This window comes from Salmo salar, chromosome ssa15 (assembly GCF_905237065.1).
Source record: "Salmo salar chromosome ssa15, Ssal_v3.1, whole genome shotgun sequence".
In the NCBI taxonomy this organism is placed as follows: Eukaryota; Metazoa; Chordata; class Actinopteri; order Salmoniformes; family Salmonidae; genus Salmo; species Salmo salar.
In genome coordinates this window covers 35,385,765-35,504,056 of record NC_059456.1, presented here as the reverse complement: position 1 = coordinate 35,504,056, position 118,292 = coordinate 35,385,765, and the positions used below count along the sequence as shown (strand labels likewise).

The 118,292-nt window shown below is 44.9% G+C and overlaps 2 protein-coding genes across 5 annotated transcripts; one reads left to right on the top strand and one right to left on the bottom strand.

Moving 5' to 3' along the window:
* Window positions 1–1,822: 1,822 nt before the first annotated feature.
* LOC106571316 (sodium-dependent glucose transporter 1) lies at window positions 1,823–8,573 on the top strand. Of its 3 annotated transcripts, none has more exons than XM_014144244.2 (5): window positions 1,823–2,351; window positions 3,699–3,867; window positions 5,077–5,193; window positions 5,307–6,418; window positions 6,552–8,573. In XM_014144244.2, exons 1-5 carry the CDS (start codon window positions 2,064–2,066, stop codon window positions 6,627–6,629), a joined length of 1,764 nt encoding a protein of 587 aa, XP_013999719.1. In that variant the 5' UTR covers window positions 1,823–2,063; the 3' UTR covers window positions 6,630–8,573. The 3 variants fall into 3 exon arrangements, with proteins under 3 accessions (XP_013999719.1, XP_013999718.1, XP_013999717.1); XM_014144243.2 differs by having other exon boundaries at window positions 6,531–8,573; XM_014144242.2 differs by having other exon boundaries at window positions 5,307–8,573.
* LOC106571315 (DNA polymerase zeta catalytic subunit) lies at window positions 8,227–107,287 on the bottom strand. 2 transcript variants are annotated; one of them, XM_014144240.2, is made up of 32 exons: window positions 106,402–107,287; window positions 74,501–74,690; window positions 74,093–74,167; window positions 58,360–58,523; window positions 50,132–50,267; window positions 49,524–49,618; window positions 47,929–48,033; window positions 45,729–45,813; window positions 43,633–43,778; window positions 43,046–43,174; window positions 42,524–42,758; window positions 42,057–42,199; window positions 38,139–41,940; window positions 37,052–37,938; window positions 36,593–36,681; window positions 33,641–33,766; window positions 33,267–33,459; window positions 31,294–31,405; window positions 21,813–21,928; window positions 21,047–21,165; window positions 20,810–20,928; window positions 17,494–17,635; window positions 13,661–13,905; window positions 13,427–13,535; window positions 13,081–13,287; window positions 11,878–11,987; window positions 11,683–11,797; window positions 11,340–11,477; window positions 10,959–11,149; window positions 10,188–10,434; window positions 9,488–9,688; window positions 8,227–9,239 (listed from the first exon to the last, which is right to left on the bottom strand). In XM_014144240.2, the coding sequence occupies exons 1-32, from the start codon at window positions 106,538–106,540 to the stop codon at window positions 9,099–9,101; spliced, it is 9,051 nt and encodes a 3,016-aa protein (XP_013999715.2). In that variant the 5' UTR covers window positions 106,541–107,287; the 3' UTR covers window positions 8,227–9,098. The 2 variants fall into 2 exon arrangements, with proteins under 2 accessions (XP_013999715.2, XP_013999716.2); XM_014144241.2 differs by lacking the exons at window positions 47,929–48,033; window positions 49,524–49,618; window positions 50,132–50,267; ... (2 more) ...; window positions 74,501–74,690; window positions 106,402–107,287 and adding an exon at window positions 47,741–47,888.
* Between the last annotated feature and the right edge of the window lie 11,005 nt (window positions 107,288–118,292).

Below are 118,292 nucleotides of genomic sequence, written 5' to 3'. Positions count from 1 at the left end.
GATGCTGGCCCACGTTGACTACAATACTTCCCACAGCTGTGTCAAGTTGGCTGGATGTCCTTTGGGTGGTAGACCTTTTCTTGATACACACGGGAAACCCAGCAGTGTTGCAGTTCTTGACACAAGCCGGTGCGCCTGGCATCCACTACCATACCCTGTTCAAAGGCACCACCACCATACCCTGTTCAAAGGCACCACCACCATACCCTGTTCAAAGGCACCACCACCATACCCTGTTCAAAGGCACCACCACCACCATACCCTGTTCAAAGGCACCACCACCACCATACCCTGTACAAAGGCACCACCACCATACCCTGTTCAAAGGCACCACCACCACCATACCCTGTTCAAAGGCACCACCACCATACCCTGTTCAAAGGCACCACCACCATACCCTGTTCAAAGGCACCACTACCATACCCTGTTCAAAGGCACCACCATCATACCCTGTACAAAGGCACCACCACCATACCCTGTTCAAAGGCACCACCACCATACCCTGTTCAAAGGCACCACCACCATACCCTGTTCAAAGGCACCACCACCATACCCTGTTCAAAGGCACCACCACCATACCCTGTTCAAAGGCACCGCCACCATACCCTGTTCAAAGGCACCACCACCATCAACCCTGTTCAAAGGCACCACCACCACCATACCCTGTTCAAAGGCACCACCACCATACCCTGTTCAAAGGCACCACCACCATACCCTGTTCAAAGGCACCGCCACCATACCCTGTTCAAAGGCACCGCCACCATACCCTGTTCAAAGGCACCACCACCATCATACCCTGTTCAAAGGCACCACCACCATACCCTGTTTAACGGCACCACCACCATCATACCCTGTTCAAAGGCACCACCACCACCATACCCTGTTCAAAGGCACCACTACCATACCCTGTTCAAAGGCACCACCACCATACCCTGTTCAAAGGCACCGCCACCACCATACCCTGTTCAAAGGCACCGCCACCATACCCTGTTCAAAGGCACCACCACCATACCCTGTTCAAAGGCACCACCATCATACCCTGTTCAAAGGCACCACCACCATCATACCCTGTTCAAAGGCACCACCACCATACCCTGTTCAAAGGCACCACACCATCATACCCTGTTCAAAGGCACCACTACCATACCCTGTTCAAAGGCACCACCACCATACCCTGTTCAAAAGGCACTTGGGGTATTTTATTGTGTTACTTTTTTATTATGATTTACTTTAGTTTATTTGGTAAATATTTTCTTAAATCTTTCTTGAGCTGCACTGTTGGTTAAGGGCTTGTAAGTAAGCATTTCATCGTAAGGTTGGATGTCCTTTTGTATTCTGACAAATGAAGTTTGATTTCATTCAATATTTTGTCTTGCCCATTCATCCTCTAAATGGCACATGTATTCAATCCATGTCTCAAGGCTTAAAAATCCTCCTTTAACCTGTCTCCTCCCCTTCATCTACACTGATTTGAAGTGGATTTAACAGGTAACACATCAGTAAGGGATCATATAATTTACCTGGTCAGTCAATGTCATGGAAAGAGCAGGTGTTCCTAATGTTTTGTACACTCAGTGTATAAAGCAAAGGGTGATTGTATTGTGTGCTGTAATCCAATGTCAATATTGGACCACCCTTTAATTTATAGCATTTTTTTCAAATGTAGACATTTTTACAAGTATAATTATTTTTTTTTGTAGTCGTGCATGTAAAGCACAGAAGCACAAATATTTATAATGATAAAGAAAACATCTAACATTTCTAGTATGACGGCTAGATGTCGCTGTATTCGTGAATTTATTTAAATCATATGACTAGTACTTCCAGTACGCTGATCTCCATATTAATGTCATACACTTGACATAAGGAACCACGGCTTTTACCATCCAGCCAACGTTCTCCATGTCCGATTCTTCATGCAATGAATGAATGAATGACTCGAAAATATATCAGCAAGTGTCGTTGAAGGAACGGTCAGTGCGCACAGTTTGTTTACCAAACGCACTGGCGCAAGCTTTCCAACCAGCAGAATACAGCGCAGCCATCATTTGACTGCTCGACCAATGCCGGTCTCGGCCGCCAGAGATCCTGTTGGGAAAACGAAGCATGTTCGTTTCGCAAGGATGGAGGAGGATGATAATAACGATGACCAAGAGGAACATACTCTGTTTGACAAGAGGAAAGACACAAGGCGAGGGGTGATGAGTGTAATGAAAGGGAGGCAGGAGAGTTCGAATTCGGGGTTTGATGGTGAGGTTGAAATCATCGGTGAAGTTAGTAGCGCCAGCGGTTCTGGAGGCTGCAGCGGCTGGATCATCACCTTGGCGCTCTGTGCATCATTCCTCGGACTGGTAAGAGTGCTTGTTGTTAGGCTAGTAGGCAAGTAGAAGGGACTGAATTTGACAATTTTCAACATCAAGGCCCTGAAATTAGCTACTATATTTCTACCAGGGGTGTATTCATTACGGTAACCGTTTACCGTTTAAGAACCAAACAGAGCAAAACGAGAGTTTCTGTTGGACAAATGCAGGTACCGGTAGGTCCCTCTCGGTTTTGTTCCGTTTGCTTCCGTTTAAGAAACGTTTTGCAACAGAATGAATACACCCCTGGTTTATTGCATATTTTGGTTAAAATGGAAATTGTTGTTAGGATTATGTTTCCCTATCCCCATATCTTCGCTAACACTAAATCGCAGGTTGTCTTTAAATGTTTAAAGCTTCATCTTATTGTACTTGAGTTTTACAAAGTCAATGTATTTATTCCCATTCAATAAGATTTAGACTTTCCAAATTGCATTCATTGAGTTCATTATTTCTGTGATTGTGGTTGTTTCAGTGGAGGTAAAATGAGCGTTGTTAGGCCTAGATCCTGAATGAGCAGAATTTGCATTTCATGGCTGTAAAACCAGCCAGGTCACCCGTGATACAAGTCAGTATTCGAAGTTCATCCATGTCTGAGGACCATAAAACCCGCCACCATGGGCAACAGTGAGTGCTGTTATGTTCAAGTAGGTTTCAGATTTGCTAGGGCATTGAACGTTGATGGGCGTAAGCATATGATTATAGTGCCAAAGGTTGCATGTTCGACCACAGCGACAGATGTCTCAAGGCTTTTAAGCCTATGCCAAACCTTAACCCTTGCCTTAACAATTCGGAGTTAGTGCCTAAACTCTGGGGCCAAAGATTGCATGTTCGAATACAGCGATAAAGTTGTTTTAGAGAGTTTTAGTTTAAAGCCTATCCCCAACCTTAACCATTCTGAGTTAATGCCTAACCTTAGGATTTCGTTGTTAATACCTATACTTAACCCTAACCTTAAAAATGCAGAGTTAATGCTTACACTTGACCTTGAACACTTCGAAATTTGACGTTTGATAAACATGGATAAACATTTCATTCTGACATAAGGCATAGCTAGTTGGTCAAACTGGCTCTTCAACTTCAGAACTTTTACTTCCTGGCACCTGTCCAAATGTACAATTCTGAATAACTGTCTTCTTAGAAAGGGACATGAAAACAACATTTTTACATTCTTTACCATTTGGTTGCCACACAAAGTTCAAAATACATGTATCCTAGAAAATGATGGGGCCCTAGATGCTACCAATGTTTGCCTGAGAACTGCACAAGGGGCAGGGCTGTATCTTACTTATACTTGATAATACTAGTAAGTGTTTTTTTATTATTTCTGTCTTCTAGGGGATGAGTATCTCTGTTTTAGGCCCCACGTTTCAAGACCTGGCCATCAACGTCAACCAGGACATCAGCAATATCTCCTACATCTTCGTAGGCCGCTCGATGGGCTATATAGGCGGCTCTGTGTTGTCCGGGATTCTCTTTGACTGCATGAACAGCCTTCTTCTGCTGGGTATGTCTAACAAATTAAAATATACATCAACTCAAACCACAAATAAATGATGTCCGTTGGCAAAAAAACCTCCTATTATATTTCAGCTCTAAGGTTTGTGGTCTTGTATGGCTCAGTTGGTAGGGCATGGTGCTTACAATGCCGCGATTGTTGCTTCACCAGGGCCACCCATATGAAAAATGTATGCATGCATTATTGTAAGTCACTTTGGATAAAAGCATCTGCTTAGTGGCATTTATTATTATTATTATTATAATACTGAACAAAAATATAAACGCAACATATATATTGTTGGTTCCATGTTTCATGAGCTGAAATAAAAGATCCCAGAAATTTTCCATATACACTTATTTCTCTTAAATTCTGTGCACAAATTTGTTTACATCCCTGTTAGTGAGCATTTCTTATTTGCCAAGACAATCCATCCACCTGACAGGTGTGGCATATCAAGAAGCTATACTGAACAAAAATATAAATGCAACATTCAACAATTTCAAAGATGTTACTGAGTTACAGTTCATAAACGGAAATCAGTCAATTGAAATAAATTCATTAGGCCCTAATCTATGGATTTCACATGATTGGGCAGTGGTGCAGCCATGGGTCGGCCAATCAGAATGTTTGTTTTCCCCACAAAAGGGCTTTATTACAGACAGAAATACTCAGGGCTGACATGGTTACACATGCAGACCACGCCAGATTGGTGCACATTGTCCTGGGTACAATACAATGCCACTCTAAAATGTGCAGTTGTCACACAACACAATGCCACAGATGTCTCAAGTTTTGAGTGAGTGTGGAGTTGGCAGCCTGACTGCAGGAATGACCAATAGAGCTGTTTCCAGAGAATTGAATGTTCATTTTGCTACCATAAGCCGCTTCCAATGTCATTAGAAAGAACTTGGCAGTACGTCCAACCGGCCTCAACCGCAGACCACGTGCCCAGTCATGAGAAATCCATAAATTAGGACCTTTTACATTTATTTCAATTGACTGATTTCCTTCTATTAACTGTAACTCAGCAAAATCATTGAAATTCTTGTGTTTATTTTTGTTCCAAATATATTAGCCTACACAGTATGCACGAAGCCTTACTGCCTTACTGCATCACCTATGTTTATCAAATAATGCTGTAGGTTGTTTTTTTGTGGGTCATTACCTTTTTCCACAGTGCATGGTGCACTGTATAACACTGTATTTTCATCACAGGCCTTTCCATGTTGGTCACAGCGTTTGGGATGTTTGCAATCCCTTTCTGTAAGACGGCCCTTCTCCTCACTGCTCTGATGTCCAGTATTGGAGTTTCTATGGGCTTTCTAGATACAGGTAGGAACAGACAATCTATCTTTAATATAGTAAATAGGTACCTACTTACTGCACAGTACAAGACATGGTCCTTAGTGAATGCCTCTGATGCCGTTTGCTGTCCTCTCTGGCAGGTGGTAATGTCCTGATCTTGCAGACATGGGGAGATCAGGCTGGCTCGCACTTGCAGGCCTTGCACTTCAGCTTCGCCGCGGGGGCCTTCGTCTCGCCCATCATCGCCAAGCTGCTCTTTGGAACAGACTTAGACCGGGATGTGGCTACGAATGGCAGCATGGCAGCCCCGCCGGCAACATCAACCTCTCCGGCAGTCACAGACAATATGCCCCAAACACCGCCCTCTTTTATACCCGGAAGCTATGTCCTCAGTAGCAGCACCCTCAACTCCATGTGGGCCTACATTGTGATCAGTGGTTTCATCCTGTTAATCTCCCTCCTCTTCTTCATCCTCTACGCCCGCCACAGGCCCTCTCAGGGCAGGGCCCAGACCCCCTCAGGGAAGCACTTGGTGTCCAAGCATCACAACGCACTCATCGCCATGCTCTTTGTCTTCTTCTTCTGGTACGTGGGGGCCGAGGTGGCGTACGGCTCCTTTATCTTCACATATGCTAAGGATTATATCCATATGGACGAGGCCCAGGCAGCAGGGCTCAACTCCCTGTTCTGGGGGACGTTCGCTGCCGGCCGGGGCCTGGCCATCTTCTTTGCGACCTGCATGCACCCAGGCACCATGATCCTACTGAGCCTGGTGGGCTGCACCCTGTCCTCCCTGTTCCTTACCCTCTTCAGCAGTAACAGGGTGGCCCTGTGGATCTGCACTGGTGTCTATGGTGCCTCCATGTCGACCACTTTCCCCAGTGGGATCTCCTGGGTGGAGCAGTACACCACAGTGACGGGGCGCTCGGCGGCGGTTTTCGTGGTGGGGGCGGCCCTGGGGGAGATGGTCCTGCCCGCTCTGATGGGCTTCCTGCTGGGGAGGATCCATGGTCACCCCCTGTTGATGTACCTGACCCTGACCACCGCCACAATCACCTCCATCCTCTTCCCCTTCATGTTCTGGCTGGCCTCGTCCCCCAGCGGCCCCAGCAGGACACCCCGCATCAGGGGCCGCAAGGAGCCCGACGACAGTGAGTACCGCCAAGGCCTGTTGGACTCAGGAGCCAATGACGAGGAAGAGGAGCAGCAGGAGGATGACGAGGCAGACCAGTGGAATGACGCCGACTTTGAGGTAATCGAGATGGATGACACCAGCCTTATAAACTCTCCGAATAAAGCATTATCTCATAGTAAAGCGCTCTCTTTATCTCCTAATAAAGCGCTCTCTTTATCTCCTAATAAAGCGTTGTCATCTCCTAACAAAGGGCTCCCACCACCTGATGTTACGGGGACATCAGGCGACATCAGTGCCACATCTGTCCCCTCTACTGCCCAGTCCCTAGAGCCCACAGTTGGGACCTCTTTTTCAGACTCTCCCCCTCTGCTGGAGGACTCACCCGGACAGAAAATGCTGCTTTCCCTGGACCGGGAAAAGAGGGACTAGGGGCTTTATTCAAACCATATCGCGGAAATTCAGCGTGATTGAAATTTAAAGGCAATGTTCCCGCATTAGCAGAGAATATTCACTGTAAACGCTGCATAAATCAGCTCAATCCAAAATGACTTTTACATTTCTATTGCGCAATCTGTAAAGCTTCAGCGATCCAGATTAAATAGAGCCCTTACATGCTTATTTGATTTAACTTGGCAAGTCAGTTAAGAACAAATTCTTATTTACAATGACGGCCTACCGGGGAACAGTGCCTTGTTCCGGGGCAGAACCACAGATTTGTACCTTGTCAGCTCGGGGATTCGATCTTGCAACCTTTCAGTTACTAGTCCAACGCTCTAACCACTAGGCTACGCTGCCGCCTCATGTGCTCTTCAATTTGTATTGCTGAAGCGTTACGGATTGCGCACTAGAAATGTAAATCTAACGCTTCAGCGATACAAATTGAAGAGCCTTAAACCTGGGATTCAATCCGATCAGCGGCAAGGCCAGGACTCAATCCAATTGCGCTTTGTCCACAATGGTCCTTTTAAAGGCATTGTTCCCTCGTTCGCGGAGACCGCATTCACAGTAAATGCTGCATATGTCAGCTAAATCGGAAATTACCTTTTTTAATGGCAGTCACGAAGTGCAATCGGAATGAATCACGCCTAGGGGCTCTAGTCTGGGTGTGAAATGCACCATGAGTGCTGTAAAGACGTTACAATAAGTATTTTATATATTAGTATTATAGAAGAGCCCCGTCTTCCTCTCGAGAGAAACTTGTTTGTTAATGTCTGGTTGTTTGTCATGTGCTTCTTTAGCTTGTTAACACTCACATGTAAGGGCTCTATTTAATCTGGATCGCTGAAGCTTTACAGATTGCGCAATAGAAATGTAAAGGTCATTTCCGATTGTGCCGACATATGCAGCGTTTACCGTGAATGCAGCCTTTGCTAACGCGGGAACATTGCCTTTAAATTTCAATCATGACTTAACGCTGAACTTCCTGCGATACGGATTGAATAGAGCCCAAAATGTTTGACACTACGGATTTACAGTGCAATGTGACTTACCCCACAGCTTATGTCTACTACGTTATTTGAGGCTGTGTTTAGGGGGAAACGTTTAGGCCTCTTACAACGGTTGCTGGTAATGAATGATAAAAGTAGGAATACGGAAGAATCACCAATGTAACACTGAAAATAGGTTCCTTTAGATGTAATTTCTTTGTCATTCATATTTAGTAATATGTGAATTATCAGCAGTTAAAGATAGGGATGTTAGCCACCAATGTGGCCTGATTATGAATTATGTTTTTGTCAGACCTTTGAATCAAGTTCGTTTTCTGCACTTTTTTGTAAAAAAAAAAAATATCTTTTAGAAAACCATTTAGAAGTGTTGTGCAGTGATCAGTTGTAGTTTTTCATTCAGATGTGTGATAATAACTTGATCAATCTCTGAATTATTCTATTAAAACAATGAAAATCAAAACCATGACAAAATACAAATACTAATACATGGAGTTTTATTAAACCAATCTTCAACCTGCACCCACAGCAATGTCCATTAAAAACGGGAAAAAACAACAACATTTCCTTCATTTTTCTTTTTACATTTATACAAATCCACAGATCCTGTGTATAGTTGTTTTGGGAAACAATAGAATCCATCTTGACATGGTTAGATGAAATATGCTGTTAACATGGAGAAAGCATTAAAAAAAAAGATGCTTAAGGAAATAATATTCTCTTGCCATAAATTATCAAAATACAGTATTGCAACAGTCCCAGAAGTAAAAACTGAAATGAATAATCCCCATCAGTGTCTCGGAGTATAAGGATAATGCTTTGCCAAAATGGACAAATACAATCGAGGCAAAAAAAAAAAAAAACGTATTACCATGGCACACAAACAGAATGGATAAAAACTAGCTAGTTGATTTGTCCACTGTGATTAGAGCTTTCCTTTTTTAATGCTGATGCACAGAGATAATTCAGATGGGCACGGTACAATAACTATTTATAAAATGGTATTTGATATAAAAAGGGAAATGAAGTTGAACAGTGGTTTCTTTAGTCAATCTTCGTATCGTCGGGAGCTCCTTAGGAATACCGTTCAGACTTACAAGTCTTGCATTTACAAATTGCTACAGCGAGTACAGGATAAAAGTGTAAGGTCCTCTTCGATCAGAGTCAATGCCATCGTTATGATACAGACGAGACCATCTGAAGAAAAATCAGCTTCACGCACAACCAACCAATAGCAGCTAATGAAGACTGAGCGAGTGAGAACAAATCAAAGCACCATTTAAAGGAAACACTGAACTGGATGAGACAGCGTTGGTTTAGCACCAGAACAGCAGTCCAGAACGTGTTCAGAATCAGAACTGCTCCAGGAGCTGTCGGAGGTAGGGCACCTTGGAGAGCTGTCTGTTGACCCGGGAAAGCTTGTAGAGCACAGGACAGTCCAGAGACACACACGGAACCTGCCGCTCCGCACTGCCGCTACAGTTCCTACAGATCTGGACCAATGGAAAACAGGAGGCTGGTTAATGGAGTTTAAACACTAATGAATCGTTAAAGCTTGTTCTATCTACAGATCTTCACCAACCAGTGACCTATCCCTGTAATATTACATCAGTGTTAAAAATACAATTCTAAGCTTAGCTCTCTCGCTCTACTCTATCTTTTTAGAAAAACTAGAATGAGCTTTAACATATCTGCAGCCTGTGGTAGCTTCCCAATGATGTCCTGCGCCCCAACCGCTAACCTGTAGCAGCTGGTCCTGCTGGCTCTCCCACAGCCGCATGTCCTGGTAGAGAGTGATGGCCACGCGTTGGGGCTCGCCCCGGCAGCTGATACACACACCTAGCTGGGTAAGCTCATCACACACAGGACAGTGCAGCGTGGTGAAGTACTGGGAGATGGTCCCCTTCCTCTCAGCCACCGTGGAGCACGATGCCTTCTGGACCTGAACAGAGAGGACATGTTTCGAACCATGGGCTGGACTATAATAGGAAAAGTGGTCATCAATCACATAAATGTAGTTATTATCATCAAGACTGTCATTCACTATTTGACAGGGCAGACACTGTTTTATCCTCTAAGAGTTATGTCCCTTGGTGCTTTAGTCTGAAGCAGGCTACCAAGACAACAGTATGAAATGAGCATGTCCTATACACAATTCGCCACTAGATGGCACCGTTGGCATCTCAAAAAGGCAGTGCCTCTAAATGACTTGGGCACAATGTCATTCAGGATGAGTCTGATTCGATTTGTGACATGTAGCCCTTTTTTTCTTTTGTTGTCCGTCTGCACTACAGTCTGGACAAAGCTTTCAAAATCATTATGTCTGCTTCAGTAGTCTGTGTGTGTCAACAAACATCAATAGATCAATCGTTTAATCAGTTTAATGAATCCCAGTAACTAACTTTTGGAGCAGATGGCCCACCACTCTTTCATAGCCTCACCCTGGGGATCTCCTGGTACCAGCTGAGCACGTCCACGCCGATGAGCTGGAAGATGCGCTGCAGCGGGGGCAGGATCTGCTTGGTGATGTAGTAGGTGGCGTTGAGGCGCAGACTTGGGTCCTGCAGCACCTCTAAGGGCCGCCGCACCAGCTGGATGAGGGGCAGGCCGGGCGTCCCGTACACGATCACGTAGGGCACCCTCTCGCCCGCCCGTGGCTCCAGGCGCCGGTCATAGGCCATCATACGCCTGGGGGCACCCCAGATATGTACAGTTAAATCCATATTGTGGTGTAGGACCACACATGCAGTATTCAGATTTTAAAATGATCACATTTGTATAATTTTCTTCAAAAGGGAAAATATATGAATTATGCATTTGATTCCTTGTTTTGTACTGCAGCAAGATAAATGACTGTAATAAATTGTCTTAGCTAATCTTCATGAATCACACTGAATATTCCCCTCTTAAACCATCTGAAATCACATTTTAACACCCAGCTGGGTTGCTAAGCAACTGTCTCAGGTACAGTACACTGAGCTAGGCCGGTTGTAGTGCAGGCAGACAATGGGCATTCTGGGAAATCAGTAAGTGGCTTCACAAAGAGCAAGCAGGCAGATGAGAGGGAGGTCTCGCTCACTCACACACACACACACACACGTCGGCCCACATGCCCACACAATATTTCTCAATGATGCTATTGTTCCAGTAATTCAGACAGTATCATGTCATAAACAGTAGGACTCCCCTCGGGCGGCGTGTTGTTGGTGTACCTGGTGAGCTCCAGAGCAGGGACGCAGGTCCCCGGCCGGTAGGAGCTCCTGCCCCTGTACTCCTTAGCGAAGGTCAGGTCCTGCATGCTGGCCTTGGCCTCCAGCACCTTCCCACACTGATGCTGCACAAACTGCTTCACCTGGCTGATGTCCCGCGTCTCAAACAGCAGCTTGATGGAACGCTCCAAAATCTAGGGAGACAGGGAGGTCCCACACCAGTCTATATTGTATACATCAACCAGGTTTTAAAAATAAATCCTTTCTCCCATTCCTATCTGTGTATTAGTCTGAGCACGGGCTGCTAATATACAACTGGCGTGACTGTGAAGGGTGTAGACAGAGTGAGAGAGCAGGCAGAAATAGTCTAATGTTGCCGGTTACCTTGGAAACAGCAGGGCATCCGTCTCGGCGCGCTGTTTTAATCCCCTTGGCGTGGAACACGGGGTCCTTCTGGTCCAGCCTCTCGTACATGTAGCCCACGTACCGCTTCTTTGTCTGGAGCACGCACGGCAGATACACCTGGGATCACACACACACAAAGGATTAAACTAATGGTTATGTAATTAATGCACAGACTCAAACAAATACCACACACACACAATGTCAACACATCCTAATTCACACTGATAGTAGCAAACGTGAGTTGTTGATTGAACAAGACAGACTGTAAATAGACTGACACAGCCAGCCAGTCTAGACACTTCATACTGAGCAGAGACTGTACCTTCTCAAACTTCAGCTTGACAGGTTTAGGGTTGGTAGCAGTCACTGCCTCTGCGATCTCGTTGCCGATCTTGAAGGCCTGCTCTTTAGTTGCTCCCTTTAGCAGGACAAACATGCTGAAAGAGACAAGCAGAGAGTTCAGAAAAACCAGACGATACAATATCTGACGATTCATTCTCTAAATCTCATCCCTTACCTGTCTGTGTCACTGTACACAACGTGGGCTCCCCATTTCTTGGTGTCGTTGACCAGCTTGATGGCTCTCTCCAGGGTCTCCCTGGCCTTGTGGACAATACTGTCACCAACCTAACGACACCATACAGGGAGAAAGATAGCTTAACGCTTTTTTTCTCATGGTTAAGGTTAATACAAACCCAGCTAACATGTGATGGGAGGGAAAAGAAAATGAGACAAACTGTATCACGTTGACTTTAGTAACAGTGATTTAGATTGTATACACTGAGGCCAGTTTATTAGGTACACCACCCCGTACACGAAAATGGTTCGCCCCTATAGACAGTGAGTCACGTGGCCGTGGCTTGTTATATAAAGCAGGCATCGAGGCATTCAGTTACTGTTCCATTGAACGTTAGAATGGGCAAAACAAGTTACTTTGAGCGTGGTATGATCGTCAGTGCCAGGCGTTTCTCAGAAACGTCTGGCCTCCTGGGCTTTTCACGCACGTCACTGTCTAGGGGTTTACAGAGAACGGTGCAATAAACATCCAGTCAGCGGCAGTCCTGTGGGTGAAAACAGCTCGTTGATGAGAGGTTGAAGGAAAACGGCAAGAATGGTGCAAGATAACAGGCAAAAAACGGCGCAGTACAACAGTGGTGTGCAGAACGGCTTCTCAGAACACACAACTCGTCGATCCTTGTCAAGGATGGGCTATTGCAGCAGACGACCACATCGGGTTCCACGCCTATCAGCTAAAAACATAAAGCGGCTCCAGTGGACAATTGAGGAGTGGAAAAACATTGCCTGCTCTGACGAATCCCAGTTCCAGTTGCATCATGCTGATGGCAGAATCAGGATTTGGCGTTAGCAGCATGAGTCCATGGACCCATCCTGCCTGGTGTCAACGGTACAGGCTGGTGGAGGTGGTGTAATGGTGTGGGGAATGTTTTCCTGGCACACATTAGAACCCATGATACCAATTGAGCAACGTCTCTATGTCCAAAGAATTCAGGCTGTTCTCGAGGCAAAGGGGCGTCCGACTCTAGATAGGTACTAGATGGGTGTACCTAATAAAAACGGACCACTCAGCGTATATTATCCTTTTAAGAGGAAATTATTTTCACAGATCAAAACGTTACAAACACAAATCACAACAGGAGACAAACAGTTAAGTCAGATTTTGGTGAGTGTGACAGTGTGTGTGTGAACCCCAGGCCCTCACCTCTACGCTGGGCATGCGTCCAGAGCAGTTGGCGGCGGTATAGCCGAAGGTGACGTTGGTGATGAGCTTGAGTCCCAGCTGCCTGGCGTCCAGCAGCCTCATCAAGGCCTTGTCCTGCTTGTAGGTCTTCATGGAGCGCTTCACCATGAACCGCGTGTTCAGGATCTCCTCCAACATGCTGGGCAGGACCCCCTTCCTCACCGTGGGCTGGACGGAGAGGACACACACACGCACAGCTCGTCTTAGAAGATCCATGATAGTTTGTCGTTTGTTTGATCAAAATCCGCCGATTCCAGGAGAAAAAGTGCACGTTAATCACATGACAGTATCAGAGGACTAGTTGTACCTTGACAAAGGCGATGCCGTTGGGAGAGACGGTGATGTCATTGCGGAGTTGGTAGAGGAGCTCAGGGGGAACCCGCAGGGAGGTGCAGCCAAACTTAAACTCATCGGCCCTGAAACAATTCACAGTGGTTGGTCTCTGTACCTTGACTCACATCTCAACCTATCAGAATGATGAGAACGCGTGGAGTGTAAGCATGCTTGGTGTGCGTCTCTCTATCTAGGCGTTGTCCCTTACGTTCCCATGCTGTCCACGTGGCCCAGGCAGGTAGAGTAGCAGTAGTTGTAGGCGATGACGATGGAGGGGTAGAGCGACTGGAAGTCCAGCACCACCACAGAATTGCTGTAGAAGCGCGACTCAGGCTCCATGACCAGCGGGATGCACTGCGGCGCCCTCTGCTGGGCTCTCTGCTGTATGCTGGGCGTCACCGGGATGTAGTTCATGGGCTTGGCCACACGCAGCATCATGGACTCCACACGGTACTGCAGGGATGAGAGAGCAGAGTGAGACACATGGTACAGCAGAGAGGGAGAGAGCAGAGTGAGACACATGGTACAGCAGAGAGGGAGAGAGCAGAGTGAGACACATGGTACAGTAGGGAGGAGAGAGAGGAGAGTGAGACACACGGTACAGTAGGGAGAAGAGAGGAGAGAGAGAGCAGAGTGAGACACACGGTACAGCAGGGAGGAGAGAGGAGAGAGAGGACAGGGAGAGACGGTACTGCAGGGCGGAGAGAGGAGAGAGAGGACAGGGAGACGGTACTGCAGGGCGGAGAGAGGAGAGAGAGGACAGGGAGAGACGGTACTGCAGGGCGGATAGAGAGGACAGGGAGAGACGGTACTGCAGGGCGGAGAGAGGAGAGAGAGGACAGGGAGAGACGGTACTGCAGGGCGGAGAGAGGAGAGAGAGGACAGGGAGAGACGGTACTGCAGGGCGGAGAGAGGAGAGAGAGGACAGGGAGAGACGGTACAGCAGGGTGGAGAGAGGAGAGAGAGGACAGGGAGAGACGGTACTGCAGGGCGGAGAGAGGAGAGAGAGGACAGGGAGAGACGGTACTGCAGGGAGGAGAGAGGAGAGAGAGGACAGGGAGAGACGGTACTGCAGGGCGGAGAGAGGAGAGAGAGGACAGGGAGAGACGGTACTGCAGGGCGGAGAGAGGAGAGAGAGGACAGGGAGAGACGGTACTGCAGGGCGGAGAGAGGAGAGAGAGGACAGGGAGAGACGGTACTGCAGGGCGGAGAGAGGAGAGAGAGGACAGGGAGAGACGGTACTGCAGGGCGGAGAGAGGAGAGAGAGGACAGGGAGAGACGGTACTGCAGGGCGGAGAGAGGAGAGAGAGGACAGGGAGAGACGGTACTGCAGGGCGGAGAGAGGAGAGAGAGGACAGGGAGAGACGGTACTGCAGGGCGGAGAGAGGAGAGAGAGGACAGGGAGAGAGGGCAGAGTACAGTGAGACATCTCATCTGACTTTCTCAGTAGACTGATCACTGACAACTCCTCTCTATCTGGTTTAGCTCAGTCTTTATATAAAGTTCCCTTGTTCCCCTTGATCATCTTTCCTTTAATTTGTGGTATGAAGTACTTTTTCTGACCATCCACTGGACAATCACCAATTCCTAGATCCCAGAAACAGACACACCTTCTAGTCTACTACAGAGGGGGAGGTGAGCCAGACAGACACCTTCTAGTCTACTACAGAGGGGGAGGTAGAGGTGAGCCAGACAGACACCTTCTAGTCTACTACAGAGGGGGAGGTGAGCCAGACAGACACCTTCTAGTCTACTACAGAGGGGGAGGTAGAGGTGAGCCAGACAGACACCTTCTAGTCTACTACAGAGGGGGAGGTAGAGGTGAGCCAGACAGACACCTTCTAGTCTACTACAGAGGGGGAGGTAGAGGTGAGCCAGACAGACACCTTCTAGTCTACTACAGAGGGGGAGGTAGAGGTGAGCCAGACAGACACCTTCTAGTCTACTACAGAGGGGGAGGTAGAGGTGAGCCAGACAGACACCTTCTAGTCTACTACAGAGGGGGAGGTAGAGGTGAGCCAGACAGACAACTTCTAGTCTACTACAGAGGGGGAGGTAGAGGTGAGCCAGACAGACAACTTCTAGTCTACTACAGAGGGGGAGGTAGAGGTGAGCCAGACAGACACCTTCTAGTCTACTACAGAGGGGGCGGTAGAGGTGAGCCAGACAGACAACTTTTAGTCTACTACAGAGGGGGAGGTAGAGGTGAGACAGACAGACACCTTCTAGTCTACTACAGAGGGGGAGGTAGAGGTGAGCCAGACAGACAACTTCTAGTCTACTACAGAGGGGGAGGTAGAGGTGAGCCAGACAGACACCTTCTAGTCTACTACAGAGGGGGAGGTAGAGGTGAGCCAGACAGACACCTTCTAGTCTACTACAGAGGGGGAGGTAGAGGTGAGCCAGACAGACACCTTCTAGTCTACTACAGAGGGGGAGGTAGAGGTGAGACAGACAGACACCTTCTAGTCTACTACAGAGGGGGAGGTGAGCCAGACAGACACCTTCTAGTCTACTACAGAGGGGGAGGTAGAGGTGAGCCAGACAGACACCTTCTAGTCTACTACAGAGGGGGAGGTAGAGGTGAGCCAGACAGACACCTTCTAGTCTACTACAGAGGGGGAGGTAGAGGTGAGCCAGACAGACACCTTCTAGTCTACTACAGAGGGGGAGGTAGAGGTGAGCCAGACAGACACCTTCTAGTCTACTACAGAGGGGGAGGTGAGCCAGACAGACACCTCATAGTCTACTACAGAGGGGGAGGTAGAGGTGAGCCAGACAGACACCTTATAGTCTACTACAGAGGGGGAGGTAGAGGTGAGCCAGACAGACACCTTCTAGTCTACTACAGAGGGGGAGGTAGAGGTGAGCCAGACAGACACCTTCTAGTCTACTACAGAGGGGGAGGTAGAGGTGAGCCTGAACTTCAACTGCACTAGATGAGAGGCATATCAGCTACATTGGACAGTGAGTGAAGCAAGGTTATTATTGTAAACGAAAACTAAAATCATGAATAAAACGATTTAGTAAACTGAAATAAACAAATCTGTTTAAAAAAAATAATGCTACACTGAAACTATCTTTGATTCCAAAACGAAGTAAAAATAAAACAGTCATGAAATCAGTTCAGTTTTAGTATTATATATATATATTTTTTTATCTAATGGGGTTTTCAAGCTTTTGGGGGGATTTCAAGCTAACAATCTGGTGGGTAAATGCAGCCAGGAGGTGGTGATTTTTCCAAATAGGACGGGTTTGTGTATCACCATCACTAGCTAACTAATGGGGGGTAGCCAACTTGATTCTTCCAACGAGTACAGAGATATACTATCTACATTTGATCACTCTTGTCTCATAGAATTTTCCAGGACAGCACTTTTAGTGTATTTGAGTAATAAAAAAGACAATTAAATTTTTTTTAAAAACTTGTAATTTTCACTTAAAAATGTCAGACTTAATTTGCCCTAACAAAAACATTTATCAACCCCTACAAACATGTCCAAGAATTATAATCCACATTTCTTGTTGCTGCAGGATTACTTTCCTGCTGTGAAACTGATCAAATTTAGATAGATCTGTACTATTAAAGTTAAAAAGCATTGGATTGGTGTCACCATATTTCTCTGTGCTATTCCTTTTAAATCCAAGTCACATTGAGGTTGGCTTTACAATTTAAACCTAACCTAAACTATGACCAGACCCGTCACCTTATGTATTACTGACCCAAGTTGCAGGAAGTGACATCCCAAAAAACAAACTATACAACACAAACGGCTCCTAGTCTCCCACGCATGCTTTCTGTCCCAAACACTAAAAATAAATATTAACATTTTGATACAACTAAAACTAAATCAAAATCTGCAAATCAGGTCAGAAAACAAACTGAATTTTAATATATATATAAAGAAAATAGGAAAAATCACCAAACTATAATAACCCTTGGTGCGAAACCCCATGTTGTACCTGTAGCTAAACATTACATCAACACAGTGCTAATTCACATCTCAGCCAATAACGTTCCAACGTGTGCTGGGTCCTGACCTGGGATCCCCTGGTGAGCACGTGGTAGAACTGGATCCCAAACACCCTGGCCAGCTCGCTGGTCCTGCCGATGATGTCATGCTGCTGGAGAAGCTGCACGGTACCGGCCACCCGGCTAACATAGTGGTCCACCACCTTCCACCTGGCAGGCACACAACACGGTCTGGGTCAACGTCATACAGGAAATCAAAGGTACTGCAGATGTAAAGACAAGTTTTATTGTCTCAGTTTCTACTGAATTGGTATGAAGAACCAATAAAGAGTTGATCACAATTTTTTTTTGACTACAGTCAGGGGCGCAACTTTGGTTTTAGAAGTGGGGGGGACATAATTATTATATATATTTTTTTATTTATCTAGTTGGATAAACACTCCAAACAGCCTACTGGACCGGTTAGAGACGTCCGCATGGTCCTAAACCACACAGTTGCCTCGTTTTGTATCACATTCCAATGATAAACTGGGGGGCGCAAAAATGCAATTTCAGTAAAAGATGCGCCACTGCCGATAGTAATAATGGGAGCACATCATCAATCAAATTGTATTGGTCACATACACATATTTAGCAGATGTTATTGCAGGTGTAGGGAAATGCTTGTGTTTCTAGCTCCAACGGTGCAGTAGTATCTAACAACTCACAACAATAGACACAAATCTGAAGTAAAATAATGTAATTAAGAAATATATAAATATTAGGACGAGAAATGTCGGAGTGGCATTGACTAAAATAAAGTAGAATAGAGTATATACAGTCGTGGCCAAAAGTTTTGAGAATGAAACAAATATTAATTTCCACAAAGTCTGCTGCCTCAGTGTCTTTAGATATTTTTGTCAGATGTTACTATGGAATACTGAAGTATAATTACAAGCATTTCATAAGTGTCAAAGGCTTTTATTGACAATTACATGAAGTTGATGCAGAGTCAATATTTGCAGTGTTGACCCTTCTTTTTCAAGACCTCTGCAATCCGCCCTGGCATGCTGTCAATTAACTTCTGGGCCACATCCTGACTGATGGCAGCCCATTCTTGCATAGTCAATGCTTGGAGTTTGTCAGAATTTGTGGGTTTTTCTTTGTCCACCCGCCTCTTGAGGATTGACCACAAGTTCTCAATGGGATTAAGGTCTGGGGAGTTTCCTGGCCATGAACTTTAGGAGGCGGTCCTGGCGCTTGCTGGACTTTCTTGGGCACCCTGAAGCTTTCTTTACAACAATTGAACCGCTCTGCTTGAAGTTCTTGATGATCCGATAAATGGTTGATTTAGGTGCAATCTTACTGGCAGCAATATCCTTGCCTGTGAAGCCCTTTTTGTGCAAAGCAATGATGACGGCACATGTTTTCTTGCAGGTAACTATGATTTGCAGAGGAAGAACAATGATTCCAAGCACCACCCTCCTTTTTAAGCTTCCAGTCTGTTATTCAAACTCAATCAGCATGACAGAGTGATCTCCAGCCTTGTCCTCGTCAACACTCACACCTGTGTTAACAAGAGAATCACTGACATGATGTCAGCTGGTCCTTGTATGGCGGGGCTGAAATGCAGTGGAAATGTTTTGGGGGGATTCAGTTCATTTGCATGGCAAAGAGGGACTTTGCAATTCATCTGATCACTCTTCATAACATTCTGGAGTATATGCAAATTGCCATCATACAAACTGAGGTAGCAGACTTTGTAAAAATTAATATTTGTGTCATTCTCAAAACTATTGGCCACGACTGTACATATGAGATGAGTAAAGCAGTATGTAAACATTATTAAAGTGACTAGTGTTCCATTCTTAAAGTGACCAGTGATTCCATGTCTATGTATATAGCACAGCAGCCTCTAAGGTGCAGGGTTGCGTAACCGGGTGGTAGCCGGCTAGTGATGGCTATTTAACAGTCTGATGGCCTTGAGATAGAAGTTTTTCAGTCTCTCGGTCCCAGCTTTGATGCACCTGTACTGACCTCGCCTTCTGGATGATAGCGGGGTGAACAGGCCATGGCTCGGGTGGTTGATGTCCTTGATGATCTTTTTGGCCTTCCTGGGACATCGGGTGCTGTAGGTGTCCTTGAGGGCAGGCAGTGAGCCCACGGTGATGCGTTGCGCTGACCGCATCACCCTCTGGATAGCCCTGCGGTTGCGGGCGGTGCAGTTTCCGTACCAGGCGGTGATACAGCCCAACAGGATGCTCTCAATTGTGCATCTGTAAAAGTTTGTGAGGGTCTTAGGGGCCAAGCCGAATTTCCTTAGGTTGAAGAGGCGCTGTTGTCTGTGTAGGTGGACCATTTCAGATTGTCAGTGATGTGTACGCCGAGGAACTTTAAGCTTTTCACCTTCTCCACTGCGGTCCCGTTGATGTGGATAGGGGCGTGCTCCGTCTGCTGTTTCCTGAAGTCCACAATCAGCTCCTCTGTTGTGTCGTCTGCAAACTTGATGATTGAGTTGGAGGCTTGCGTTGCCACACAGTCATGGGTGAACAGGGAGTACAGGAGGGGGCTGAGCACGTACCCTTGTGGGGCCCCTGTGTTGAGGATCAGTGAAGTGGAGGTGTTGTTTCCTACCTTCACTACCTGGGGGCGGCCTGTCAGGATGCCCAGGGCCCCAAGATTAATGACGAGCTTGGAGGGTACTATGGTGTTATAGTCAATGAACAGCATTCTTACATAGGTATTCCTCTTGTCCAGATGGGATAGGGCAGTGTGCAGTGTGATGGCGATTGCATCGTCTGTGTATCTATTGGGGCGGTATGCAAATTGAAGTGGATCTAGGGTGTCAGGTAAGGTGGAGGTGATATGATCCTTAACTAGCCTCTCAAAACACTTCATCGGAGAGAGTCATGATTCCGTGAAACAGAGTATGTTATAGTCCCTGATGTCTCTCTGGTAGGAGCTCCTCGCCCTGAGCTCGTCTACTTTATTGTCCAGAGACTTAACATTAGCGGGTTATATACTCAGAAGCGGTGGCTGGTGTGCACGCCTCCTGAGTCAGACTAGAAGTCCACTCCGAATACCTCTCCTCCACCGGCTGCTTCTTGGAGCAGCCTCTGGAATAAGTTAATTTGCCCTGTGGGGTACGAACAAACGATCCAATTCGGGAAAGTCGTAATCCTGGTGAGTTACCACTGCTCAGATATCCAAAAGTTATTTCTGTCTGTATACAATAACAGAAAAAACATTCTGGGCTAATAATGTAATAAATAACACACAAAAAAACAAAATACTGCAAAGTTGCTTAGGAGCTAGAAGCAGAGCTGCCATGTCTGTCGGCTCTTGAAAAGAGAGAGCAGCCAGGTAAGTGGGTGAGTGTATCCAGAAGGATGGTGTAATGCCCACCTGTACAGGTCAGTGTTGTGGTCGAACCAGTCTGACAGGGAGCGGGGGCTGTACAGGGGGAAGCGCTGGTGCAGGATGTGGAAGGCCACATTCTCAAAACTGTAGTTGTTCAATGTCACCTGGGGAAAAAAAACAATGAAATACACACTTACAAATGACCTAAGAAACCAAAGTATCTGGTGGTTACGTTCCGAAAATAAAAGGGAAGTGATTAATAATGTCTGCAGCAGCAGCTACCTCAGTCTTCATAATTCTCCACAGGTTGATGACGATACGTCCGATGATGTGTATCTCTGTCATGGTGTCTGCTCCATACTCGTCTCTCTCTGCTGCGAAATGGTTCTCTTTGGCGTCACCTGAAGACAACAGACAGACAGACGTTATTACACCCATGGAGGAGCAGCCAGACGACATTCTCCTTTGACCTGGATAGAATGGCTGGGTATAGAACAGTAGAACATCAAAGACAAACCTGCTTGAGGTTTCTGTACGAGTGCCAATATATTTCAATACACTGACAGTTCACTCAGTTCACACTGAGTGGAGCATAAATTCACTCCCACAAATGCACAGTATTTTAATCGAATCAGATTCCAAATAGAACACCCCCATGCTACGAAACACGATGCTTTACCTAAATCACAGAGAAATATCTACACTCAATAAATAAGCTCTCAAGCTGTGGATTAGCTATATGCCACGACTTCCTTTAGGAGAGGAAGTGCTTATTTTATTCTCTCTTCAGACCTGTTTTATAGGAGCTAAAAGGTGTGAGTGAGCAGTGTTGTGGCAGCAAACAGGGCCAGGGTCAGTGCCACCCTACCAAATATGTAACTACTATGTAATATGTAACAAACAAAACGCATATCAAGCTGTGTATTTAACAATTGTCACTGTTTCCTTTAGGAGAGGAAGTTCATACTCTTCCTTCAATCAGACAATTTGTATTGGTAATAAAGCAGTGTTGTTGCAGCAGAGGGGGCCAGGATCAGTGCCACCCTACCTGGCACCCGGGAAAGCTGCCGGCACAGGTCCACACTGAGTGCTGATGCCCGCTGGAGGAGGTAGCCCCAGGAACGCATCTGGACCTCGTAGCCCACCAGAATGTCTGGGTCAAACCTGCCATGACAGAACAGCGACTTACATGACAGGAGAAAGAGCAGTACAAATGTTTAACACTGGCCAAAACAATATAGAAAAGAGTATTAGATTACTTAGAAATGTGAACAAATACAAATATATACAGTACCAGTCACAATTTGGACACACCCACTCATTCAAGGGTTTTTCTTCATTTTAGAATAATAGCGAAGACATCAAAACTATAAAATAACACGTAGTAAATCATGTAGTAACCAAAAAAGTGTTAAAGAAATCAAAATATATTTTACAATTGAGATTCTTCAAAGTAGCCACCCTTTTGCCTTAATGACAGCTTTGCACACTCTTGGCATTCTCTCAAACAGCTTTATGAGGTAGTCACCTGGAATGCACTTCGATTAACAGGTGTGCCGTGTTACAAGTTAATTTGTGGAATTTCTTTCCTTCTTAATGTGCTTGAGCCAATCAGTTGTGTTGTGACAAGGTAGGAGTGGTATACAGAAGATAGCCCTATTTGGTAAAAGACCAAGTCTATATTATGGCAAGAACAGCTCAAATAACCAAAGAGAAACGACAGTCCGTTATTACTTGAAGACGTGAAGGTCATTAAGAACTTTGAAAGTTTCTTCAAGTGCATTCGCGAAAACCATCAAGCACTATGATGAAACTGGCTCTCGTGAGGAATGCCACAGGAAAGGAAGACCCAGAGTTACCTCTGCTGCAGAGGATAAGTTCACTAGAGTTACCAGCCTCTGAAATTGCAGCCCAAATCAATGCTTCACAGAGTTCAAGTAACAGACACATCTTAACATCAACTGTTCATGGTCGAATTGCTGCAAAGAAACCACTACTAAAGGACACCAAAAAGAAGAAGAGACTTGCTTTCGCCAGAAACACGAACATCTGCATTGCTTTCTGTTTGGGTTTTTAGGCTGGGTTTCTGTATAGCACTTTGTGACATCGGCTGAAGTAAAAAGGGCTTTATAAATACATTTGATTGATTGATTTGATTGAGTGGACATTAGGCCGGTGGAAATCTGTCCTTCCAACCGCCGTGTCTTTGTGAGATGCAGAGCAGGTGAAAGGATGATCTCCGCATGTGTAGTTCCCACCGTGAAGCATGGAGGAGAAGGTGTGATGGTGTGGGGGGCTTTGCTGGTGACACGGTCAGTGGTTTATTTATAATTCAAGGCACACTTAACAAGCATGGCTACTAGGGTTGCAAAGGGTCAGAAACTTTCCGGTAAATTTACGGAAATTTTCCATGGGGAGTTAAGCCCTGGAATTTGGGGAATTTTGCTTAAATTCATCAAAAAAGTTAGCTTATAAGAGTTACACTTTTTTTGTGGGATACACATAAGGCAATTCTCAGTCTTCTGGCATATTTTGGTTAAAATATCCCCAATTCAATGGAATTGCAACCCTCTGCATTCACAGTGCACTCTTCCATCACATGTACAGCTGATTCTCAAGATCTTGCACACTAACGACATGCTAAATGACAAAAAATGTAAATGTAATGCTATTGAGCCCACACGACTACACTGTCTGATCCAAAGACTACATTCTGGTAAGTTTTGATTACAATACTGAGTGGGGCGAAAATATTTTTCATGACATACATTATTTTTTGTTAACTAGTAAACAGTAGCCTCCACAAAGTGTGTTTAAATAATTTCTAACTTGTTAATTTCTGCTAGTTAGTTTTTGCTACCATGTGGGTTTTAGCTTGCTTGAGCCTGCTAACTGAGTGTTAATTCACCTGTTTCCATACATGTTCCATTTTAAAACATTTATCTTACAAAGGAGTTGTTTAATCTAACTGCTTAACTATTTATCTGTACATGGAATTGTATTTGTTGTTTTCTTACTCATTTGTTTCTCATCTTTACAGGAAAATGCCACTCAACTGATGTGTGGAGACATTTTACTGCAGCTAATGTAGAAGGAAAAGCTGTGTACATTTACAAATACTGTGCCAAAACATATGTGAAGAATGCAACAAAGATGCAGAATCATCTGGCCAAGTGCATAAAGTTCCCTCAGCGCTCATAACAAGCAACCTCTGACAAAAGTCCCTCTGCTTCTATTCGAGGTGAAAATGATGAATCAGACACCTTATCAATAGCAACAGCTCATGGTCCTCCTGGAATCAGAAGTTTTTTTGACTCAATGGAGAAACATCAGAGAAATGCTGATGAATGTCTTGCTCGAGCTGTGTATGCAACTGGTTCACCTCTGATGCTCACAGACAATGTGTATTGGAAGAAATTTCAGAATGTTCTTCGCCCAGCATACACCCCTCCAACTAGACATGCTTTATCTACTCATTTACTGGATGCAGAGTTCAACAGAGTTCAAGTGAAGTTCAAGCAAATCACACAGAAAGCAGACTGTATTGCAATCATTTCTGATGGGTGGTCGAATGTTTGTGGGCAAGTAATAATTAACTACATCATCTCCACCCCTCAACCAGTATTCTACAAGAGCACAGACACAAGGGCCAACAGACACACCGGTCTCTACATTGCAGATGAGCTGAAGGCAGTCATCAATGACCTTGGACCACAGAAGGTATTTGCACTGGTGACAGACAATGCTGCGCACATGAAGGCTGCTTGGTCTAAAGTGGAGGAGTCCTACCCTCACATCACACCCATTGGCTGTGCTGCTCATGCATTGAATCTGCTCCTCAAGGACATCTTGGCACTGAAAACAATGGATACACTCTACAAGAGAGCCAAGGAAATGGTTAGGTATGTGAAGGGTCATCAAGTCATAGCAGCAATCTACCTCACTGAGCACAGTGAGAAGAATAAGAGCACCACATTGAAGCTGCCAGCAACACCCGTTGGGGTGGTGTTGTCATCATGTTTGACAGTCTCCTGGAGGGGAAGGAGTCTCTCCAAGAAATGGCCATATCACAGTCTGCCGATATGGACAGCCCCATCAAGAGGATCCTCCTGGATGATGTATTTTGGGAGAGTGGTAAGCAGCCTGAAACCTATAGCAGTAGCCATTGCACGGATTGAGGGAGATAATGCTATCCTGTCTGATGTTCAGACTGTGCTTGCAGATGTAAGAGAATAAATCTGTACTACCCTGCCCACTTCACTGTTGCTCCAAGCAGAGGAAACTGCAGTTCTGAAATACATCAAAACGCATGAAGACTTCTGCCCATACACACCGCAGCGTACATGTTGGACTCCACGTATGCTGGCAAGAGCATCCTGTCTGGTGCAGAGATCAACAAGGCCTATGGTGTCATCACTACCGTGTCTCGCCACCTTGGCCTGGATGAGGGCAAGGTTCTTGGCAGTCTGGCGAAGTACACTTCCAAGCAAGGGCTTTGGGTTGGAGATGCAATATGGCAGTCGTGCCAACATATCTCATCAGCCATCTGGTGGAAGGGACTTTGTGGATCTGAGGCTCTTTCCCCTGTTGCCTCCATCATCCTCCAAATCCCACCAACATCAGCCGCCTCAGAGCGCAACTGGTCCTTGTTTGGGAACACACACCAAAGTAGGCAACAGGCTGACCAATACAAGGGTTGAAAAATTGGTGGTCATCCGGGCAAATTTGAGGCTTTTTGAGCCTGACAACAAGCCATCCTCAACAGGTTTGGAAAGTGACAGTGAAGATGAGGCCTCAGAGTCTGATGTTCAAGAGGTGGACATTGAGGAGGTCCAGGGAGAAGACATGGAAGCCTGAGAGGAAGACAATCAAAGCTTTAGTTTGTAGACTATCATTTTACAGAAAACATTTTTGGGAGATGCGATGGTATCATTGGGGATCATTCAATATTCCCTTTCTTTTGTTGTTCAGTGAAATCATCCCATGTGAAAAGTGAACTAATTTAATTAAAGTTCAATTCATAACTAAATATATAATTTATTTCTATTTGGAAGGATTTAATCATTTGCAATTATGTCAACTTATGTTATGGTAAAAGGTTTATGTTTCTGTCTCCATATATGGTAAATATATCCAATGCAAAAAAACATCTACATTTAAATGGTATTAATATTAATTTGCATATATTTCCGTTAATTCCCATATATTCCTGTTAATTCCCACGGAAAGTTTCCAACTCTGAATATTCCCCAAAATGTGCAACCCTAATGGCTACCACAACATTCTGCAGCAATACGCCATCCCATCTGGTTCGCGCTTAGTGGGACTATCATTTGTTTTTCAACAGGACAATGACCCAACACAACTCCAGGCTGTGTAAGGACTATTTGACCAAGAAGGAGAGTGATGGAGTGCTGCGTCTGATGACCTGGCCTCCACAATCACCCAACCTCAACCCAATTGAGATGGTTTGGGATGAGTTGGACCGCAGAATGAAGGAAAAGCAGCCAACAAGTGCTCAGCATATGTGGGAACTTCTTCAAGACTTTTGGAAAAGCATTCTTCATAAAGCTGGATGAGAGAATGCCAAGAGCGTGCAAAGCTGTCATCCAGGCAAAGGGTGGCTATTTTGAAGAATCTAAAATAGAAAAAATATTTTGATTTGTTTAACACATTTTAGGTTACTACATGATTCCATAGTTTTGATGTCTTCACTATTATTTTAAAATGTAGAAAATAGTACACACACACACACACAGTATATTATAACATATAATCGTCATATCGATCAGTGGCGACCCACCTCTTTTGAGCACCACCTTTTAGCAACAACAAAAATATTTTAAAAAATGTGCCTGTTTTGAATGTTATTTTGGCATTAATGTGTGTCACATATCAGTTTGAAATCAATATTGAGTTAATAAAGCCAAATACAAACATGGTCTCTTTCTTGAGTAAGGCAGCTTCAAAATGCAAGTGTTGCAGCCTAGCTCAGTGCTTTCCTGTGGTGGAGGGGTAGCCAGCAAAAATACAGAGCGTAGGGGTTGGTAATCTTCTCTAGTTGCGCCGTGATTGACTCAGTGTTCTGTCACTCATGGGGAACCTACGTCACCGCTGAATCTACAAGGAGAGCCAGGCAGTTCAAGCCCCCTTGGGTGCTGCCATAGATTTACATTAGAAGTGCCCGTCCAAGAAGGCTCAAGGTCATTTATAAAATGACGTCAAATCACGTTATAACTACTGTAGCTTTGATTGGACTGATCATGTCAACATCATACTTTCAAAATCTTAGCGAGCAAGCTAGACAAGCAGTCATCATCATGAATCACGTCGACAATCTATTAGCAAATCCTTTCCAACCCTTGTCATATGAAGAGAAATTATAGATAAGACGTATCTGTGCTCATTGGCCATTGGACAAACATTACACAACAATTCGGAAATCGAAAATTAAACAATGAGTGGTTTGGAAGGAATCAATGGCTAACTGCAAGCGTCACAAAGTAATCACTATTTTGCTTCCCCTGCCTGTTATTCGGTGGAGAAGGTGTGTGGTCCAAGTCTGCGTTTAGGGACATCTGTCTGAAAGGTTCTCTTTTCCAAGCTTAAAAAGGATAAACATTGATACGCAACACCATGGGCCAGAAAAAGTTGAATATATTGCCAATGCTGTCAATCCATGACTTCTGCCACTTTCAAAACAACTGGAAACTCGGAACTGGGAAATCTCAGACTTCAGTGCGTTCAAGACAACTGGGAACTCGGACTGGGAAAATACGTTTTGAACGGTCATCCAACTCGGAATTCCAAGTCGGGAACTCGGGCCTCTTTGTAGAGCTCAGACCTGAAGATCACGGAGTCATAATTCAACCTTGTCCCCCCCAAGAGTTCCCAGTTGTCTTGAAAGCACCATAAATCCAGAGAATGACAGATTCTGCTGACAAAGTTTGATTACAAAGGACATTCGTGCCACGTTCAAGTGAGCACAGCACAACAACGGTGATCCAAAAATATGTCTTGTATGCTGCTGCATAAATTATGTAAAATTGCCAGGGAGATATGAATACTGTAGCTAAGAAAGTAATACTAAGTGTATGTTGTGTAGTAAGCTGTTAAGTAGCCCATGTGCCTCAACCTAATAATTTGGTCTCTTTCCTCCTCAACATTTAGCCTACTGTTCTGACTTGGTGGTGCACATATAGCCTATTTTAGAGAAATGTCATCATTGAATATTGTAAGAGCTTTCTCATTGTCTGCTTATATGCCCCCTTTATTTATCCTACGGTTCTGACTTGATGTACAGGGAGAATACTGTAAGAACGGCCCATGTTCTGAATTCTGTAGCTGTACATTTCAAAAGAGCTGAAAAAATAATTATATCGACTACTCATTCATTAACGTCTTAAATAGAAATTACAGCTTGCCTCTTATCAGCTCATCGTTCCCTTATGCCATAGTTTATACATCTCAATTGTTATATTGCTTCTACCGGGCTCTCTCATTAGTATCTTATTCCTCATTTTAGGCAATGTTGGAATGATTTACTTGTTTTGCTTACATTGTGTATCATAATTAGTTTGTGCTTTTCTTCACGGGGAGGAGATACTATATAATGTTGTTGGGTCTGTAACCATGATTGTTTTATTTTAATGGGAAGAGAATGGCAATTTAAACAAAAAGTTCAGTATTCGACCCATGTATTTCCAGTTGATATTGTGTGGGTGCGCAATGCGCTGTCTGTGCGTCGGTATATTGTCTATAAAAGTGGATAATGCATTCGGAAAGTATTCAGACCCCTTGTGCCACATTTTGTTACGTTACAGCCTAATTCTAAAATGGATTAAATAAATATTTTTCCTCATCAATCTACACACAATACCCCATAATGACAAGGTGAAAACAGGTTTTTAGAAATGTTTCCAAATGCTATGAAACTCAAAATTGAGCTCAGGTACATTCCTGTTTCTATTGATCATCCTTGAGACGTTTCTACAACTTGGAGTCCACCAGTGTTAAATTCAGTTGATTGGACATGATTAGGAAAGGCACCCACCTGTCTATATAAGGTCCCACAGTTGAATGTGCATGTCAGAGCAAAAACCAAGTCATGAGGTTGAAGGAATTGTCCGTAGAGCTCAGAGACAGGATTGTCGAGGCACAGATCTGGGGAAGGGTACCAAAAAATGTATGCAGCATTGAAGGTCACTAAGAACACAGTGGTCTCCACTCTTAAATGGAAAAGGTTTGGAACCACCAAGACTCTTCCTAGAGTTGGCCGCCCGGCCAAACTGAGCTATCAGGGGAGAAGGGCCTTGATCAGAGAGGTGATCAAGAACCCGATGGTCACTAAAGGAGCTCCAGAGTTCATCTGTGGAGATGGGAGAACCTTCCAGAAGGGTAACCTTCTCTGCAGCACTCCACCAAATCAGGCCTTTATGGTAGAGTGGCCAGACAGAAGCCACTCCTCAGTAAGAGGCACATGACAGCCCACTTGGAGTTTGTCAAAAGGCACCTAAAGACTCTCAGACCATGAGAAACAAGATTCTCTGGTTTGATAAAACCAGATTGAACTCTTTGGCTTGAATGCCAAGTGTCACATCTGGAGGAACCCTGGCACCATCCCTACGGTGAAGCATGGAGGTGGCAGCATCATGCTGTAGGAATGTTTTTCAGCAGCAGGGACTGGGAAACTAGTCAGGATCGAGGGAAAGATGAATGGGGCAAAGTACAGAGCAACCCTTGATGAAAACCTGCTCCAGAGCGCTCAGGACCTCAGACTGGGGCGAAGGTTCACCTTCCAACAGGACAACAACCCTTAGCACACAGCCAAGACAACGCAGGAGTGGCTTCAGGACAAGTCTCTGAATGTCCTTGAGTGGCCCAGCCAGAGCCTGGACTTGAACCCGATCGAACATCTCTTGAGAGACCTGAAAATAGATGTGCAGCGACGCTCCCCATCCAACCTGACAGAGCTTGAGAGGATCTGCAGAGAAGAATGGGAGAAACTCCCCAAATACAGGTGTGCCAAGCTTGTAGCGTCATACCCAAGAAGACTCAAGGCTGTAATCGCTGCCAAAGGTGCTTCAACAAAGTACTGAGTAAAGGGTCTGAATAGTTATGTAAATGTTATATTTCAGCTTTTTATTTTTAATGAATTTGCTAAAATTTCTGAAAACATGTTTTGCTTTTTAATTATGGGGTATTGTGTGTAGATTGATGAGGAAAAATAACAATTTCATCCATTTTAGAATAAGGCTGTAATGTAACAAAATGTGGAAAAAGTCAAGGGGTCTGAATACTTTCTGAATGCACTGTAGTCCGAATAAAATAATAAGCTGTTCTGTAGTGGATTTGCTGGTTTGCATCTAAAAAGAGTTTTCCCCACCAAGATTTACATGCTAAAGTTGCCACTGAATTGAAATCCAAAATATGTTTGGGGTGCTTTATGCACCGTCAGTGTTGGGAACATGAGCACCCAGGTAAATGTTGTGTGCTGCTGTGTGCTGTGTGCTTCAGATCTCTTTTTTCACAAAGTAAGGATCAAGGTCAAATCAACAGGAGCCAATATAGAGAGCAATAGAAATTCCATCTTTTTGTAGGAACTAACGGCGGCTGGCTCGTTGGCCAAAGCCTATGGGGAAATGAATAAGGTTTTGGTTTTTGGGATCAACGCCAAAAATAAGGTGTGACGATTGTCCTCTGTCACATCAGCTAAAGTCTTGCCTGATTAGGTATTTCTAAACATTGATCCATTATCAGACACACATTTATTGACTTAATGATGTGGGGATATTTATCATGTGGAATATATTACCTGAATGTGTTTGTATACTGTATCTTTTTCATAACTTTATTGAAGTTGATTGTAAATTCGGTAATTGGTAGGGTTTGTGATGCATTCTGGGTAATGGGTATTGCTACAAGAAGCATGTCATTTCTTTATTTGAAAGACAGATGGGTAACAGGTCAGCATGCGGCCTGGTTTACAGGCATGGTTGAAGCCCGGGTTATCTTTGGTTAGAGCCTATCTTTTGTTCATCGTCCTGTTTTTTTATTTTTATTTTTTATGTTTGTACAGTTTGCCGGCTATACCCACATGCAAATAAATAGCCTCCCTCTGGCAAGAAAAACAGATCTTCATCGCATGCCTCCACACTGTTAAAATCCTACTGCATGGTCAACCTTCACATAAGGTCTGTGGTATAAACACAAGCTTAGGAGATCTTATACATTTTGTTCTATGAGATAATCTTCATCAGCTAATGACACTTTTTGTGAATTTCAAAGCATTTATGTAATCAGAACAAGCACATAAAGGGTTCCTAACTCATAAAGGTCATGTTAACTGACTGCTATTATCTCATAAAATAACATGTTTAAGAGCTAAGACTGTGTTAACCTTATAACTTATTTTCGCCGTTCATCCCAAAACCCCATTCTTTCACCATTCATTTCCCCCATAGGAATGGCCAACGAACCAACTCATTTCAGCTTTTTAGGACCAGAAGCTGTCGAGTGCTTTACTGTACCTCCTCATGATAGTGACAACTTCCTGGAACAGCTGCTTCTCATTCACAGCGTAGGTGACCTGCAGTCCTGAGACACCTGATCTTACCAGCAGGGGCGCTGTTCCTCTGACACCTGGGAGGGCACACACAGATAGAGGTACAGTTGAAGTCAGAAGTTTACATACACCTTAGCCAAATACATTTAAACTCAGTTTTTCACAATTCCTGATATTTAATCCAAGTAAAAATTGCCTGTCTTAGGTCAGTTAAGATCACCACTTCATTTCAAGAATGTAAAATGTCAGAATAAAAGCAGAGAGAATGATTTATTTCAGCTTTAATTTCTTTCATCACATTCCCAGTGGGTCAGAAGTTTACATACACTCAATTAGCATTTGGTAGCATTGCCTTTAAATTGTTTAACTTGGGTCAAACATTTTGGGTAGCCTTCCACAAGCTTCCCACAATAAGTTGGGTGAATTTTGGCCCATTCCTCCTGACAAGAGCTGGTGCAACTGAGCCCGGATTGTAGGCCTCCTTGCCCGTACATGCTTTTTCAGTTCTGCCCACAAATTTTCTATAGGATTGAGGTCAGGGCTTTGTGATGGCCACTCCAATACCTTGACGTCCTTAAGCCATTTTGCCACAACTTTGGAAGTATGCTTGGGGTCATTGTCCATTTGGAAGACCCACCAAGCTTTAACTTCCTGACTGATGTCTTGAGCTGTTGCTTCAATATATCCACATATTTTCCTCCCTCATGATGCTATCTGCATTGTGAAGTGCACCAATCCCTCCTGCAGCAAAGCACCCCCACAACATGATGCTGCCACCCCCGTGCTTCACGGTTGGGATGGTGTTCTTAGGCTTGCAAGCCTCCCCCTTTTTCCTCCAAACATAACGATGGTCATTATGGCCAAACAGTTCTATTTTTGTTTCATCAGACCAGAAGACATTTCTCCAAAAAGTACAATCTTTGTCCCCATGTACAGTTACAAACCGTAGTCTGGCTTTTTTTTATGGCAGTTTTGGAGCAGTGGCTTCTTCCTTGCTGAGCGGCCTTTCAGGTTTTGTCGATATAAGACTCGTTTTACTGTCGATATAGATACTTTTGTACCGGTTTTCTCCAGCATCTTCACAAGGTCCTTTACTGTTGTTCTGGGATTGATTTGCACTATTCGCACCAAAGTGCGTTCATCTCTAGGAGGCAGAACGTGTCTCCTTCCTGAGGAGTATGATGAACGTGGTACCTTCAGGCGTTTGGAAATTGCTCCCAAGGATGAACCAGACTCGTGGAGGTCTACAATTATTTTTCTGAGGTTTTGACTGATTTCTTTTGATTTCCCATGATGTCAAGTAAAGAGGCACGGAGTTTGAAGGTAAGCCTTGAAATACATCCACAGGTATACCTCCAATTGACTCAAATTATGTCAATTAGCCTATCAGAAGCTTCTAAAGGCATGACACCATTTTCTGGAATTTTCCAAGCTGTTTAAAGGCACAGTCAACTTAGTGTATGTAAACTTCTGACCCACTGGAATTGTGATACAGTGAATTATAAGTGAAATAATCTTTCTGTAAACAATTGTTGGAAAAATTATTTGTGTCATGCACAAAGTAGATGTCCTAACAGACTTGCCAAAACTATAGTTTGTTAACAAGAAATGTGTGGAGTGGTTGAAAAACGAGTTTTAATGAGTGTATGTAAACTTCCGACTTCAACTGTATATCACAAACATATAGGCTGCATTGATACAGGCAGTCCAATTCTGATCTTTTTTTGCCACTAATTGGTATTTTGTCCAATCAGATCAGATTTGTTGCCCATAATTTGGTAAAAGATCAGATTTGGGCTGCCTGTGTAAACACAGCCATACACTGTCCTTTCAAATCTAAGCACAATGACCATGAACACAATACAACAATACTTGAAGGTCAGATAAGTGTGGTCCATCCACAGCTTGGCAGGAGGGACAGAGTGTGTGACCCATCACCTTGGCCACTCTCCTGGCAGTCCTTATCTACCACGATGGCCCCAGTCAGCTGGGTCTTGTCTGAGTCAGGTAAAGATGTGTCAGAGCTGAAGCAGTAGAATAAGGCACATATGGGGTCAAATTCGGGGTCGGGTTCCAGGTCCCGTCGGGTCCGCGCGTGAAGCTCCATGCTCATCAACGTCAGGTGCTGCACCTACAGATGAAAGACAAGCAAGATGTCACATTCCTTCCTTCCAACTACATTGTATGTGTGTTTGTGTCAGTGAGAAAACAGCTGAGTCAGTGGGGAGTGTGTGTGTGTGTGTGTGTGTGTGTGTGTGTGTGTGTGTGTGTGTGTGTGTGTGTGTGTGTGTGTGTGTGTGTGTGCGCCTCACCTCGTGCATGGCTTTAGCGTCCTGGAGGTCTTGCATGTTGACTTTGAATCCGTATGAATTGCTGATGCTGGGGCCCTCGATCTGAGAGTTGTCTTTCTTTGGAGCGTTCAAAGCAGCAAACTGGTTCTGGGGACGGAGAATAGGGGGAAAGCTTATTCACATCACATTAAAGAGAGAACAGTGTATCAGGGCGGATCAAGTAAATGCTAAAAGCCATTTACGGATATTTTTTTAATTACGTGAAATCTGACATTTGTTTTGGGCCATTTACTTGATTGATGCTGTTCATCAATATTCTAAAACTGTACATTGCTCATCCGGGTATATTGAGGCCAACACAGGTAACTGACAAAATAACGCAAACACTTGAGTAAATTAGGGATACAACGATCTCACTCCAATACATTTTTATAGAAAGTTAGCAAAAATAGATAAGATCTTGCTACCATGGAAAGGTAAATACCTGTCTATTTGTGGAAAATCACCCTGATGAACTCTTTAGTCATATCACAGTTTACCTATTTGCTCATGGTTTTGCCTACACCTAGTGACCTGCTTTTGAAATTATATGAACAAAAAATATTCTATTTTATTTGGAACGGCAAGTCAGACAAAATTAAAAGGGCCTATTTATATAAGGAATATGAATTCAGAGGGCAGAAATGATTAAATATTAAAGCATTAGACCTCTCACTAAAGGCATCATTCATACAAAAGTTATACTTAAATCCAAACTGGTTCTCTAGTAAATTGGTACGAATGTCTCATCCTATGTTCAAGAAGGGCCTTTTTCCCTTTATTCAGACTACACCTGCCCACTTTCGGTTGTTTGAAAGGGAAATAATCTCCAAAATATCGTAATTTTTTAAACAAGCCTTAGAAAGTTGGTTGCAATTTCAGTTTAATCCACCTGAAACGACAGAACAAATAATACAACAAATATTGTGGTTAAACTCAAATATGCTAATTGATAAAAAAAACGTATTTTTCGAAGAAATGTTTAAAAAAGGTATAATTTTAGTGAATGATATTATAAATAGGACTGGTGAAGTGATGTCACACATGCAGCTAACACAGACATATGGAAATGTCTGCTCTACCCAAAATTACAACCAATTAATTGCAGCATTACCACAAAAATGGAAGAGGCAAGGAGAAGGGGAAAAAGTAAGGAACTTGTATGTCGGCCCTGTATTAAAGAACATAAATTGTTAAAGAAAAGTGTGATAAATAAAAACATATACCAATTTCATTTAAGGACCAAAAAACGGACAGCTGTGCCATATAAATTGCAAAATAGTTGGGAAGAGATTTTCGATGTACCCATTCCACGGCACATGGTTTATGAATTGATACGCAAAACAACGCCAGATTCTAAACTTCAAATTTTTCAATTTAAATTACTATACAAAATTCTTGCAACCAATAGAATGTTAAATATATATGGGGGACACAATCTTCCCAGCTCTGCAGATTCTGCTGTGAGGAGGCAGAGTCATTAGATCATTTATTTTGGTATTGTCCATATATAGCTCGTTTTTGGTCACAGGTCCAGGAATGGCTGAAGAATTGCAACATTTGCCTAGAACTAACGCTGCAGATAGCAGTACCAGGTGATTTGAAAAGCCATAGTCAATCAATCAATAATATAATAATTATTTTAGCAAAAATGTTTATTTTTAATTTACAATCTGTAGAAGCTATGAGAATAGAAAGGTTCAATAATTTTGTGAAGCATCACTGCACAGTTGAAAAATATATGGCAAATAGAAATCCAAAATGGATGATGTTGAGAGATAGATGGGAGGGGTTGAATGGAGCCGAAGGGTGGGACTAATAACAAGATAACCAATGTAAAACATACGGGGTCTGTAAAATATATAGGTTCAGAACTTTTGTGAAATAGCACAGTTACAAATAGAAATCAAACTGGATGGACATCAGAAATAGAGGAAGGACTAAAAACAAACAAAATATAACTATTGTAAAATAGATTGTGTCTGTAAAATGTGAATAAGATATATAAACTGAAGGTAGAAGCCTAAGTGTTTATTGGTTTACTCCAATTGGTGGAAGGGTGGTAGGGTTTGCGGGGAATAATAAAGGTATATTCTAAAAAAAGTATGTATATCTATATAGGTATGTGTATGTATATATGTGTATATGTATGCATGCATGCGTGTATGTATATGGATATATATATTTACCCCAAAAATATATGGGGGATTGGAAATGATGCAGACAATTACATTGATGGAAGCAATATTCTTTCCGCCATATTAAGCTGATCCACCCCTTAAATAAAAAAATTAAATAAATAAAAAGTATACTGAAAGCAGGATCTTCCACATAGATGTGGTTCCTGAGTTAATTAAGAAATTAACGTCCCATTATGCTTTTATTTGTATTTATTTTATTTAACCTTTATTTAACTAGGCAAGTCAGTTAAGAACAAATTCTTATTTATAATGACGGGCTACCACGGCCAAACCCGGACGATACTGGGCCAATTGTGCGCCGCCCTATGGGACTCCCAATCACGGCCGGATGTGATTCAGCCTGGATTCGAACCAGGGACTGTAGTGACGCCTCTTGCACTGAGATGCAGTGCCTTAGACCGCTGCGCCACTCGGGAGCCCCGATGCTTAGGGTCATGCATACAAATACTGGGCAGGCCATTATTACTACCATGGCTATGCCCCCATAGGATGACGATTCCCACATCCACAGGGCATGAGTGGTCACTGAATGGTTTGATGAGCATGAAAGCGATGTAAACCATATGCCATGGCCGTCTTAGTCACCAGATCTCAACCCAATGGAACACTTATGGGAGATTCTGGAATGGCGCCTGAGAGAGCTTTATCCACCACCATCAACAAAACACCAAATGATCATTGGAGGGAATGACCTAAATAAACAGGAGCTTAAATTCTGTGCGTTTGTCCTGACCTTCATCTGTGTGGTCAGTAGCACTCTCCTCAGGGTTTCTGTGTGTTCCCCTCTCCTGTGCTGCAGTCTCTGAGACGTGGACTCTGCGTCTGGAACAGAAACCCCAAACAGAAACCCCAAAATGAATTAAGGATCGTGGTGGGGTGGTGCGACGCATAATGACATTCCAGAGGACAAAACAACCGCATGCAGACGGCTTCCTCCTATTAAAACTAATTCAATAAATGACTGTGACAGGTTTACAATTCTGGTACGCTTGATTAGTCAATTATGTAGTTGTTTATGGCAGCCATAACAATTTCCCACTGAGGTAAGAAAGAAAGTTGGAGTAAAATAAAAGATTATAGCGGATGCAATCGCTAATGTAATTTTCCATGGTCTGAGTTAACGTTGGTGGCTGAGGCAGGATGAAGAGTGACAGCTGCTAATAGCCTGCGGCCGGGGAATAAAGGGGCTTACCTTGAGTCACAGGGGTGCTGCACACAGTCTCCGACTCACACCTGCCTTTGTGTCGCCTAAGGACTGGGGTGCTGTGGAGCTGGGGGCTGGTACACTCCCCGTCCCCCCGGGTCTTCTTGGAAGAGAAGGGAGAAGGACTGAGGAAGTGCTTCTCCTCTCTCCTCTCTGGGGATGTGCAGAGCCTGGGGGACAGGGGTAACCCTCGATCTGACCCTCTCCTCTCTCCCTCTACTGCGTCTGGTCCTGAGGGACTGGGCTGCGTGGGCTCCTGCCATGGCAGCAGGTCTGGTGAGTCTGGAGAGATGGATTTACCATAGTACTCCTCCTCAGAGTCTCTGATGTTAATGTCCGGTACAGGCTTCACTCCTCTGGGGCTGTCCTGAGTTTCCACCCCTCCAACAGGTGATATCTGTAGGGACAGATTGTCCCTCCTCTCCCTCCGAGTCCTGATACCTGAGGGCTTCTCAAACTCCTCCTCGTCCTCCAATGCTGAACAATGGAACGCAGTGGGCTGTTCAGTCCTGTCTGTTTGCTGCTCGTCTGTTACCTGTTCCAACCTTCCCCTCTCCAGTTCTCCCATGTCTCTCCTGCCCCTCTGCAGATGCTCGTACTGTTTTCTGGCCTCCAGCCATAGCTGGACGCGTTCCCGCCTGGGAGCACTCCTGCAAGGCAGCAGGATGACCTTCTGGTCCCCGGCTGAAGAGGGGCTGAGCTGGGCCTGGTCTCTGGTGTCCTCTGCTCCCAGTGTGTGAGAGGAGCCGGCCCGGGTCATGGTAGAGAAGGCTGTCTTCCAGAACTGTAGCCCCTCCAGGCACAGGTCCCCGTTGAACTCAGCCAGCTCCTTGGTCAACATTGTCTCCACCATCAGCTTACGCCCACCAACCTCCCTGGAGATTTGAAAATGGACATTAATGATGGAATGATTGGCAATATTCCGCCTTATCACAGCCTCATCAATCATAGATATCTATTGAGTATCATTCAACCCTTAAATCAAATCAATCACATTGTATTTATAAAGCCATTTTCACATCAGTAGTTGTCATAAAGTGCTTTTAAAGTAATCCCATGAGTTTAGTGATTTTACCTGGGTTTCCCTGGGGCGTCTGAAGGGTTGCTGCAGAATGGCTCCTGGAAGGTGGCCTCAGACATCTCCAGGTCCAGGAGGGTGGTGAGGATCTCTTCCCGGCTGGGAGGGGACATGAGGGGCTTGAGGATGTGGGCTCCCCCCCCTGTCCCTCTGAGGAGCTGGCTGATGGCCTTCACCTGGGATAGAGAGCTGAAGGAGCGCCGCGAACTACTGGGCGTGGTTGATGTAAAAGCATAATTCCCCTCCAGTAGGTCCCCAGTCGGTAACCCTTCGTTGTCTGCGAAAGACACAGAGCTCAAAGGCAGTGGTAAGATGGGGTCAAAGGCAGAGAACAGCAGCTCTTTCCTCTCACAGTGAAAGCCCTGGAAGTGGCTGAGGCCGTGGAGTTTGCCCAGAGATGTTCCCCACTCTCTGCTCCTTGGTAACCTCTCAGAGTCCAGAGGTGATCGATGATTGAACACAAGCTCGCCATTTTTTGGCTTGTCAAAGAGTTCAGGAGTCAGAGGTCCGGACAAGCTTTCATGGAGCTCCTCCCCTGAGCCAAACAACACCTCAGGCCTCTTCTCTAAGCTCAGCGCCAAGGCAGGTACCGCATCCTGGGTGATGTCACTCAGGAACTTCTGAGGCAGGTTCTTGTCGGTCAGAACAAACTGGCTGCCCATGTACAGGCTGGAGAACTCTGCCTGGCTACCGATACCGATGGCGTTGATGTCAAAGTTGTAGTTGTGTGGGAGCTCTGGGGACAGGCTGTCCTCTATGGAGTAGCAGCTGTCCAGGCCTGGGTCTGACAGGAACACTGGGCTGTCATCTGACATGGGGAGCTTTTGCTTCACAGGTACCTCCGGCTGAGAGTTCGCCTTCTCCTTCCTGTTCCTGGGTTTCCCCTCCTTGGCAGTTGTAGTTCTTGGGGCCCGGGGTTTCCGTGGGGTGGCTGAGGGAGCTCTCCTGGCTCTTGATGGCTTGGCTGCAGCAGGTTCTGGTGTGGAGCCAGGGGGCTGTGTTGTAGTGGAAAGGCACTGCCCACCTCTCTGCTGGAGCTTCTTCAGAACAGCCAGGCCAGAGATGTCCTCAGGTAAGGTCTTCCCATTCTGAAGGCCTGAGTGGGGGGACCCTGCTTTGGGGGCGCCCTTTCTGTCCCCCACCTGGGTTGGGGATTTAACCTGATGGAACGTGCATTCATCAGCAGTAGTGTCTGCCTTCACAGCACAACCCTTCGGTTGGTCAGGCTGCGTTTGGGCGAGTTCAAGAGCAAAGCTTTGGTTCACCTTCATAATGGAGCTTTCACAGTCCTCAGACGTTGGTTCAATAGACTGCGAGAACTGGGTTAGGGATTTAGAGCTGGAGCCGTCAATGATTTGGCTGGTTTTGCTGGCTGGCTTCTGAAAGGGTGGTATGTCCTCTGAGGAGGATTCAGTAGGAGGCAGCTCACCCTCTGGGAAGAGGTGCTGGGAACTGTCACAGTCTCTGCTTCTGACAGGGGGCAATTCAGGCTCTTCTGCCTGCTTCTTCCTCCGAGGCCTCCTCGTTCTTGTGGCGATGGCAGTAGTACAGACACCACCCACACTAGTTCCATCAACTGTTTCTAGATCTTTCTTTCTCCTCCTTGGAGTCCCAATTGTACTTTTCCTTCTCGCTGTGCTCTCCTTTTTGACTTCCTCTGAAAGCTTAATCCGTCTTCTTGGGCTGGTAGAGGTTACATTTCTAGGTTTAGCAGTCCGGCTGCGGTTCCGCACGCCTCGGCCTAAGGACTCTGGGGGGGGTTTGTGACAAACAGAAGTGAGACAGGGATCATTTAATCGGTTCATCAACCGATCAGAACTTATGGCTTCCATAAGGGGGTCACTGGGGGACCAACACCGGGGTGGGGTTGAATCAACAGGGCTAAGAGATCTCTCAGATAGATAACCCAACTCCACCATCACATCAGTGTACTCAGTGATGTGGTCATCGGCCAGTTCACAGTAACATGGCCACGGGCATGGCAGAGAGGGCAGAGTCAAGGTTTTTCTAAGGCCTCTAGTCCTTCTAGGCTTCTCACCCCCCTGCCTAACTCGGACTCTGGGTGGACTGCTGACCGTTTTCTTAGTGGTGGTGTTGACCTTGGCCTTTCGTTTGGGCTGTTTCTTATTAGCCTTGGGCTCACTGAGAGGGAACTTGACCGCACAAGACTCTGGAACCTTAGGCCAGAAGGTCTTGATGGGGGCCATTTTGGTGTACGTCTCCACTCTGTCAGGTGTCAGCACCACCCGCTGCTCCTCAGCACTCACCTTGGCCATCTTCACCAACATGTTCTTTTGACCTTTGAACCGGTTGATGATTATGTATTTGATGATGATGGGCGGCTCCCTTGGCTCCTTTCTGTACATCTTCCGTCGTTTCTGGTACTTTAGTTCCTGCGTGCTGAGGACGTAGTTTTCTTTGAAGCGGTCTCGGAGGGCCAGAGGGTGTTTCATGCGAGAGGATACCGACTGTTCCCCGTCCTCGCTGCTGTCGTAGCTCATCTTTCGTTTGGCCCTCAGGGTGTACTTGCTGCCAGGCAGACCTGAGGCTTTGGTGCAGGTTACTTTAACAGGGAGCTCAAGCAGTGGGGCCAACCTGCCCTCCACAGACACCTCATTCAGAATGGCAGGGACTGGGGCCGGTGCAGGGGAAGCGATAGGGGCTGGCAGAGGGGTAGGGGCCAGGGCAGGGGATTCTGGCAGTGGTTCTGTGGGCCCAGTCTCCACTACAACTGACTTTGCCACTGTGACTGGCTTCTCCTCGGTGTCCGTGCTCTTTGGACAAGTAGGCGTGATGGACATAAAGGCTGTGCTGACTTGGGTGTCAGAGGCTGGGCTTTCCCCAGCGTATGCATTAGCCTTCTGGGCTGCAGCAGCCAAAGACCTCTTGCCAAGCTTAAGCCTGGACCTGCGTGTCTCTGCCTGCTCTAGCTTAGCACAGCCATCGGTCAGCTTGTTGCCCACTACCTTCTTAGCTGGCCTGGTTAGACAGTTGGAGAGAATAACACTGGGGAAGAACTTATAGTGCGCCTCCTTCTGGGCTACTATGATCCTCTCAGTCTTGTTCTCCTGATAGTCCTCGTACCTGATCTTCAGCTCACCCATGTCGCCGTCCTCGCTGTCCTGGCCCATCTCGCCCTCCAGCGGGGCCAGGAGCTCGTCCTCTTCTATGGGGCAGGGAGTTGGGGTTATACTGTTTCTCAGTATTGGGCTTTTACAGCCTTTCTGACCCAGCTCCAGATCTGTCGTGCTGGGGCAGTTCCTCAGCTCAGAGTAACACAGGGAAAAGCTCCTGTGGTTCTGCAGGATGGACAGACGATTCTTCTCGACGTTCTTCATACTGCTGTACTTCTTCCTGCTCTGGGTGATCTTCCCGTTGCTGAACGGAAAGACGTCCAGGTCTGACTCATCCAGAGCCATCGTCTTCTTCTCGTAGGTGTACAGAGGCCGAACAACGTCCATTTTGTCCACACAGATCTGAGAAACCTCAGCCTGGTTGGCGATATTGCAGGGGATGGGGTGTTTGACCGGCTGGATGTAAGGTCTCTCTTTATTCACCTTGAACCCCGTGGAGCACTCGTGACTGTCCTGGCCGAGGAAGTGCTTATTGGCTGGTTCCTCTGCGTCCTGTGAGTGGGCCTGCCTATGTTCAGGGTGTTTGAACTCCAGGAGGACCTTGGTGGAGGGCAGGGGCTCCAGGCGGACAGTCTCCCCAGGAAAGGGGTTCCTCTTCCCCAGGATCTTGTCTGTGACGGTGAGGGACGAGTGGGTCCTGGAGCCTTTGTCCGTTAACGATGAATCTATGGAGAGCAGATATAACATATAAATACTGTGACAGGAATCAAAGGAAAGCATCAATGACGCAATCTTAGATGTGATATATGTAGTTTATTATCATTACGTTCTTATAACTCACCACTGTTCTCGTCCGCAGCACCGTCCAGCTGAGGAATGGACAGGTTGGCAGAGAGAGAGTTGTCCCCCCTCCTTTCCATCTCCTCATCGGAGGATTCCTGGGGCTCGTCACTGAAGCTCTCCTCTGCATCCTTCACACCAGGTCTAGAGGGAGGTAACAGAGACATTGATTAAACAATGAGGCGTCGCTTAAACTATTCACAGTCACGGCTCACCGCAGATGACCTTCATCCGACTGCCAAACGTCTGCGTTTACTGTTTACCATCATGTGAATTAAGTGACAAGAGGAATCCAGCTCCTCAAGAAATAAGCATGAAAACTGGGGCACAAGATTGATGACATGCATTTTTTCAAAGAAAGCTGTAATTAGATTTGTTTTCTTTATTTAATGAGTTATTATTAAACTCATAATTCGTTCATATTGAGCAAAAAGAACAAGGCAAAGAATGAAAAGAAAAATCAGTCACCTCTGTCTAGGAGACTGTTCTGGAAGGTCGCTGTCCCATCTCTGTGACATCATCAGACTGAGTTCTGCCTCCTCCCTCTCTAGCTCTGGCCCCTCCTCCTCCTCGTCACTGTTGTAGTGAGTGCTCCCTCCCCCGGGCAGAGAATGCTGGGAGTTCTGCCTCATAGGGGCTTCTCTGTACCCATCATCCTCCAGGCCTGCCAGCAGGTCAACCATGGCATGGTCCCGGCTGCTATCTGCAACACGCACACAGCAAACACAACATGGTAAGGGGAAATTACCTCTGAGGTCAATCAGCTCCATACTTAGATGCTTTGCTTATGGGCTGGAGTTATAACTAGGGCCCGGAGCTTTTCCTGGTCAGGTCATATGGTCAGATCAATCTCCTGGCACTAGTTATGCCATAGAAACAATATGTTGATTAAAAACAGATTTTTGAAATGAAAATGACATAGGATCAGTTGGATATGCTGTTCTCTATAGACCAAATGAACACAGTAATCAGTGAGGTTTGTTTGCCTACCTAGTAAGGGGGAGTGGTTGGATCTCTGGGAGAGGGGGAGGAAGGTCTGGCTGCTTTCCAACAGACTCAGAATGGCCTCCTCATCCACAATGGCCTCCCCCTGGTCTTTACCACAGTTCCTTTTAGTGTCTGAGTGGAGGGAAGAGAGGGGTGGGGGTGGGGGGAGCGAGATAGAGCGAGACATGGGGAAAATGATCATTACTGACAAACAGAGTGCGTGTGTGTCCCAAATGGCAGCCTATTCCCTACATAGTGCCCTGGTCAAAAGTAGTGCACTATATAGGGAATAGGGTGCCATTTGGGACACATGACACAGGGAGTGGTTCAGCATGAGGCCCAGCCATACTCCATCCTGGCTCTCTGTGTGTGCCAGACGCCTAGCCTCCCTGGCATGTCCACTGTTCCTACATGAGACTTGGCAGACTGAGCCAGCAGATTAGGCTAATGTAGATCAACACTGTGTGTCACACTTGAAATTCAGTCACAGTAGGAAAGTTAGGGGAGAATTAGGACAAATGTCAATCCACCTTCTCTGGCAGAAAGAGACATTGTAGTGGAGGGTCGATAGGGAGATTTGTTGCTCTCACCAGTCTGAGAGTCTCTGTGAACCTCCACCTGGTTAGCTGGTGTACAATGCAGCAGCTCTGGGGTCAGGACATCGGGGTATACAGACAGTTCAGCTGGGAAGGGATCCTGCTCCTCTGCCGCGCCCTCCACAGACCCAGACTGAGTCCTATTTAAAAAGAGGCATTAGTTCAAAGGGAGATAAGGGAGACTGTTGTGGGCATCTAACTGCTAAGGTTATCACCAGTCACAGACGGGGCTCCTGGGACAGCGCTGCAGCAGTCAGGTTTTATTAGCATCCCTTGTCTTAATCAGGAGACATGGCTGCAGTGTGTGTGTGAGAGAGGGAGAGTGAGAGAAACAAGTGTATGTGTACAGTGTGTGTAGGAGGAGGTATGAATGGAAAGCTGGCAAGTGGCCAGTGGTTCTTTGGGATTTACCCCAAATGCCTCTTGGCTACAGGCTTTCTGACCATCAGGCTCCGCCATCCGCTCTGTTCCGTGCTGTAACCTTGCATTGCTTAGCAACTCACTACTTAGCAACTCAACTAAATATTGAAAAACATGCAAGGTGGAACTCAAAAAGGTGGAACAAGCAATGCCGGAATTAGCCCCCAAAAATATTTTAACCACTACTTCACTTTCTCTACAAAAAAAATAAATCATAATTTGTCATTGTAGGGCGGATGAAGGAGTGCAGATGTGCTCCAGAGATGGGCCTGTGTGTGCAGGACTGTCTCACTCTTTGTTAATTAGTCTCGTCACTAATGACTTTTGTGGCTACAGGGGGAGCCTAGGAGGTATCAGGGGATTCCTTCAGCCCTACTGTTCTTACTGCAGTACAGCCTGTCTGAGGTTACAATCAGAGGGACATAGAGATACAGAGAGACACAGAGAGAGACACACAAATCAAATCAAAATAAAATAAAATTGTATCGGTTACATACACATATTTAGCAGATGTTATTGCGGGTGTAGCGAAATGCTTGTGTTTCTAGCTCCAACAGTGTAGTAGTATCCAACTATTCACAACAATACACACAAATCTAAAAGTAAAAGAATGGAATTAAGAAGTATATACAGTACCAGTCAAAAGTTTGGACACCTACTCATTCAAGGGGTTTTCTTTATACATTGTAGAATAATAGTGTGCGCGCAAGAGAAAGAGAACGTGCACGCGTAAGAGAGAGAGAACGCACGCGAGAGAGAGAGATCGCGTGGCGCGAGAGAGAACGTGCGGCACGAGAGAAAGAGAACGTGCGCGCGTAAGAGAGAGAACGCACGCAAGAGAGAGAGATCGCGTGGCGCGAGAGAGAACGTGTGGCACGAGAGAGAACGTGCGGCACGAGAGAAAGAGAACACGCGCGAGAGAGAGAGAATGTGCGGTGCGAGAGAGACTGTACTTGTATATGTGAAAGAGCGCCAGTCAGCCAGTGAGGGCTGTGAGCTGGGTGTGTGTGTGTGTGTGTGTGTGTGTGTGTGTGTGTGTGTGTGTGTGTGTGGCACAGTTCTGCCAAGACAAAGCTCCGCCAGGTGAGAGGAGACGGGTCCCTGTGCCAAGGTCCAAACTGCTCCCATACTGGCCTGTACCTACCTTCGATAGAACCGTTTCATTTTCCTCCCATTGGTAACAACTTAGCTTATCTGGACCTGATGTAACAGCACACACCGGACCAACTGGACTTTTATTTATCTAAGGAAATGATTTCTGCTCAGAAAGAAGGGGGAGCAGGGAGCAGAGATATACTAGACAGCACTGTAACCCAATCAACACCCTCCCTCCTCGCTCATCTCTGGTCATTAAGATGAACCAGGAAGAGACATGCGGTCACCATCTCATACACAGTAGACAACCAAAAAGGCATTGGGAAAATAAGTGGACGTTTTAACATAAAGAAAGACCAGATGTAAATTCTCTCAAACCCCAATTTATGTGGTCTCCGGCGGTAGACATCATCGTGCTAACGAGATTGGAAGCAGCATATGTTTACGCTGAAAGAGCAGCCCTGCTGCCTCCATTCCAAACTCTCCAAACCAAGCACAGCCTAAAGACTGGGAAAGTGATAAGCCTAGCCCACGTAAAAAAAACAGCAAGATCGAGGGTGAAAGTTTTTACTTACACATCAAACTCATTTTCCTTCAGGATCTCCTTGAATCTCTTCATGAAGATTCTCTCGCTCTCCGTCGAGGCGACAAACCTGCGATCTGGAGGAGCATCAAATAAAATCACATTTTATTGGTCACATACACAGATTTAGCAGATGTTATTGTGGGTGTAGCGAAACGCTTGTAAAATGCATGGAACACAGTCAGCGGTTTAATTATTACACTGATGTATGTCTGATGCACATGGAACACAGTCAGCGGTTTAATTATTACGCTGATGTATGTCTGATGCACATGGAACACAGTCAGCGGTTTAATTATTACGCTGATGTATGTCTGATGCACATGGAACACAGTCAGCGGTTTAATTATTACACTGATGTATGTCTGATGCACATGGAACACAGTCAGCGGTTTAATTATTACGCTGATGTATGTCTGATGCACATGGAACACAGTCAGCGGTTTAATTATTACGCTGATGTATGTCTGATGCACATGGAACACAGTCAGCGGTTTAATTATTACGCTGATGTATGTCTGATGCACATGGAACACAGTCAGCGGTTTAATTATTACGCTGATGTATGTCTGATGCACATGGAACACAGTCAGACTCAAGACATATGAATGATTCCTGACAGAGACAATACTAGATTATTTATTAACTCGGCTCACTTTGAGCATTTTCCAACAAGCAGACGATGGCACATTTTGCGGCATAGTCCTATACACACTCAGTAACCAGTTTAGTAGGTATTTCCAATTTGGCAGTACGTCTAACCGGCCTTACGACCGCAGACCACGTGTAACCACGCCAGCCCAGGACCTCCACATCCAGCTTCTTCACCTGAGGGATCGTCTGAGACCAGCCACCCGGATAGCTGATGAAACTGTGTTTGCACAACCGAAGAATTTCTCCACAAGCTGTCAGAAACCATCTCAGGGAAGCTCATCTGCGTGCTCATCGTCCTCACCAGGGTCTTGACCTGACTGCAGTTCGGCGTCGTAACCGACCTCATTGGGCAAATGCTCACCTTTGATGACCACTGGCACGCTGGAGAAGTGTGCTCTTCACAGATTAATCCCAGTTTCAACTGTACCAGGCAGATGGCAGACAGCGTGTATGGTGTCGTGTGGGCGTGTGGTTTGCTGATGTCAACGTTGTGAACAGAGTGGAGGTGGGGTTATGGTATGGGAAGGAATAAGCTACGGACAACGAACACAATTGCATTTTATCGATGGCAACCTGAATGCACAAATATATTGTGATGAGATCCTGAGACCCATTGTCGTGCCATTCATCCACTGCCATCACCTCATGTTTCAGCATGATAATGTGCACTGCTGCATGTCACAAGGATCTGTACACAATTCCCGGAAGCTGAAAATGTCTCAGTTCTTCCATGGCCTGCATACTCACCAGATATGTAATGAATTTATTTTAATTGACTGATTTCCTTATATGAACTGTAACTCAGTAAAATCTTTGAAATTGTTGCATGTTGCGTTTATATTTTTGTTCAGTGTTGTACTGGGTCGGTCCCTCCTTTCCCTCCAGAACAGCCGGAATTCTTTGGAGCATGGAAACATTGCTCAATTGGTATCATGGGTCCTAACGTGTGCCAGGAAAACATTCCCCACACCATTACACCACCTCCACCAGCCTGTACCGTTGACACCAGGCAGGATGGGGCCATGGACTTATGCTGCTAACACCAAATCCTGACTCAGCCATTATTATGACTCAACAGGAACCAGGATTCGTCGGACCAGGCAATGTTTTTCCACTCCTCAATTGTCCAGTGGAGCCGCTTCTTCTTGTTTTTAGCCATTTACGTGAACGGGTCGTACCTAATAAACTGGCCACTGAGTGTATATTCGGTCAATGAGCATGTAGACCTGCTAGAAGTTCAACTGTGGTGTTAACTAATGGAGGATTGGGCTGTGGGGAGGTATAGCTCTGTCCATCACTCACCCTGTGACTGTGGAGTCTCGATCTGAGATGACTGGTTGGTTCACTCACCCTGTGACTGTGGGGTCTCGATCTGAGATGACTGGTTGGTTCACTCACCCTGTGACTGTGGGGTCTCGATCTGAGATGACTGGTTGGTTCACTCACCCTGTGACTGTGGGGTCTCGATCTGAGATGACTGGTTCACTCACCCTGTGACTGTGGGGTCTCGATCTGAGATGACTGGTTGGTTCACTCACCCTGTGACTGTGGGGTCTCGATCTGAGATGACTGGTTCTTCTCTCGTCGTCTCTGCTTCTCGTCCTCCCAGATGACCTGCAGGCCAGGGTTCCTGCCAATCTGATCTACACACACACACACACACACACACACACACACACACACACACACACACACACACACACACACACACACACACACACACACACATACATAAACCTCTGCACTTCCCACTCTATCCTTTTATCTACCGTCAGTAGGATGAAGGCCTTTTTCAAGAAGAGAACATTGACGCACACATAGGAATGTGACAATTATAGAATTTGGGGTAATGATTCATTGTCACCGTTATTGTCATAATTGTCCTTAGAGATATATTATATAGAAAATGATCTACAACATATGAATCCAGCACAGCTTTGGAGACACCCCTGTTATTTGATTTTTTTTAACTCATGGTTTTGACTGCTTAGAACTTTTGGAAATAAAGATTCTCCTGTTGACTGTGATGCTCTTAAAATGATTACCAACTTTACCTACTTGATGCAAAAATGAAAGACTGCATTTGGGTAAATTATATCTACTGTAGTATAAAGTGAATTCCCCCTTCTCCTAAAATAAATGTAATAAGACAATACATTTTGTAGTTGACGGTTTTTGTCCATAATTGTCGGTTACAGCCCTACTCACACAAAGCAAAGTTAAAGATCATAGATCCAGAGCCAACCACTCAGAACTAGGCACAAACTCAAAATCATAGAATCTGTCTTCAACCATTTCCTTTTCAACAGAGAGTTTGTATATCCATTTTTGGGGCAGATGGAAAATCTACGTGCCAAGACCACATATGTGGACTGCCATGGTGTGCCCCTCTTTCTACCTTGTGCAGATAATTGTGTGTGTCCATTGCCAACACTCCATATTATGAGCACAGCTAATCTAAAACACAATCAAAAATGCAATCACTTTGTTTCTTTTGTTCCGAGTATGTATCAAGAATAGCAGGAAGTCTGTAAAAAGAGTTCATTGTGAATTGAGAAATTAGCAACAGATGAATATTCATACATGTCTCTGCATGTTCTAAACACAGTGTTTTCTTTTTGCTTTAAGTTCTCAGTTCAATATGCTCTTCCACCCTACACCCCAGTTTCCAATTCCCTCTCCCTCCCCCCTCTCCAGACAGAAGGCAGACAGATAGGGTGAGTGGACAGTGTTTGTTTTGGGCCGGATGGTCACTGATCTCATGCTCCAATGTGCTGGAGAGCAGGAGCCTGGCAGTGTGGTGAGAGACTGAGAGCGTTTTATCTGGAGAAGGCCTCCGTCACTCATCTGTGTCACATAGGCTGCGCCCCAAATGGCACCCTATTCCCTTTATAGGGCTCCTTTAGGGATTCTAGTCAAACGTAGTGCACTACAGGGAATAGAATGCCATTTGAGAGGCAACCACTAATGTGGAAAAGCCACCATCACTCAACTGTGTTACATAGTCAGAGCGGGAGTGAGTCAGTAGCCATCCCCTCCCTCAGGCTCTCATGGTGTGCGCCGACCGTGTCTGCCTGACTGGTTGACTGTTTGATCTATGACAAAAAAAGGTGTTCAAGTTTGTTGTCCTTACTGTCTATCTCCAGACGGTTGAGGATGTCTGCAGCCACAGCATCTGCCTCCAGCTCACACGTACTCTGTTTCTCCACATCCTCCAGGACTAGAGAACTACATCACAGAGATAGAGAGAGAGAGACAGAGAGAGAGACAGAGAGAGAGAGACAGAGAGAGAGACAGAGAGAGAGAGAGAGAGAGAGACAGAGAGAGACAGAGAGAGAGAGACGGAGAGAGAGACAGGAGAGAGAGACAGAGAGAGAGACAGAGAGAGAGAGAGACAGAGAGACAGAGAGAGAGAGACACAGAGAGACAGAGTGTATATAGACATAATGAGATTTGAAATGACATTATTCTTTTGGAACTTCTGTGAGTGTAATGTTTACTGTTAATTTGTATTGTTTATTTCACTTTTGTTTATTATCTACTTCACTTGCTTTGGCAAGTTAATATACGTTTCCCATGCCAATAAAACCCTTGAATGGAATTGAGGAGGGTGCGAGAGATCAAATCAACCTTACACAGAAAAAGAAACCACAGTTATCATGTAGAAACAAGCGTTAAAACTCTGACACCGTAGAGGCCCACAACATGTGAATGGAGCCCGTCTGAGCAGGTGTAGCTCACCAGGGTGTGGCATCCTCCTGCCAGCGGACAAACGCGCCTCCCAGGGTACTGTCACCCAGTTTGGAGGTACAGGGGCTCTTCAAGGGTCTGGTGCTGGGTCTGCTGCGGAAGCCCTGGCGATCTGGGGGAGACCCCTCTGTTACATAGACACACACACACACACACACACACACACACACACACACACACACACACACACACACACACACACACACACACACACACACACACACACACACACACACACACACACACACACACACACACACACCAATGTGAGTCATGTGTTGGAAGTCAATCTGAGGAGATTTTATTGCTGAGACAGTCCAAACATTGTGCTTTCAACATACAGCAAGACTAAAAAAGCATACCAGCTCAGTATTTCAAATTGATTTGGATCTACACAGATTTTTACACCGGGTTTCCAAATGTCTGTCATCGTCTTCATCCCAGATTACAAACTCACTTTGAAGTTGGAACAATACTAAAACGTATGTAAACATTGTCACAGCGCTTTGCTCTCTTTCTACTTTTTAGTTCTTATCAACTCCTTTTCCATTGATTGCATGAAATCCAGAGGTGGATTTAACATTCAAGCCCGCTCTTTGTCTGGGGGGAGTTCCTGGCCGATTCATGAACCCTTCCATGCCTGGTGGTGTGATGCTGGGTTCTGCCTCCGCTGGCATGAAGAGCAGTGCAGAGTAGAGATACCTGTCCCATCTTGGCTCAGGATTAGCACTTACTGAGCCTTTGTCAAGATCAAACAGAAAAGGCCTATCTGCCGCTTTATTCACAGCCATCAGGCAGGAGAGAAAAGGTGTGGAGCGTGAAGCCAAGGCCAAGTTCAACCCTCAGATCTGAGATACCTTCCCTGATCCTCCACTCCCACGGAGATACCTCCCCTGTTCTACCGCTATCTCCCTCCCACTGAGGGACCTTGTGATTCTCAGGTTCACTTCCTGGGATGAAGGGAGGTAGGAGGTAGGGAGTCCATGTCTGACCGCCCCCCCTGGCCTCAACCCTCAGATTACAGGCTCGACTTTATCATTCTCACTAGGAGATATCAAATGTCCCAGCTTGGCTTGTTGCTGCGGCTTTGTTTTGGTTGGCAGAGGAGAGGCGGGAGGTCATATTAATACTAAACAGCTGTGTAAAGTACAAGTTCAATAAACGACCGAGTTCAAAAGGTCAGAAGTAAACAGATCCATATCCAAGCCCTTACTGATTTATTTCTTTAGATTGACGTCAGGGTGTTTGTTTGTCCAGCTCTGTGAAACAGAGGAAGAGACTGATGATATTACTAGGAATGGGCCTCAGGCTCCTGGATTGGGTGACATACAGGGATGTGGCCTGAATCTCTCAATCTTGTGCATAATGACTTATTGTCTGTAACAGGCTGGCGGTGTTCCAGAATGCTCTGGGGTTCCAGGAGAATGTGCAGGAGGCAGGAGCTAAGAGTTACTCCTCTAGTCTATTTTCAGGGCTGGAGGGGGGCTGCCACCTGGCCGGCACCCCATTGCTTCTAGTTCTCCCTCTTTATCTGTCCTTCTGTTGTAAGCTTTGCTGTGTGTTTGCAAGGTGTACTATTCAAAGCACTGTCATTGTAGAGCTTTATGATTAAAACATTCTCTAGTCTATCTATACGGTCAGGTCGTTGAAAAGCCAGGGTGTCATCTGGTTGGCACTCTTTCAAAAATTCCACACTGACCAGGATGCATTGGGTAGCAGGACAAGGAGGTGTGTGTGTGTGTACACCTGTGTGAGATAGATGGTGTGAGCTAGAGAAGCAGCAGAGGCATCTCAAGGCCATTGTAAAGAAATGTACTAATACATCATGACACAAAGCATGGCAGCTTTCCCTCTCTCCTTGTCCTCCCTTACAGCCTCCCCACAGAGCCAGAGCCCGGTGGAGGAGGTGGCTCTGTAGCCTGGGTTGTCTGTCCATCAGAGCAGAAAACAGCCTTCATCTGTTATGACTGGACATGCTGCAACTACATAGTCCTCAACCACATCTAACACTACCAGTAACATCAACCACATCTAACAGTAACATTAATATCAACCACATCTACCCGGATAAAGCACTAAATAAACTTCAGTTAGTGCTAAATACGGCTGCTAGAATCCTGACTAGAACCAAAAAATGTGATCATATTACTCCAGTGCTAGCCTCCCTACACTGGCTTCCTGTTAAGGCAAGGGCTGATTTCAAGGTTTAACTGCTAACCTACAAAGCATTACATGGGCTTGCTCCTACCTATCTTTCCGATTTGGTCCTGCCGTACATACCTACACGTACGCTACGGTCACAAGACGCAGGCCTCCTAATTGTCCCTAGAATTTCTAAGCAAACGGCTGGAGGTAGGGCTTTCTCCTATAGAGCTCCATTTTTATGGAATGGTCTGCCTACCAATGTGAGAGACGCAGACTCAGTCTCAACCTTTAAGTCTTTACTGAAGACTTATCTCTTCAGTAGGTCCTATGATTAAGTATAGTCTGGCCCAGGAGTGTGAAGGTGAACGGAAAGGCTGGAGCAACGAACCGCCCTTGCTGTCTCTGCCTTGCCGGTTCCCCTCTTTCCACTGGGATTCTCTGCCTCTAACCCTATTACAGGGGCTGAGTCACTGGCTTACTGGTGTTCTTCCATGCCGTCCATGGGAGGGGTGCGTCACTTGAGTGGGTTGAGTCACTGACGTGGTCTTCCTGTCTGGGTTGGCGCCCCCCCTTGGGTTGTGCCATGGCGGAGATCGTTGTGGGCTATACTCGGCCTTGTCTTAGGACGGTAAGTTGGTGGTTGGAGACATCCCTCTAGTGGTGTGGGGGCTGTGCTTTGGCAAAGTGGGTGGGGTTATATCCTGCCTGTTTGGCCCTGTCCGGGGGTATCATCGGATGGGGCCACAGGGTCTTCTGATCCCTCCTGTCTCAGCCTCCAGTATTTACGCTGCAGTAGTTTATGTGTCGGGGGGCTAGGGTCAGTCTGTTACATCTGGAGTATTTCTCTTGTCTTATCCGGTGTCCTGTGTGAATTTAAATATGCTCTCTCTAATTCTCTCTTTCTCTCTTTCTGTCTTTCTCTCGGAGGACCTGAGCCCTAGGACCATGCCTCAGGACTACCTGGTATGATGACTCCTTGCTGTCCCCAGTCCACCTGGCCGTGCTGCTGCTCCAGTTTCAACTGTTCTGCCTGCGGCTATGGAACCCTGACCTGTTCACCGGACGTGCTTGTTGCACCCTCGACAACTACTATGATTATTATTATTTGACCATGCTGGTCATTTATGAACATTTTAACATTTTAACATCTTGACCATGTTCTGTTATAATATCCACCCTGCACAGCCAGAAGAGGACTGGCCACCCCTCATAGAGAGGAACCAGGCTAGGTTTCTTCCTAGGTTTTTGGCCTTTCTAGGGAGTTTTTCCTAGGGAGTTTTTCCTAGCCACCGTGCTTCTTTCACATGCTTTGCTTGCTGTTTGGGGTTTTAGGCTGGGTTTCTGCACAGCACTTTGAGATATCAGCTGATGTACGAAGGGCTATATAAAAATAAATTTTATTTGATCTAACAGTAATATCAACCACATCTAACAGTAATATCAACCACATCTAACAGTAATATCAACCACATCTAACAGTAACATCAACCACATCTAACAGTAATATCAACCACATCTAACAGTAATATCAACCACATCTAACAGTAACATCAACCACATCTAACAGTAATATCAACCACATCTAACAGTAACATCAACCACATCTAACAGTAATATCAACCACATCTAACAGTAATATCAACCACATCTAACAGTAACAGTAATATCAACCACATCTAACAGTAATATCAATCACATCTAACAGTAACATCAACCACATCTAACAGTAATATCAACCACATCTAACAGTAACATCAACCACATCTAACAGTAATATCAATCACATCTAACAGTAACATCAACCACATCTAACAGTAACATCAACCACATCTAACAGTAACATCAACCACATCTAACAGTAATATCAATCACATCTAACAGTAACATCAACCACATCTAACAGTAATATCAACCACATCTAACAGTAATATCAACCACATCTAACAGTAATATCAATCACATCTAACAGTAACATCAACCACATCTAACAGTAACATCAACCACATCTAACAGTAACATCAACCACATCTAACAGTAACATCAACCACATCTAACAGTAACATTAATATCAACCACATCTAACAGTAACATCAACCACATCTAACAGTAATATCAACCACATCTAACAGTAATATCAATCACATCTAACAGTAACATCAACCACATCTAACAGTAATATCAACCACATCTAACAGTAATATCAACCACATCTAACAGTAACAGTAATATCAACCACATCTAACAGTAACATCAACCACATCTAACAGTAATATCAACCACATCTAACAGTAACATCAATCACATCTAACAGTAATATCAACCACATCTAACAGTAACATCAATCACATCTAACAGTATTATCAACCACATCTAACAGTAACATTAATATCAACCACATCTAACATTAATATCAACCACATCTAACAGTAACAGTAATATCAACCACATCTAACAGTAATATCAACCACATCTAACAGTAATATCAACCACATCTAACATTAATATCAACCACATCTAACAGTAATATCAACCACATCTAACAGTAATATCAACCACATCTAACATTAATATCAACCACATCTAACATTAATATCAACCACATCTAACATTAATATCAACCACATCTAACATTAATATCAACCACATCTAACAGTAATATCAACCACATCTAACATTAATATCAACCACATCTAACAGTAATATCAACCACATCTAACAGTAATATCAACCACATCTAACAGTAATATCAACCACATCTAACAGTAACATCAACCACATCTAACAGTAACATCAACCACATCTAACAGTAATATCAACCACATCTAACAGTAATATCAACCACATCTAACAGTAATATCAACCACATCTAACACTAACAGTAATATCAACCACATCTAACAGTAATATCAACCACATTTAACAGTAACATTAATATCAACCACATTAACAGTAACAGTAATATCAACCACATCTAACACTAACAGTAATATCAACCACATCTAACATTAATATCAACCACATCTAACAGTAATATCAACCACATCTAACAGTAATATCAACCACATCTAACAGTAATATCAACCACATTTAACAGTAACATTAATATCAACCACATTAACAGTAATATCAACCACATCTAACAGTAATATCAACCACATCTAACAGTAATATCAACCACATCTAACAGTAACATCAACCACATTTAACAGTAACATTAATATCAACCACATTAACAGTAATATCAACCACATCTAACAGTAATATCAACCACATCTAACAGTAATATCAACCACATCTAACAGTAATATCAACCACATTTAACAGTAACATTAATATCAACCACATCTAACAGTAATATCAACCACATCTAACAGTAATATCAACCACATCTAACAGTAACATCAACCACATCTAACAGTAACAGTAATATCAACCACATCTAACAGTAATATCAACCACAACTAACAGTAATATCAATCACATCTAACAGTAATATCAACCACATCTAACACTAAAAGTAATATCAATCACATCTAACACCAACAGCAGGAGTTGAAACCGAAATTAATTTCAAATCGTTTCGTTCTTAACAGAACCATAACTTTTTTGGTCCGTTTCCACCTTTCTGACCAGCTAAATAAAGTTCTACAACCGGTTCGAACCCAACAAATACCGGTTTATATTGTTACTTTCTGTTCTTTTTTAAAGCTGATTCTTTTATTATACATTTTTGTTATTCTGAACAAAAATATAAACGTGTAAAGTGTTGGTCCCATGTTTCATTAGCTGACATAAAAGATAGAGAGTCACACACTCATGTACTGCTCAACAAAAATAAAGGGAACACTTAAACAACACAATGTAACTCCAAGTCAATCACACTTCTGTGAAATCAAACTGTCCACTTAGGAAGCAACACTGATTGACAATACATTTCACATGCTGTTGTGCAAATGGAATAGACAACAGGTGGAAATTATAGGCAATTAGCAAGACACCCCCAATAAAGGAGTGGTTCTGCAGGTGGTGACCACAGACCACTTCGCAGTTCCTATGCTTCCTGGCTGATGTTTTGGTCACTTTTGAATGCCGGCGGTGCTTTCACTCTAGTGGTAGCATGAGACGGAGTCTACAACCCACACAAGTGGCTCAGGTAGTGCAGCTCATCCAGGATGGCACATCAATGCGAGCTGTGGCAAGAAGGTTTGCTGTGTCTGTCAGCGTAGTGTCCAGAGCATGGAGGCGCTACCAGGAGACAGGCCAGTACATCAGGAGACGTGGAGGAGGCCGTAGGAGGGCAACAACCCAGCAGCAGGACCGCTACCTCCGCCTTTGTGCAAGGAGGAGCAGGAGGAGCACTGCCAGAGCCCTGCAAAATGACCTCCAGCAGGCCACAAATGTGCATGTGTCTGCTCAAACGGTCAGAAACAGACTCCATGAGGGTGGTATGAGGGCCCGACGTCCACAGGTGGGGGTTGTGCTTACAGCACAACACCGTGCAGGACGTTTGGCATTTGCCAGAGAACACCAAGATTGGCAAATTCGCCACTGGCGCCCTGTGCTCTTCACAGATGAAAGCAGGTTCACACTGAGCATATGTGACAGACGTGACAGAGTCTGGAGATGCCGTGGAGAACGTTCTGCTGCCTGCAACATCCTCCAGCATGACCGCTTTGGCGGTGGGTCAGTCATGGTGTGGGGTGGCATTTCTTTGGGGGGCCGCACAGCCCTACATGTGCTCACCTGACTGCCATTAGGTACCGAGATGAGATCCTCAGACCCCTTGTGAGACCATATGCTGGTGCGGTTGGCCCTGGGTTCCTCCTAATGCAAGACAATGCTAGACCTCATGTGGCTGGAGTGTGTCAGCAGTTCCTGCAAGAGGAAGGCATTGATGCTATGGACTGGCCCGCCCGTTCCCCAGACCTGAATCCAATTGAGCACATCTGGGACATCATGTCTCGCTCCATCCACCAACGCCACGTTGCACCACAGACTGTCCAGGAGTTGGCGGATGCTTTAGTCCAGGTCTGGGAGGAGATCCCTCAGGAGACCATCCGCCACCTCATCAGGAGCATGCCCAGGCGTTGTAGGGAGGTCATACAGGCACGTGGAGGCCACACACACTACTGAGCCCCATTTCGACTTGTTTTCAGGACATTACATCAAAGTTGGATCAGCCTGTAGTGTGGTTTTCCACTTTAATTTTGAGTGTGACTCCAAATCCAGACCTCCATGGGTTGATAAATTGGATTTCCATTGATTATTTTTGTGTGATTTTGTTGTCAGCACATTCAACTATGTAAAGAAAAAAGTATTTAATAAGATTTTTTTCTTTCATTTAGATCTAGGGTGTGTTGTTTAAGTGTTCCCTTTATTTTTTTGAGCAGTATATATATATATATATATATATATTCCCAGTAATTTACTGGGTAAATCACTGCCAAAACGCTGGCGATTTACCCAATAAATATATAGAGAGTGTGCGACTCTTTATTTTTTATAGCTTATAGTTAATTCTCCGTTAGTCAGCACCTCTACATAAAATTAATTTATTTAGGGTGCGCCAGCTCATGTTTTTTAACTGAAATAAAAGATCCCAGAAATGTTCCATACGCACCAAAAACGTATTTCTCTAAAATGTAGTAAACAAATTTGTCTACATCCCTATTACTAAGCATTTCCCCTTGGCCAAAATAACCTTTCCACTCCCGGTCCTGATTCTTTTCCTTTAACATTTTTCGTTATTTTTTGTTTTATGGTTCTGTTCCATGAACCGGTTCCAACCCCTGGTAAACAGTAATATAAACCACATCTAACACTAACAGTCAACAGTAATATAAACCACATCTAACACTAACAGTCAACAGTAATATAAACCACATCTAACACTAACAGTCAACAGTAATATCAATAACTGCATTAAAAAGTACCCCCCCCACACATTCAAGAAGATGCAGAAGAACTACAAGAGAAAAAGTGTAAATCTCATTAGCACCCCCACTAATTGTTTAGGTTATGATTGGGGGGGGGGGGCACTGATCCTAGATGTGTACCACCAGAGCGTCCCTTACCTTTGCACTGCTGGCTCCGGCGGAACTTGACAGCTCCCAGGTTGACCATGTTCATGCCGTACAGGTTGTAGTCGATGAATAGCTGCAGCAGGTAGGGAATGTGGGCCTCGTGGGGCTGGTAGCTCTTGTTCATCACAGCACCTCCTTGTAACAGCTCACACACCCTGGAACCACACACACACACACGATTAGATATATATTTTGGCTGCTATTCACAGACATTTACTTTGCGTACAGAAAAAGCAATGTGTTCCAAAATCCACAACAAAATAAACAAATTAGCAAGAGATTGAGCCAGAGATTCTTTCAATCATGGGCTAATATGCTTTCAATTCAAAACACCATTCAAATCTCATTCACCTTGTAGACCTAGTTGCTGGAAAGATATCGTGACATAGGGCTGGGGGATACATAAAATGTATTTGATTATTTAGATTTTATGTTTTTGCGCGACATTCCAAATGCCTGTATCGCAGAATTGAGGTTTGTTGTATTTTTCGTTTTTATGAGCGTTTATGTTCGCTTGTTCTCATGTTGCCTTTTGCACCTTCCCATTTACACCAGATATCTGTATATAATGAAAAAATGCTAATGTCGCCGCTCTAACAAAGGGAGTTTAGGTTCAAAATAAGCGCATAGAAATGCATTGGGCTTATTTTGGACAGATTTTGGAGAGTGAAATCACTCGCTTTGCCTCTTTCTCCCAAGCCCCTCCCTCCACCACTCATAACAACAAAGATGAGATCACTTCTTCCACTCTAACAAACGGTTTCAACTCCCTATTTGCATTTGAGGTTTGGTCCAACAGAATTGGTCATATGGACACGGAAACACATGGATACATTATTTTAATGTAATAGAGGAGAAGTTAAACAGGGTATGGTTCGAAAGGTTATGTTTCAACTCCTCAAATTTCAAGCAGAGCAGACATTAATCAAACGGATGTACCAATGAACATTCATTCTGGAAAATGAATGCTCAGTTTGTCGCGTACTTTACGCTACCACGTATAGCTAGCAGCATTTTAGTCAAACAAAGTTTGTTATACTAGCTTTTTAGTGTGTTTTAAAAATGTGCAAAAAGCATAAAACAATTATATAAGGAATTGGCTATTTGTTTTTATTCTGAGAAATAAGGTAGGCCACTTGATTTCAACATCTGAACAAAGTGGACAGGCTAGCATTCTGTTCAAACAGTTGGACAAGGACAGAAGGTTGTGTTCATAACAATTCAACTGTTTTGCGTGTTAGCTGAATTCAGAGCTTGTGAAATTATACCTAGATCCAAATTGGATTAAAATAAAAATATTAGCTGGCTACTCACTAGCGCGTGGGCTTATCCTTTAGAGTTTATGACACCGGTGTCGGCTACATTATTAGTGAATGTGCAATATGCATGGTTCTGGTTACATTTGTAACATAACTGGCATTGTTATAGACAGACCTGAAAGCCAGATCAGTGATTATCGCAAATAAAGCAGGTACAACTATTTTGATGAAATAATGTAATTATTAGTGGGTCTTATGGTTGTGGAAGGAATATATTCAGCCTAGTATAATTCCAAAAGCTCTAAATTCATTATGGTATTGCTGACTGTCTTAAATGCAGTGTACTTGACCTTTAAATTGTGCAACACAGCTTATTTAGAGAAAACACATTGCAATAGTTTTAGGCCCTATTGCCCAGCCCTACTGTGACAACACGCAATTTTACTTTTCAAACTTTATATATATTTTTTTTTTATTAACCCGCCCTCCTCTTAGGAGGACACATCTTTTTTGGTTTTTACATCTTTTCTGCAACATATACCTTTTACATACATGGTACTTTTATATATCTGCATTGCTTGCTGTTTGGGGTTTTAGGCTGGCTTTCTGTATAGCACTTTGTGACACCTGCTGATGTAAAAAGGGCTTTATAAATTTGATTGATATACAGCAATCACAAAACAATAATACATTACCGAACAATAATACATTTAAGAAATAAATAATTATTTCACCTTTATTTAACCAGGTAGGCAAGTTGAGAACAAGTTCTCATTTACAATTGCGACCTGGCCAAGATAAAGCAAAGCAGTTTGACACATACAACAACACAGAGTTACACACGGAGTAAAACAAACATACAGTCAATAATACAGTAGAAAAATAAGCCTATATACAATGTGAGCAAATGAGGTGCGATAAGGGAGGTAAAGGCAAAAAAGGCCATGGTGGCAAAGTAAATACAATATAGCAAGTAAAACACTGGAATGGTAGATTTGTAGTGGAAGAGAGTGCAAAGTAGAAATAGAAATAATGGGGTGTAAAGGAGCAAAATAAATAAATACAGTAGGGGAAGAGGAAGTTGTTTGGGCTAAATTATAGATGGGTTATGTACAGGTAGAGTGATCTGTGAGCTGCTCTGACAGCTGGTGCTTAAAGCTAGAGAGGGAGATAAGTGTTTCCAGTTTCAGAGATTTTTGTAGTTCGTTCCAGTCATTGATAGACTGCATCCAGTTTATTGAGTAAGGTATTGGAGGCTATTTTGTAAATGACATCGCCGAAGTCGAGGATCGGTAGGATGGTCAGTTTTACAAGGGTATGTTTGGCAGCATGAGTGAAGGATGCTTTATTGCGAAATAGGAAGCCAATTCTAGATTTAACTTTGGATTGGAGATGTTTGATGTGAGTCGGGAAGGAGAGTTTACAGTCTAACCAGACACCTAGGTATTTGTAGTTGTCCAAATATTCTAAGTCAGAACCGTCCAGAGTAGTGATGCTGGACGGGCGGGCAGGTGCAGGCAGCGATCGGTTGAAGAGCATGCATTTAGTTTTTACTTGTATTTAAGAGCAGTTGGAGGCCACGGAAGGAGAGTTGTATGGCATTGAAGCTCGTCTGGAGGGTTAACACAGTGTCCAAAGAAGGGCCAGAAGTATACAGAATGATGTCGTCTGTGTAGAGATGGATCAGAGACTCACCAGCAGCAAGAGCGACATCATTGATGTATACAGAGAAAAGAGTTGGCCCAAGAATTGAACCCTGTGGCACCCCCATAGAGACTACCAGAGGCCCGGACAACAGGCCACCCGATTTGACACACTGAACTCCATCAGAGAAGTAGTTGGTGAACCAGGCAAGGCAATCATTTGAGAAACCAAGGCTATTGAGTCTGCCAATGAGGATGTGGTGATTGACAGAGTCGAAAGCCTTGGCCAGGTCAATGAATACGGCAGCACAGTATTGTTTCTTATCGATGGCGGTTACGATATTGTTTAGGACCTTGAGCGTGGCTGAGGTGCACCCATGACCAGCTCTGAAACCAGATTGCATAGCGGAGAAGGTGCGGTGGGATTCGAAATGGTCGGTAATCTGTTTGTTGACTTGGCTTTCGAAGACCTTAGAAAGGCAGGGTATGATAGATATAGGTCTGTAGCAGTTTGGGTCAAGAGTGTCCCCCCCTTTGAAGAGGGGGATGACCGCAGCTGCTTTCCAATCTTTGGGAATCTCAGACGACACGAAAGAGAGGTTGAACAGGCTAGTAATAGGGGTTGCAACAATTTCGGCAGATAATTTTAGAAAGAAAGGGTCCAGACTGTCTAGCCCAGCTGATTTTTAGGGGTCCAGATTTTGCAGCTCTTTCAGAACATCAGCTGACTGGATTTGGGAGAAGGAGAAATGAGGAAGGCTTGGGCGAGTAGCTGTGGGGGGTGCAGTGCTGTTGACCGTGGTAGGGGTTGCCAGGTGGAAAGCATGGCCAGCCGTAGAAAAATGCTTATTGAAATTCTCAATTATAGTGGATTTATCGGTGGTGACATAGTTTCCTATCCTCAGTGCAGTGGGCAGCTGGGAGGAGGTGTTCTTATTCTCCATGGACTTTACAGTATCGCAGAACTTTTTTGAGTTTGTGTTGCAGGAAGCAAATTTCTGCTTGAAAAAGCTAGCCTTGGCTTTTCTAACTGCCTGTGTATATTGGTTTCTTACTTCCCTGAAAAGTTGCATATCACGGGGCTGTTCGATGCTAATGCAGAACGCCACAGGATGTTTTTGTGTTGGTTAAGAGCAGTCAGGTCTGGAGAAAACAAAGGGCTATATCTGTTCCTGGTTCTAAATTTCTTGAATGGGGCATGCTTATTTAAGATGGTGAGGAAGGCATTTAAAAAAAAAAACCAGGCATCCTCTACTGACGGGATGAGGTCAATATCCTTCCAGGATACCCGGGCCAGGTCGATTAGAAAGGCTTGCTCGCTGAAGTGTTTCAGGGAGCGTTTGACAGCGATGAGTGGAGTTCGTTTGACCGCTGACCCATTACGGATGCAGGCAATGAGGCAGTGATCGCTGAGATCTTGGTTGAAAACAGCAGAGGTGTATTTAGAGGGCAAGTTGGTTAGGATGATATCTATGATGGTGCCCGTGTTTACGGCTTTGGGGTGGTACCTGCTAGGTTCATTGATAATTTGTGTGAGATTGAGGGCATCAAGCTTAGATTGTAGGATGGCTGGGGTGTTAAGCATGTCCCAGTTTAGGTCACCTAGCAGATAGATGGGGGGCAATCAGTTCACATATGGTGTCCAGAGCACAGCTGGGGGCAGAGGGTGGTCTATAGCAGGCGGCAACGGTGAGACTTGTTTTTAGAGAGATGGATTTTTAAAAGTAGAAGTTCAAATGGTTTGGGTACAGACTGGGATAGTAGGACAGAACTCTGCAGGCTATCTCTGCAGTAGATTGCAACACCGCCCCCTTTGGCCGTTCTATCTTGTCTGAAAATGTTGTAGTTAGGGATGAAGATTTGAGTTTTTGGTGGACTTCCTAAGCCAGGATTCAGACATGGCTAGGACATCCGGGTTGGCAGAGTGTGCTAAAGCAGTGAATAAAACAAACTTAGGGAGGCTTCTAATGTTAACATGCATGAAACCAAGGCTATTACGGTTACAGAAGTCATTAAAAGAGAGCGCCTGGGGAATAGGAGTGGAGCTAGGCACTGCAGGGCCTGGATTCACCTCTACATCACCAGAGGAACAGAGGAGGAGCAGGATAAGGGTACGGCTAAAAGCTATGAGAATTGGTCGTCTATGACGTCCGGAATAGAGCGTAAAAGGAGCAGGTTTCTGGGGGCGATAAAATAGCTTCAAGGTATAATGTACAGAAAAAGGTATGGTAGGATGTGAATACAGTGGAGGTAAACCTAGGCATTGAGTGATGATGAGAGAGATATTTTCTCTAGAAACATAATTGAAACCAAAAGATGTCATAGCATGTGTGGGTGGTGGAACTGAAAGGTTGGATAAGGTATAATGAGCAGGGCTAGAGGCTCTACAGTGAAATAAGCCAATAAACACTAACCAGAACAGCAATGGACAAGGCATATTGACATTAAGGAGAGGCATGCTTAGCCGAGTGATCATAAGGGTCCAGTGAGGTTCAGACAGCTTGTCGGGCCATAGGTAGCAAGCTGGCAGAAGATGGAGGAAGGTACCATAATACATTACCGAACGTAACAATAATACATTACCGAACATAAGCTACAGTTGAAAGTTTACATACACCCCTTAGCTAAATACAGTGCCTTGCGAAATATTCGGCCCCCTTGAACTTTTGCCACATTTCAGGCTTCAAACATAAAGATATAAAACTGTAATTTTTTTGTGAAGAATCAACAACAAGTGGGACACAATCATGAAGTGGAACGAAATTTATTGTATATTTCAAACTTTTTTAACAAATAAAAAACGGAAAAATTGGGCGTGCAAAATTATTCAGCCCCTTTACTTTCAGTGCAGCAAACTCTCTCCAGAAGTTCAGTGAGGATCTCTGAATTATCCAATGTTGACCTAAATGACTAATGATGATAAATAGAATCCACCTGTGTGTAATCAAGTCTCCGTATAAATGCACCTGCTCTGTGATAGTCTCAGAGGTCCGTTTAAAGCACAGAGAGCATCATGAAGAACAAGGAACACACCAGGCAGGTCCGAGATACTGTTGTGGAGAAAAAAAATAAAGGGAACACTTTAACAACACAATGTAACAACACTGATTGACAATAAATTTCACATGCTGTTGTGCAAATGGAATAGACAACAGGTGGAAATTATAGGCAATTAGCAAGACACCCCCAATAAAGGAGTGGTTATGCAGGTGGTAAACACAGACCACTTCTCAGTTCCTATGCTTCCTGGCTGATGTTTTGGTCACTTTTGAATGCTGGCGGTGCTTTCACTCTAGTGGAAGCATGAGACAGAGTCTACAACACACATAAGTGGCTCAGGTAGTGCAGCTCATCCAGGATGGCACATCAATGCGAGCTGTGGCAAGAAGGTTTGCTGTGTCTGTCAGCGTAGTGTCCAGAGCATGGAGGCTCTACCAGGAGACAGGCCAGTACATCAGGAGACGTGGAGGAGGCCGTAGGAGGGCAACAACCCAGCAGCAGGACCGCTACCTCCACCTTTGTGCAAGGAGGAGCAGGAGGAGCACTGCCAGAGCCCTGCAAAATGACCTCCAGCAGTCCACAAATGTGCATGTGTCTGCTCAAACGGTCAGAAACAGACTCCATGAGGGTGGTATGAGGGCCCGACGTCCACAGGTGGGGGTTGTGCTTACAGCCCAACACCGTGCAGGACGTTTGGCATTTGACAGAGAACACCAAGATTGGCAAATTTGCCACTGGCGCCCTGTGCTCTTCACAGATGAAAGCAGGTTCACACTGAGCACATGTGACAGACGTGACAGTCTGGAGACGCTGAGGAGAACATTCTGCTGCCTGCAACATCCTCCAGCATGACCGGTTTGGCTGTGGGTCAGTCATGGTGTGGGGTGACATTTCTTTGGGGGGGCCGCACGGCCCTCCATGTGCTCGCCAGAGGTAGCCTGACTGCCATTAGGTACCGAGATGAGATCCTCAGACCCCTTGTGAGACCATATGCTGGTGCGGTTGGCCCTGGGTTCCTCCTAATGCAAGACAATGCTAGACCTCATGTGGCTGGAGTGTGTCAGCAGTTCCTGCAAGAGGAAGGCATTGATGCTATGGACTGGCCCGCCCGTTCCCCAGACCTGAATCCAATTGAGCACATCTGGGACATCATGTCTCGCTCCATCCACCAACGCCACGTTGCACCACAGACTGTCCAGGAGTTGGCGGATGCTTTAGTCCAGGTCTGGGAGGAGATCCCTCAGGAGACCATCCGCCACCTCATCAGGAGCATGCCCAGGCGTTATAGGGAGGTCATACAGGCACGTGGAGGCCACACACACTACTGAGCCTCATTTTGACTTGTTTTAAGGACATTACATCAAAGTTGGATCAGCCTGTAGTGTGGTTTTCCACTTTAAATTTGAGTGTGACTCCAAATCCAGACCTCCATGGGTTGATAAATTGGATTTCCATTGATTATTTTTGTGTGATTTTGTTGTCAGCACACTCAACTATGTAAAGAAAAAAGTATTTAATAAGATTATTTCATTCATTCAGATCTAGGATGTGTAATTTTAGTGTTCTTTATTTCGTTGAGCAGAGTACTTTTAAACTCAGTTTTTTTCACAATTCCTGACATTTAATCCTAGTAAAAATTCCCTGTCCTAGGTCAGTTAGGATCACCACTTTATTTTAAGAATGTGAAATGTCAGAATAATAGTAGAGAGAATGATTTATTTCAGCTTTTATTTCTTTCATCACATTCCCAGTGGGTCAGAAGTTTACATACACTCAATTAGTATTTGGTAGCATTGCCTTTAAATTGTTTAACTTGGGTCAAATGTTTCAGGTAGCCTTCCACAAGCTTCCCACAATAAGTTGGGTGAAGTTTAGCACTTTCCTCCTGACAGAGCTGGTGTAACTGAGTCAGGTTTGTAGGCCTCCTTGCTCACACACGCTTTTTCAGTTTTGCCCACAAATTTTCTATGGGATTGAGGTCAGGGCTTTGTGATGGCCACTCCAAAACCTTGACTTTGTTGTCCTTAAGCCATTTTGCCACAACTTGTCCATTTGGAAGACCCATTTGCAACCAAGCTTTAACTTCCTGACTGATGTCTTGAGATGTTGCTTCAAATATATCCATATAATTATCCTTCCTCACAATGCCATCTATTTTGTGAAGTGCATCAGTCCCTCCTGCAGCAAAGCACCCCCACAACATGATGCTGCCACCCCTGTGCTTCACAGTTGGGATGGTGTTCTTCGGCTTGCAAGCGTCCCCCTTTTTCCTCCAAACATAATGATGGCCATTATGGCCAAACAGTTCTATTTTTGTTTCATCAGACCAGAGGACATTGCTCCAAAAAGTACAATCTTTGTCCCCATGTGCAGTTACAAACCGTAGTCTGGCTTTTTTATGGCGGTTTTGGAGCAGTGGCTTCTTCCTTGCTGAGCGGCCTTTCAGGTTATGTCGATATAGGACTCGTTTTACTGTGGATATAGATACTTTTGTATCCGTTTCCTCCAGCATCTTCACAGGGTCCTTTGCTGTTGTTCTGGAATTGATTTGCACTTTTCGCACCAAAGTACGTTCATCTCTAGGAGACAGAACGCGTCTCCTTCCTCAGCGGTATGACGCCTGCGTGGTCCCATGGTGTTTATACTTGCGTACTATTGTTTGTACAGATGAACGTGGTACCTTTAGGCATTTGGAAATTGCTTCCAAGGATGAACCAGACTTATGGAGGTCTACAATTTTTTTCTGAGGTCTTGACTGATTTCTTTTGATTTTCCCATGATGTCAAGCAAAGAGGCACCGAGTTTGAAGGTAGGCCTTGAAATACATCCACAGCACAAATTGACTCAAATTATGTCAATTAGCCTATCAAAAGCTTCTAAAGCCATGACATCATTTCCTGGAATTTTCCAAGCTGTTTCAAGGCAGTTAATTTAGTGTACTTAAACTTCGACCCACTGGAATTGTGATACAGTTAATTATAAGTGAAATAATCTGTCTGTAAACAATTGTTGGAAAAATGACTTGTCATGCACAAAGTAGATGTCCTAACTGACTTGCCAAAACTATAGTTTGTTAACAAGAAATTTGTGGAGTGGTTGAAAAACAAGTTTTAATGACTCCAACCTAAGTGTATGTAAACTTCTGACTTAAACTGTATTTAATCCCACCCCACCATGTGCCATATAGTTTTCAATTGTGTTGTTGTACATTCATTTTTAACCTTTCTAATCGCATAGTATCCACAGATTGTGAGCTAAAGATGAAAACCTTTCCTACGAGTATTATTATATTATTGATTGATTGACTACAGCTTTCCAAAATCACCCAACACTGGTATTTGTAAGGTTCATTTTAAGTGAATGTTGGGATTTTTTAACCAATCCTAAACCTGTGACCAGAAAAAGCTACATAGGCGCAATACCAGAATAAATTATCTAGTGATTCTGTCTCTTCACGGTAAAATCTACAGAGATGAGAATGTTGCATCCCCAACAGTGCATTCGGAAAGTATTCAGACCCCTTGACTTTTTCCATTTTGTTACATTACAGCTTTATTCTAAAATGGATTTAATTAATATTTATCCTCCTCAATCTACACACACTACCCCATAATGACAAAGTGAAAACAGAAATACCTTATTTACGCAAGTATTCAGACCCTTTGCTTTGAGACTCGAAATTGAGCTCAGGTACATCCTGTTTCCATTGATCATCCTTGAGATGTTTCTACAACTTGATTGGAGTCCACCTGTGGTAAATTCAATTGATTCGACATGATTTGGAAAGGCATACAACTGTCTATAAGGAATTGTCCGTTGAGCTCAGAGACAGGATTGTGTCGAGGCACAGATCTGGGGAAGGACATCAAAACATTTCTGCAACATTGAAGGTCCCCAAGAACATAGTGGCCTCCATCATTCTTAAATGGAAGAAGTGTTGAACAACCAAGACTTTTCCGATGGTCACTCGAAGGAGCTCCAAAGTTCTTCCAGAAGGACAACCATCTCTGCAGCACTCCACCAATCAGGCCTTTATGGTAGAGTGGCCAGATGGAAGACACTCCTCAGTAAAAGGCACATGGCAGCCTGCTTTGAGTTTGTCAAAAGGCACCTAAAGGACTCTGACCATGAGAAACAAGATTCTCTGGTCTGATGAAACCAAGATTGAACTCTTTGGCCTGAGTGCAAAGCGTCATGTATGGAGGAAACCTGACACCATCCCTACGGTGAAGCATTGTGGTGGCAGCATCATTCTGTGGGGATGTTTTTCAGGGACTGGGAGACTAGTCAGGATCACTGGAAAGATGAATGAAGCAAAGTACAGAGGGATCCTTGATGAAAACCTGCTCCAGAGCGCTCAGGACCTCAGACTGGGGCGAAGGTTCACCTTCCAACAGGACAACGACACTAAGCATACAGCCAAGACAAAGCAGGAGTGGCTTCAGGACAAGTCCCTGAATGTCCTTGAGTGGCCCAGCCAGAGCCCGGACTTGAACCCGATTGAACATCTCTGGAGAGACTTGAAAATAGCTGTGCAGATGCGCTCCCCATCCAGCTTGAGAGGATCTGCAAAGAATAGAACTCCCCAAATACAGGTGTGCCAAGATTGTAGCGTCCTACTCAAGAAGACTCGAGGCTGTAATCGCTGCCAAAGTGTGCTTCGACAAAGTACTGAGTAAAGGGTCTGAACACTTACGAAAATGTGATTTCAGCTTTTTAATTTCAATAACTTTGCAAAAACTTACTTGCTTTGTCATTATGGGGTCTTGAGTGTTGATTTTAATGCATTTTTCCCTCTATTTTGTGCCTCTACAGTACAGTTTCCATGACCTGTTATTTCCTCTATTTATTCATCTCTTTTGACCTAAACTGCTTGTTTTAATGATGAGTATTAATAATAACCTCTAAAAGTGCATTTAAATGTTTCCCATACAATAAGGGAACCTGCTGTACCTACATTGTGTAGAAAAATGTCAATTTCTAATTACTTTGTCTTTGTTAAGAACAAATTGTCATCCGTTAGGCTTTGATTACATTTCCAATATCCCCGTCAATGTGGAAATTCTGTAAGAGTTATGTGGGGGCCAATTAGATGGTGGTCCGTTCGCATTCGTTCTCCTAATAATAATTCAACTTTTGATACTAGAAAGAATGAGACCAGGAAGTAGTCAAGATGGCTATCTTGATTAAGCCCCCTCCATGTATATCTCACTAGGTCTGGGTTTTTCAGCCTCCATATATCCACTAGTTCTAATGTATCCATGATCTCCTTAAGTGCATGAGGGTGATAGTTTGTTGTGCGATTTCCTTTACGATCCTATGAGGTGTTTAAAACCGTATTATTATCTCCCACCATAATAATAGATAAATGAATTGCTGGTGAGCTCAATAGATGATTATATATACTTTAGAAGAAGTGTGGCTCATCATTATTTGGCCCATATAGATGAATTAGTCAAATCCGTTTTTGTTCCAATAACATATTTAAATGGATTCATCTTCCTTAAGGATCAGTTTGCACAGTCAGATCAAAATTGTTGTTAATTAATATAAATAACCCCTTTTGAGTTTCTTTGCCCATGACAAAAATATATTTCTCCCTCCCAGTCCTTTTTCTACCCAACCTCATCTATATATGTAGAGTGAGTTCCATATAAACAATAGATATTATATTCTTTCTATTTTAGCCAGGTAAAAATGTATCTTTTTTAACGATCTACTAAGCCATTACAATTGTAACTGGCTATATTTAGTTCCCCACTTACCATAATGATAACCAAGTTTCAATTATACTTACCATCAAAAAACACTATGATGATTAAGTGTCCATATAGCTGTACCATAATATGTGCACAGTTAAGAATACCGTAGATGCAATTGTGTAAACCTCCAATTTTCCTAATATTCCACCCACTAAAACCTCCCCCATATCTAGGAGGTCTGTTGCCACTAAGACCATCAAACCATCTCCCTCATGATGCACAAAGGCAAACCCTTGGCCGCCAATTGGCATAGGCAGTCCCATGATAAAATAATTAAATACTGGCACCCTGCACTTACACATTCAAAGCCCCATAGGTCTATTGCATATTGATGAGGGTACTTTTTAAGAGAGAGAACTAACCAAATAACATGGAAAACAGTCAGACAAATAAACTATAATAATAGATAATATTAATAGAAATATTAACAGCACAATATTATAGATTCATGCTCATATTAAGAAAGTCCTAGCAAAGGCTATAAGCATGTCAGCCCAGCCTGCTCAGTTCATTGGATCCAATTGTTTGGGGGAAAAAACAAGAAAACTGAAGAGAAAAATACCTATAAATATCGCAAGAGCAGTTCTTTACGTCCATTACATGCACACTGCCTATCGGCAGAGAAACACATTTCATATAGTCCTTATTATATACTGTTTTATTCCAACGAAAAGGAATAATGAAAAAGGAACATACATTTTTACTGGCTGTCAGAATGTGTCTTAAGCATCACACTACCCATAAAGGGATACATAAGTTGAACTTACAATCGACCCTGACACAGCCATGGCACGACAGCCAAGACGATATGCAGTACTGACAATCCAAATCGAGTAAATCTGTAAAACCAACCCTCTCTCCACTAACAAACATTTATTTTTTATTCCAGGGTCATCACCAAAGCTGTTTTAGGTATATATATGAGGCCTATATCATTAGAATCAAGAATATAAGGGTAGCATAAATAGCTCATGTAAAAATCTTAAATACCCTTATCGCACAGAGAAGTGCTTCCATAAGCCAGTTAAATGTGTCGGCTCTACCGTTAACTTGAATCAGTTTAACCCAGTGTTAACCAGCCAGCCGCACACTAATAGAGACAACAACCCTGTTGACAATACCCAATGCATTTTCCGTTGTGTATTGGAACAATAATAGGTCCTTCACATTTGAGATGAGATGTATTTTTTAAATGTAAAAGAACAATGACACCAATTACTTTAGAATTGTATAGGCTCATTCAAGTAGAGAACCTAGACAGGTTTTAAATTCTGTAATACTTGATCCTAGCCCTACATTAGATTAATTCATATTTATTACGTTTTATCTTCAATTCTATTTGTTCCGATTCACATCCGCCAAAAAGGGTCACACTATATAACAGCTTTTAAGTCATAATAGACCCCCATCTCTACAATTAGGCCATACCATCTAAAAAATAAAGTTTATTATTATTTCTTTCCTTTTTAAATATAAAGCCTTACCCATCTTCGCCTTCCCCTAAATCAAAACATGATTTTAGGTCCATATAGTCCAAAGTTCGGTATTGCCTAAATAAAAAAAAGGATAAGTCTATCTTACCCATTTCGCATTCACAAAAGTCCAACCTTATTTTAAGTCCACATACTCTACGGTTATGTACTGCATAAAAATTAAAAAAAGAGTAAATCATACATACATTTTTTTTTTGAACATAAAAATTGAAAAGAAAAAATTCCATAATTGTAATGCAGCGGCAAATGTGTATCGGAACGACTTCCACAGGAGGTAGCTATCACTCACAGCCATGTTGTAACCTTCAAGTCCTTGAACATTTGGTTGTTTCTGTACAATTTATCGACCACTAGATGAACTTTGTGCTTCTCTGCTCGGAGCCCTTTGAAAGTGGGGTACAGGGAACGTCGTCTCTCCATTATTTCATGGGGAGATTGTTCATTAATAGAGAACGGGGTGTTCTTCAGCTCCCTACCCTGTTGTAGCAAGGCAATCGTCATTTGTAGTAAGTTAGCATAGCTACTATCGGACAGGGCCTTCCCTCCCCTCTGCCACCGAAACGGTGAGCCCTTTGAAAATCAATTGTATCTTGAGATTACGTTCTATAAAAAATCTTGAGTTTTTCCTCTGTTGACTGAGTTTCCATTTCCATTCTCCTTTGTAACAATATTATTCTTCATACTTATGCACTTTAGATCAAGTCATTTGGCTTTCATTGATTGATTATCATACCGTAGCCTCTCCATAGAGTCCACAGTAGTTTTCAATATCTTATTTTCCGCTCGTATATCTTCCATCATTTTATTACTGTAATCAATTCCTGTTTTTAAGGCCTCAACCTTCCCCAGTTGCCCAGGCAATATATCCAGTTTTTTACTGCTCTCTCGTGCTTGTAAGCAATGCTCTATCTTCTGGAGACATAGTTATAAAAACACCCCCCTCCAATGTTAAATTTGGAATTTTTAAATGGCGGTTTCCCTTCAGTTTCGCTCGCCGAGCTCGAGGAAAGGTCTTCCTCTTATTCGCTTCGATGTATCAGATTGTTTTTTGAGCGTATCAAAATGCTGATCAATAAATAGTTCAGGTTCTCTATATTATCCAGAATGTTTGTTTTCGCAGTTATCTGCTAATCCTTAGTTTTAGGATTAATTCACGGGACAAGCTGTGCCTCCTACGCTGACATTTGCCACGTCATCAGCCCCAGCGCCAGTCTTTGTCTGTCCTATATGAATAATAACAACGTAGGTCACAGTGACAGTTCACCCCGAAGTGACTGATCTGAAATAAGACAGGGGCTCCAGACATCCGCTCATAAGCACCCAGTCAGGCTGAGGAGCAGACAGTGTACCAGTTAGTCTCCCTCTCCTCCCCTCTCAGTATCAGTCCCTGTCTCCCTCTCCTCCCCCCTCAGTTCAGTCCCTGTCTCCCTCTCCTCCCCTCTCAGTATCAGTCCCTGTCTCCCTCTCCTCCCCCATCAGTATCAGTCCCTGTCTCCCTCTCTCTCCCCCATCAGTATCAGTCCCTGTCTCCCTCCCCCCTCAGTATCAGTCCCTGTCTCCCTCTCCTCCCCTCCCCTCTCAGTATCAGTCCCTGTCTCCCTCTCCTCCCCTCCCCTCTCAGTATCAGTCCCTGTCTCCCTCTCTCTCCCCTCTCAGTATCAGTCCCTGTCTCCCTCTCCTCCCCTCCCCTCTCAGTATCAGTCCCTGTCTCCCTCTCTCTCCCCTCTCAGTATCAGTCCCTGTCTCCCTCTCCTCCCCCCTCAGTATTAGTCCCTGTCTCCCTCTCCTCCCCCCTCAGTATCAGTCCCTGTCTCCCTCTCCTCCCCCTCAGTATCAGTCCCAGTCTCCCTCTCTCCCCCCTCATTATCAGTCCCTGTCTCCCTCTCCTCCCCTCTCAGTATCAGTCCCTGTCTCCCTCTCCTCCCCTCCCCCCTCAGTATCAGTCCCTGTCTCCCTCTCCTCTCCTCCCCCCTCAGTATCAGTCCCTGTCTCCCTCTCCTCCCCCCTCAGTATCAGTCCCTGTCTCCCTCTCCTCCCCCCTCAGTATCAGTCCCTGTCTCCCTCTCCTCCCCCCTCAGTATCAGTCCCTCTATCCCTCAGCATAAGTCCCCCCCTCTCTCTCGCTGTCCCTCTTACCTCTCAGTATCAGTCCCTCTCTCCTATCTCAGTCCCTCTCCTCATGTCTCTGAACCTGTGGGTTCAGGGGTGCTACTGAACTTTGAACCTCGTTTTTAGGACTCTCTCACACACACACACACACACACACACACACACACACACACACACACACACACACACACACACACACACACACACACACACACACACACACACACACACACACACACACACACACACACACACACACACACAGCGAGTGCTCTGTACTATATAAGCCTAGCAATCAATATCAGCAGAGTCAGCATCATAGTCATGAGCAGTCAGAGAGAGAGAATAGCACTCTTCAACAAGAGAAACACAGGATCAATGTTAAGGCCATTACAGCTCAAAACACAGACCAGTGAGAAGCGCCATCTAAGGCTAAACCAGTAGAACACCCTCCTCACCTTTTGACCATCTGAGGATTGTACAGATAGATCTTCATAAACGTCTTCTCTTTGGCATGGTATCCATAAAAAGGCCTGTGGAGAGAGGGAGACTACGATCAGACAAACCTCTTGGGAAACCATCACCATGCCCGATTATGGACTTGACCTATCATTCACCTTCTAACATCGACGCTGTCAGCCTCTAGACTAAACTCTGGCACTTTCTCAATTAGTCTTTTCTTGATTTCTCATGTCTTCCCTCTTCGCCTCCCACTCAAAACCCATAGGGAGGAGAATGGCTTAGGGGAGGAACATTGGGCCATCTCCTCCAATGTGGAAAAACAAATTGAGAAAGAGCCTCTGCTATGTATTGAGTGACCCTAGTAAAGAACAGTGATGTGTAAAAGAGAGGGAGCGGGTACTTACATGCCGGAGACCAGCGCCACCTTGAAGACGTGCTGCGTGTTAGAGGAGGGGTTTCCCATGGACACGTTGAGGGCCCTGTCGATGCTGAAGGCCACCTGACGCAGGTAGAGCTCCGCCTCCTGCCCGTAGCCATCGTAGGGCACATAGAGGTAGGGGAAGATGCCATGGAGGTGGAGACATGTCTTCTGACCTGAGAGACAGGACAGAAAGAGGACAAGCCTGATTGGGAGGGAGTACTTTAGACAGGAGTTTGTTTTCATGTGAGACCGGAAGCTGTGGTACCAAACTCAGTTGGTTACCTCAACCCATAGTAACAATTGTGAAACTGGCACAGAGTCAAAAGACAAAGCAAATCAGCATTAAACAGTGAGATAAAACGAATTAAAGTAGTAGCCAGACTCTTAAAGTTAATTTACCAAAAAGCAAGCACGCCCACTTTAAACATACATTTACAGCCTGTGATGCAGTCAGTCGAGTGACATGACTGCATTTACTAAGAGACTTAAAACTAGACTTGCACACAATGGAGACGGATTGGCCTCTGCTTAGGGAGGAGGAAATTCACCCAGTCCAGTAAAACAACTCTGACTTACACACTTTCCAACGACGGGAAGACAAATACCTCCAGCCAGCCAGCCTTGCTCAGGCATGCAAAGGAGCATTGATACATGAATGCACGCCACCACACAGCACAAAGCAGACCATTAGCTAAATAACTCAGTGGATAGCAGAGGGGGGGGGGACTCTCTCCATGATTGGGGGGGTGACTGATATGGGATGAGGTCATCCTGAAGCCGTGTAGCGTGTTAAAAGAAAAAGTGTGTGAGACATCACTAAACGGAAGCCAAGCCATCTAGACCTTACTGATTGATGGTCCAGATCAGGTGCAGGCTATTCCAGGCCTAACCTCATCACCAGGTTAGCTTGGGGAGGAAGCCATTGGAGAAGAAGGTCAAAGAACAAGGTGAGGAGATAGACTGCAAGCCACCACTAAACATCAGACCACCATGTTGAGGTGGGTGTGGGCAAACAGCATCAACCAAGACAGAGCAGCTCTCCAACCCTGTAGATAACTGTAGTAAACACAGCAGGTATCAACAAACCCACCAGACTAGACCTAAATAACCCTTCACTTCTAGAGCAGCCCCATCTTACATCCAATCCCTTTCACAACCACAAAGAAACAGACTGCGCACGGCACACAGAGGGCCTCTCTACGGACTGACAGACTGACACGGGGCAGCAGAGGGCCTCTCTAAGGACTGACTGACAGGTAGACTGGTATAGAGCCCTCCGGGGCAGCAGAGGGCCTCTCTAAGGACTGACAGGTAGACTGGTATAGAGCCCTCCGGGGCAGCAGAGGGCCTCTCTAAGGACTGACAGGTAGACTGGTATAGAGCCCTCCGGGGCAGCAGAGGGCCTCTCTAAGGACTGACAGGTAGACTGGTATAGAGCCCTCCGGGGCAGCAGAGGGCCTCTCTAAGGACTGACAGGTAGACTGGTATAGAGCCCTCCGGGGCAGCAGAGGGCCTCTCTAAGGACTGACAGGTAGACTGGTATAGAGCCCTCCAGGGGAGCAGAGGGCCTCTCTAAGGACTGACAGGTAGACTGGTATAGAGCCCTCCGGGGCAGCAGAGGGCCTCTCTAAGGACTGACAGGTAGACTGGTATAGAGCCCTCCAGGGGGAGCAGAGGGCCTCTCTAAGGACTGACAGGTAGACTGGTATAGAGCCCTCCAGGGGGAGCAGAGGGCCTCTCTAAGGACTGACAGGTAGACTGGTATAGAGCCCTCCGGGGGGAGCAGAGGGCCTCTCTAAGGACTGACAGGTAGACTGGTATAGAGCCCTCCAGGGGGAGCAGAGGGCCTCTCTAAGGACTGACAGGTAGACTGGTATAGAGCCCTCCGGGGGGAGCAGAGGGCCTCTCTAAGGACTGACAGGTAGACTGGTATAGAGCCCTCAGGGGCAGCAGAGGGCCTCTCTAAGGACTGACAGGTAGACTGGTATAGAGCCCTCCAGGGGGAGCAGAGGGCCTCTCTAAGGACTGACAGGTAGACTGGTATAGAGCCCTCCAGGGGAGCAGAGGGCCTCTCTAAGGACTGACAGGTAGACTGGTATAGAGCCCTCCAGGGGAGCAGAGGGCCTCTCTAAGGACTGACAGGTAGACTGGTATAGAGCCCTCCGGGGCAGCAGAGGGCCTCTCTAAGGACTGACAGGTAGACTGGTATAGAGCCCTCCAGGGGGAGCAGAGGGCCTCTCTAAGGACTGACAGGTAGACTGGTATAGAGCCCTCCAGGGGAGCAGAGGGCCTCTCTAAGGACTGACAGGTAGACTGGTATAGAGCCCTCCGGGGGAGCAGAGGGCAGACAAAAGGAACTGTAAGGTAGGTACATTTGGGAGCATGTGTGACGAGGAGGAGGTGTGTGTGTGGTGTTTCTGTTTTGTGTGTGTGTGTGTGTGTGTGTGTGTGTGTGTGTGTGTGTGTGTGTGTGTGTGTGTGTGTGTGTGTATGCATGTGTGTGTGGCAAAGAGGAAAATAGATCCACTCCTTTGACTGTGACATTACCCAGAGAGCCACACAAGGCAGCCAGCAGCACAAAGGACACCACCCTGGCAGGCAGAGAGCTCTCTGAGGGATGCATGTGCCTTGCTAGCTAACAGTCGAGACACACACAGACAACGCTGTTTGTGAGGCTGCTACTGCAGTTGCTAGGTAACGTAGGCCAGTGAGCAGCACAAGCCCCTGACAGACAGTGGGAAGATATAAACAAGTGATTCTTTCCACACAGCTGGCCTGTTCTCTCACACACTCTCTCTCTCTCACACACACACAGAGAGAGACAGAGAGAGTAGTGACTGAGGTCTAGGGAGGGAGAGAAAAAGAGAAGGATAAAGAGGTAGGGATAGATTGAGGACATGAGAGGGAGTTGTGAATGACTGAGGTCTAGGCCCTAGGGCTGTTCTCTCTCTTCCTGTCTGAGTAGAATGTAGTCCCCAAACACTCATCAGCTCCTGACCAATCGAGTGAGACTCACTGATTTGTGAATGGGAGGGAGGAACAGACCAGGGACTGTGGCAATACTGCAAGCAGGGCCCGAAAATCACACTCTGTCAAACTACTCCCTCTCTCAATCCATCCCCTATCCCCCTTTCTCCAATCATCCATATCCATATCCCCTATCCCTCCCATCCCCATATCCCTCCCCCCTCTCATCCCCAAATCCCTCCCTCCCTTATTCTCTCTCTCCCACTCTCATTCCCTATCCCTCCCTCTCATTCCCTCTCTCTCTCTCCCTCATTCCCTGTCCCTCCCACTCTCATTCCCTATCTCTCTCTCCCTCATTCCCTATCCCTCCCACTCTCATTCCCTATCCCTCCCACTCTCATTCCCTATCCCTCCCACTCTCATTCCCTATCCCTCCCACTCTCATTCCCTATCCCTCCCTCTCATTCCCTATCCCTCCCACTCTCATTCCCTATCCCTCCCACTCTCATTCCCTATCCCTCCCACTCTCATTCCCTATGCCTCCCTCTCATTCCCTATGCCTCCCTCTCATTCCCTATCCCTCCCACTCTCATTCCCTATCCCTCCCACTCTCATTCCCTATGCCTCCCTCTCATTCCCTATGCCTCCCTCTCATTCCCTATGCCTCCCTCTCATTCCCTAGCTCTCCCTCCCTCCCATTCCCTATCTCTCATATTTCCTATTCATTCCTCCCCCTCTCTCATTCCCTATTCCTCACTCCCTCCCTCTCGATCACAATCTCTCCCTCTCCCTAACTCTCCCTCTCTCTCATTCCCCATCCCTCCCCCTCGCTCTCTCATTCATTCCTCCCTCTCTCATATTTCCTATTCATTCCTCCCCCTCTCTCATTCCCTATCCCTCCCTCTCATTCCCTATTCCTCTCTCTCGTTCCCTATCCCTCTCTCCCTCTCAATCCCTATCCCTCTCATTCCCTATCCCTCCATCTCATTCCCTATTCTTCCCTCCCTCCCTCTCATTCCATATCCCTCCCCCTCTCTCATTCCCCATCCCTATCTCTCTCTCTCATATTTCCTATTCATTCCTCCCCCTCATTCCCTATCCCTCCCTCTCATTCCCATTCCCTATCCCTCTCTCATTCCCCATCCCTATCTCTCTCTCTCTCATATTTCCTATTCATTCCTCCCCCTCTCATTCCCTATCCCTCTCATTCCCTATCCCGCTCTCTCTCATTCATTCCCTATCCCTCTCTCAATCCCCATCTCTCATATTTCCTATGCATTCCTCCCCCTCCCTCTCATTCCCTATCCCTCACTCCCTCTCATTCCCCATCCCTCCCGCTCTCATTCATTCCCTATCCCTCTCTCAATCCCCATCTCTCTCATATTTCCAATGCATTCCTCCCCCTCCTCATTCCCTATCCCTCTCTCAAATTTCCGATTCATTCCTCCCCCTCTCTCATTCCCTATTCCTCACTCCCTCCCTCTCGATCACACTCTCTCTCTCCCATTCCCTCCCTCTCTCATATCCCATCTTTCCCCCTCCATCTCTCTCTCTCTCATTCCCCATCTCTCCCCCTCGCTCTCTCATTCCCCATCTCTCCCCCTCGCTCTCTCATTCCCCATCCCTCCCCCTCTCATTCACCATCCCTCCCTCTCATTCCCCATCCCTCCCTCTCTCATTCCCCATCCCTCCCTCTCTCATTCCCCATCCCTCCCTCTCTCTCATTCATTCACTATCCCTCTCTCAAATGTCCTATTCATTCCTCCCCCTCTCTCATTCCCTATCCCTCCCTCCCCCTATCCCTCCCTCTCATTCCCTATCCCTCTCTCTCATTCCCCATCCCTCTCTCTCATTCCCCATCCCTCCCCTCTCGCTCATTCCCCATCCCTCCCTCTCTCATTCCCCATCCCTCCCTGCACCCTCTCTCATTCCCCATCCCTCCCTGCACCCTCTCTCATTCCCCATCCCTCCCTCTCTCTCTTCCTCTCATTTTCTCTCATTCCCCATCTCTCTCATTCCCCATCCCTCCCCCTCTCTCTTCCTCTCATTTTCTCTCATTCCCCATCCCCATCTCTCTCATTCCCCACCCCCCTCTCTCTCGCTCTCTCTCATATTTCCTATTCATCCCTCCCTCTCTCTCATTCCCTATCCCTCCCACTCTCATTCCCTATCCCTCCCACTCTCATTCCCTATGCCTCCCTCTCATTCCCTATGCCTCCCTCTCATTCCCTATCCCTCCCACTCTCATTCCCTATCCCTCCCACTCTCATTCCCTATGCCTCCCTCTCATTCCCTATGCCTCCCTCTCATTCCCTATGCCTCCCTCTCATTCCCCTAGCTCTCCCTCCCTCCCATTCCCTATCTCTCATATTTCCTATTCATTCCTCCCCCTCTCTCATTCCCTATTCCTCACTCCCTCCCTCTCGATCACAATCTCTCCCTCTCCCTAACTCTCCCTCTCTCTCATTCCCCATCCCTCCCCCTCGCTCTCTCATTCATTCCTCCCTCTCTCATATTTCCTATTCATTCCTCCCCTCTCTCTCATTCCCTATCCCTCCCTCTCATTCCCTATTCCTCTCTCTCGTTCCCTATCCCTCTCTCCCTCTCAATCCCTATCCCTCTCATTCCCTATCCCTCCATCTCATTCCCTATTCTTCCCTCCCTCCCTCTCATTCCATATCCCTCCCCCTCTCTCATTCCCCATCCCTATCTCTCTCTCTCATATTTCCTATTCATTCCTCCCCCTCATTCCCTATCCCTCCCTCTCATTCCCATTCCCTATCCCTCTCTCATTCCCCATCCCTATCTCTCTCTCTCTCATATTTCCTATTCATTCCTCCCCCTCTCATTCCCTATCCCTCTCATTCCCTATCCCGCTCTCTCTCATTCATTCCCTATCCCTCTCTCAATCCCCATCTCTCATATTTCCTATGCATTCCTCCCCCTCCCTCTCATTCCCTATCCCTCACTCCCTCTCATTCCCCATCCCTCCCGCTCTCATTCATTCCCTATCCCTCTCTCAATCCCCATCTCTCTCATATTTCCAATGCATTCCTCCCCCTCTCTCTCATTCCCTATCCCTCTCTCAAATTTCCGATTCATTCCTCCCCCTCTCTCATTCCCTATTCCTCACTCCCTCCCTCTCGATCACACTCTCTCTCTCCCATTCCCTCCCTCTCTCATATCCCATCTTTCCCCCTCCATCTCTCTCTCTCTCATTCCCCATCTCTCCCCCTCGCTCTCTCATTCCCCATCTCTCCCCCTCGCTCTCTCATTCCCCATCCCTCCTCCTCTCATTCACCATCCCTCCCTCTCTCATTCCCCATCCCTCCCTCTCTCATTCCCCATCCCTCCCTCTCTCATTCCCCATCCCTCCCTCTCTCCATTCATTCACTATCCCTCTCTCAAATGTCCTATTCATTCCTCCCCCTCTCTCATTCCCTATCCCTCCCTCCCCTATCCCTCCCTCTCATTCCCTATCCCTCTCTCTCATTCCCCATCCCTCTCTCTCATTCCCCATCCCTCCCTCTCGCTCATTCCCCATCCCTCCCTCTCTCATTCCCCATCCCTCCCTGCACCCTCTCTCATTCCCCCATCCCTCCCTGCACCCTCTCTCATTCCCCATCCCTCCCTCTCTCTCTTCCTCTCATTTTCTCTCATTCCCCATCTCTCTCATTCCCCATCCCTCCCCCTCTCTCTTCCTCTCATTTTCTCTCATTCCCCATCCCCATCTCTCTCATTCCCCACCCCCCCTCTCTCTCGCTCTCTCTCATATTTCCTATTCATCCCTCCCTCTCTCTCATTCCCTATCCCTCCCCCTCATATTCCCTATCCCTCCCTCTCCCATACCCCTCATTCTCTCTCCCCTTCCCCATCCCTCCCCATCTTATCCCTCTCCTCCAGATCTGCATCAGGGTTGAATGACTCAGCATTATGGCAGCAGCTCTAGTGTCAGGACTGTACTGAAGTGGTACAGTCAGAGTGGCATGTTGTTGCCTGCTAGCTGCTATTATGCCCAGACACACAGACCTGTGGATCACTCCAACCAGACAGCTCTTTAAGAGTCACTCTCACTGCAAGGAGCAGACCTAATCCGTATGGAAATTGGCCTGTGTGTGTGTCTGTGTGTGCGTGCGTATAACCAGCAACTCAGACCTTCCATCTTGACGAATACCCATTCATTCCCTGTTCTCTGGACCCGATTGATTGCAGGAAGCCCTGGGTCACACAGAGCAGGAGTGTGGAGCTGTACAGTCGTGGCCAAAATATGAATTTTCACAAAGTCTGAAGCAGCAGTGTCTTTAGATGTTTTTGTCAGATGTTACTATGGAATACTGAAGTATAATTACAAGCATTTCATAAGTGTCAAAGGCTTTTATTGACAATTACATGAAGTTGATGCAGAGTCAATATTTGCAGTGTTGACCCTTCTTTTTCAAGACCTCTGCAATCCACCCTAGCATGCTGTCAATTAACTTCTGGGCCACATCCTGACTGATGGCTGCCCATTCTTGCATAATCAATGCTTGGAGTTTGTCAGAATTTGTGGGTTTTTGTTTGTCCACCCACCTCTTGAGGATTGACCACAAGTTCTCAATGGGATTAAGGTCTGGGAGTTTCCTGGCCATGGACCCAAAATATCGATGTTTTGTTCCCCGAGCAACTTAGTTATCACTTTTGCCTAATGGCAAGGTGCTCCATCATGCTGGAAAAGACATTGTTCATCACCAAACTGTTTCTGGATGGTTGGGAGAAGTTGCTCTCGGAGGATGTGTTGGTACCATTCTTTATTCATGGCTGTGTTCTTAGGCAAAATTGTGAGTGAGCCCACTCCATTGGCTGAGAAGCAACCCCACACATGAATGGTCTCAGGATGCTTTACTGTTGGCATGACACAGGACTGATGGTAGTGCTCACCTTGTCTTCTCCGGACAAGCTATTTTCCAGATGCCCCAAACAATTGGAAAGGGGATTCATCAGAGACAATGACTTTACCTCAGTCCTCAGCAGTTCAATCCCTGTAACTTTTGCAGAATATCAGTCTGTCCCTGATGTTTTTCCTGGAGAGAAGTGGCTTCTTTGCTGCCCTTCTTGATGCCAGGCCATCCTCCAAAAGTCTTCACCTCACTGTGCGTGCAGATGCACTCACACCTGCCTGCTGCCATTCCTGAGCAAGCTCTGTACTGGTGGTGCCCCGATCCCACAGCTGAATCATCTTTTCTTGGGCACCCTAAAGCCTTCTTCACAACAATTGAACCGCACTCAGTGTAGTTCTTGATGATCCGATAAAAGGTTGATTTGGGTGCAATCTTACTGGCAGCAATATCCTTGCCTGTGAAGCCATTTTTGTGCAAAGCAATGATGACGGCACGTTTCCTTGCAGGTAACCATGCTTGACATAGGAAGAACAATGATTCCAAGCACCACCCTCCTTTTGAAGCTTCCAGTCTGTTATTCAAACTCAATCAGCATGACAGAGTGATCTCCAGCCTTGTCCTCGTCAACACTCACACCTGTGTTAACCTGTTGGGGATAGGCGGCAGTATTTGCACGGCCGGATAAAAAACGTACCCGATTTAATCTGGTTACTACTTCTGCCCAGTAACTAGAATATGCATATAATTATTGGCTTTGGATAGAAAACACCCTAAAGTTTCTAAAACTGTTTGAATGGTGTCTGTGAGTATAACAGAACTCATATGGCAGGCAAAAACCTGAGAAGATTCCTTACAGGAAGTGGCCTGTCTGACCATTCCTTGAGCTTCTTGACTCTGTTTATTGAAGACTGAGGAACTTTGCTGTAACGTGACACTTCCTACGGCTCCCATAGGCTCTCAGAAGGCGGGAAAAAGCTGAATGATGTAATTCCAGCCCCAGGCTGAAACACATTAGCGCTTTTGGCAAGTGCTCTATCAGAGGACAATGGGCTTAGGCGCGTGCACGAATCGACCCCATGTTTTTATTTTCGTTCGTCTCTGAAACTAAACAGAGATTCCCGGTCGGAATATTATCGTTTTTTTACGAGAAAAATGTCCTAAAAATTTATTTTAAACAGCGGGTGACATGCTTCGAAGTACGGTAATGGAATATTTAGATTTTTTTTGTCACGAAACGCGTCGGGCGCGTCACCCTTCTTTACCCTTTCGGATAGTGTCTTGAACGCACGAACAAAACGCCGCTATTTGGATATAACTATGGATTATTTTGAACCAAACCAACATTTGTTATTGAAGTAGAAGTCCTGGGAGTGCATTCTGACGAAGAACAGCAAAGGTAATAACATTTTTCTTATAGTAAATCTGACTTTGGTGAGGGCTAAACTTGTTGGGTGTCTAAATAGCTAGCCCTGTGATGCCGGGCTATCTACTTAGAATATTGCAAAATGTGCTTTCACCGAAAAGCTATTTTAAAATCGGACATAGCGAGTGCATAGAGGAGTTCTGTATCTATAATTCTTCAAAAAATTGTTATGTTTTTTGTGAACGTTGATCATGAGTAATTTAGTAAATTCACCGGAAGTTTGCGGGGGTATGCTAGTTCTGAACGTCACATGCTAATGTAAAAAGCTGGTTTTTGATATAAATAAGAACTTGATTGAACAAAACATGCATGTATTGTATAACATAATGTCCTAGGTGTGTCATCTGATGAAGATCATCAAAGGTTAGTGCTGCATTTAGCTGTGGTTTGGGTTTATGTGACATTATATGCTAGCTTGAAAAATGGGTGTCTGATTATTTCTGGCTGGGTACTCTGCTGACATAATCTAATGTTTTGCTTTCATGTTGTAACGCCTTTTTGAAATCGGACAGTGTGGTTAGATTAACGAGAGTCTTGTCTTTAAAATGGTGTAAAATAGTCATATGTTTGAGAAATTGAAGTAATAGCATTTCTAAGGTATTTGAATAACGCGCCACAGGATTCCACTGGCTGTTACGTAGGTGGGACGATTTCGTCCCGCCGACCCTAGAGAGGTTAACGAGAGAATCACTGACATGATGTCAGCTGGTCCTTTTGTGGCAGGGCTGAAATGCAGTGGAAATGTTTTTTGGGGATTCAGTTCTCTTGCGTGGCAAAGAGGGTCTTTGCAATTAATTGCAATTCATCTGATCACTCTTCATTACATTCTGCAAATTGCCATCATACAAACTGAGGCAGCAGACTTTGTGCAAGTTAATATTTGTGTCATTCTCAAAACTTTTGGCCACGACTGTACAGAACCCCCCCTCTCACAGATGAACGTAGCTGGGGAGAGAGTGAGGTGTCCAGGGGGAGAGAGTGAGGGGTCCAGGGGGAGAGAGCGAGGGAAGTTAGTAGGAGTTATGTAGGGGGAAAACATCCCCTCTGCTATTGCCTCTGGGCCAGCATGCACTAGACTTAACCGGAGTAGTCAATATGGACAACGCAGGGGAAGGGAGTCAGGACTGGGATTACGGACCAAAGGTCAACTGGGTCTTGCAGTAAGAGAATAAGGCCAACATTTTCTAAAGATTTGAGACTGGGAGAACAGAACTGAGCACAGTGGAGGGGAGGCTCATTAACACAGCCTGAACCCATGTTGAGGACATGATAGATGCCTGGTCATGAACCCAATCCCTAACTCTGTAGGGAGGATAGGTTAATGAACCCTAACACTGTAGGGAGGATAGGAGTGGGGACGAGAGGTTAACCTGTTAGGGCTAGGGGGCAGCATTGACACGGCTGGATAAAAAACATACCCGATTTAATCTGGTTACCACTCCTACTCAGTAACTAGAATATGCATATACTTATTACATATGGATAGAAAACACCCTAAATTTTCTAAAACTGTTTGAATGGTGTCTGTGAGTATAACAGAACTCAAATGGCAGGTCAAAACCTGAGAGATTCCTTTACAGGAAGTGGCCTGTCTGACCATTTCTGGAACTTCTTTGCCATCTCTATCATTTACTAAGGATCTCTGCTCTAACGTGACACTTCCCACGTCGTCCATAGGCTCTCATAGCCCGGGAAAAAGAGAATGTCGTCATTCCAGCCCCAGGCTGAAACACATTATCGCCTTTCTCAAGTGGCCCATCAAGAGACACTAGGCTTATGCGCGTGACCCCGACCGCCCCCGCCTTTGGGATTTTTTCCTCTGTTTGCCGAAAAGGAGATTCCCTGTCGGAATATTATCGCTTTTCTACGAGAAAAATGACGTAAAAATTGATTTTAAACAGCGGTTGACATGCTTCGACGTACGGCAATTGAATACTTTGAATTTTATTGTCAGGAATTGCGCCAAGCGCGCGACACTTCTTTACTATTTCGGATAGTGTCTGGAACGCATCGAACAAAACGCCGCTATTCGGATATAACGATGGATTATTTTGGACCAAACCAACATTTGTTATTGAAGTAGAAGTCCTGGGAGTGCATTCTGACGAAGACAACAAAAGGTAATGACATTTTTTATAATAGTAAATATGATTATGGTGAGTGCTAAACTTGCCGGGTGTCTAAATAGCTAGCCCGTGATGCCTGGGCTATATACTTAGAATATTGCAAAATGTGCTTTCACCAAAAAGCTATTTTAAAATCGGACATATCGAGTGCATAGAGGAGGTCTGTATCTATAATTCTTAAAATAATTGTTATGCTTTTTGTGAACGTTTATCGTGAGTAATTTAGTAAAATGTTAGCGAATTCCCCGTAAGTTTGCGGGGGTATGCTAGTTCTGAACGTCACATGCTAATGTAAAAAGCTGGTTTTTGATATAAATATGAACTTGATTGAACAAAACATGCATGTATTGTATAACATAATGTCCTAGGGTTGTCATCTGATGAAGATCATCAAAGGTGAGTGCTGCATTTAGCTGTCTTCTGGGTTTTTGGTGACATTATATGCTGGCTTGAAAAATGGGTGTCTGATTATTTCTGGCTTGGTACTCTGCTGACATAATCTAATGTTTTGCTTTCGTTGTAAAGCCTTTTTGAAATCGGACAGTGTGGTTAGATTAACGAGAGTCTTATCTTTAAATGGCTGTAAAATAGTCATATGTTTGAGAAATTGAAGTAATAGGATTTTGAAGATTTTGAAAATCGCGCCACAGGCTGGCAGTGGATGTTACGTAGGTGGGACGAATTCGTCCCGCCGGTCCCATAGAGGTTAATGAACCCTAACACTGTAGGGAGGATAGGAGTGGGGACGAGAGGTTAACCTGTAATGGCTAGGGGGCAGTATTTTCACGGCTGGATAAAAAACATACCCGATTTAATCTGGTTACCACTCCTACCCAGTAACTAGAATATGCATATACTTATTACATATGGATAGAAAACACTCCAAAGTTTCTAAAACTGTTTGAATGGTGTCTGTGAGTATAACAGAACTCATTTGGCAGGCAAAAACCTGACAAGGTTTCAGGCAGGAAGTGGCCTGTCTGACAAGGTGTCGTTCTTCTTGTCTCTGTTTATTGAAGAGTGAGGATCTTAGCTGTCCCGTGACACTTCCTAAGGCTGCCATAGGGTCTCAGAAGGCGGTAAAAAGCTGAATCGTGGCTTTGCAGGCTCTGGCTGAAACAAAGTAGCGCGTTTGGGTAGTGGCTGGTTACAGTACTGTGAGACTCAGGCTCGTGCCCGCATCGACCGAAAGCTTTGTTTACTTTCCTCAGTTTAGCTAAAAGGAGATTCCTGGTCGGAATATTATCGCTTTTTTACGAGAAAAATGGCATAAAAATGGATTTTAAACAGCGGTTGACATGCTTCGAAGTACAGTAATGGAATATTTAGATTTTTTTTGTCACGAATTGCGCCATGCGCACGACCCTGATTTACCATTTCAGATAGTGTCTGGGACGCTACGAACAAAACGCCGCTATTCGGATATAACGATGGATTATTTTGGACCAAACCAACATTTGTTATTGAAGTAGCAGTCCTGGGAGTGCATTCTGACGAAGACAACAAAAGGTAATGAAACTTTTATAATAGTAAAGCTGATATTGGTGAGTGCTAAACTTGCCGGGTGTCTAAATAGCTAGCCCATGATGCCTGGGCTATGTACTTAGAATATTGCAAAATGTGCTTTCACCAAAAGCTATTTTAAAATCGGACATATCGAGTGCATAGAGGAGGTCTGTATCTATAATTCTTAAAATAATTGTTATGCTTTTTGTGAACGTTTATCGTGAGTAATTTAGTAAAATGTTAGCGAATTCCCCGGAAGTTTGCGGGGGGTATGCTAGTTCTGAACGTCACATGCTAATGTAAAAAGCTGGTTTTTGATATAAATATGAACTTGATTGAACAAAACATGCATGTATTGTATAACATAATGTCCTAGGGTTGTCATCTGATGAAGATCATCAAAGGTTAGTGTTGCATTTAGCTGTCTTCTAGGTTTTTGTGACATTATATGCTAGCTTGAAAAATGGGTGTCTGATTATTTCTGGCTTGGTACTCTGCTGACATAATCTAATGTTTTGCTTTCGTTGTAAAGCCTTTTTGAAATCGGACAGTGTGGTTAGATAAAGGAGAGTCTTATCTTTAAAATGCTGTGAAATAGTCATATGTTTTAAAAATTGAAGTTTTTGTATTTTAGAGGAGTTTGTATTTCGCGCCACGCCCATCATTGGATAATGGAGCAGGTGTTCCGCTAGCGGAACGTCTAGATGTAAGAGGTTAATGAACCCTAACACTGTAGGGAGGATAGGAGTGGGGACGAGAGGTTAATGAACCCTAACACTGTAGGGAGGATAGGAGTGGGGACGAGAGGTTAATGAACCCTAACACTGTAGGGAGGATAGGAGTGGGGACGAGAGGTTAATGAACCCTAACACTGTAGGGAGGATAGGAGTGGGGACGAGAGGTTAATGAACCCTAACACTGTAGGGAGGATAGGAGTGGGGACGAGAGGTTAATGAACCCTAACACTGTAGGGAGGATAGGAGTGGGGACGAGAGGTTAATGAACCCTAACACTGTAGGGAGGATAGGAGTGGGGAGAGAGGTTAATGAACCCTAACACTGTAGGGAGTATAGGAGTGTGACGAGAGGTTAATGAACCCTAACACTGTAGGGAGTATAGGAGTGTGACGAGAGGTTAATGAACCCTAACACTGTAGGGAGGATAGGAGTGGGGAGAGAGGTTAATGAACCCTAACACTGTAGGGAGTATAGGAGTGTGACGAGAGGTTAATGAACCCTAACACTGTAGGGAGGATAGGAGTGGGGACGAGAGGTTAATGAACCCTAACACTGTAGGGAGTATAGGAGTGTGACGAGAGGTTAATGAACCCTAACACTGTAGGGAGTATAGGAGTGTGACGAGAGGTTAATGAACCCTAACACTGTAGGGAGTATAGGAGTGTGACGAGAGGTTAATGAACCCTAACACTGTAGGGAGTATAGGAGTGTGACGAGAGGTTAATGAACCCTAACACTGTAGGGAGTATAGGAGTGTGACGAGAGGTTAATGAACCCTAACACTGTAGGGAGTATAGGAGTGTGACGAGAGGTTAATGAACCCTAACACTGGTACTACAACACCTGTAAAGAGCCTCCAGCATGGTCTGTCTGAATGCCATGGCACTGGGGGCAGGGCAGGGCACCTTACACAGAATGAACTGGGGGGGGGTCCTCATACAAAGCGAAGCAATCAACACACAGGGGTGAGGTGATGCACACATACACAGCTGACACACACAGAGGGATTAGACAGTCTCTTACACACAGAGCAGTGAGCAGGCTGGCACAGAGCCAAACAGATGAGACCTAGAGTGGGCCCGGAGGAGGGAAAAAAGGGCGAGCGAGAGAAGGGGGGGGGATGGCAGAGCACCTGGCATCATAAAATCTATCCCCTAACCGTTATGATGCTTCATAGTCACAGCTACGTCCCTGCCAGAGCACCTGCAGAAGAGAGAGCACCACAGCCCAACCCATCAGTGGCCTGAACGACTGACTGAACAGCCTGGCTTATCCAGACATCTGTCCGTAGCCCGGTACGCTATGACAGAAGGGATGGATGGCAGGAACAAACTAATAGTGTGCAGCTGCTGCACAAAGAGGCCGAGACGATCAATAAAACCTGCTTGCTTAGCCATATCTGCACCACCATTTACCTTCCTTCCCCTTCCTTCTAATGAATTGAATTGTGGACGGGTGCATCGTACTTCCTCGTGTAGACGCATGGCCATTCTAAACAGAGACATTCTCCTCAGACATTTACTCTCTCTACAGCACACTTCTCAGGATTACAATACTAACATGGCCATGAGGGAGAATCTCAATGTGCTGTACCTGCCTCTAGTCAACATCATGCACATCTACATCATGCATATCTACATGATGTAGATGTGCTGCCCATCTCACGTGATGGTTCAGTTCTGTGGGTTTACTTCAAAGACGCCAGAGAGGAAACAGAGAGACACAACGAGGAGGGAGAAAAACAGAGAGAGAGATCGAGGAGGGAGAAACAGAGAGAGAGACCGAGGAGGGAGAAAGAGAGAGAGAGACCGAGGAGGGAGAAAGAGAGAGAGAGACCGAGGAGGGAGAAAGAGAGAGAGAGACCGAGGAGGGAGAAAGAGAGAGAGAGACCGAGGAGGGAGAAACAGAGAGAGAGACCGAGGAGGGAGAAAGAGAGAGAGACCGAGGAGGGAGAAAAACAGAGAGACCGAGGAGGGAGAAAAACAGAGAGACCGAGGAGGGAGAAAAACAGAGAGACCGAGGAGGGAGAAAAACAGAGAGACCGAGGAGGGAGAAAAACAGAGAGACCGAGGAGGGAGAAAAACAGAGAGACCGAGGAGGGAGAAAAACAGAGAGACCGAGGAGGGAGAAAAACAGAGAGACCGAGGAGGGAGAAAAACAGAGAGACCGAGGAGGGAGAAAAACAGAGAGACCGAGGAGGGAGAAAAACAGAGAGACCGAGGAGGGAGAAAAACAGAGAGAGAGAGACCGAGGAGGGAGGAAACAGAGAGAGAGAGACCGAGGAGGGAGGAAACAGAGAGAGAGAGACCGAGGAGGGAGGAAACAGAGAGAGAGACCGAGGAGGGAGGAAACAGAGAGAGAGACCGAGGAGGGAGGAAACAGAGAGAGAGACCGAGGAGGGAGGAAACAGAGAGAGAGACCGAGGAGGGAGGAAACAGAGAGAGAGACTGAGGAGGGAGGAAACAGACTGCAGTGAAGGGAGGAGAGGAAAAGAGGGAAAAGCAGAGTGACTCCTTCAGAGAGAAAATGAAAGTGTAATTTAAAATCACATTTCTAATGGATTTAGTCAAGTCACCTGCTCCCTAAATGAAAGAGTGATCAGCCTAAACAAAGTGGGGGAAAGATAATGTATGCCCCTGCTTTATAAACTACTTAAGCAGCATGTCTTCTAGCAGACCCTACTTAATGCTAGTCCTGGGTGAGACTATTGAAATGCTGCCAGTAGAGCATTTCTGAAGTGGTGTTGTTTGGGGGCATGACCACCCTGTAGAGGGAGTAAACAGTGAGTCTGCCATGCTGTGGAGAGACTTTGATTGCACTGTGTGTGTGTGTGTGTGTGTGTGTGTGTGTGTGTGTGTGTGTGTGTGTGTGTTCTCAGGGAGAAGAGGCACAGACGTCAAGGCGGGGTGCTACTATTTTTGGCCTTGACTGGCTGCATGGAGTCTGTTGAGCTGTGCAGAGCAGGACAGAGCCTGCAGAGCAGACAGACAGACAGACAGAGGCTGCAGAGACAGACAGACAGAGGCTGCAGAGACAGACAGACAGAGACAGACAGAGCCGAGCAGACAGAGACCGCAGAGCAGACAGACCGCAGAGCAGACAGACAAAGGGACCGCAGAGCCTCCCTCTGCCACCAGTCTTCCCCATACCCTCTACTCCTCACACCACCTCCATCACACACACACACACACACACACACACACACACACTCTCTAAAACTGAAATTTGGCCATAGCGATAATACACCCACATCCCTTCAATCACCCATCCTTCAAAGTGCATATGCAAGTGGGTTATTTTCTGTTGCTAGAACACAAAACAAAGGCATGAGAGGAGGCCTGTTTCTTTATGGGCACCAGAGGAGAGCTCTCTCTCGCTTTCTCTCTCATTCCATATTCCCTTTGGCAGAGTAGTACGCCGCTGCAGCTGCCTGGTCTGCTCTCTCCCCTGTTCTGTTTTCCACTGTTGGCCACGTCTCAAGATCTGACTCAGACGAACACAGAAACATCTCCAGTCCTGTCTGAAATTACAATGGTAGAACCAGCATGTCCAGGAAAGACTTCACTCTAACCACTAAGTTCTGTAATTCCTTCCTTCCTGAACAGCTCCTCTACTGTGGATTAACCAGGCTTATTTCACCGCTGACTGTATCCACATCTGATTCTGAACACAAGTGTCTTCAGCCGTGTGTCTCCAGGCCTCCAATATAAAGTATCACGAGAGGCTGATTGCAAGGAAATGCTTTCATTGTGTCCTAGCTAGGAGCCAGAGGCCTTCCTGGCTGAGGTGACTACGCTGGTGGAGATTGTGGTGGTTCCCAGGGCCAATCCTGGAGCAGACAACAGTCTACCCAGTGACTGTGCTGAGGTCTTAGCTGGGCGGCCCCTCCCCATTCTCCACAGCCAAGGCCTGTCCTGGCAGAACGCCTGACTCGAGCACAGACTGGAGCAAACAAGCCAGAATCTGAAACGTGAAATCACCAGGGTTCTCCCCAAAGAATGTAAAATGGTCGCTGCGCCACCTTGTAACATTTTTATTTAAAAAAAAAACGTTAAAAGAAATGTATCATACTAGGTGACTTTTTGTTCTACATTGCAGGAAATGGCATTTACAGGTGTTCAACCCCCCATATAACTGTCATTCCTATGTACTGTACTCCCAGACAGTCCTTACAATACAGTCCTGAGGTAAACAGACAACACCCCAAAACTCATTATACTCTGCAAGGGGCTTCCTAAGACTAACCCAGACAGCCCTAACCGACAGTCCTGACTGAAGCATAACCCAGACAGCCCTAACCGACAGTCCTGACTGAAGCATAACCCAGACAGCCCTAACCGACAGTCCTGACTGAAGCATAACCCAGACAGCCCTAACCGACAGTCCTGACTGAAGCATAACCCAGACAGCCCTAACCGACAGTCCTGACTGAAGCATAACCCAGACAGCCCTAACCTACAGTCCTGACTGAAGCATAACCCAGACAGCCCTAACCTACAGTCCTGACTGAAGCATAACCCAGACAGCCCTAACCACAGTCCTCCTAGGACAAAGAGACTGAAGTATAAAACGCCTAGAAAGTATTTGTGAAGCTCCAGACTGGACCAAGCAGTCTCCTGCTGGGTTCACTAAAGAAATCCCTGGCACTTCAGTGTGTTGAGGCACAAACAGAGCAGATTGTCCTGCCAACCAGTGCCAGATATTTGAGCAGGAGACTCAACAGATGGTCTGGCAGCCACATAACCTCACACCAACCCACAGCACAAAAAAACAGCAGAATACAAAAGCATCGTTGTTTTTTCATATGCGTTTTTTCTTTGTCTTTCTGAATGACGACTAAGCACTACGTCACATGAACACATCCTTCTCCAGGGGGGCTCATGGGTATAGGCCTATGTTGTGAGAATCCATCCCAGCTGAAGGTGTAATGTGGGCGGCTGGGCAGGCAGCAGGGGCCCCCCTCTGCGCACATCCATCTCCGGTGTGGGATATGAGTGGAGATGACAGGCCCCAGTTCATTCATCCAGTGACGATGTGTGGCGGCACTAACGATTCCGGGACGGCTGATTAACGGCATGGACGGGCCTCCATTCCCTCTGGAGTGTCACAGCAGGGGCACACACACACACACACACACACACACACACACACACACACACACAACCCCCTGGGGGGACAGAATAAGGACGAGCAGTCAAAAGATGTCACACAGCAGGAAGGGAATACTAGGACTGGGAAGAAGCAGGGTCCTAGGTCCATAGGCTGGAACACTATTACTGTAGCAACAGGCCTGTATGGCTGCTTATTTATCCAGGGTCATCACTGCACAGTGTCTAGGTGTGTGTGTGTGAGAGAGAGAGGAGCGTGTTTGAGTAACGTGTGTGCATCTGCCAGACCTGCACGATTAGTGCGACGGCAGCCTGTCGATCGATGCCTTGCCAGCTCTAGCTGTGCTCACACCAACACACAAACATGCTACATCAATCAAAGTCTGCATGTCCAACCACCTCAACAAGCAACAGTGAGACTAGGCTCTGGTTTCAATGAGACTCTTGTCATATAGGAACTACGTCACTGTCTTTCACTACTTTATCCGCTTGACTAAAATGCTAACTAGTAGCTAGCAAGATGGAGCTCAGAGGTTCTTGCGTTTCGCAAGTGGCAAGTTTGCATCAACTACCTTCACTAAAACCACTGCAACGGTTTTGTCTGTAAAGTTGAAATCGCAACATTCTGGCATGTCTGCCTCATGATTTGTTGGGAGAGTTGTCTGAAGAGGACCCACCCCAAATTGTGTTTTATTGAAGTTGCCAAAAGAGTCCATCATTGAAACCAGACCCTAGTCACCGTTACGGGTTGGGTTTTCCACACTAACGTTCCATGGAGAGTGTTGCAATGTGGCAGAGCAAGCAGTGGCTGTGCGATGGTTCGATGGGTAGAGGAAAAGAGACAGACAATGACAGAGGGGATCCAGTCCAGCCCGCTACCACTGCAGTGGGTGACCCCCACAGTGACACACATGCCAGTCCACAGAACCCCAGTCCTCCTAGGACAAAGAGACTGAACCAGGCTATTGTTTGTGGTTTGGCCGTGCTGTTATTGTGTGGTCCAGTCCTCTCACCTACAGTATGTTTATATGGGGCCCAGGCACTAATACCACAGTGCCCCTTAGAGCCCTCCTCCCTGCCTCTTGTTACAGTAGAGGGAGTATAATCAGCAGGCTGAAGCCGAAGAACCCGACCGACCAGGGCCGCTTTCTTCCCACGTAGTCCAGACACAAAGCCACGTCTGTTTGACCAGAGACCCGAGCAGTCCACTTAACAATGAGGAGCATCAGAGCAGACCAGAGCAGCCGATCCTGAGGCCAGGACACAATCCACTGGAGACATGACGACAACTAGAGGAAGTCTCTACATAGCAGGGGAGGAGAACAGGCAGGTCGTGGTGGAAGGGGGAAGGAGGACGACCGAGCAGAAGGAGGTAGAGGGTAAAGGAGGAGTTGGTGAAGAAGGAGAGGAAGAAGGGGCTTTAACTCAATAAGAGCATAATAGAAGCAGGGCCCCTAAGCACAGAGCTCTACCACATCACTGAATGGTCACACACCCCACACAGACCTGGGACCTCTTAGGGCCTTGAATAATAAACCCTTAATCCAGTGAAGTGCATTGTGCTACTATGCCAACACCGAGCCAGACGTCAGACATAAAAGGACCTGCCCAGTCAGGTCCCAGGCACTAATTTCACTCTGAGTCTTCACTAATGTTTGCCGCTGTGTTGGAGCTCAGGTATGTGATTGGCTCAGGGTGATGAGGGAGGGGTATCAGGGTGAGAGGGGAATGACAGGGTCAGAGAGGGCAGAGGCCAGGGAGGGCAGCTTCTGTCCCACACACACATCACTGAACAAGTCACATTTTGGCTGGGGTCATGTCCCCTCTGACACAGGACCCAGGAAGGAACACAGTGTAACATGACACCTGCAGGGTCAGGTCCCCTCTGACACAGGAAGGAACACAGTGTGACACGACACCTGCAGGGTCAGCTCACCTCTGACACAGAAAAAAGGGATGAGAGAAAGGAGGAGAGTGCTCTGGGTAAAGGTGAGAAACAAAAAGTGAATTGAGAGAAATTGGATCTGCAGGAAGTGTAGGTAGAGGAGAAGAAAGGAACAGAAGAGTGAGCGTGGGGAGAGGGAGAGCACAGAGAGTGGAAAAGTGAGCGAGAGAGAGCCACAAGACTGTGACCAGCGGGTGGGGAATCCTCAGTGTCTGCTGTTCCCAGTCTGACAGCACCGTGTAGACTAGCCTGAAAACACACACAGTGGAGGTACAATCATGCTGTACACATGGCCACGACACTGTACTGCAGGTGAAAAGGGACACAGTATACTGTAAGAAAAAGCCAGCCGACATGGACACTGGACGCTGCACAGAATGAGCTTCCTTTCACAGTAGTACACTACACTTCTGCACTAACAGGCAGCCAAATATTCCAATCTAGTCAATTATGGACAGAGTCACAGTGTTTGGATTGGAGATTTAATATTAATTTACTCAGAAACTGCCAAGCAGTCTGGAGTGACTGCGAAACGCTAAATAAATGAGAAATGGATGAGCTTGTTTGACAACAGTCCACAGAACAAAAGGGAGATGGATGATTCTGCATCTTAATTGAACTGAAATATGAAACGATATATTACTGTGTGATATTAAAAGGTAGACTCAGCGATATGACGTAGATGCGCAAACTAAACAGCATAGTGGGTCAATTTCCTCAACAACTAAGAGCATTAAACCACGAGGTTAAACTTCTCCACTGTTTAGAACCCGTTACCACCATGCTGTAACAAAGTGAAGCAAACCCATGCGCAAATACTGTGTGACAGTGAAGTCTTGCATCTCGCTCTTCACAATATCTGTGGTGCTGCTCGTGGCAACATCATTTCTTTGAATCTACCAATGACAAGAGAGATGGAATAAAATAACGCTATTGTGTCCCCAGCGTAAAGTGCTAGCTAGACCAAGTGTGATAAAGACAAAGAGCATATTTTCAGCAGAATCATTAAGCATAGGCTTACTCCCCAAACAGATGTTGTGGCCGTAATTCATCCCCATGCAAAGTTCAATGTGGAATTGTTCATTCATTTAGAAAATTCCAAAGAAAAGGCTAAATAAACTAAATTAAACATCTGCATATCAAAAAGACAGATTTTGGTTTGTAACCCTGAAAGATTGTCTTTCAACTCACCAAATTGAGCCCCGTTTCAAATGATCACTCTTCGAGAACAACTGTTCCAGACGAGAGATGCACATCACTTCTTACTGGCAACTTTTTTCATTTGGAAAAATATTCTGTTTTATTTCATTCTGTTATATTACGTCCTGTTTTTTTTTTACTATAAAATAGGTGTCTTGACTGTGAGGGTTTGGGAAATAAGTGTCTTGTCTGCTAAATGAACAAAGCAAGACTATACCATTGCACAGCCATAGGGTTCTACAAGCTAGCGCCACTGCTGAGGCTACTGCCTTTTTGAAGATTGCGCTCCACCGTATAATATAACCAGTTGATATTACGGTTTCAATAACTGGATCTTAAATGGCACTTGGTTTTTTTATTGACTGAATATACACTACCGGTCAAAAGTTTAAGAACAGCTCCATTTTTCCAGTCTTTATTGACATTCACTCAGTTTAATGTCTTAATGTACTCTGAAATTAAAGCATAGAACAAACAATTGGAGACAAAAAAAATAAATCATGGAATTTTGTTTAACAAAATGTAATGTACATTTTTTTTACTCAAAGTAACAACCTTTTGCAGACATATCAGCCGAACACACTCGTGGCATTCTTTCTACAACAGAAATGAAATATTGTTCGGAAAGTTCTTCCAAACATTATTGCAGAAGTTCCCACAAACATGTTGCACTTGTAGGTTGCTTTGCTTTCACCCTTCTGCCCAGTTCATCCCAAAGATGGGGTTTAAGGCTGGAGACTGTGCTGGCCATTCCATGATTTGAAGCCTACCGTCTTGTTCTTTTCTCCTAAGGTAGTTCTGACAAAGCCCAGAGGTATGTTCTGGGTCATTATCTTGCTGTAGGATGAACCCCATAGCATGGAGGTATGTTCTGGGTCAATATCTTGCTGTAGGATGAACCCCATAGCCTGGAGGTATGTTCTGGGTCAATATCTTGCTGTAGGATGAACCCCATAGCCCAGAGGTATGTTCTGGGTCATTATCTTGCTGTAGGATGAACCCCATAGCATGGAGGTATGTTCTGGGTCATTATCTTGCTGTAGGATGAACCCCATAGCATGGTGGTATGTTCTGGGTCATTATCTTGCTGTAGGATGAAACCCTGACCAACTAGGCGCACACCAGAGGGTATTGCATGGCGCTGCAAAATGCTGTGGTAGCCATTTTGGTTCAGGGTGCCACTCACTCTGTGCAAGTCGCCGACTCTGGATCCAGCAAAAGAGCCCCAGATCATCACGCTTCCTCCAGTTGGTGTCACACACTGAGGACCCATCCTTTCCCCTACTTGACGGCGTACAAAAACCATGCGTGATGAACTAAAGATTTATGTTCCATCGGTCCATAAGACCTGTGGTTCTTCCAGTCTTCAGTAGTCCACTGGCAGTGCTTCATGTCCCAGGCAAGCCTCTATTTCTTATTTTGCCATCCTAGCAATGGCTTTCTTACTGCCACCCGACTACAATAGTAATTTACAACATTAACAATCCCTACACTGTATTTCTGATCAATTTGATGTTATTTTAAATGGACAAAAAAATGTTTCTCTTTCAAAAACAAGGACATTTCTAAGTGACCCCAAACTTTTGAACGTTAGTGTATATGTATGGGGCAATTTAGTAATTATGATTTGTTATCTGTAATGGTCATGATAAATGAAGTATTGTTGTGCACTGTTGGCAAAGGCCTATAGATAAATGTGCACATATTTTCCACAGCCTTGTTCTAAAAATATTTTTCCCCCCCCCCCATTCGAGTACTCAGAAGAAAATGATGTGAGTACTCAAACAGTCGACAGCAGCCATCAAAATCCAATCAAAGGACTCTGGATGGAGCCCGGCAGGCAGAACGTAGGAGTTCTGGTTTCCACGACCTCTGTTGTTTTATACTCCAGGAAAGCAGCGACTGCGTCCAAACGGCCTGATCAAGACAACAGGAGATTTTCCCTTAACAGGTCTGCCCGTCGAAATGTGATATTCATGTCATGTCTCCCTCCCAGCCATACATCACACGGCTTAGGGGAGGCACGATTGGTGCATTAGACGAGTGAGAGACACGTTCAGTCTCCCCCTCTCAAAACACACACACACACGCCAAATTGCAGCTGAAATATTGCTGTGAGGGAAAATAAAGTAGCTAGGACAACAAAGGGGAAATGGGAAACAGGTTAAGACATTTCCCTTCAAGAAAAAAACCCCAGATGCTTCCAAAATGGGACAGGCAGCAGAAGACTAGTATGTTCTGGTCGACCCCAGAGTCTGTGTTTTAAGTAGGACCCCTCACTGTTCCCCTCCAGCACTGACACAACAGAAGAGAAAGCAGCAAGCTTGGTTGCATTTAAAAAACAAGCTGGGCTATTTTTAGAGCCAGCTAGAATTCCCCCTCCCCTTTGAATAAGCCTGCTTTCATACACACTGTGCACAGTGGAACTGTGGAATAAACGTATCAAAACATTCCGTTTGGTCTTCAGAAGCAGACAGACGCAGGTTCTTACAAGGAGGAGTGTAGAATGGAGTGTTCAAAACCCAGGGCTTTCCTGTCATAGTTAGAGCTTAAAAACAGAACTCTGTAGGCCTACTCTTCTTTCCCCATTGACTAATCTCAGTTACCCAGAAGTCAAATTCTCTCGCAAGTTTATAATTTCCTGCTTTAATTCTAAGGTGGAATGCAGTTATCAAATTGTGATGACCTTTGCAAAGGAAGGAAGCTAAGTGTCCTCCCTTGCAAACAGAAACTCTTGGCCAAAACCCTCCCTCCCGCTAATTTCACCCATGTTTATCATGCTCGAAAAAGGAAGTTATGAATTTTTACGATATAGCCAATTTTGACTTTGTTGTTGCGGAATCTAGTGGAAACAGTTAATGGTCCACACATGGCTTGAAAATCACATCAACAGTTCATTAAGCACCGCCTTCACCCAATCCTGATTTGTCCAAATAATCAACGACAAAAACCCAAACCAGGGCTGCGTTCAGTACGTTTTTACGTACTGGAACGTTCAATTGAACGGAAACGGTGCCGTACTGAACGACCAATTGAAAAACGGGGCGGGGTTGGGTTGTGGAGTTGGGGAACGCTGTCAGCATGGCCACTTCCCTTTAAATACGTCACTCATTGCTTCAAGCCACACCCACCAAACATACCTCAAAGTCTGTTCAAGAACGTACAATAATATTTTGGGGAAACGTGTTGTTCAGTACAAACTGCTCTGCAATGAAGCAAACATTCAAGCTAACTGAACGCACCTCTCGAACTACTGCTGCTCGTAATCACATAACTCTACATGAGCCTTGACAGATTCTCGCAGTTTAATCTGTCCACGAGAGATTACCCATTAACAGATACCTCCGTCTGCTTTATTAACATCCAGATGTTAAGAAATGATGTGCCTGACAGGTTGAAAACATTCCCTTGTTCCAGTTCTGCCGCCCTCTCTGACAAATTCCTTCATTCTTTTAAATAAGTTGTAAAAACAGTGAGAGATGGCCTTAGGAACAGAAAGATAGAACTTTCTAACAGCCTGAATTGGCAGGGCCTCTCACCCCCAGTTCTCTACTGTAGGGACAAAGAGCCAGGAGGAGAGGGCAAATGTTGGTTACCCTCAGCAGCAACCCAACTCTATGTGCCAACACTGGGCTCCCTGGACCAGAGTGGGACCACACAGTTGATGCCTGTTTTTTTTAGGGACTCCCTCCATTCAAAGCACACAAATCCACTTAGGCTACCATGCCAACACAACCGTTGGCAGGCTGGCAGCACCTCCACTACTGAGCACTCCACATCAAAACGAGAAGAACACCGGCGTTCTTTCATACAGTACATCAAAAAGGAAGCAACTCCTGGCCTGTCACTGGCAACCAACGCGAGTCCAGTCCAGCTTCACTCAAGAACTAGCCTAATTGCATTACCTCACTGGCAGGCAGCAGTGACAGGATACTGCTATAGGCCTGGCTGCCAGCAACAGCCCACTGATATCCCCACATGCCCTAGTACTTCCTTTAAATGTGGTTGGGGCAGCCGTTTAAAAGACAGAGTCCCATGTCAGCTATATACCATGTGCTGGATTACTGATAGTGGAGACCAAGGCTTGGCTGTCTGTTTCCTCCATAGAATTAGATTGAATTATAGATCATTCTATTTCTATGGTTACTTCCCCTCAGACTGCAAGTATAACCCGTCTGTCAGTTAGTCTGTTACTTCAAACTCCCCCCAGTCAGTCAGTCAGTCTGGGCCCAGTCAGTCAGTCAGTCTGGGCCCAGTCAGTCAGTCAGTCAGTCAGTCTGGGCCCAGTCAGTCAGTGTGATTTGCAGTCAGCAGACAGCAGACGTATTGACCATCAACAAGCAGTAAAGCCAGCTGGCCACCTCCACCTCCTCCCCGTCTGTCTGTGTGTTATTAACACAGCAGCTCTCCTATTGATTAGACCCAGCCAAATCAAACGGTGCTGGAAAGAGCTGCTAACTCAGACAATTGGTCATCCAGCGGTGGTCTCTCAGAAGGTGGGAGGCTAACACAGATGAGAACTGACCGGGTGAATCATCAAGGCATGGTGTGGCACCGGCTGCTGCTTTTACCTGAACGGCTACACCTAGCAAGGCCATTAGGACTGGTACTCAAAGTAAATTTAATAGATGTTCCATCTCCAGATATCTTGGTAATGAATTTTGTGAAGTAGATGCCCATCGTGCAAGTGTGTTGCACCAGCCTAGCGCCAGTACCAGCCTAGTACCAGCACCAGAGAGAAGAGGTGGCTTGTGTCTGCCTCCCAAATGGCACCCTATTCTCTATATAGGTACCCTGGTCAAAAGTAGTGTACTATAAAAGGGAATAGGGTGCCATTTGGGATGCACATTTCCCTGCCATGGGGGCCAGAGATCATAGGGACAGGTAGATCCTGGCCTCCCTCTGGTGGAGTGACCTTGACATGGCCAATGCAACACAAATCAACTAGACAGCAAATAATAGTCCTGCGCACACACACACATACCTGTCTGCAGCAAAGTCATAAGGTTTAGCCCAACCCAGCCCACCTTGAGGCGAGCGAGCCCAGAGAGCAGACCAGGCAGTGGCTGACTGTCACATTCTATTCCCCCGTGCTAATGAATCTGCCATCCATCACGCAGTTATACGGCCTGCAATTCTGCCGCTTTTATTGTTAGCTGGGAAAAAAAATACAAAATGTGGCCACCACACCAAGGTTCCATCTCACTCTTCTTCTTTTACCAGATCCACAACATTCAGCCTGGAACAACGCTAAATACATCACCTGGCTGTGTTATATGACTGTAATTCCCCCTGTAATCCGTTGGTCAACTGACTGTAAAGGTTAAATATGAGATATGGGCTACGCAGTGAGGCTGTGATAGGTCTCAGTGGGGAGAAAAGACATCTGAGGAAAAGTCTGAAGGGCTTGGTGGGTACAGCACTACAGTAAAAAGACCAGGGTGTCACCTAACTCAACCTGGGCGACAGAAAATGATGGACGGGACAATGACTAGTGCTGCTGCAGCAGCACATTCCTACCCTCGGAGGCAGGTGAGGCGACATTCAAATAGCCGCCGTAGAACCAGAGGGAGCTGTTAAAGCCATCAATCACCCAGGCCCCGGTGCTGCAGCAAGGGCATCTGTGTACTGTACAGAGAAACCTCAGGAGAGAGAAAGAGGGGAGGGGGAGCCGGTGAGAGCGCCAGAGAGGGCTCAGAAAAACCTCCCATTAGACAGGACAAAGACACCTCACACAGTTCAGCCACAGGCCAGACTAAAAGGTAGGCCTAACAGTTCAGCCACAGGCCAGACTAAAAGTTAGGCCTAACAGTTCAGCCTCAGGTTTGAGGCTAAAGAGTAAGCCCGTAGCCTATAACTCAGCTATGGGTTAACCTAAAAAAGGTACATAGCCTTGGCAACAGTACAGACCAAATCTATAACAGTTCAGCTGCAGGCCAGGCTAAAGGTATTCCATTCAGCTTCATGTTACAGGCTATATGTCTAACTCAGCTATGAGGTAAAGGCTAAAAGTATAGGCTACAGTAAAGATATAGGCTGCAAGCTAACTGACATAGACCTACCTCTCCAGTAACCAGGCTAGAAGCAACAGCAGTAGGTCATCATCACTACCCAGAGAAAGGGCTGGGGGCCATTCTTCAGCTTTAATACAAAGTAATCCTCCAGAGGCCAACTGTGGTATTAAGGCATTCGCCTAACAAAAACAACCTCCCAGATTTACATTTGATTGATCCCTGTTGCAAGGATGAGGGATATTTGTTTGCTAAGCTCTCAATGCAGCAGACAGTCCATCACTGTGCCCGCTGAACCCTTTGAAACCGGATCTAGCACTCCTGGAATTCCTGGGTTGATGTGAGGCCCCTATGACAGAGACACGGAGACGCTTCTTCACGCCCAAATAAAGAAACACAACGATGTGCCATGAATGTCTCCTATAGATCAAAGGCAAAGGGCCACTGATTGGACCACCTTGACGTACTATGGAGGGAAGGCCCAAAGAGAAGGCATGGATGACAAACACAGGAACGACAGGCCTTTATTAATGGTTAATGAAACCTGGACATGCATGTGTCTTCACTAGGCTGGGGCCCACTTTAAAGATCCAGGGCCTCAGTTTCTTAACATCACACACCTCAGGATTATCAGGGGCCCGGGTTCATGCTGCTCATCTGGCTGCAGTTGCTCATCTGGCTGCAGCTGCTCATCTGGCTGCAGTTGCTCATCTGGCTGCAGTTGCTCATCTGGCTGCAGTTGCTCATCTGGCTGCAGCTGCTCATCTGGCTGCAGCTGCTCATCTGGCTGCAGTTGCTCATCTGGCTGCAGCTGCTCATCTGGCTCACCATTCACAGCAAACTCCTTTCTCACAGGGCAATGCATTCTTGTCTGGCAGCTATTTTTGGCATCATAACGAGATGAAGGGAAGGATTCAAGTGAGGGTAAAGGGACTAGGCCCACAAAAGACAACCATTAGCCTACAAAACATGAGAAATAAGTAGCTAGTCGTATCAACGTCAAAGTGGTCTAATAAGAGTCAGACCTACTAGGCTACAGCTTCAGGATGCTATTAAATAATCCAATAAACAGAAAAGGGAAGTAAACCATTCAGGAGACAATGACCTTCTGACTAATGAACGGCCAAGTCTTCCAATCCCCATTATCCTCTTAATGGATCCGGGAGGAATTCCTTTAGATGGCATTAGAGTTCCCCCGATGAGAGGAAAAAGGGGAGGAAGGAAGGGCAGGGGGGAGAGGGTTGGAGAGAGGTCCTCTGTTTTATCCCACTCTGCGGTTCACTGCTTGACCCCTCATTCAGTTCAATTTTTCATGCAGGTCTCCCCAGCACACACCCCAACGTGTGCATGCACATATTCAAAAAACAAAAACAGAGTGCCGGCCTGGCTTCCTGCCTCTCCCAGGCAGTGAGGAATGCCTGCTGAATCTAGTCTTGCTAGATACCAAGCAGGATCAATGCTGTCAGAGCTCAAAGACTGCAGCAAACTGCAACTCCCAGCAGTGTGGGAGACACTCAGTATTTACCATGCATGGATACTTCAATCAAGCCTGCCACTACTGCTCATTCACAATCAAGCTGGCTGCTGCTGGCCTATTACATATGCAATGAATTACTGATTACCACTGCACACAACCACTATCATTTGGCCTGAATAAGCAAAGATGGTGTGCATTGGGAAAAACAACTGAAACCATGAAAGAACATCAGTCTCTCTAGCATCCCATCATAGATATTGGTCCGTCATGGTTGTAGACAGGCAGCTAGAACACCACGCTGTATCAGGGCAGGGCCTCAGGGGCTGGCCAATGAAGAGTAGCCAGGTTAGGTGAAAACAGAGAGTGTGGTGTCCAGTAACAGAGGGAAGACTGGTGTCTCCCTCCAGGCTTCAGTGGGTCAGGTCAGGAGAGGACACACTGAGCTGATTAGCCAATTCTTCCTTTTTAGTCCAGCAACTCCCACAGAATGAGAATGGGTGTAGGTAGAAATGTTAAAGAGACTGCCAATTTATTATAGTTCAAGCCTGACTCATCATGTATACAAGGGACTAAAGAATGTATTCTCTTCATGGGTGTCTGTGTGACCCATTTCCCAGCTTTTCTTTTTAACGCTGTATTTCAGCAGACATTCAAAACGGAAAAATAAAAAAGGAGTTGTGCTTTAAGTCAATGTATTCCAGATGGTGATGCAATTTCACATGGAAAATACAGAGCCAACACAGACTTAGGCTTGCCACAAGCAGTATCGACAGTGTGGAGCTGCAGAAGTTACTGTAAAACAATGCACTCTGCCAAAACTCCAACCATACATATAGAAACAGATGCCTTGTTGTATTGTTATTGAAACCCATAGCCTCACAATACCTGGAGGTAACAATGACTCAAGAACGTTGCAGAACAATACAAAGCTACAAGATTGTGTGTAAAATGACAGCTGTCTGTGCTTGCCTCAGTGTGACCTCATGTTGACTAATCGTCCGGGGGGGGTCGTAAACAACAGATTATGAAACGCTCACCATAAATCACTGACAAGGGAATCAGTGGCAACAGCAGTCTACATGGCATTGGTGAACCAAAACCACTGCAACTTGTTACACTATAGAGCTGTGAGGAAACTGGTCAGTGAGGGGGACTGGGACATTGTCTGAGAGATGATATGATAAGTGTGTGATAAGCTGTTAGAGCTGCCGCCTTTACAATGCAGATGTAACCAAATGCAAAGGTCTGGGGCTAGCTGACCAAATTAGATTGACACCCTGACCCACAATGCCATTTATTCTCTCAGATGCCAGTCCTACATCAAAGCCTGTTGTGAATATCCACACAGCCTACAGTAAATACAAAAAGAAGGACCAAAAACAGAGTAGGTTATGCTGCTGTGCAGTGAATGAAGGGAATTATTGCTGAAAATATTTCCTTGTGTGGTCTGCGATTACAACCCATACTAGAAAGCAAAAGAGGGTGGCATGTCCGTCCTCCATATTCGCCTTGTCTAGAACAGGGATGGGCATGCGACCCAGGGCCCCCTTTTTGTAGGGCTGCAGATCAATTTCCAGAGACAGTTTCTCTTGTATGTCAGTCAGTGACAGTCAATGAATTATCCCATGTCAGCTAACATTCTTTAGATTGGTCAATTAGTCTAGTGGCCTGCCATCTAAACTTGAAGCAATCATGGTCGAATTACTGTATTAAGGCATTCACCTGACAAAAACAACCTCCCAGATTTACATTTCATTGATCCCTGTTGCACCCATTGATTTTCTTAGTCACTCTCACTCAGACATCATTAATAAATTCCACCCCCATGGAAAAATGGGTAGATTTTCAGCAAGCTCTTCTTTAAAACTGCACTATTTTCTCTAGATGGAATGCAGCTTGTCAAAATTGACTTTCCATAGCAGGTTTAGAATTTATGCAGCAGGTAAGGGATAATTAATTTAAGGTTAGGAAAGGGGTTTGCTAAAATACAACAACAAAAATCTACTTTTGGCGTCAATTTGCCAAAAGCTGTATCCCATCTAGACATGACTACTGCAGCCAGTTAAGTCAGACAGTCACACCTCCATTGTGGCAACTTTGTCATGCTGTGATTCCAACGTTGCTGTGGCACCACTCCACAGGTTGTTGGGCACAGAAAAGAGACTGCATAATATATTTTATTAACGGTTTAGTAAAGTGGGTTATGTGCCGAATGCTGATGTAGAGGTCTGTCCACCGCCCTGTGGAGATCGAGATAGAAAACAAAGCAACCATGTATCTCGTGCATGCTGCAAACTGCTGCGGGTGGAGCATGGTTTATTACGATGTGTCACCTCACTAAACATCTTTCATAAGGCAGCGTCTGTCTTATTACAACTCATTTCATATGTTTGAATAGGGTTGGTTTTGTGATGTTGCAAATGTGTGTTACATCCGTGCACCGCGTGGCGGTACTGTACCATGCTGCAGATGACCATTGTCATTGATTAAAAACCATATTAACATACCTATTGGAGTTGCCCCGAAAATCCGAACCACTGGTACTTTCTTCACGTCACTTTCTCTGAATTCGTTATAAATGACGTCCAAGTCTTTGAGAGGACTTGTAAGGTAGTAGTCAGCGGTGACGATACGGACGGCAAACATGACTGCTGTGTTAGATACAATCAACTATGCGGAGCGCGCATGGGACACAAACTGTGGCATCATCTAGGACCAGAAGGAGAATCAATTGTTTGGCACAATGTAACAACCGACGAATGATCCAAACAATCCTTTTTAGTTACACATAGCTAGCAACCTAGCAATAAACCAAAGAGTTTGTTTATCGAGGCGGAGCGCCGAGATGCCCCATCTTCCAGCTAGCTTGCAAGCTAAGAACTATGGTGAGTGACCCGAGTTGCAGCTGGTGAGACCACGCTGTAGCTAATGGAGGTGCCCCGTGATTCAGTTACTATTGACATAGCTACTACACTCGTCTCAGAATTTACAATGCTGCAACTAGTAGCCGCTATCCGTCCACTTAAAAATTAAGACAAGTGTGGGCTTCCATGAGACGTGCCATAGCTATCTAACAAACTAGCTCGCCAGCTAAACATAAACCACTTTGTTCCCACTCGCGGAGTCCAGGTGCTACGGCATATCCATTCTGAAAAATTGGGAATCGTTGAGTTACTTTCCTGCTGAGGCAGATGTTAATGCAAGTATTCAGCTTTGCGTGCAAATACAATTCTATGTGGCAGTTCTTGCAGTTAGTGGCTTCCAATGTGGCACAGCGGACAAGGTTTACCCTTCTCTGTAATATGATCACAACACTCTTCACTAAACCTAAGCAACGCCATTCCTCCCCTAGTGTTTGCGTCTACTGATAGCTACTGCAGCATTTCCAACAACACGGCCAGTCAGAGGAGTCACATCCAGTCCCAGATGGTGTTCGTAGAAGTACCGCGTTTTCCATTGGTCCATTTACAAGCGATCATGTGAAAGTGAGCTTTTTAATTGGTTTAGAAATCTTTGGGCGGGACATGGGTATGACAGGCCAAATCCTATTATTCCTCAAAAAATATATATTAAAGTGTCAACTTTTTTGGGGACATTTTGTGAATATTGACTGTTAACACCCTACAATAATTATACTGCTCCACTGATAAACTAAACATAGAAATTGCGCATTTCAATGATAAACGATTACAAAATGTACTTGAAATTGCCTGATTTCGACTGAAATCACTTTCGCAATTAAACATTTACAGAAAATAACTTGCCCGTATTGAACAAACAAAAACACCACCCGCAGGCTGAAATTGCCGAATCCAGAAGGATGTTTGCGTTCTGCAGACTGTCTAGAACATAGAGTTAGATTGAGGACCCTTTGTATCTGTGCCATTATAGCATCTGTGACAGCCTAGGCATCGCCATTTAGGCAATCTCCATTTTAAAGTTGTACATTTTCTTCTTCACGATTGGATGATCGCTCCTGATGACCCGATTGGACATGACTCCAACAGGGTCACCAGGAGGGACCAGCCAATGAAGTTGGAAGCCCCACCCAGTTGACTACATTAAAATGGTGGAAGCCCTCAATGGTGTGGCCCATGCTAATACCAGGCCCCCAGTGTCCGGTCTGGAGGGTGAAGTCACGAGCTCTGCTGATCGGCTACTGCGTAGCAACCTAGCGGTGCCAAAAGCCCTGGTCTGCCCTAGAAAGCCTATGTAAATTACTATCGCCAGAACAGCCAAACACAATTTGTTTATTATGATCAAGTTTGATCCCCACAGTGAATTATTTTCAGGTTTGCTACAAATAGAGATATTTAATTAAATAGTGATCCATTCTGACTACTACATTTGTCGTCAAACAGGACCACGTGCTGACACAGACCAATCACGGGCTGGCAGGCTACGAGGAGGCTCGCGCCCTCAGTGGTGTAAAGTACTTAAGTAAAAATACTTGAAAGTACTACTTAAGTAGTTTTTGGGGTTATCTGTACTTTACTTTACTATTTATATTTTTGACAACTTTTACTTTTACTTCACTACATTCCTAAAAAAAATGATGTACTTTTTACTCCATACATTTGGAGACACTCAAAAGTACTCGTTACATTTAGAACGCTTAGCAGGACAGGAAAATTGCCTTAGGAATATATGGATGACGTCAGCGCTATCTACTGGTTTTAATGTCTATGGCTAAGGTGGCCTTTTGGCCACTGGAGGCCTCTATCATTCTCTATGGGCGAAACCTTTTTGCAAGACTGGATTACTGTAAAGTTTGCCTTGCTGTAATTGGCTCTCACACACTTCTTAGTGGTGTACTTTGAGCACTTCTAGAAGTTCCTTACTACAGTATATTAGTAGCCTACAGTACAATGACCATATTTTGATACATGTGTCAAATGTTGTCCCTATAATTCCTACATCCAAATGTGTGCAATTGTGTTACTGTGCCCCTAAATGATGTACTTACCATAAGAGTACATAGAAAAACAGATCATAACATGGTTCTACATTCCTCAAGACCTTTCAGTCAGTCCACACAATATTGTGGCACACAACAATATTTGCCACTACTGCTTAAAGAGTAAGGCCTTTTTTATAATTACAGTCATATTTTTGGTACTTTCTTTCTACTTTCCTGTCAGATTTTTTAAACTTCACATTGGTTAAAGGGCAATTCCACCATTTTTCAACCTCATATTCATTATCTCCAGCACCAAACCAGTGTCTACATATTTGAAAACAGCGTGTTTCTATGATCCGTGGTTAAAAAGATAAGAAGAAATGTCTCTGTGACATCCCAGGGTAGTATAAATGTGAGAAAACTGTGATTTTCAAAACCTGCAATGAGTTTCTATCCAAGGGAGGGTATTTTCTTGCTCCACATGTTACCCTGAATCTCATAGTGTATGAAAATCATTGTTTTTAAAAATGTTTTCACTTTTGATGATGTCAGTAGGTACAACTTTTTTAACTTCATATTTTTTTTCTTCAAATGTAGAAATGTGCCGATTTCACATATGTTGACACTGGTGTTGTGCTGGAGATAATGAAAATTAGTTTGAAAAGTGGTGGAGTTGCCCTTTAATATAATTCCATCTAGATTTCCATAATAAACTGAAAGGCCCATAAACCCCGGCTCACACTGGGGACACAGTCACACTCAATGGCTCCCTGATGATGAAGAATGTGTCATTAACATTTCATCTGGATGGAGTGGGAGCATCTGTCACACGGAGTGTGCTCTGACCTTCAGTGGGCTTCAGCCCTTTCTCTGGAAACCAATCAGTGCAGGTGAAAATGAGGTGAGTCCGTTTAATAGCAGTCTTCTGCTGAAAGGTACGTCTATGCATCACAATCTGGGATAGCCCAGAACTCACTACACTAGAGATGTTCAGGTAAGTATTCACATACACCAGTTCACACACAGCTCTGTAGGAATGAAAGCAATAGTTTTGTGAAGGGACTTTTTTCCTTGTTGATGGTTGGAGAATTTCGCCTTGTTATCTGGAGGCACAGACCAGTTTGCCCATGTTAATCAAGCAGTCACCTCACTGACCTAGTTTACATGCACACTAATATCCCGTTATTATTCGGGATACTCAAGTATTCTGTTTTTGAGTTGATGCATATAAACATCATATCCCGTTAACAATAACCCCCAAAAGCTTGTAGCCTGGTTATGAGATCCCTGGATATGATGCCTGGGCTATGCTGATCTAAGACGGGATACTGTGGCATGAAAACATCTTATGCCGTTTACTGTTGTTTTTGCAGTCTGCGCAGGCTCAGTTTCACATATCATGGGTGTTGTGTGATGACGTTTTCATCTGATTGTCAAACAAATCACTTCAAAAAGTAGGCTACCTGCAGAGTTTGACACACCATTATAATTTAACCTACTATAACTAATTTACTATAATTTCAATTAAGTTCCTGCTTATAATTTCCAACATTCTGATGGCCATTTTATAATTTCCGACATTTGGTAAGCTATTTGTTTGTCGACTATAGTTTGACACATGCAGCTTCTGTCATAACTTGTTGCCCCAGAAGACTAAGTAAAGTGCTCACCAGAATAATGTCTTACATCAATAGAATGAATGCATTAGTAATCTATACTGAGCAAAAATATAAACGCAACATGTAAAGTATTGGTTCCATGTTTCATGAGTTGAAATAAAACATCCCAGAAATGTTCCATATGCACAAAAAGCTTATTTCTCTCAAAGTTTGTGCACAAATTTGTTTCCATCCTTGTTACTGAGCATTTCTCTTTTGCCAAGATAATCCATCCACCTGATCAAATGTATTTATATAGCCCTTCTTACATCAGCTGATATCTCAAAGTGCTGTACAGAAACCCAGCCTAAAACCCCAAACAGCAAGCAATGCAGGTGTAGAAGCACGGTGATGTGTGGCATATCAACAAGCTGATTAAACAGTGTGCTCATTACACAGGTGCACCTTGTGCTGGGGGCAATAAAAGGCCACTTTAAAATGTGCAGTTTTGTCACACAACACAATGCCAAAGATGTCTCAAGTTGAGGGAGCGTGCAATTGGCATGCTGACTGCAGGAATGTCCAACAGAGCTGTTGCCAGAGAATTTAATATTAATATCTCCACCATAAGCTGCCTCCAACGTAGTTTTAGAGAGAATTTGGCAATATGTCCAACCGGCCTCACAACCACAGACCACGTGTAACCACACCAGCCCAGGACCTCCACATCCAGCTTCTGAAGAGATGCTGATGGAAATAAATAATATTTCTCCACTGCTGTTCCTGAAACAAAATTAACATTTGTTGTATTATTCTGCAGGAGTTAATATTATATTACTCTACATGTGAGAGGTTATAGGCCTACATTCAGTGCAATATTTCAGTTTCTATTCCATTTAACCAATAGAACTTAAATGAGGAATATTCTGTTTATTCATGGCTACAGGGATACTCATGAGTGGGATATCAAAGGTGCAAATAAGACCTTAAGTGGGATATGAGCTACTATCCGGAATACTGTGGACATGTAAATGTGGTCACTGATAAGTTGACAGGCTCAGTTTCACACACCAAGCCACCTGCAGGAGACAATCCCATCTCCCCCTTCCCCAACCCCTTTGGTTGCTTTGGGTTGGTCAGATAAGGCTTGGTCTAGTGTGGTGCAAGTGCTATGGGTGCAGGAAAAGCCTGAGTTTATACTAAGCTCTCATGGTTAACAAATGCATTAGGCTGATAGAATGTATGGCTGGCTTTCTTTCGAGAATAGCAGAAATTATAATACAGTGCCCTCTGCAATTATTGGGACAGTGACAAATGTTTTGTTGTTTTGGCTCTGTACTCCAGCACTTTGGATTTTAAATGATACAATGACTGAGGTTAAAGTGCAGACTGTCAGCTTTAATTTGAGGGTATTTTCATCCATATCGTGAACCGTTTAGAAATTACAGCACTTTTTGTACAGATAATGTTTTGCCCAATAGAAATGAATGGCAAATAATGTATTGTGTCATTTTGGAGCCACTTTTATTGTAAATAAGAATAGAATATGTTTCTAAACACTACAAAAATGTGGATGCTACCATTATTACGGATAGTTACAGACGCACAAATATCGTAAACAAATATCATACATACTAACCTCTCACCATTACAATAATGGGAGGTTAGCATTTATTTTGGGGAGGGGGTATGATGTATGATCTTTGTTTGTCTGTAGCTTTCTCAGGACTATCTGTAATCATGGTACCATCCACATTAATGTAGAAGTGTTTAGAAACATATTCTATTCTTATTTACAATAAAAGTGACTCCAAAATGACACAATACATTATTTACCATTCATTTCTATTGGGCACAAAATAATCTGAAACAACCGAAACAAACAGCAAATGCAACCAACAAGTTTGTGGAGTCACAAGCTTGATGTAAATAATCATTGCGTGCTAGGAGTATGGGACAAAATACTAAACTTTAGACTACTTTAGTACACATAAGTGAATTTGTCCCCTATCCTTTTGGACCCCTACATTGGAGGACCACGTACAAAAGTGGTGTAATTTCTAAACGTCTCACATGATATGGATGAAAATACCCTCAAATAAAAGCTGACAGTCTGCACTTTAACCTCGTAGTCATTGTATCATTTTAAATCCAAAGTGCTGCAGTACAGAGCCAAAATAAGACAAAATGCTTCACTGTCCCAATAATTACAGAGGGCACTGTATGTCTCCAATAATACATAGAAATACAGTACCTACCATTTTAATTCTTTGTTATTTACAGTGGAGTATGATTGTCATTATCGACAGAACATAGTTTTGTTTGGGTAATCAAAGGATGATGAAACCACCACAGACACAATACACTGAAGTGTAAAGAGAAGAACATGTGTGAACCCCAGCCCCTCCATATGTTGGAGAAGATTGATGTTTCAGTGACGGTTCTTCCTGTGGCCCCTCTGTGGATCTTAAATCAACAATGAATAGGGGGCCACTATAACCACCTGTACACCATGTTCTACTTATCTGGTATTACCCACAAAAATGTGAGACCTTGACGTTGTACTGGGTAATACCGTAGTAACTATGTAGTATAGGCTACAATGTAAAAATGTTTAGCATGGCAATTCAACAACCTCACAGTCAACAGGCTATTATTACTTTAATTTATTAATAGAATACATCTTCAGATCACGTATTATTAGGACCACAGTTGCCACACAATGCCAGGAGTAACCCATTACCACCTTAGCAAGCAAATGTCTAGGACTTGAAACATTAGAAAGTAAATACTGCCACCTTCTGGCTATTTGAGAGTACTGCTGAGATACACCACTACTTCCACACCATTCCAGTTTAGTAAAACAAAAAGCCTTTACTAAATTTCCATATAAACATTGAAATCTATGAAGCACCACAACACAAGTCTTCGGCAGTTGTCAGAGATGTCAGAGGTGTCGTACAGAGAGGGTCAGCTCTTTCCCCAAAGGGGGGCCAATGTAGAGTTCCTCTAATAGCAGACTCAGAAGTAGGTCTTGGGTATCCTGGGGCCAGTGGTATATCCTGGTGCTCTGAAGCCAGGCAGGGACATATCTCTGTAGGAGAAAAATAGGATAGGCAGAATCATTACACTCTGGAGAATATAACAACAGTATTAACATGTCTCTGGAAGACAGTGATGGATGGACATTACACTCTGGAGAATATAACAACAGTATAGCCTAACCCAGTGAATGGGAAATCTGGTTATCCACTCACCTTGGTAGAGGAAAATGAAGGCAGCGCTGCTGGATGAACTCATTCTGGATCTGAAATGAGAAAAGGTGATGATCAAAGAAAAACACCTAACGCTGTTATGATATGTCTTCATGGCATATAAAATGTATACTATACAGAAACTATACACACTGTATAGATGACTAGGGTATACACTACTGGTCAGACGTTTTAGAACACCTACTCATTCAAGAGTTTTTCTTTATTTTTACTATTTTCTATATTGTAGAATAATAGTGAAGACAGCAAAACTATGAAATAACACATATGGAATCATTTTAGTAACCAAAAAAAGTGTTAAATATATATATTTTATATTTGAGATTCTTCAAATAACCACCCTTTGCCTTGATGACAGCTTTGCACACGCTTGGCATTCTCTCAACCAGCTTCACCTGGAATGCTTTTCAACCAGATGTGATGGATTATCGCTGCTGAATGCTGAACCATGCTGGTTAAGTGTGCCTTGAATTCTAAATAAATCACAGACAGTGTCACCAGCAAAGCACCCCCACACCATAACACTTTCTCTTCCATGCTTTACGGTGGGAAATACACATGCGGAGTTCATCCGTTCACCCACACCGCGTCTCACAAAGACACGGTGATTGGAACCAAAAATCTCCAATTTCGACTCCAGACCAAAGGACAACTTTCCACCGGTCTAATGTCCATTGCTCGTGTTTCTTGGCCCAAACAAGTCTCTTCTTCTTATTGGTGTCCTTCAGTAATGGTTTCTTTGCAGCAATTCGACCATGAAGGCCTGATTCACACAGTCTCTTCTGAACAGTTGATGTTGAGATGTCTGTTACTTGAACTCCATGAAGCATTTATTTGGGCTGCAATTTCTGAGGCTGGTAACTCTAATGAACTTATCCTCTGCAGCAGAGGTAACTCTGGGTCTTCCATTCTTGTGGTGGTCCTCATGAGAGCCGACTTCATCATCGCTCTTGATGGTGTTTGTGACTGCACTTGAAGAAACTGTCAAAGTTCTTGAAATGTTTCGTATTGACTGACCTTCATGTCTTAAAGTAATGATGAACTGTTGTTTCTCTTTGCTTATTTGAGCTGTTCTTGCCATAATATGGACTTGGTCTTTTACCAAATAGGGCTATCTTCTGTATATCCCCCTACCTTATCACAACACAAATGATTGGCTCAAACGCATTAAGAAGGAAATAAATTCCACAAATTAACTTTTAAGAAGGCACACCTGTTAAATGAAACGCATTCCAAGTGACTACCTCATCAAGCTGGTTAGAGAGAATGCCAAGAGTGTGCAAAGCTGTCTACGAGGCAAAGGGTGTCTATTTGAAGAAATATATAAAATATACAGTATTTTGATTTGTTTAACACTTTTTTTGGTTACTAAACTCAGCAAAAAAAGAAACGTCCCTTTTTCAGGACCCTGTCTTTCAAAGATAATTCGAAAAATCCAAATAACTTCACAGATCTTCATTGTAAAGGGTTTAAACACTGTTTCCAATGCTTGTCCAATGAACCATAAACAATTAATGAACATGCACCTGTGGAACGGTCGTTAAGACACTAACAGCTTACAGACGGTAAGCAACTAAGGTCACAGTTATAAAAACGTAGGACACTAAAGAGGCCTTTCTACTGACTCTGAAAAACAAAAGAAAGATGCCCAGGGTCCCTGCTCATCTGCGTGAATGTGCCTTAGGCATGCTGCAAGGAGGTTACAGGGAGACAGGACGGACAGTTGATCGTCCTCGCAGTGGCAGACCACGTGTAACAACATCTGCATAGGATCGGCACATCCAAACATCACACCTGTGGGACAGGTACAGGATGGCAACAACAACTGCCCAAGTTACACCAGGAACGCACAATCCCTCCATCAGTGCTCAGACTGTCCGCAATAGGCTGAGAGAGGCTGGACTGAGGGCTTGTGGGCCTGTTGTAAGGCAGGTCCTCACCAGACATCAACAGCAACAACGTCGCCTATGGGCACAAACCCACCGGCGCCGGACCAGACAGGACTGGCAAAAAGTGCTCTTCACTGACAAGTCGCTGTTTTGACAGTGACAGGTTGAACCTGGGTGAATGAGCACAGCAGGCAGTTGTGATTATAGGTTTACTGAGATGAACCGCTTTGTTTTTCAGCCCCAGGAGCTGTTACTTCATCGGCCTATTCTGTGTGTAACCAGGGAGGTGGACACTGAGGGTTTATTGACCCCGACTAACCACAGGGAGGAAACTACAAGCACAATATTTGAGCAGTGTATGAACATTACTGTATGCAAGCTTTATGTATGTTTACAAATGACACAGCAGTTTCCTTCTACAGTCCTAGTCTTGAGACTCCATAATCTAAAAGATTCTGTAGCTACACACATGTATCTGATATACTCGTACAGGTACATGTAAGTGTCTACCTGAACTTTGTGTGGAGACCATGCTCATCCTCTCTATCTCTTTCCACGTCTGCCTTGTACTTGGGACTGATGACCACGATGATCAGCACTGACTTCTGCAACACGGCACCTCCTAGTCAGTTCAGTTGTTTTATGTATAGTTTCGTAATTGGATAGGTCCAATTGATGTCCTAAAAATGCTGACAGCTTAGACTTACATCCTTTAAATAGCTGTCCATTCACTTGTTGATGTCCATTCTAACCGTGCTATCAAAGATGTCAATCTGCCAGAGACAGGAAGTATGTTTGAATAGTAGTATTTCAAAGAGTGGGTGAATAAAATAAAATGGAAAACGTACATCTGGTTTAAAGCCCTGATCTGTCAGAAACTTCACAAAGGTAAAGATCTGACTGGCTGTGTCCACAGAATATGTAATGAACACAAACAAAGCATTGTACCACATGGATGCTAATTGTGCTCAAACAAATATTTACAGTACATTTTTGTGGATGTTTTAAGTCCTAATATTGAATTCTTAAAAGCCAAATCATAGGGTGACACAATTTTTGCTTGCCATATGAGTTCTGTTATACTCACAGACACCATTCAAACAGTTTTAGAAACTTTAGGGTGTTTTCTTCTGATTCACCGAAAGTCCACTGTTTAATGAACAATCATCTTTAATGTCTAAAAATGAATGATCTTGGTTTTTCTGAGCGATGGACATTGATACGTAATTACTGCACTCCTCAGATAGACTGATGGTCTTCCTCAGTTCCTGTGTAGCTGTTCCTCCCCCACCTGGTTGCCCAGGGGTCGCTGGGTAGGAGGGCACCACACTGACCTCCCTCATCACCTGTCTGGGAGGGGCGACACACTGAGGAAGATTTAGACTGGAGGCTTTTAGAGCTTCTTGTCCATATAGTCTGTTTGAGCCATGGGAGTCCTAGAGAGGGAAAAAGTGTAGAAGAGTTGAATTTATATTCTAATGCCCAGCAGCAGGGTTTGGAGCCCCACAAAACCCCGGCTAGGGGGCAGTATTGACACGGCCGGATAAAAAACGTACCCGATTTAATCTGGTTACTACTCCTGCCCAGTAACTAGAATATGCATATAATTATTGGCTTTGGATAGAAAACACCCTAAAGTTTCTAAAACTGTTTGAATGGTGTCTGTGAGTATAACAGAACTCATATGGCAAGCAAAAACCTGCGAAGATTCTGAACAGGAAGTGGCCTGTCTGACAAGTTGTTGTTCATCTTGGCTCTTTTTATTGAAGACTGAGGATCTTTGCTGTAACGTGACACTTCCTACGGCTCCCATAGGCTCTCAGAGCCTGGGAAAAAGCTGAATGATATCGAGGCAGCCTCTGGCTGAAACACATTATCGCGTTTGGCAAGTGGCCGATCAGAGGACAATGGGCTTAGGCGCGTGCATGAGTCGACCCCGTGCTTTATTTTCTTTCCTCTTTTTACCTAAACGCAGATTCCCGGTCGGAATATTATCGCTTTTTTACGAGAAAAATGGCATAAAAATTGATTTTAAACAGCGGTTGACATGCTTCGATGTACGGTAATGGAATATTTAGAAATTCTTTGTCACGAAATGCGCCATGCTCGTCACCCTTATTTACCCTTTCGGATAGTGTCTTGAACGCACGTACAAAACGCCGCTATTTGGATATAACAATGGATTATTTGGGACCAAACCAACATTTGTTATTGAAGTAGAAGTCCTGGGAGTACATTCTGATGAAGAACAGCAAAGGTAATAACATTTTTCTTATAGTAAATCTGACTTTGGTGAGTGCTAAACTTGCTGGGTGTCTAAATAGCTAGCCCTGTGATGCCGGGCTATCTACTGAGAATATTGCAAAATGTGCTTTCACCGAAAAGCTATTTTAAAATCGGACATATCGAGTGCATAGAGGAGTTCTGTATCTATAATTCTTAAAATAATTGTTATGTTTTTTGTGAACGTTTATCGTGAGTAATTTAGTAAATTCACCGGCAGTGTTCGGTGGGAATGCTAGTCACATGCTAGTCACATGCTAATGTTAAAAGCTGGTTTTTGATATAAATATGAACTTGATTGAACAAAACATGCATGTATTGTATAACATAATGTCCTAGGGTTGTCATCTGATGAAGATCATCAAAGGTTAGTGCTGCATTTAGCTGTGGTTTGGGTTTATGTGACATTATATGCTAGTTTGAAAAATGGGTGTCTGATTATTTCTGGCTGGG

Excerpts from the sequence above, each read along its gene's own strand:
- LOC106571316 (XM_014144242.2), top strand. The coding sequence starts at position 2,064 with ATGCCGGTCTCGGCCGCCAGAGATCCTGTTGGGAAAACGAAGCATGTT. Across the intron at positions 3,868-5,076 it reads GAACAGCCTTCTTCTGCTGG|GCCTTTCCATGTTGGTCACA; the intron begins GTATGTCTAACA and ends TTTTCATCACAG. Across the intron at positions 5,194-5,306 it reads TATGGGCTTTCTAGATACAG|GTGGTAATGTCCTGATCTTG; the intron begins GTAGGAACAGAC and ends CCTCTCTGGCAG.
- LOC106571315 (XM_014144240.2), bottom strand. The coding sequence starts at position 106,540 with ATGTTTGCCGTCCGTATCGTCACCGCTGACTACTACCTTACAAGTCCT. Across the intron at positions 42,200-42,523 it reads GAACAGTCTCCTAGACAGAG|ACCTGGTGTGAAGGATGCAG; the intron begins GTGACTGATTTT and ends ACCTCCCTCTAG. Across the intron at positions 11,478-11,682 it reads TCAAGCTGAAGTTTGAGAAG|GTGTATCTGCCGTGCGTGCT; the intron begins GTACAGTCTCTG and ends GTGTGATCCCAG.